The 144,179-nt window shown below is 41.8% G+C and overlaps 3 protein-coding genes and 2 long non-coding RNA genes across 7 annotated transcripts; 4 read left to right on the forward strand and 1 right to left on the reverse strand.

Annotated features, from left to right (window-relative positions):
* The first annotated feature begins 2,803 nt into the window (after positions 1-2,803).
* Positions 2,804-9,738, forward strand: LOC135232319 (uncharacterized). The gene is made up of 3 exons (XR_010322871.1): positions 2,804-3,396; positions 3,710-3,969; positions 9,330-9,738. It is a non-coding gene; the product is annotated as an uncharacterized LOC135232319 (long non-coding RNA).
* Positions 9,739-22,189: 12,451 nt separating this feature from the next.
* CD274 (CD274 molecule) lies at positions 22,190-47,572 on the reverse strand. Of its 3 annotated transcripts, none has more exons than XM_023545286.2 (7): positions 47,358-47,572; positions 45,479-45,544; positions 44,136-44,477; positions 34,802-35,080; positions 31,338-31,448; positions 29,251-29,310; positions 22,190-28,015 (listed from the first exon to the last, which is right to left on the reverse strand). In XM_023545286.2, the coding sequence occupies exons 2-7, from the start codon at positions 45,528-45,530 to the stop codon at positions 27,930-27,932; spliced, it is 930 nt and encodes a 309-aa protein (XP_023401054.1). In that variant the 5' UTR covers positions 45,531-45,544; positions 47,358-47,572; the 3' UTR covers positions 22,190-27,929. The 3 variants fall into 3 exon arrangements, with proteins under 3 accessions (XP_023401054.1, XP_010586356.2, XP_023401053.1); XM_010588054.3 differs by having other exon boundaries at positions 22,190-28,066; positions 47,358-47,463; XM_023545285.2 differs by lacking the exon at positions 45,479-45,544 and having other exon boundaries at positions 47,358-47,463.
* LOC111749856 (uncharacterized) lies at positions 29,580-61,344 on the forward strand. Its single transcript, XR_002785057.2, has 4 exons — positions 29,580-30,751; positions 31,351-31,410; positions 58,740-58,890; positions 59,031-61,344. It is a non-coding gene; the product is annotated as an uncharacterized LOC111749856 (long non-coding RNA).
* Positions 61,345-68,840: 7,496 nt separating this feature from the next.
* On the forward strand, positions 68,841-111,971 carry PLGRKT (plasminogen receptor with a C-terminal lysine). Its single transcript, XM_003407356.4, has 5 exons — positions 68,841-68,970; positions 72,516-72,602; positions 107,015-107,145; positions 107,882-107,991; positions 111,567-111,971. Exons 2-5 carry the CDS (start codon positions 72,522-72,524, stop codon positions 111,686-111,688), a joined length of 444 nt encoding a protein of 147 aa, XP_003407404.1. The 5' UTR covers positions 68,841-68,970; positions 72,516-72,521; the 3' UTR covers positions 111,689-111,971.
* A 12,954-nt stretch (positions 111,972-124,925) lies between these two features.
* Positions 124,926-127,689, forward strand: LOC104845683 (prorelaxin-like). Its single transcript, XM_010588055.2, has 2 exons — positions 124,926-125,216; positions 127,222-127,689. The coding sequence occupies exons 1-2, from the start codon at positions 125,009-125,011 to the stop codon at positions 127,491-127,493; spliced, it is 480 nt and encodes a 159-aa protein (XP_010586357.1). The 5' UTR covers positions 124,926-125,008; the 3' UTR covers positions 127,494-127,689.
* The last annotated feature ends 16,490 nt before the right edge of the window (positions 127,690-144,179 follow it).

Below are 144,179 nucleotides of genomic sequence, written 5' to 3' on the forward strand. Positions count from 1 at the left end.
AGCAACGGGTTTTGGTTTGGGTTTTCTTTAATGATCATAAGTAATCAGAACTCTGTGTCAGGTGAGGTGGAAAAAGAAAAACAAACAATAAAGCAATTAATATGCAAGCATCGCTTTCTCTACCTGTTATTCTGGAATCATGAGACCACATTGCTGCAATTTCCACTTACTGACTCTAACAAAGGAGGTTTATTTATTGAACAACATTAGGTTCCAGGAGCTGGGGTTGCAAAGGTGTGTGAGATGCAGTCTCTGCCTCAGGGGCTCCTGTCCAGTGGGGAGAGTGACAGGTGAACGGAATTATCATGAAGGGTGATCAGTGCGGGCACAAGAATGCCCAGCTATTTTCTGTCTGCTCTAACAACTTGCCTGGTGGGGGATGTTGGGGATTGTGTCTCTTAGCTAGAAATGGGATGTTGGTGGGGGTGGGGTAGTGTAAGTGCCATAATAGAAGTAGAACTAGGTTTGTATATGACATAGCTATTGGTTGCCATCAAGTTGGCTCCAACTCATGGTGACTCCATGCACAACAGAACCATTGTCCAGTCCCCATGCCATCTTCACAATTGCTGGCACGCTCAAGTCCATTGTTGCAGCCACTGTGTGTTTTGAGTGCCTTCCAACCTAGGGGGCTCATCTTCCAGCACCGTATTAGACAACATTTTGTTGATTTTTGTAGGGTTTTCATTAGCTAATTGTGAATTATGGTGTTGGCAAAGAATATTGAATATACCATGGACTGACAGAAGAACAAATGAATCTGTCTTGAAGAAATGCAGCCAGAGTGCTCTTTACAAGTCAGGATGGTGAGACTTTGTCTCACGTACTTTGGATATGTTATTGGGAGGGACCAGTCCCTAGAGAAGTATATCTTGCTTGGTAAAGTAGAGGGTCCAGAAAAAAGAGCAAGACCCTCAAGGACATGGATTGACATAGCGGCTGCAACAATGGGCTCAAACATAACAACAATTGTGCGGATGGTGCAGGACCGAGCAGTGTTTTGTTCTGCTGTACATGCGGTTGCTATGAGTCAGAACTGACTCAACGGCACCTAACAACAACAACAATTTTCAGAAGTAGATCCCCAGGCTTTTCTTCCTAGTCCGTCTTAGTCTGAAAGCTCTGTTGAAAGCTGTTCACCACGGGTGACCCAGCTGGTATTTGAAATACCAGCGGCATAACAACATGCAAGCCACCACAGTACGAGAAAACGCCAGGTGGCTTAAGAAGGCCTCCTGGAGGAGATATGTATCATCTGACATAGTCAGAGGGGAAAAGATCAGTGGGAACAGCATGCGCAAGACCAGGGGAGCTGCGAGTAGTAAGGGCTAGAGCAGGAGGGCCCCAAAGGCAGAACTAAGGACTTTGGGGAGTACCTAGATGGTGCAGATGGTTGATGCTCTCAACTGTTGGTAGTTGGAATCCACCTAGAGGTGCCTCAGAAGACAGGCCTGGATATCTACTTCTAAAAAATCAGCCTTTGGAAACTCTAGGGAGTGCAGTCTGCTTTGACACACATGGGGTTGCCATGAGTCGGGGTCAGTCTGATGGCGATTTTTTTTCTTCCCTCATTACTTTGGACCTTAAGCTGTATGTGATGGGGGAGGCGTCAGGGATTTTAGTGTCTGATGTCACATTGGGTAGCTACACATAAGACTGCGTAGTAAAGCACACCAGTGCATCCAATGCCAGTGTTCTCATTTGCTTTGAGTTACTGAAATTTTACGATGTGATTGGCTCAGGATTCTTCTGCTAAGGAAACCAGTTCCAATTGCCTGTTGAGTCACCTCCAGCTCATGGCAACCCCATGTGTGTCAGCATAGAACTGTGCTCCATAGGGTTTTCCATGACTGGTTTTTCAGAAGTAGATTGCTAGGCCTTTCTTCTGAGGCACCTCTGGGTGGACTTGAACCTTCAACCTTTCAGTTAGCAGCCAAGCTCCTTAACCATGTGTACCACCCAGGGACACCTTCTTCTACGGAAGGGCTGCTTATAAAGATCTGCTTGTTCCTTTCTGGGCCTGGAAAGCACTCAGACCTGCCACCATGCCCTGTCATCACACTTTGTGAGCCCGAGGACTCGCCTCCTGGAATGCTGACTCCTCAGGTGTGGCCCTTGTTCCCGTAAAGTGTAATCAACTGGAGACTCCAACAATAAAGAAAGTAGAAGCTCTTCCGCCCAGGTTTTTAACTGATGGAGAGAGAAAGCAAAACTCAGGACTAAGGGTGTGCCGGAAACCCTGGTGGCCTAGTGATTAAGAGCTATGGCTGCTAACCAAGAGGTTGGCAGCTTGAATCTACCAGGTGCTCCTTGGAACTCCTATGGGGCAGTTCTGCTCTGTCCTATAGAGTCGCTATGAGTCAGAACAGACTCGACGGCAATGGGCAAAGGCTAAGGATGTGCCAGCGAAGGTGCTTTTACTTTTTGCTATCTGGGCTGAGCTATTCCAGAAGAGCAAAATCATCCCATGTTTTCATGATACCAGCTTGAAGCTGATCTGGAGCGTTTTAGAGAGACAGCTTCTCCAACTCTCCAGAAATATGTCCTTGATGTAAGAGTTCTGGGAAAAAGAGACTTCATTCTTCTAAGCCTGCACAGTCTTCCATGTGTAGTGTAGTGCTTTGTCGCGCTCGTGTGGTTCCTCAAAAATATTTTTGACTGACTGAATGGATTAATTATAGGGTAGATTAATTAAGACAAGTGAACAAATGCCTCGAATGGCCAGTGTAGGCTCCAGGAATGTTACCGGGAAGGCCTGAGCCTGTAGATGTTGGCCAACAAGGTGAGGGAGATTAGAATTTGGGTCAGGGACAGCCTAGGGAAAGATATGCGGGGGCAAGAGGGGCAGGGAGGTGGCCAAGAGGATAGGAATTTCCACAGAGAGGAATTGGGCAATCAAGATGCGGGACTGAGAATCAGGCAAAAAGAATGAAAACACGAGGGGGTTTTCAGAAACAAATACAACCTCTATAGGGGTTAAGAGCTATGGTTGCTAACCAAAAGGTAGACAGCTTGGATCCACCAGCCACTCCTTGGAAACTCTATGGGGCAGTTCTACTCTGTCCCATAGGGTCATTGTAGACTGGACTGCAATGGGTTTGTTTGTTTTTGTGTGTTTATTGAGCATGGAGGGGAATGAAAGGAGAAAGGAGCAAAGAGAGGGAGGAAGCGAAAACGTGAAACAGAATTTGAAACTTGTCAGTAAGAGATCTACCTTTGTACAACTCGAGGACCCACCCAGGATTTTAAAGACGGCCAGGCGTTTATAAATCTTCTGACCCAACTGCCTCGTTTTACAGAAGAGGAAACTGCAGCTAAGAAGGGTTAGATACAGGTGACCAGCAGGAGACTGAAGAGGCTTCAGGAGCAGCGGACCAGGGTCCTGCTCTCCTCCAGGTAGCCTCCTCTGCCTTCTCTCTCTCCACTCTCCTCACCGACCCCTCGCTCCTTCTCAGCCCTCAGATAAGGAACAGGTGAACTCTGTCCATCCATCTGTGTGGAGCAGCACACGGTCATCATCCGAGATTTGGGAGGCAAACCTCCGCCCCAATCTTTGCTTTACCACTTACTGGCTGTGAGACCTTGCACAGATTACTTTCTCACTTGGTGTCTGTAAAATGGGAATTATAAAATACCTGCCTCCTAGGGTTATTGAGAGTCAAAATTGACTGGATAGCAACGGGTCTTTTTTTTTTTTTTTTTTTTTTAGGGTTATCATGAAGGAGCCCTGGTGGCACAAAAGGTTGTCAGCTGGAACTCACCCAGGCGTCACATGGGAGAAAGACCTGGAGGTCTGCTCCCATAAAGATGACAGCCAGAAAACCCTATGAGGCAGTTCTACTCTGTCACATGGGATTGCTGTGAGTCGGAATTGACTCCGTGGCTCCTAACAGCAACAACAGAGTTATTGTGAACATTAAGTGCGTCGATAACACATAAAGTGCTCAGAACAGAGGCTGCTGGCACCTAGTAAGTATTCCAAAAATGTCAATTATTATTGTACTTATATTACCTAGTTGGTGTGGCCAACCCAAGAGCACATTTCCCAAACACAATTAATCTAGTTCATTTCCCTCCTCAGAATTAAAATATGACAAGATCTTAGTTTTTTCAGAGTATAAAATGATACATGGTATCATTACAAATTTTTAAAACTGTATTTTAAAATGTAAAAGAGAAAGTAAAGATTACTCAAAGTCACAAGCCCAGAGATAGTCACTGTTAAAATTTCGGCAAACATAATTCTCAAGGAGTCCCTGGGGGTGAAAACTGTTAAGCACTCAGCTCCCAACCAAAAGGTTGGAGGGTTGAGTCCACCCAGAGGCTCCTCAGAAGAAAGGCCTGGCAATCTACTTCCAAAAAATCAGCCTTTAAAAACCCTCTGGAGCACAGTTCTACTCTGACACACATCGAGTTGCCGTAAGTCAGACTCAACGGCAACTGGTTTTTGGTTTTCATAATTCTTGATAGTTCTCTTGGCGCATCTATATGAATGGAATTTTCTATATTGCTGTTGTGTGCCATTAAATCAATTCTGACTAATATCAACTCTATAGGACAGAGTAGAACTGTTCCATAGGGTTTTCGAGGCTGTAGTCTTTACAGAAGCAGATTCCCACATCTTTCTTCCACAGAGCAGCTGGTGGGTTCGAACCACTGACCTTTCGATTAGCAACATATCAGGATACCGTTCTGTGAACTGCCTTTCTCGTTAAACAGAGACGTTGTGGACACCTTCCATGCCAATACTTATAGGTCCTGCATTATTTGTAAAGACCGCTAAGTATTTCATTGATGGCTACACTATAATTAATTAAAACTATGCCCTACTGGTCGTGTGACATCACTGATATTACAACATAAACCCCAAAGAATTACCACTCACAGTCAGCTCCAGGCCCTGTCTGACTATTTCCTTGGGACAATTGTTGAAATTTCTGGGAGGCTCTCATGACACATGATCCAGTAGAGTGACATATTCTAAGAACCCAGTCAGCTGGTTTGACAGGACTTAGGGGAATGTGGCTTTTGAAAGAGCTCAAAACCTCATTGTGGGAGGACAGGCAGGCCATTGGCCGGTTTGCAGAAGGACAAATATTTGGAGGTCATCTCTGCCCACAGGTTTTGATGCTAGCGTGTTCCCGTGCTAACAGGTAATTTTCCTGGTCAGAGAAGGGGATCCATGGGAGAATTTACTGACCTCTTTCTTAGACCACCAGTGCCCTACAATTTCTCTGAATTTCTAATGTTCGAATAAGTTTTCTGGGAAATCAGGTTAGGGAAGTTCAATTGGCTGAAAAGTGTCACGTAATTTTTGAGGAACCTTCCAAGGGTATTTTGCTCCAACTAGGGTTATGGAATTGACTCGACGGCACTGGGTTTTTGGGTTAGGGTTGGGGCAGATTTTTCTAGGCCCCAAACTTGCTTCATCACCTGACGAGTGATCCTCAGCATTTTCCTTAGCAGATGAAGCTGGGATGGGAGGCAATGAACAAGAGTGGTGACCGTGACACCCACCACCTTCTACTGGCCAGAAGGTGGTGAAAGATGAACAGAGGATGGGAAAGGAAGTAATGCAGGCTGACTGTGTCAAGGCTTGGCCAATTCATCTGAGGGGTGGAGGAAGGTGAGTGGGGACACACCTGGACCCCCAGCCTAAACCAGAGGTCGGCCACCTAGCTCTTTCACCCCTGACTACCTTCCTGACCATGTCAGATGTGGTTCTAGGTTGGAACATTCCACACACAGGCCTGATGTGGGTAAGGAGTGACCAGGAGGGATCAGTGCAATGTGCCATCTGCCTCTACTTTTAGTAATTCTTAACCTATGAGAAAAGCAGCAACATATGCTAACCTTTAGAGAGGTCTAGTATTGCCACTGGAGCCCTAGTTGTGCAGTGGTTAAGAGCTTGGCTGCTAACCGAAAGGCTGGCAGTTCGAATCCACCGCCCACTCCTTGGAAACCCTATGGGACATTTCTATTCTGTCCTATAGGGTCACTATTAGCCGGAATTGACTCAATGGCAAGGAGTTTGGTTTTGGTTTAGTATTGCCACCACCCATCTGTCAGTCTGTTGTACTGTGGTGGCTTGGGTGTTGCTATGATACTGGAAGCTATGCCACTGGTATTTCAAGTACGGACAGAGTCACTCAAGTTTCAGCAGAGCTTCCAGCCTAAGATAGACTAAGAAGAAAGGCCTGGCAATCTACTTCCAAAAAGTTGGCCAGTGAAAATCTTATGGATTACAACAGAAGATTGTACGATACAGTGCTGGAAGATGAGGCCCCTGGTTGGAAGACACTTAGAACACACGGTGGCTGAAACAATGGACTCCAGCGTACCAACAATGAAGAAAATGGCAAGGACTGGGCAACGTTTGGTTTTTTTGTACATGGGTCTCCACGAGTCAGAGTCGACTCCATGGCAACTAAGAACAATTATTGCCAGGGGCAGATCCAAGTGTATTTATGTGTATTAACCCATATAAACCTCACAACAGTCCTAGGGGATAGGTTCTCTCAGTGTTCCCATTTTATAACTGGTGGAACTGAGGCACAGAGGGTAAGCAGTTTGCTCAAGGTCACACATTGAGTAAATGGGAAAACTGATATTCAACCTCTATAGTTTGGTTTCAGGATTCTTTTATTTATGATTGTTTCTCTTCATTATGATGGTTCTATGATTCTGTCTTCAACCAGACGCTCCTGAAATAAAAACAGAAGCTGAGCCTATGTAAAGCTGCAGGAACATGAACATGTTAATGGGAGTTCTTGAGCCTGCTGGTCAAAGTGAAATGCTTAAGAGTGACCAAAAGCTGATTAAATAAAAGAGGATTGGAATGAGCCTGCCTGGCCTGTGACTGGGAAGGAGAAGGGCATCTTTAGGGCCAAAAAACCATGGGGATTCTAGCTGGTGATGCCATCTGATACATTGTATTAAAAATAGGAGGCACGAGGGCACCTCTGCTTTTGCTGTATGTCAATTCTCCCTCTTTTCCCTCTCCCTGCTTGTTTCTTTTCCCTCCTTCATAGGTTGCAACTGTTTTGTACCCACAGACATACACACTATCAATTTCTTTTGCATGCGCATGCTCTCTGTCTGTATGTGTATCAAACATACACAATTCTCCCTGTCATATTGTTAGTTTTTAAAATGTTATTAAGTTATCTTATTTAATACAGTTTACTCTTTTACTCTGTGCAATGTGTGTCCAAGGTCACGGAAAAATGATCCCAGTTGAGTCAAATAAGGTACTGAAGACTGCCAGGCACCCCATCCGGAGACCTGGGCCATGGCGTGATGCACCGAGAATTGAGAGACAGAGGTCCCCAGGGAGGGGACCAAAGAGTGGAGAGAGTCAACAAGCCATTGCGTAGTGGACAGGAAGCAAAGCAGGATGGCTGGGAGGGCTGGGCTGGAAAGGGGAGCAGGGTATACCCATTATGGTTACAATAGCGCGCATGTTGCATATCTGCCTATATCCAACTGGGCAGTCAACACGCCTTCTCCCCTGGCGGGAGGTTTTAATGATAATTCTGGTACTTTACCACCACCCGTCTCCATCTGCCAGTTTGTCCCACTGTGGTGGCTTGCATGCTTCTGGAAGTTATACCACCGGTATTTTAAACAGCAGCAGGGTTTCAGCAGAGCTTCCAGGCAGTCCAAAACAGACCAGGAAAAAAGGCCTCGTGATCTACTTCCAAAAATTAGTGAAAACCCCATGGATTACAACAGAACGTTGCCTGATATAGTGCTGGAAGATGAGCCCTCTAGGTTGGAAGGCACTCAGAATACTCAGTGGCCGCAACAACAGACTCAAGCACACCAACTGTTGTGAAAATGGTGCAGGACGGGGTAATGTTTCATTCTGTCATACGTGGGGTCACCATGAGTGGAGGTGACTCAATGGCAACTAACAACAACGTGGTACTTTCATTTGACACAAGCTCACTCACCAAAGACGTTTCCTTTATCTTCTTTTTGATGGGTGTATGTGAGTGTGTGTGTGAGTGTGTGTACAAGTGCGTGTGTATGCTCGCTCATCAGACGTGTTATTACCCATTTCCAGCAACCTCTTGAAATTAAAACCATTGCCGTCCTGACCTTTGGGGAAGTAGTTTCCTGTCTTACTTCACCCTGTCCACACCCACCCCTTGGTTCCTCACTTCAAACCCCTCCCTTCACAGCCACCCAGCTTGAGGTTTTCCCAACTCTCCCACAGAATTCCACAGTGTCTCCCTTTCACATAATCAGGAGAAATATCCAAGAGGAAATTCTGAGCTCCATGACCCACATTCATCAATTGTTCACCTTAGTAACAATTTGGGTTTTCTGTTTCCAAATGTCTTTATGACCTTATCCCCTTAATCACCCTTTCCAAAAACACCAGCCTCTTGAGAAACAGTAAGTTCAGGCAAAAATACAGAAATAATTTTTTGGAATAAAGAAGGATTTCTTTCCCAGGATTCTAGAACTACCCAGGATGTCCAGAGTGGATTTAAGGCTGTTTACAAGAGTCTGTAACATACAAGGAACCCCAGTTGTCATTTAGCTTGGCCCCTTATTTACTGGTATCACTGTATATATATATATATATATATATATATATATATATATATATATATATAATTGAGCCTATTCCAACTCATAGTGACTCTGTAGGACGGAGTAGAATTGTCCCATAGGGTTTCCAAGGCTGTAATCTTTACAGAAGCAGGCTGCCACATCTTTCTCCTTGGAGCATCTGGTGGGTTTGAACCACTGACCTTTCAATTAGCAACTGAGGGCTTAACCACTGTGCCACTAGGGCTCCTGTGCTTATATAGTCCCCTGTTGGTTTATTGTATACCTCTCCCCTCACCCCAACTTGAATGTGAGTTCCATTGGAGCAGGAACCATATCTGTTTTGTTCCCTCTTGCACCCTCAGTATCTAGCTTGATGTCTGAGATGTAGTAGATGCTTAGTAAATATTAGTGAATGACTGAAAGAATAAATTTTAGCTCTAAGCTATCTAGGCCAGTATTGCACAGTTAAACAGTATTTCCAGGGAGGGGTGTTATGGATTAAATTGTGTCCCCCCAAAATGTGTAGCAGCTTGGCTAGGCCATAATTCTCAGTATTGTGTGGTTGTCCTCCAGTATTTTGTGATCCGATGTGATTTTCCTACGTGTTGTAAATCCTAATCTCTGCCTGTGGTTAACAAGGCAAGATTAGGTTTTACTAAAGATGATTAGGGTGAGATGCAACACCCTTACTCAGGCTGCAGCCCTGATTCGATGTAAGGGGAGTTTCCCTGGGGTGTGACTTGAATTACCTTTTATCTTAAAAGAGCTAAAATGAGAGAGAAGCAAGCAGAGAGATGGGAGCTAATGCCACCAAAAAGAAGAGCCAGCAGCAAGTGCATCTTTTGGGCCTGGGTTCCTGTGCTGAGAAGCTCATAGACCAGGGCAAGATTGAGGACAAGGACCTTCCTCCAGGGCTGACAGAGAAAGAAAGCCTTTCCCTGGAGTTGGCACCCTGAATTGAGACTTCTAGCCTCCTAGACTATGAGGGAATAAATTTCTCTTTGTTAAAGTCATCAACTTGTGGTATTTCTGTTATAACAGCACTAGATAACTAAGACAGATACCAATATCAATAATGCATTGTATAGATAGCTAGCTGTGGCCAACACTGGCAGTTCTCCACACAAATCTGTACAGGGCTTTCTGAGCAGTTAGACTACATTTCCCAGCCTCTCTTGCAGTTTGGTATGGTCAAGTGACTAAATTCTAACCAATGGGATCAGTGTGAAGAAGTAATAGGCACCATTTCCAAACCTGGGTCATAAAGCGCTTCGTGTGAGCTCCTCTACACTGTCCTGTTCCAACCAGCTGTATGAAGAACCCCCAAGGAAACCTTGAAACCATGTACTGAAAATGGCAGAGCCACTGTCCATCTAAGTCCTTGAATGACTACATGTAGCACACTGCCTGCCTAAGTGGATATTGACTCTGTCACTTTGTTTAAGTGAATTTTATTCTATGCCTAAGACAAAACTTGATCCAAAATATATACACATATATATATTCTTTTACCAAATTATCTGTCACACTTCCAATGCGCTAGGTCCTGTTATAAGTTATTTACACATATTGACTCATAATTATCCTAATGATCCTATGAGTCAGATATATCCCTGGCCCCATTTTACAGAGGAGGAAACTGAGGTACAGAGAATTTAATTAACTTAGCAAAGGTCAAATAAATTGGAAGCAGCAGAGCCAGAATTCAGATCAGATAGACTAACTTTAGAGTCCATCGCTAGTGTTCTGTTTCTCTGATAGAGTCACATTAAACTCTTCGCTGATGTATGAGCAAATTAGCTAACTCGATAAATCAAATTTCAATCTTTTCTGACATGCCTGTGATTCCTAGGGCTATGTGAAGTACTTCAGAACTTGACATGATATGATACCAAACAGGTTTCGTGGGAGCTTCCAGACTAAGAAGAAAGGCCTGGGAATCTACTTACAAAAATCAGCCAATAAAAACCCTATGGATCAGAATGGCCTGTCCAAAACTGGTCATAGGGATGGTGCAAGACAGGCAACATTTTGTTCCATCATGCATGGGGTCATCATGAGTCGGGGGAAGTTCAATGGCAGCAAACAAAAACAAGACACTTTCTCAACCAGTGCTTGGTACATGTAGGTCTAGCAGTTTAATCTTGGGTGTTCTATTATCGCTGAGGTTCCTCCTTTTGTTTTATCTGTTTTGTACAGGGATATGGAAGCAGTGATAACATTTCGATACATGATGAGTGAGGTATATATATCTAGGCTGTAGATGGAAAGAAGAGCTTTAATTGATGATTTGCCAAGATGTTATCTGCAAGGTGGGGAAATAAACCCATTTATTGTCTTAGTTTGCCTAGCAAATTCATGTGCCACAGCCTGGAGAAGGTTAGGAAACACAGCCCTAGAAGATCTCTTGATCTTTGAATCACACCCTAGTGATCTAATTTAATTAATTAAGTTTACAAAGAGGTCTCGCTGCCTTAGCCACTTGTGACCTGTGTCATTCACGGAGCCCATACCCTGCCTGGCATCCTGCATATGTGAGGCTACTCAGTACTATTTCCTTACTCTCTTCGTGGCTCTAATGGGGTGTTGCTTATACCAGGTTAAGGCCCAGTGGAGTAAGGGCCTCTTATAAGGCAGGGGTTGGGAAACTGCGGCCCATGGCCAAATCTAGTCCACTTTCTGTTTTACTGGAACACAGCCACACTCCTCCGTTTAGTGTTGGCTGTGGCTGCTTTCTCACTACAGTGGCAGAGTTCAGTAGTTGCAAAAGAGAGCACATGGTCCCAAAGCCCTTTTGTGAAGGATAGCTATCTAACACCTCACAGAAAAAGTTTGCCAAGTCCTGTTATAAGTGTTGGGGCCCTGGTGATGCAGTGGTTAAGAATTTGGCTGCTAACCAAAAGGTCAACAGCTCGAATACACCAGCTGCTCCTCGGAAACCTTATGGGACAGTTCCACTCTGTCCTATAGGGTCACTACGAGTCGGAATCGACTTGATGGCAATGGGTTTTTTGGTTTTGGTTATAAGGGTTAGGGAGAGGAAAGGATAAAGAAATAGGTGGGTGTCTGATTGTGGGAGCCCTTGAATGAGTGGCCAGGTGTTTGGGCTTTATCCTTTAGTTCCAGTGGAGTCACCTAGGCCCCCTCATCAAGAAAGTGCTGTGATGACAGAAGGGTGCTTTAGGAGGATTGTGCTGGCTTCCATATAAAAACCAGGAAATGGGTGGGTGGGGGGACAGAAGGCAGAGAGCATGGTTAGGAGGTGGCTTCACTTATTCATAGTGAGGCAGCTAAAGCTATTAGATATCTACCAGCATTCAAGCCCTTACCTTCCTTAGTGGCAAGGCCCTAATTTTGTTCAGGTCTTTTCCTTGTGACCCAGGAGGGGATGACCTCATCCCTGGCTCCAAGGTAAACCCTTGACAACAATTGGTTTAGGGATATACTGCCTTTGTGATTGTAGCATCTGGGTGTGGTGCCTGGGATTGCCACAGCCATCTTCCTTCCAGCCTGAGCCATTGAGTCAGGACACCAGTCAGGTGGGGCCAAGAGAACTGCATGGAGGTGGAGACAGAGTCATCCCACCTGCACATTTCTTTTATGTGAACTTCCTTGTGGTTTACGTCAATTTGAGGGGGAATTTTCTGTTTCTCCAAAAGCATCCTGATCCAAGGCCTGAAAGTGGATAAGAATAGTGAATTCACAAAAGAAGCGACAGGAACAAGAGATTCTGTGAAAGAGTCAAGGGGATGAGACCAGACTTGAATCTGGGCTCTGGGAAAGACAGAAGAATGAAACATGGCCCTGAGGTTTTTACTCGGTGACTGGGAACACAAAAGACCATTGACAGGAATGGGGAAATGATGGGCGTGGTCCACATTCTCTGATATGAGCAAGTCATTGTCCAGTAAGTGAGCCAAAAGGGGATCTGCTTTGCATATTGCTACCAAACCAAAACCAAACCTGTTGCCACTGAGTCAATTCCAGTCCATAGCGACCCTAGAGGACAGAGCAGAACTGCCCCATAAGGTTTCCAAGGAATGGCTGGTGGATTTGAACTGCCAACCTTTTGGTTAGCAACCCTATCATTTAACCACTGCACCATCAGGGCTCCATATTGCTACATTGAACCAAAAAACCCAACCTGTTGCCGTCGAGTTGATTCCGACTCATAGTGACCCTATATAACAGAGTAGAATTGCCCCATAAGATTTCCAAGGCTGTAAATCTTTAGGGAAGCAGACTACCACATCCATCTCCTGCACAGTGCCTTGTAAATTCAAGCTGCTGACCTTTCAGTTAACAGCTGAGCCCCTAACCACTGCGCCACCAGCCTCGTTTACTCTGCTCTAAACACGTGAATATGAGATAAAATTTATTTGATTCTGCAACATTGTAGCTGAGGGTAAACATTCCAGGAAGGCACAGTTATACACAATATTTGTTTTTTATTATAGATGTTTAAATGGTAGGAAAAACATAGTGTTTCATAGCACTTGCAAGATTGGAATACAATAACTTTCTTCCAGAATTCAAATACCTACATATTTTAGGGTGAGAGTGAAGAATGTTCTTCTAAAACCAAAAGCCACTGAATTTATAGTAGAAAAGAATTCATTGAAAGTTACATTAACCAAAACTAAATCAGTTGCCATTGAGTCAATTCCAATTCATCGTGACTCTTTGTGTGTCGGAGTAGAACTGTGATCCGTAGGGCTCCCAATGGCTGATTTTTTGGAAGTAGATCACTAGGCCTTTCTTCCAAGGCACCTCTGGGTGGACTAGAAGCTCCAATGTTTCACTTAGTAAATGAGTTCATTAACCATTTTCACTACCCAAGGAATCCATATAGAAAATAGATAGCTAGATGGATAGATAGATAGGTAGATATAGATAAATAGATATAGAAAGATAAATAGATAGGTGATAGATATAGATGACAGATAGATATAAATAAATATAAACCCATTGCCGTTGAGTTGATTCCAAATCATAGTGACTGTTTTAGTCATCTAGTGCTACTGTAACAGAAATACCATAAGTGAATGGCTTTAACAAAGAGAAATTTATTCTCTTACTGTCTAGTAGGCTATAAGTCCAAATTCAAGTTGTCAGCTCCAGGGGAAGGCTTTCTCTCTCTATCGACTCTGGAGGAAGGTCCTTGTCATCAGTCTTCCCTTGGTCTGGGAGCATCGCAGCATAGGAACCTCAGGTCCAAAGGACACACTCTGCTCCTGGTGCTGCCTCTTGGTAGTATGAGGTCCCCAACTCTCTGCTTGCTTCTCTTTCATTTTGTCTCTTGTAAGATAAAAGGTGGTGCAGGCCACACACCCCAGGGAAACTCCCATTACGTTGGATCAGGGATATGGCCTGAGCGAGGGTGTTATATCCCACCCTAGTCCTCTTTAAAAGCACAGGCAGAGATTATCACAAAATGGAGGACAAGCACACATGGCCTAAGCAAGTTGACACATATTTTGGGGACACACAATTCAGTCCATTACAGTGATCCTATAGGACAGTGTAGAACTGCCCCACAGAGTTTCTAAGGAGTGCCTGGTGGATTTGAATTGCTGACCTTTTGGTTAGCAACCATAGCACTTAACCACTACACCACCAGGATTTCCATAAATAGATATAGATAGATAGATAAATAGGTAGATGATATAGATGACAAATAGATATGGACAGATATAGTTAGACTATAGATAGATAGAGCGGTAGATAGAGATATAGTCACCTGATTTATCAGAAGGGTGACACAGCAGTGCAGTGGGGGAAAGGAAGGTCTTTTCAATAAATGGCGCAAGGGCAATTGTATATCCATTTCACACCATATACAAAAAAGTAAGTCCAGATGGATTGCAGATCTGAATGTGAAGATTTTAGAAAAATAAAACAAAACAAATAGAAGAGATCTTCATGACCTTGACGTAGGACAGTTTGCTTAAATGGGACATTAAAAAATGCTAGCCATAAAAAAAAAAAAAAGTAAAATTATATAAAATGAGGAACTTCTGTTCATCAAGACACCATTAAAAGAGTGAATAAGCAACACACAGGCTGGAAGAAAATGTTTTCAGTTCATATATCTGACAAAGAACTTTTATCTAGAATCTGTTAAGAATTCCTACAAAATCAATAGGAAAAACAATACAATAGAAAGATGGGCAAAACATTTGAAGAGATACTTCATAAAAATTTATTGCCAATGGCCAGCCAATAATCACATGCAAAAGGAACTCAATTCCATTAGTCATCAGGGGAATTCAAATTAAAACCATGATGTGGTACATCTACATATCCACCAAAACCCATTGCCATCTAGTCAATTCCGTTTCCTAGTGACCCTATAGAACAGAGTAGAACTGTCACCACAGTGTTTCCAAGGCTGTAAATCTTTAGGGAAAAGGGAAGCAGATTGCCACATCTTTCTGTCTTGGAACAGCTGGTGGGTTCGAACCACAGACCTTTCTGTTAGCAGCTGAGCATTTAACCATTGTGTGACCAGAGTTCCTGTATATCCACCAGAAGGCTGAAAATGAAAGAAACATAAAAATACCAAATACTGGCAAAAATGTGGAGCGACTGGAACTCTCATACACTCCTGGTGGCAGTGTGAATTGGTACAACCACTTTGGAAAACTGCCTGTGAGTTTTCCAGCAATTCCACATTATGGCCCAGAAATCCCAAGTAGTCCAAGCTGCACTCAAAGCGTGGGCAAAAAACAAGGCTCCAGGAACTGATGGAATACCATTTGAGATGTTTAAACAAACAAATGTAATGCTGGAAGTGCTCACTCATCTGTTCCAAGAAATTTGAAAGATAGTTATCTGGTCAATCAACTGGAAGAGATCCATATTCGTGCCCATACCAAAGAAAGGTGATCCAAAGAATGAGGAAGTTATCGAACAGTATCATTAATATCACACTCCAGCAAAATTTTGCTGAAGATTATAAAAAAATGGTGGCAGCAGGGAATTGCCAGAAATTTCAAACCAGATTCCGAAGAAGATGTGAAACCGGGGCTATCATTGCTGATGTCAGATGAATCCTGGCTGAAACCAGAGAATACCAGAAAGATGTTTACCTGTGTTTTATTGACTACGCAAAGGCATTTGATTGTGTGAATCATAACAAATTATGCATAACATTGCAAAGAATGGGAATTCTAGAACACTTAATTGTGCTCATGAGGAACCTGTACATAGATCAAGAGGCAGTTGTTCAAACAGAACAAGGGGCTACTGCGTGGTTTAAAGTCAGGAAAGGTGTGCGTTAGGGTTGTATCCTTTCACATACTTATTAAATATGTATAAAAACCAAAAAACCAAACTAGCTGCCATTGAATCAATTCCAACTCATAGTGACCCTATAGGACAAAGTAGAACTGCCCCATAGGGATTTCCAAGGAGCACCTGGTAGATTTGAACTTCTGGTTAGCAGCTGTAGCTCTTAGCCACTATGACACCAGGGTTTCCTCAACCTGTATGCTGAGCAAATAATCTGAGAAACTGGACCATATGAAGGAGAATGCAGTATCAATATTGGAGGAAGACTAATTAACAACACCTGTGATATGCAGCTGACACAATCTTGCATGCTGAAAGTAAAGAAGACTTGAAGCACTTAGTGATGAAGATCAAAGACTATACAGCCTTCAGTGTGGATTACACCTCAACATATGCATAACAAAAAACCTCACTACTGGACCAACAAGCAACATCATGACAAACATAGAAAAGATTGACGTTGTCAAGGATTTCATTTTACTTGGATCCGCAATCAACACTCATGGAAGCAGCAGTCAAGAAATCAAAGAACATATTGCAGTGGGCACATCTGCTGCAAAAGATCTCTTTAAAGATGTCACTTTGAGGACTATGGTGTGTCTGACCGAAGCCATGGCATTTTCAATTGCCTCACATGCATGTGAAACCTGGACAATGAATAGGAAGGACCAAAGAATTAATGCCTTTGAATTATGGCATTGGCGAATGAACAAATCTGTCTTGGAAGAGGTACAGCCAGGATGCTCCTTAGAAGCAAGGATAGCGAGACTTACTTCACGTGCTTTGGACATGTCATCAGCAGGGACCAGTCCCTGGAGAAGGACATCATGCTTGGTAAAGTAGAGGGTCGGCAAAAAAGAGGAAAACCCTCAACAAGGTGGATTGACACAGTGGTTGCAACAATGGGCTCAAATATAGAGGATTGTGAGGATGGTGCAGGACCAGGCAGTGTTTCTTTCTGTTGTACGTAGGGTCTCTGCGGAACTGACTCGACTGCATCTAACAAAAACAACGTATATATACCAGAGATTCAGCAGTTCTACTCCCAGGTATATAAACCATGTGGAAATCAGTTCAGAGGCTTATTGAAAGACATGTACTAGAATATCTACGGCATTGCTAGTCAGGTTGGCCCCCATTACCTGGAAAAATAAAAATATGCAGACAAACAGACTGCCAGTGGAAATTGTTCAACCCAGGGAAATATCAGCACACTACACTGTTTCAATAGTATTAAACTTTGAAGTGTGTTGAGTAACAGCACTCAATCAATTATTTAAATGTAGTGACCTGGCCTGCTGTGTGCAGAGTAGAACTGCTCCTTAGGTTTTCAAGGCTGTGACCTTTTGGAAGCAGATCGCCAGGCCTGCTGCTTCCAAGGTACCTGTGTGTGGGTTTGAATCTCCAATATTTTGGCTAGTAGTTGAGCATGTAGCGTAGGGCTTAAGAGGATGGGCTCTGAAGTCAATCTTTGCTTGCATCCTGAGGCCTTAACTTACTAGCAACATGACTTTGACCAAGTTACCTAATTTTCTGTGCCTCCATTTCTTCATCTGTAAAGAGGAGTTAATAATAGCAGTATTTTCCCCATAGAGTTTTTGGGAGAACTCAAAGAATTAATACACATGAATCACTCAGAACGTTGCTCAGCATGTATAAATACGCATAAAATAGTTTATACTGTGTGTTAAGTTTCTGCCAAGGGCTCTAGTGGTGTGGTACGGCGCTAAAACAGATTCAACTACAAAAATACCGTGCTTGGATTAGAATCAAAGAGGTAAGAAAATACATAAACTAATTTACAAATACTCAATAAAATATAACTGAAGCTATAGAGCCTATAAAGGGTTCAGGCTGCTTGTTTATTTTCTGGCCATTCAATGGCTTGCATGTGTATCTCTGACAAACAAAGTTGTTTATTTGTGTCTTTTGTTTTACTCATAAACATAATAACTCATGTTATTATGTCTCAATCTTCAAGTTTTTAAGGGCAAGGTGGGTGTTGAGTCATCTCCGCATTCTCGGTAATGCCTGCCATATACAGTAGGCACTCGGTGAATGTTCAGTAAAGAGGGAAAGTTATGATTTACAGTGTGCTCTTCGGTCTGGTTAGAAACTAAACCAGGTAATTTTTTTGTTATCTTTTTTTTTTTTCAATTTGACTAAAGAACAGACAAAAATACTTGAGGTATGCAAAGAGGGATTGCTTTGCACTAGAAAGTTGTTTGTTCTAAAGTTAGCAAAGAACGAGGCACCTTTCTTTAAAAGAACATGGTTTATCCAAAATATATATTTATCGAATTGTCCCCAAATAAGTTGTAAGTTATCCTATGTAAGGAACTTCTGCTTTATAGTAGCTCGATATGTACCCACAGGAGGGAACCAGATGAATGAAAAAGAACTGATGTCAGGATATTCAATGTGCAAATTAAAAAAGACAAGGAACTCTAGTTAATTTTGACCCCAGGGAAAATTCCAGACTTGCTATGTTCATCAAATTATACCATCAACCCAATAAAAGTCTCATTGACAATTACTTTTAACTTTTAAGGTAGAAAGAAAAATTGCAACTGTTGACAGCAGTTTTTAACTCAACCATAACAGTAATAGTCTGGCTGGGTTTACAGCCCTCAGACACTAAGATGATTTAAATAAACTATCTCTTGGCACCGTTAATAGCGATACATGAATTTATTGCACTAGGCATTGTGCTAAGAGGCTGCCTTATTGAATCCTTACCCCATTTTATCCTCAAGGAATCAAGCTCCCAAAATTAAATTATGTACCTACCCAAGGTCATTCAGCTAATAAGACTGGAATTTGGGTCTGACCAACTCCAGGTCTTTAATAAAGCAATGTCCCACTCTTCATAAATATATGTATATTTCTCACTATGGCTAGAACATTTTTCTTTCATATTCGCCTGGAATGAAGCAAGTCTTAGAGCAACAGATCCCCTAAGTGGGACAAAAACAAACAAGCAAACAAAAAAACCCATTGCTGTTAAGTCAATTTTGGCTCACAGCGAACCTATAGGACAGAGTATAACTGCCCCATATGGCTTCCAAGGCTGTGAATCTTTACGGAAGTAGACTGCCACATCACTGTCCAGCCTAAATAGGATGGGTACATTCAAACATGGTTTTTTTTTTCTGTCTTATTTTGACCTTTTCCTCTAGATATCTGGGTCAATTTTAATCAAGTTTTTAAGTCTTCAAGCACCTTCAGTGCCCTAGAAAGAGATGATTAAATTTGATTTCCTATACGTTGGCATTCACAGCTCACCCCAAGCTTGCTAAGTCAGCTATGTCCTGGAAGAAAGAGAGATGAGTGATGTTTGCTGTGGTGGGTATTAGTTCTTTCTTCATTCAGGCTTAATGTGGCATTTAAAAAAATTCTCATTACAACAAAAAAGTTCTTCCCTTCATCTGTTTCAGGTATGTAACTTTTGTTGTCTACTGATCAGCTTCTCCATGATGAAGTCTCTCTCTCTCTTTTCTCTTGTTTCTCCATGCAGATCACTGAGACGAAACCAGCTTTTCATTCCTCCCGTTTCAAAACCATGTATTTGTTGTGTCTTGTCAAAGGCTGGGAGGAAACCCTGGTGGCGTAGCGGTTAAGTGCTATGGCTGCTAACCAAATGGTCAACAGTTCAAATCCACCAGGCACTCCTTGGAAACTCTATGGAGCAGTTTTACTCTGTCCTATAGGGTCGCTATGAGTCGGAATGGACTCGACGGCACTGGGTTTGTTTTTGGGTTTGGTCAAAGGCTGGAGGCTTGATCTCAAGACAAGCAGCCAGAGTTTCCAATGAAGAAACCCTGATGCTGAGAGGGAAAGCCTAGGTTTCGGGGATTTTGACAGTCACCAGTAACCCTGAAAATCCTTACCAAAAGGCCATTCTTATAGAGATGCACAGATTTTACTTGCAACAGTGTGTTCAATTCAGTTCTCAGAAGGGATAAATATAAATTGGGATTGTTCTTGTAAGCTTTCCAAGGTCCAAACGTTTTTACCTATTTCATGTCTCTAGAAGCATAAACCCACCGCCATGGATTCGATTCCAACTCATGGCAGCTCTGTGTCAGAGTGGAACTGTGCTGTACAGCTTTTTCAGTACTGTGATCTATGGCAGCAGATCACCAGGCCTTTCTTCCGCAGAGCTGTTAGGTGGATTTGAATGAGGGCTTCTAGCCTCAGCTGAGAATTTGCACTTCTAACAAGTTCCCAGTTGATGCGAATGCTGCTGGAGATAAGAATCTCCCGGGAATCTTGTTAAAATGTAGATTCTGTTTCAGCATATCTGGGATGGAAATGCAAATTATCAGCAGAGTTTTGAACGGAAAGAACAGTTCGAAGCCCTGATTTAAACTACCAACCTTTTGGTAGCTGCCGCCCAGGAACCTGTGAAAGCACAAATAAGGGGTTAATTTGGTCCATTTATTCTTTTGTAATAGCATCGCTTAGCATCACATAGACACAAACCCTCAGCTGTTTTGTCAGAGGTCATGAACAAACTGATCATGCTCCCACATGATAGGGCCTGTGCTAGGAGTGAGATGAGCCAACAATAAGGAAACGTTAAATAAAACAAAATTACTAGATTCAGTCGTTTGGTTCTCTTTCAAGTACAGGCTGAAATTAGTTGTTCAAACACACCTCATTCCTGACATTTGTATTTGGCCTTTGGTATGGATTGAATTGTGTCCCCCCAAAATGTGTGTTAACTTGGCTGGGCCAAGATCCCCAGTAATGTGTGGTTGTTGTTGTCCACCATTTTGTGATCCGATGTGATTTTCCTATGTGTTGTTAATTAGGCAGGATTAGAGGCAGTCATATTAATGAGACAGAACTTAATCTATAGGATCAGGTTGTATCTTGAGTCCATCTCTTTTGAAATATAAAAGAGAGAATGGAGCAGAGAGGAGAGGGGCCTCATTAACACCAAGCAAGAGGAACCAGAAGCCGAGTGCATCCTCTGGCTAGGGGTCCCTGTGCTGAGAAGCTCCTAGACCCAAGGGAAGTTTGATAGCTAGAGTTTTCCCCAAGAGCCAACAGAGAGAGAAAGGCTTCCCCTGAAGCTGGTGCCCCAAATTCAGACTTCTAGCCTCCTAAACTGTGAGAGAATAAACTTCTGTTAAAGTAATCCACTTGTGGTATTTCTGTTATAGCAGCACTAGATGACTATGACAGCCTTATTCACTGAAGAGAGTTATCATTTCCTTAAAGTCTATAAAAGTCCCTGGCCACACAATAATTGAGCTGGATTTTTAAAAAAGTTATAGTTTATTTATTTGGAAGAGGTAACTATATTCACAGAGCTCAAAAATCAGAAGATACAAAAGGTTATACAGTAAAATTCTCCCTCCAGGAATTGAATTTCCCTCCCCAGAGGCAGCAAGTTTTCTATGCACCCCTCAGATGAGTTTTTGCATATACTTGCAAATATGCATCTGTATTTTTTCTTTCCAGAAAAAATGCAAAATTTGTAGCTGGGAGGATATGTAGTGTCTGTAATGTACAAATTAAGTGTTCATAGTGTATGTGTTGTGTCTATAATTAATATAATGTACAAAGTATAGCATACTGTACTCTTTGGTCTATACCTTACTTTTTTTTCTTTTTTATTGTGATTTAGGTGCAAGTTTACAGAGAAAATTAGTTTCGCATTAAATAGTTAACAAACCAATTGTTTTGCGTCATTGGTTGCTAATCCTGCAATGTGTTAACCCTCTCCCCTTCTCTACCCCGGGTACCCTGTTTCCATCCTTGCAGTTTTCCTGTCTCTTCCCACCTTTTCGTCTTTGCTTTTGGCTTGGTGTGCCCATTAGTCTCTTATACGTGATTGACCTATGAAGCATGTCCGTCACGTGTATTATTGTTGGCCCAATAGACCTGTCTAATCTTTGGCTGAAGGGTGAACCTCAGAAGTGACTACCGTACTGAGTTGAAAGGGTGTCCAAGGGCCATACTCTTGGGGTTTCTCTAGTCTCTGTCAGACCAGCAAGCCTCGAGTTTTTTTTTTTTTTTTAATTGTGCTTTAGGTGAAGGTTTACAGAGCATATTAGTTTCTCATTAAACTATTAATATACATATTGTTTTGTGACATTGGTTGCCACCCCCATGCAATGTCAACACTCTCCCATTTTTGACTTTGGGTTCCCCATTACCAGCTTTCCTGTCCCTTCCTGCATTCTCATTCTTGACCCTGGGTTGGAGTGCATTTTAATCTTGTTTTGTTTTATGGACCTGTCTAATCTTTGGCTGAAGTGTGAACCTCAGGAGTGATTTCAGTACTGAGTTAAAAAAGTGTCCAGGGGCCGTATTCTCGGGGTTACCCTACTTTTTTTTTTTTTTTTTTTTACTGACAATACATCTATCTTAGAGAACTGCTGTCATTACAGCAAGAACTTCCTCTTTTATTTCTGTAGCTGTCTAATGTAGTATTCTGTAGTTTGGATAAACCACCATTTATTTTTACCAGTTCCCTATTGATGGGCATTTGGGTTTTTTCCAGTGTTTTGTTATTAAGACTAAAGCTGCAATGAATACCCTTAGACATATTTCAGTTGGCACATATGAGAATACAGCTGTAGGGTAAATTCCTAGAAGTAGAATTGCTAGGTCATTTATAATTTTAATGTTGTTATTAGTTGCTGTTGAGTTGGCTCCAATTCATGGCAACCTGTTGAGTTGGCTCCAACTCATGGCAACCCTATGTACAATAGAATGAAATGTTGCCTGGTCCTGTGCCATCTTCATGGTTTGCTTGAGTCCATTTTTGTGGCCACTGTATATTTTGAATGCTTTCCAATCTAGAAGGCTCATCTCCCAGCACTATATCAGACAATATCCTGTTGTGATACATAGGGTCTTCAGTGGCTAATTTTTGGAATTAGATTGCTAGGTCTTTCTTCCTAGTATGTCTTAGTCTGGAAGCTCTGCTGGAAGCTGTCCACCATGGGTGACCCTGCTGGTATTTGAAGTACTGGTGGCATAGCTTCCAGCATCACGGCAACATAAAAGCCGACACGGTACGACAATCCAACAGACTGGTAGTGAATAATTTTGATAGATACCAACAAATGACTCTCCCCAGAGGTTTTGGCAATTTACATTCCCACCAGCAATGTAAAGGATCACAGATTTTCTTTGCTAAATTTATCCTTTACATAAAGACAGGAAGCTTCTTTCCACAAGAGACACCATCAGTGGTGGCATCTTCTCCATTCGCCAGAGCTGAGTTGAGTCTGGCCTCCTTTGTGAAGGCTTCTCAGTCCCCAGGATTCTCTCCTGCCTCTACTTCACAGCACTTGCTGTCTCCTCTTCTCATTGTCTTGAGACATTTTCTGGTAGTCTTATGTTCTGTAACACTTGAATTGCTACTTCATTTTTCATGAACATATGTATTGGTTCCTCAGTTAGACCGTAAGCTCCATGAGGGCGTGGACCACATTCACTATTTCTTTGACTTCTCCCCAAAGCCCAGTAGGATGCCTGGTCTGTGGAAGGTGCCTATTGAGTAACTGGGACCCACTGAGATGATTACAATGGAATCGTGGGAAATAGGAGTAGAACTGCATATTAAAACTGTACTTTCTATGTCTCGGTTTTGGCATGGGGGTGGGGAGGGGGAGGAAAATGATCCTTAGGCAAAAAGAGAAAGAGTACAGGTGGAGGGAAATACACAGAGAAAAATCAGAATATCAGATTGATACACTGAGATATGCCCCAGCCCTTGCGGTAAATCCATTTACTTCATGAGGTTTTTTCTTCTCTAAGAATGGAGGCACTGGGACACTGTCCAAACTCTGCTCAGTAAGTGTTATAGCGTCATCATCATCACCATCATTACTCCAAAGATACTGATACTCTTCCTTTAAAAACATCTAGAGTCTGACACAGATTTTTAGAAACTGTTATCACCATCCTTTGAAAGTATTTGGTTCAGAGAAATGATCAAAAGTATCTAAGAAACTGATGTTTGGATCCATGATACAACGTGGATGAACCTTGGACACAACATGCTGAGTGAAATAAGTCAGTCACAAAAGGACAAATGTATGCTCCCATTTACATGAAATAGGCAAATGTATAGAGGTCAGAGTATATTAGTGATTGCCAGGGTGTGAGGGAGGGGGGAAAGGGAGTCACTGCTTAGGGGACACGAGCTTCTGCTCATGGTGGTGGAGCACTTTGGAAAGATGGACTGTGGTGCTGGTTACACAATATGGTGATACAATCACCGTCACTGGACTGTCCATGTAAAAACTGTCAAATTGGCAAATGTTTTGTTATATGTGTATCTTTACCATACACACACACACACACACACGAGGTCTCTTTAAACTAAGCCTGATGACTCAGTCATTAAGCTGGGTGATACACTGACAGGTCTACACCCCCTTGAATGGATAAGTACTGTCATGTTTGTTTAAAACCACCTCTCTTCTTAGAGCTTCATCTGGCACTCAGCCTTAAGCCCCAACCCATCTTAGCTCTAGGTTTCTCACTTCCCTTCAGAGCATGCAGACTGAAATAGATCTAGCTTTGAATGCATTGGTCTGTGTCACCCAGTTTACTTATCTGTTTTGCTCCCATGGAGGAAAGTCCCTTCTTTTCCCTCCATTCTCCTCAGGACCACACCTCTCCTCACCTCCCCCCCCCCGCCCCCACAGATCTTCAATTTGGATGAGAGAATTCTCTTTTCTTGGGATGGTCCTAAGAGAAGCTACCGGGTGAGGGAGAATGAAATTTTTCTTTAATATAAATTCTTTTGCTATTCCCCATCACTCAGATTCAAGAGGGTGCTGTGTGAACACCACTACCACCACCAGCTGCCGCCGAGCCAACCTCGACTCACAGACTACCTCCATGCATCAGAGCAGCACCGTGCTCCATGGGGTTTTCCATGGCTGATTTTTTGGAAACAGGTCACCAGGCCTTTCTTCCGAGGTACTTCTGGATGGACTTGAACCTTCAACCTTTCAGTTAGTAGCCAAGCACATTTACCATGTGTACCACCCAGGGGCTTCAGATAAACAGAGTATGAACAAATTGAACTACAGAGGTTGCTGCTGTTATTCCAAGTAACTGTCCCCACTGAGATATTAAACTGTGAGTGTTTTTATAAACATGTAGAAAACAAGAAAATGGACATGCTGGTATACGTTGAGGAACAAAATAAAGAAAATTTTATTAAGTTAATGCAGGTATAAACAGTGACAGCCAAATACAGAATTACATGACGTCTCTGCCGATGGCGCTCACAGTGAAACACAAGACAAAAAGATAAAGTGCCTTACAAATCCAACACCATGGGTAGGGGTGTTAAGACTTTGGAATACGATGAGTAGCCTGCATACCTGGCTCAGTCAGAATCCTTGCTTGTCCTACACACAAACAAGGAAAATGATACAAGTGAACACGTGCAAAAAGGCAACAGAAGTTCTGTCGGAGTCTGCGTCTTCAGCTTTCATGTGCGCAAAGTGTCATTGATCTAGGGAAACTGCCAAGATGCAAGGAAGCCTCTGAGGCCTCCTGAGAGGGCGTCTGAATCTCAGGGAGCTTGGGCAGTGATGACAGCTGGCGGGACTCAAGGGTTCAGGCTGACCAAGGGGCCTTTTCTGGCACAGGTGAGGGTCTAGAGCAGCCAGCTGTCAAGGTACTCCACTGGAGTTTCCAAAAAGGATGCGTATATTTGCAAGTGTAACATTAAAATCAAGTTTATACTTGAGAGGAAACCCTGGGGGCGTAGTGGTTAAGTGCTACGGCTGCTAACCAAAGGGTTGGCAGTTCCAATCCACCAGGCGCTCCTTGGAAACTCTACGGGGCAGTTCTACTCTATCTTATAGGGTCGCTATGAGTTGGAATCGACTCGGTGGCACTGGATTTGGTTTTGGTTTGGTATACTCGAGAGAAAACAAATCATTTTGGGGGAAAAAAGTTTCAATCATGATTCCATCATGAAACCAAAAACACCAGTTGCTGTCAAGTCAACTCCATCTCATGGTGACCTCAGGTGTGTCAGAATAGAACTGTGTTCCACAGGGTTTTCAGTGGCTGATTTTCCGAAAGTAGATTGCCAGGCCTTTTATCCAAACTGCCTCTGGGTGAACTGAAACTCCCAACCTTTGGTTAGCAGCTGAGTGTGTTAACTGTTTACACCACCCAGGGACTCCAGCTCCATCATACAGGGTTAATAATAAGATTGTTCTTTTTTCCTAAGGACTAGATTGGCCCAATGGACCTTGGGGGACCCATAGTCTCACTTTGAGCAAATCCAACATACACCCAATCCCACCACAGTCACAGAGCAAGTACATCAGGCTGTCTAAATGCATATGCTGTTTGTACTTAGCATATTCTAAGCATCATGGAGGGTACTAGAGGAGCTATGGAAAAGCTGATCTAAAAACAAATAAGACATGGTCCCTGACTTCTGGAAGCTTCGAGTTTGGATCTGGCTGCTACAGACAGCATAATGTATTACATGAAAAAGCAAAGTGCAGAGCAAGTGCCGAATACATTACCACCTATGTGAGTTGAGGCAAAAAGAAAAAAAAAATATATATATACACATACATTTTCATATACATTCATGGAATATTTTCAGAAGAATATATCAGAAAATAGGCCACATTGGATGCATCAGGAAAGGGAAACTGGATGGAATGGAGATTTTTCACAGTCTCTTACTGGACTTTTGGAATGCATAGATTTAAAATCCCATCACATTTAAATAAAAAAGAAAGAATTGCTCAATAATACTACTACCCAACTCAGTGCCGTCGAGTTGATACCGACTCATAGCGCCGTATAAATAAGCATCAGATTGTATGATGAAGGCAAATAAATAGGAATAAATATAATCACACAAAAAGAACTCAAGAGTTATTTCCCACAGTCCTCATAAACGAAAAGTGCTTTGATTATTAAAATGTTTAAGTACATTCATCTGTCCGGGTGCACACTGACGGCCACCTGAAGTGGTTTCCATCTCTCTCCGTTCCTCTAGCCTTTTGCCCTCACGCCACCGTTCTCCCCCAACATCTCATACCATATGGCTGCACTAACTTGTAATAAATATGCTTGTCTTTCTCCCCACCAGGCTAGGAGCTCCTGGAGGGCAGGTACTTTGTCTTCTCAGCACTGTGCACTCAATGCCTGGCACTTGGTAAATGGTTGTCCAGGGAATGAATTGCTCAAGGTAAACTTCACCTGCAGATTGTATTCTAAAAAGAACAGGGCATGGTAGCCGTGTAACTCTAAGGCTCAGGAAAGTTGTTTTCTCTCTCTGGTTCCGCATTGGTAAAGTGGGCATAATAACAGTGCTTACCACAAGTGGGCTGTTACAGTGACTAAATGAGATAGAGTATATGCATGGAGTACCACATAGTTGTAAAGCTGATATCTGAACAGCACAGATACTGCAACGGACACTTGAGCTCTGAGACTAGGGTTATTCCAGTTCATGGACCATCAATGGGTAAAATAAAGTAAGATTCTATAAAGGTCAATGGTTTGTTCCCTGTGCTTCCATTTATACCATCCGTTCTATAGGATACCAAGCACCTTCCAATCACTATATGTTTTACTATCACTAGATGGGAACAATTCATTAAGCAGCGAGTTTAACTTGGTGACAAAATTTTAACATCTACCACAATGTATCTTCAAAAGCAATCATTCACAGCCACACTCATGACAAGAAGACCCCGCAGACTCAAAATAAATAGTCAACATTCATACATAAATACTGCTGCATCAGTGGGACACTCAGTCACAAAGAAGACAGCTAGCAGTGTCGCTTGGAGAAAAAGGATCTTCCGTAGCAACTGACCATTAAATCAGTGATCCTCAGCCCGTTCGTTCTCCCGGGGTGAATGAACGATGGAGGCTCGGCGCTCAGAAGTATCTTTTCTCCCTGGCCCCTGCGCCGATGGGTCTCCCAGTCTTTCTGAAGTAACATGTTTTCCTTCCAGGCTACCCTTTCTCCTCCATCTTTCTCTGTTCTCCTCCTTCTTTTTCCCCAGGTTCCATTTGGAGCGAGCGTGTGGGCCTTCCCAGTCCTATGCCATCTGCAGCCTGCTCGCCCATCCGTCCCTAGTCGTGCTGTACCTGGACAAGCTTCCAGACCACAGGCGGAGAATCCCTGCTTTAAGATGAGAAGTTACAGCGCTGGGTTACGTCTCCTCAGATTTTGAGTCTGGAGAGTGATAAAAGTATGTATATTACTTTTATATTAATTTCATGGGAGGGCAGTCTGGTGAAAAATAACAACAGCAACAACAAAAATCTAAAGAGAAGCATAATTCACATTTTCTAGATGATATAATAAGCTTGCAATAAGGGAAAGAGGAAGATTCTATTTATGCCAATTACCTTCACATGATACTGAGTGGCCAACTGTCCTGGTACGCCTGGGACTGCCCTGGTTTTAAAACTCAAAGTTCTGTGCCTTGGGAAACCTCCAGTCCTGAGCAGGTGGAGATGGCTGGCAGCATCTCTGACCCTGCCTACTAAATGCCATTGTGACAACAGCAGTGGACGAACCAGGCAACGCTTGCTCATTAGCTTTACCACACAAATGAGTGCTATGAACCACAGAATGAAACCTGCCTGAGCTTGTTCAAGTTAATTAGACTCCTTTAGACTTGGGCTCATTGTTAAGTTTTTGGTTTCCAAGCTACGCCTTAAAAACTTAAAAACCTTACTATAACTTCCTTCTTGGTTCAGTCTGCTAGGCGAGGTTCCTCTGACCCTTTGTAAATGCAGACATTCGTGGCAAAAGGATTTAAGCACATAGGTTCTCAGAAAGGTTCCATAGTCAGGCTAGTGGCCTCTCAAAGCCTGGCTTTCATCCTTTACCAGTGGTGTGTCTTTGGCTATTTTCATGATCATTTTGACCCTCTATTTTCTCTACTAAGACATGGGGATAATTCTAGTATTGATCTCTTGAATTTGGGGCGGGGGGAGCAGTGGAGTAAATGAAATAATGCACATGAAGCAGCTAACACAGTGCCTGACACACAACTACTATTTATCATTCACTCATTCATTCATTTTCCAAACACATAAGTCAGCTTGGTCCCCTGCTGCAGGCAGAGGCTGAGATGAGGAGCAGTGCAAGCTTAGCAGGGAGAAGCCACCTCTTCTCTCCCCTGTCCTCGCCCTCACACAACTGCTCACCACCCAAAAGCTCACTCTGAGGGCACTCCCTAAATCGCCTCTGGCTATGGGAGGAGTTGTGGGACACAGAGGAGTCTGCAGTTCCCATACCAGCATTCCTTACAAGGAGGGAAGATTATGGCTGATAGACTCCTCCTTGTTTGTTGCTTTAAATTTCTGTTTCCTTTTCTTCAACTTCCCGATCCCTTCTGATACGCTTACCATTTTGCTTCTGTGAGTCCATATCTCCGATGCCACCTTTTTCCACATTCATCATTCTCACTTGAGAAAAAGAAATGCTTTGAATTTCTAGGTAGCACAACTCTACATCCCACACAGTGACTCAAGTTTAAATTTCAGATTCCTATAAAACCTTTCTCATCCCCTAGGAAGTCTGCTAGACTTCCTTATTCCATGGATCCCAAGCCTAGAGGTGATTTCAACAGTGTAAGTCACATGATTGTGCTCCTAAGATTTTCTTTCGGAATATAGGTAGTCCCCTACTTATGACGTATTTGAGTGCTTACAGCTGTACCTTTTTTTTTTTTTAATGTATCTTATGGGTTATTACTATGTACTGCATCCAATGTTGCAGCTCGTAATTTGCCGATGTCATCATATCTGTGTTTATACGTAATGTTTCCAATTCCCAAAGACAAATAAAGATTGCATTTGTAAAGATACTAAAAGATAGAAAAAGGCAGTAATAATGAAAACAAAAAAAAAAGAGGCATTCTACTTACGTTAGAACCGACTTACAACAAAGTTGTTGGAACAGAACGCTGTTTTAAATCGGGACTACCTGTGTAGAGTTTTATTTTCCATTCTTCCCTCAGAGATGAGCTACATTCTGAAGTACTTTATTATTCTTTGGTTTTCTAGTCATTCTTAATGCCAACTAATTATTGTTCACAGAGAAATATTCAAAGTGCAAGTTGGCAACAATTATTTCCTTTTACAAGTCAACTCTACCTCAGGATCTGAATGCCACTGAAACTTGGTCCTTGTAATCTGCCCAAATGCCCCAGTTTTGGTCAGAACCCGTTCTTCAAAACTAGCTCAGTTACGCCACCACTTTCCCAAATCCACCCCTTCTCAGGGGGCTGTGGGGAATTTCCCAATGACTACTGGAATTCCCTTCCACTTTCTAATTCCCTATTTGACATCAGCTGTCTATACAGAGGTCATCATTGGATCCCTTGGTACGTTTCTGAAAGTATTGGGGGAAATGTTTATTTCGAATCACCTTAAAATGGGAGGAAATGATTTGAATAAACTCATTTTCCTTGATTTTAACTGTTTCCATGGGCAAGTAGAGAAATGAATGCATGTTTTTTTTTAAATTATTTTCAAAAATATTTAGCACCCTCCACCAACAACAAAAAAAAGCCTTGCAAAATATTCTATGGTAAAAATATCGCAGCTCTGCAGGAGGAACTATTTTTATTACTTAGGGTGTCCAGAAACCAGCTCAATATAAAGTTGCAACTCATGCATTTCTCAAAGTGAACTGAAACTGACAGGCATTTCAGCTATTTCTCTTCCATAAGTCTGTGGCTATTTGTGTGATGAAGAGAAGCTATGATATTGGGTTGACTTCACCTCCATGCATACCCATTCTCCTCCTTTCACCCCTGTACACCTGCTCTTCCTCCAGCAGTTCCACTCAGCTCTGTTGTAACCGCTGTTGAACAGCCAGGTGCCTTTGTGTCACCTTGCAGAGGTAAGTCAGGTTCCCCTGCACCCTATGGCAATGCTACTGCAGGTGCTCACTGCCCATCCTCCAGTGTAGGTGATGTTGAGAACAGTGGCATGAGCAAATCTGGAAGAGATGGCACACAGATGCACCCAGCAGAATGACTAGACCCGCTTTGCATGCTTGAAAGTTGGCTCTGGAAGGGAAGGCTAATAGGAGGGCTACTGTTAGGTGCCATCAAATTGATTCCAACTCACAGTAACCCTTTGGGACAAAGTAGAACTGCCCCATAGGGTTTCCTACATAAAAATCTTTTTTGGGGAGCTGATGGACAAGTCTTTTCTCCCCAAGAGCAGCTGGTGGGTTTGAACTGCTGACCTTTAGGTTAGCAGCCAAGCACTTAACCATTGCACCACCAGGGCTATAAAACAGTGTTTCCCAGTGGGGGCCTGTTGGCATTTTGGGTAGGATGGCTCTCTGCTATGTGGGGTTGCCCTGTACACTGCAGGACATTTAGCATCCCTGATTGTGTCTACTAAAAGGCATTGTGACAAGACCGCCCTCATATACTTCCACACACCCCCAGTGGAGACCACTGCAATAAATGAGATACCATTTCTTTTCAGGTAGAAGATGACTGTCATCAGGACACCAAGGAACAACAGGACGGCTCCCAGAAGTATCAAGTGAGTCCTCTTACTTGGTAGAGATATGCTAGGTGGTTCTGAAAAACGAAACAAGAAGAAACTAAAGATAAAATTTTGACGGGAAAAGGTCCAGGGACTAAAGATAACATTTGGATGGGAGGGGCCGGGGAGCCATCATCCTTATGATCTAATTTAGTTTAGCTTTAGGTTAATTTCCTTAAATATTAAAAGCTCCTGGCCAGTGAGTGCTGTCACAAGGAGGTGCCTCTGGTAAGAGATGGGAGCAGCAAATGGAAGCAGCACAGACTTTGGACAAGTGGCCCAGGGATTGAGCTCTGTGGCCTTTCAGTGCACTAGCTTTGACTCTTGGGCAAGTCCCTTAACCATTCCGAGCAAACAAAACAGAAATGGTCATAAACTTACCCAGAAGCTAATGTTTCTAAAGTGCTTAGCATAGGACCACAGGGAGTGGCCGCTCAATACAAAATGTAGCCTTGATTATTTCACTTCCTTTTGTGTTCTTTAATATTGAAGCTAGCAGCTGACTGCCCACAGTGGGACATGGGAGGCCACTGGGCACTGCCAACAACCTGCTATCTCCCACATTTGTGGTAATGATTGGGGACCAATGCTTGCTATCCTTTGTTTCTCTATAGTTTGGACATCATGAGACATCCAGTCATTGGCATCTCTCACCAGCCTCTCTGTCTGGGGCTCCAGGCAGGAAGGAAAGGGACACTGTGGCTCATGGAGGCTCAAAGACAGCTAGCTAACTGTCACCTCTTGCCATCAGTCAGCTCCTGCGGCTCAAATGGGAAGTGAAATCCATGACCCCTACACACCTAGCTCAAGTTTAAAGCCACAACAGCAGCATGCCTTTGTCTAGCAGCTTACAATATACAAAGCCTGTTTATATGTGTTTTATTTGAGTCTCATAACAACTTTATGGGTTAGCGTGGGGACACCAGTGGCTCAGTGATAGAATTTTCTCCCTCTGTGTGGGAGCCCAGGGTTGATTCCCGGCCAGGGCACCTCGTGTGCAGCTACCACTCACATGTCAGTGAAGAGCTACGTGTTGCTGTGATGTTGAACAGTTTTCAGCAGAGCTTCCAGGCTGAGATGGACTAGGAAGTAAGGCCTGGCAATCTGCTTCTGAAAATCAGCCAATGAAAACCCAGTGGATCACAATGGTCCCATCTGCAAACAATCATGGGGATGGCACAGGACCAGGCAGTGTTTTGTTTCAACGTGCATGGGGTTGTCATGAGTTGGGCCAACTCAAACACAGCTAACAACAACATAAAGCCAAACCCTTTGCTGTTGAGTCAATTCCGACTCATACCGACCCTATAGGACAGAGCAGAGCTGTCCCATAGGGTTTCCGAGGAGCAGCTGGTAGATTTGAACTGCTGACCTTTTGGTTAGCAGACTGAGCTCTTATTGACTGTGCCATCAGGGCTCTAAAAACCCCCCTCAGTTTACAGATAAGGAAACAGCTGTTGAGTTACTCTAGGTTGCCCTGTAAGTAAACTGCCATAAAACAGCTTTTAAATGGCAAACAAAACAAAACCAAACCCACGGTTGCTGTGGAGTTGATTCTGACTCATGGTGACCCCATGTGTGTCAGAGTAGAACTGTGCTCCATAGGGCTTTCAATGGCTGCTTTTCCAGGCCTTTCTTCTGAGGTACCTCTGGGTAGACTCCAACCATAACCTTCGGGTTAGCAGCCGAGTGCGTTGACGATTGGAATCACCCAGGGACTTCTTTTTAAATGGCAGGAACAAACGTAATATAGCTCTTACCAAAGGTCAGTCTGGCACCTTAGGACTCATATCCCACTAAGGGCACCTCCTTAATTTTCCAAACTATTTTTGCTTTTGTTGCTCAAAGGACCATCCTGGATTGTCTTTTCCTACTGGCTGACTCTTCTATCCAACTTTTTAGCTGTTTACCTGAAGCACCCAGTTTTTCTGTCAATATCTATTGGGAAGGAGTGGTAAAAAGTGCTTCTTTTCAGAACACCACTGGGTTTCCCTCAAATATGGCCCACACCCACCTCACACTCTCTAACCCCTGAATCTCCCTTCACACTCTGTATCCTTTCCTACCCACTTCCGTAGGGCAAGGAGATAAGGAATGGCTGGATTGGTACAGGCAACAGTGGCAAACCATCTTCATACACTATAGCTCATTTTATCACTACAAGAACTTTTCCCAGTAGGTAATACTGGCCCTATGGGGGAAGGAAGCACACAGAAGCCTGGCAACCTGCCCAGGACCACGGCCTTAAAACCCAGCCACTAAGCCGACTGACTTGAGGTGGAAAATCACAGGCTGCCTTGGGGAGGCAGGTGGGGAGAAAGGATCTCTCCTGTTTGGAACAAGGCAGAAAAGTACACTCTGTTTACTTTCTGCCATCGAAGCCCTGGAGAGAAAGCAGCAGCTCCAGTAGGCTGGGATTTGGGTGCCTCAACTCTGACCTGAGTGGAGCATTCCTCTGACATGCTCCCCCAGCTCCAAGGGCACTTCCTACATGGGATTGGGACGGGCTGTTTTCTTTTCTGTTTCCCGGAGGCTGTCAACTATGTCTTATTCTTTTATGAGCCTGCAGTGCCTCACATAATACAGAGAAACCTGGGAGAGCTGGAACTCAACCAGATGACCTTCTTTTTCCAGGTCTCCAAGTTTTCTGTCTTTGAGAGGTGCAGTCTTACTGCTTTTCTATTGCCTGTTTTACTGGAAAATAAACGTTTGAGTTTTCCTTTTCTCATAGGTTTCCACCTTGCACAGGCTCTGGCTTTTGCAGGTTTTACTGTACCTCGTATGTAGGGCACACTTAGTGAATATTTAAACCCACTGCCATGGAGTTGGAAACCCTGGTGGCGCAGTAGTTAAGAGCTATGGCTACTAACCAAAAGGTCGGCAGTTTGAGTCCACCAGGCACTCCTTGGAAACCCTAGGGGGCAGTTCTACTGTGAACTATAGGGTTGCTATGAGTTGGAATTGACTCGATAGCAATGGGGTTGTTTTTTTTTTTTGGCTGTGGAGTCAATTCTGACTCATAGTGACCCTGTAGGACAGAGTAGAACTGCCCCATAGGGTTTCCAAGGCTGCAGTCTTTACAGAAGCAGACTGCCACATCTTTCTCCAGCAGAGCAGCTGGTGGGTTCTAATCGCCAACCTTTTGGTTAGCAGCCTAGTGCTTAACCACTGCACCACGAGGGCTCCAGCAATGAATATCTGCTGAATGTTTATTACATAGCAATATGACTTGGATGAAAGGAGGTGAGGAAGCCGGGGACATTTCGTAAATATCATGTTATTCATTCATTCATTCAGCAAACACTGAATGCCTTCGATGAGCAGGTATCATGCTGGGTGCCAGGGCACAGTGCTAAGTGCATTTTAATGGAGACATTCAGAATGTTACCTGGGATGACCAACTCAGCCGTACTGTTCTCCTCGGGACCTGCTCTCTGGAAAGTGCAGTGGAAGACCTCCTTGGCTGTCGTGTTGACTCTCAGTGTGCTGGTCACATTGAAAAGCTCCTCCTGTCCCTTGGTGATGGTGGTCTTGCCTCTCAGGACTTGGTGGTCACTGTTGGTCCAGATGACCTCAGCCTCAGGGTAACCCTCAGCCTGGCATGTTAGCTCATGCTCCGAGGTGACTGGATCCACAGAAACTCTTTGGTTGATTTTGCTGTACGGGGCTAGGTGTGAGCAAAGAGAAGTCAGGGCTTTCACTTAGCACACGTGGCTTGGTGTTGCCTGCATTAAAAAAGTGTTAATCCAGGCTAGCTCTTAGAGCAATAAGCTTGAAATTCAGCTGTCTCAGCAGTGGGGAACCTGCCAGCCCTGCTTCAATCCTTCTATCCAGACTTGGGCCAAGCTTTGGTTTCAAGGTACAGCTATCTTGCTATAAAAATCATGTATTTTTATTGTACTCCAACTAAACGTATTGTTGTTGTCGTTGTTAGGTGCTGTTGAGTTGGTTCCAACTCATAGTGATCCTATGCCCAACAGAACGAAACACCGTATAGATTAACTTAAAGAGAATTGTCATCTTTAAGCCAGTAGTCTTTCTATTCAAATATAAAATGTGCCTCTTCATACATTCAAGTCTTTGTACATTGCTCAGTCAAGTTTTAGTTTTTAAACAGGGCCTGCCCATTTCTTCTTAAAGTTATTCCTGGGTACTTTCTTTTTGTTGTTGTTGCAAAGCTGTTTTCATAAACATGAATCTTTCCAGCTTGCAAGGACTGTTTTCTTGGATTTCAATAAAGACAAAATCGGATTTTGATGCACCATTTTCTTTTTCAACGTTTAGTGAACGATCTGCAATTAGGTATGAAAATTCATACAACGTAATTTGTAAAAGTTGATACATTTGCTTGGATGGTACTTTTTAAAATTAAAAAAAAAAAAATTAACTCCAGAATAGTTTTAGATTTACAAAAAAGTTGCAGAGGTATACAGAGTTTCTATATCCCTCGCCCCGTTTTCCCTATTGTTAGCCTCTTACATTACTGTGGTACATTTATCATAACAAAGAAACCAGCATTAGTGAGATGGCTGTTAATAAAAAGGTCGGCAGTTCAAATCCACCAGCAGCTCCTTGGAAACCCTATGGGGCAGTTCTTCTATGAGCTGGAATGGATGCAAGGGCAATTTTTTTTTTTTTTTTTTTAACTGAACCCCACTCTTTGATTTCACTAGTTTTCTCTAGCGTCCATTTTCTGTTTCAGGATCTCATCCCAGACACCACATAATAAGACTCATTGTCTAAACTTCTTTATGCTGAACCTGCTAATAGATCACTTAAATAATGATTATATTCGAGGAAGAAAGTTTGATAAATTTTAGATTATTGGTTTGGGACCATTTTAGGATTAAGATACCCAGTTCGCTGACTATTCTAGTAGGTTGGTTTACACAATCTAAGATCTTTATTCATGTTTATTGCTACAAGTATGCTAACATGTTTTTATTTTGTTGGTATAATCTTTATTTTATTCTTAATACTTTGTAGCCAGTAGTGGTCCACCTACACGTTACCTGTTGCCCTTGAGTTGATTCCCATTCACAGCTACCATGTAGGACAGAAGAGAACTGCCCCACAGGATTTCCAACGAGCAGCTGGTGGATTCAAACTGCTAACTTTTTGGTAGTGGCTGAACTCTTAAACCACTGCACCACCAGGGCTCCACAGTGGTTCACCTACAGCCTTAATTCTCTGTTCTTTTTCTAAAGACATGACCACTGCTTTGTGATATGATATATTCAGAGATTTAATACAAAGCAGCCAAGATGAAACAAAAACTGAAATAATGATGTGGTGTCTTGTTGGTCTCAAGCCAATGAAATCACCAGAAGAAGCACTGAAAATCAATATAATTATGATTTCAAAACATAAAAATAATGATTCTTATGGGTAATGGAGTCCTCAATCTTGCATCTGTTATGTTAAAAAAGAACCCTTTAAAAAACTAATTGATTGATTACACTTCATGAAATAATATTGGACTAGGAGCCCTGGTGGTGCAGTGGTTAAGAGCTACGGAGAGCTACGGCTGCTAACCAAAAACATGGGGGAGTTCGAATCCATCAGTCGATCCTTGGAAACTCTATGAGGCGTTCTACTCTGTCCTATAGGGTCGCTTGGAAACCCTGGTGGTGTAGTGGTTAAGAGCTATGGCCGCTAACGAAAACACTGGCAGTTCAAATCCACCAGGTGTTCCTTGGAAACTCTATGGGGCAGTTCTACTCTGCCCTCTAGGGTCACTATGAGTTGGAATCGACTCGATGGCATCTAACAGCTAAAATAACACAGGGTCTAGTTCACATAGCTCGATTTCCTGGTAATTAAAATTTTAAGCCTAAATCCCTTGTAAAGGGTAAAATGCTTGCTTTTTTTACTGTTACAATTTTTAATAGAAGAATAAAGGAGAATGCTGTTTCATAGGTAGGAACATGTACATATATGGTACACCTCTAAGAAGCCAATGAATGGGTATTTTTATACCATACGAATTACTACATTACTCTCCAAAGCAGGGTACGTGCATTGAGAAGCAGGCAAAAAATATTGGAACTTATATTTACATGTATTTTTATCTCGACAATTAAGAAAGGATTTAAGCTTTAACAAGTTTTGCTAATTGACACCAGGCCTTACTCTGTGGGCCTCATGAAGGTCTTAGCTGGAAGGGTGAATTTTAGAACACGAGAGGGAGGATGGTGATTGCTTTGGGTTTATGGCTTTTAGATTCCCTTAAAAAAATTTTTTTTTTAAGTTAATTTTAGGTAAGTTGACCTTCTTACAGAATGAACAACTAATTAAAAAGTTCCCTACAAAGAAACTGATGGTTGAAGATAATACTAATAATTCAAGCACAAACCAAAAGGAAATGGCAGAAGTGACCCTTTTCATTAGCCAGTTTATGAGGTTGAAAACAGTAAGGATCTAACTGGACCTGACAAGGTATTGGCTAAAAATCTTCAAAATGATCAAGACCATCACCTTCCTCAATGATGAATTTCACCCTAAAATATATGATGTCCTGAAATATTAGCTAATGATAGTGAAGCATCAGAATGGGAATTCCAGAACACTTAATTGTGCTCTTGAGGAACCTTTACATAGATCAAGAGGCAGTTGTTTGGACAGAACAAGGGGATACTGAGTGGTTTAAAGTCAGGAAAGGTGTATGTCAGGGTTGTATTCTTTCACCATACCTATTCAATCTGTATGCTGAGCAAATAATACGAGAAGCTGGACTACATGAAGAAGAATGGGGCATCAGGATTGGAGGAAGACTCATTAACAACCTGCGTTATGCAGATGACACAACATTGCTTGCTGAAAGTGGAAAGAAAGGACTTGAAGCACTTACTAACGAAGATCAGAGACCACAGCCTTCAGTATGGATTGCATCTCAACATTAAAAAAAAAAAAAAACATTAAAGAAAACAAAAATCTTCACAGCTGGACCAATGGGCAACATCATGATAAATGGAGAAAAGATTGAAGTTGTCAAGGATTTCATTTTACTTGGATCCACAATCAATAGCCATGGAAGCAGCAGTCAAGAAATCAAAAGATGTATTACATTGGGTAAATCTGCTGCAAAGGACCTCTTTAAAGTGTTGAAGAGAAAAGATGTCACCTTGAAGACTAAGGTGCGCCTGACCCAAGCCATGGTATTTTCAATTGCATCATATGCATGTGAAAGTTGGGCAATGAATAAGGAAGACCTAAGAAGAATTGACGCCTTTGAATTGTGGTGTTGGTGAAGAATATTGAATATACCATGGACTGCCAAAAGAACGAATAAATCTGTCTTAGAAGAGGTACAACCAGAATGCTCCATAGAAGCAAGGACTGCGAGATTGCGTCTAACATACTTTGGACATGTTGTCAGGAGGGATCAGTCCCTGGAGAAGGACATCGTTCTTGGCAAAGTACAGGGTCAGCGGAAAAGAGGAAGAACCTCAAAGAGGTGGATTGCCACAGGGGCTGCAACGATGAGCTCAAGCATAACAACAATTGTGAGGATGGAGCAGGACCGGGTAGTGTTTCGTTCTATTGTGCATAGGGTCGCTATGAATTGGAAGCAACTCGATGGCACCTAACAACAACAACAATGACAATGACAACAAAGTGAAGCATCACAATTAGGAAGACATTGAAAGTGTCGTTTATTAAACATTTTCTCTCACCCTTTTAAAATTTCTATTATTCTTGCGTATTTTTAGAGTATACAATGTATTAGGTTGAACCATATGAAATTGGTGATACTCAACTTCTTTTGACCTTCAAAAATAGCAATTTCATATGACACAACCTATATATTAGTGAAAGCATATGCTTTATAACTTACATACACATATAAAGGAGCCCTGGCGGTGCAAAGGTTAAGTGCGTGGCTGCTAACTGAAAGGCTGGCTGTTCAAACCCATCCAGCCACTTTATGGGAGAAAGACTTGGTGATCTACTCCCCTGAAGACTCCAGCCAAGAAAACCCTATGGGGCGGTTCTATTCTGTTACATAGGGTCTCTCTGAGTCAGAAATTGATTTGACGGTACATAACAACAATAAAATACATGTAAATATACACATACATTATGCATACATACATATATGCATACACACAATAGTTTAAAGGGCTTTACTGATGGTGTGGTAATAAAAACATGCTAAGGCTGGTGAATCAAGGGTGAGAAAAGGTTGTTGGAGTTTTGAAGTCAATACAAATCTTGGTACACTCCAGAGGTACAAATGCAGGCAGTAGAACATGGTTATTACGGGTGCAGACTTCACAGTCATACTGCTTGGGTTTAGAGCCTGGCTTTGTCACTTACTAACTGGGTAAACTGGGCAAATTACTTACCTTCTCTGGGCCTTAGTTTCCTCATTTATAAAATGGGAAGAATAACACCACATTTCATTAATCTGAAATGCCATCTATTGAAGACATACTCAGGTTTCAGAGATAGTAAAATGTGAAAAACAAGCATCTTGGACATGGTAAAGTATCTGCCTCATAGGGTCATTTTGAGAATTAAATGAATTAATTTAGGCAAAGTGTTTAGGACAGGGCCTGAAACATAAGGGCTACATAAAAAAAATGAGTGCTAATTACTAATAGTAACTGCTGCTACTACAATGAGTACTACAGCTCCTCCTCCCCCTCTTCTTACTACTACCTCTTAAGTGTTCTGTGGTACTCTTTAGAAGGTGTTGACATCTCCTTATGGATAGTCTCGGGGATGAATTTTCTTACAGATATTATAACATCAAATCCAAACCTGCTCAAGTGTCAAAAATTTTAGGCTAATCTTATTTGGGGAAGTATTTCATTCATTCAAGAAATATTACTACTACATTACTATATGCCAGGCCCTGGAGAGACAGCAATGAACAACACCAGCTGAAATCCTTGTCCTTGTGGAGTTAGTTGGAAGAGACAGATAACAAACAAAATAGGTAAACGTGGTTATATGATACGTTAGGTGGTATATTAGATGGTAATAAACGGTATAAACTTAAACAGGGCTGGCAAATTTGAAGGAGAGATGAGGGTTTCGGAATGACAGCGCTTAATCTTTGGTCCATACTCACAAATTAGTTTCATCAGGATAACTATGTAACACTTAGTTCTTTCCAATCCCTAATCCCATTTAGGGTCCTGAAAGTATAAATGAGTGTTCCATTTTTCCTGCTAGAGTAGGCTCAGTGATCAAGGAAAAACAACATTCTCAATTAAAATACCTGAGAGTCTGGTATTTAAATTAACAGTCAAGAAGGTTCGGTAACACCCCAAGTGCTGATCACAGTTGAGTTAATCCAAAACTAAGCCCTTTCAGTTTTGAAATGCTTCACCTTTAAAATTCCATGATGAGCAAGCTCCTGTGGGGGCAGTTGTGTTATCACACATTTGCAGTGATGGGAAGAGAAGCCCTAGTTACTGTGAAATCATTTGCATATGAAGGTGACTCAGGAGCTCTAGTTCCTTGAGTGGTAAATCTGGTCGTTGGCCAGCCAGCCACCCAGCTTTGACTGCGCTGAAACAGTGTCCCCAGGGACCTTGGAAAGCTTCCCCTGCAGGAGGTCCAGACCACCATATGTGAATGACAACGAGAGGGATCAGGGATAGAATGCCAATTTAATCTTCTATACAACAAAAATGGAAAGGTCAAACAAATCAGATCTTCAAATCTGGGTGGTCATCTATCTGCTTTGCCCCCCAGGGGCCCCTTCTTAAAATAATCACAGTGCCAGAAGACTTTCTACTGCGTCACATCATAGCAAACTGCAGATCCACAAGGGACAACCTAGTAAGAACCCTGGTGTTGCAAGAGTTAAGTGCTCAGCTGCAAACTGAAAGGTCAGCAATTTGAACCTCTCAGCTGCTCTGTGGGAAAAAAGACTGGTAACGTGCTCCTGTAAAGATTACAGCCTTGGAAACCCTATGGGGTAGGCAGTTCTGCTCTGTCCTATAGGGTCACCATGAGTCAGAATTGACTTGACGGCACCTAATAACAACAATAACCTGGTGGAGTCTCCGGGTGGTATAAATGATTAACATGCTCAGCTGCTGACTGAAAGGTTGGAGGTTCGAGTTCATTCAGAGGTGCCTTGGAAGAAAGTCCTAGCGATCTACTTCCAAAAAAATCAGCCACTGAAAACCTTATGGAGCACAATTCTACTCTGACACATACGGGGTTGCCACGAGTTGGAATCAACTCAGCGGCACCTGGTAACGAGCTGGAAGAACACCCTTTCCCAGTACAGGGAGAGCTGCACACTCCCTGAGGGTTGATGGGAGATCCTCTTCTCTGAAAGGAGCAACTTACACTCTATGCCTCCTTCTTCCTGACTACCAGGCTTATGTTCTTCCACCCCTTCCCAGATTCAGCAATGCTGAGTAGTTAGACATCCCTTCAGAGGGCTAAGGCTTGATAATTTCTTTAATGCTTTGGAAGACAGTAGGTGTTTGGTTTTGCTGATGGGCTGAAGGAAAAATTGAAAATATAAACCCCCTCCCATTCCAAGCTTTCTTTCATAAATATCACTGTTCTGGAGAAGCATACCATAAAAAATAATGAAAATTAAATCTACATCACAAGGGACATATTGTCGACAATGGTAGCATTATTTGAGCCAGAATCACAGACACAGTAGTGTACCATAAAATGGATGCACTTCCCTTAATCTCTATTTTATCCTGTTTTTGAGTTTACAATTATCAATGATCCCTTTATTATAACTGCAAGCTTTTTCTACTTATCTTACTAACCTTCAGATTGATGGTGGCCTAGGAATGGAAAAACCAAGAGGAGATGATTCAATTATTCCGTTATTAAAAGGTCATCATATAAATGAAAGAAACAGGCAGGTAATCTCAAAACAAGGGCTACTGAAGGTAGATTTCAGCTCAATATCAGAAAGTAATTTCACCAGGCCTTGGAAGGGAGGTTCCAATGACGGAGGTAGGGGGTCTGTGAGCAGAAGATGACTGAATATCCTTTGGGGATGCTTCAGAGGGGATTTCTGTTCTTGGTGGGAAGTTGGGTTAGATGCTCATGCCTGGGCTCCTTTCAGCTCTCAATTCCGTGACTCTTACCAGTGGAAGCCGAGGTAGTAAGCTAAGGTGTTTTCCTTTACTCGGCTAGTGGTAACCCAAACCTTAGAACCCAAGTGACCTGATGACATATCTGTGGGTCAGTTCCCAGGAACCGATGCTTACAGTTCCTCTTCAACATTCCAAGATAACATTGGTGTAGATTTTCAAGATGAGTGCATGCCAGGAGCACAGCTCACATCCTCTCTGAGGAAGAATGGGTTCCCCTATACTTAGGATTATTTTTGCCTTTGCAGATTGACTTCTAAGTTTTTTTTTTTTTTAAATATGAACCTCACAATCAGGTTTGTTCTTAATATATTTATTTGGTTCTGACTTAGAAAGATTCAAAGGAAGGAAAGTGCTGGCAGACTTAACAAAATAAAAGCAGTTGAATAAAAAAAAATTTCTGGAAGGACACACAAATAGTGGTTACTATTTTTGAGTGCCATGGAAGATGGGGGTGAAGGGAGGAGGGATACTTTTGCACTTCAACTTTTGCACTTCAGTTATTCCTTTCTATGATATCTGAAAGGAGACCTGGCGGAACTGTAGTTAAATACTCAGCTACTAACCGAAATGTCGGTGGTTTGAACCCACCTGCAGCTCTGAGGGAGAAAACATCTGGAGATCTGTTTCCATAAAGATTAACCAAACCAAAACCAAACCCTCTGCTTGCAGAGTCGATTCTGACTCCTAGCGACTCTACAGGACAGAATAGAACTGCTCCATAGGGATTCCAAGGAGTGGCTGGTGGATTTGAACTGCTGACCTTTTGGTTAGCAGCTGAGCTACTAACCACTGCACCACCAGGGCTCCCCATAAAGATTACAGCCTGGGAAACTGTGTGAAGTAGTTCTGCTCAGTCCTATAGGGTCACTCTGAGTCAGAATCGACTTGACAGTACACAATAACAAATCAACATGATATGTGAATGATTTGCAAGTACATATATTATGTTTATGATAATAAAAAAGTTAAAACTAGGATTTATTTTAGGAAAACTGACCATACTGTGGAACGTGGCTCCGTCATGTTTGGCTCTGGATATCCATGCTCCAGCTGCCACTGAGTCAGTTCCTGCCTCATGGCAACCCCGCGTGTGTCAGACAGACTTGTGCTCCATAGGGTTTTTCAATAGCCGATTTTTTGGACGTAGATTATCAGGCCTTTCTTCTGAAGCACCTTTGGGTGGACCTGAACTGCCAACCTTTCAGTGAGTAGCTGAACGCTTAACTGTTCCAAACCAAACCAAATCCTCCGCTGGTGGGTTGATCCTAACTCATAGCGACCCTTTATAGGGCAGAGCAGAACTGCTCCATAGGGTTTCCAAGGCTGTAAATCTTTACGGAAGCAGACTACCACATCTTTCTCCCAGGGAGCAGCTGGTGGGTTCAAACCACTGACCTTCTGGTTAGCAGCCAAGCAGTTGAGTGCTGTGCCACCAGGGCTCTGTTCCAGTGACTGTGAAATAGGAAGTGTTCAAGAAATGCTCATTGGATGTGTGTATGAATGAATGAATGAACAGACTGCTGCTGTTCTGCCAGAAAGTAAGGTTGCATTTCCAAGAACGAAAAGTTCTCGGCACATGGAATACATTTGTAATGAAGGTCAGTTCCCTTTATCTATAATAATTCTTACCATTGACTTTCAAAGTAATCCGCTTGTAGTCGGCACCACCGTAGCTGATCAGGCAGCGGTAAACCCCTGCATCCCGCAATTTCACATCCGTGATCTGAAGCACGGCCTTTCCCAGGGCAAGCTGGTCCTTCAGCAGCTGGGCCCTCTGGCTGTAGCTGCTGTGCTGCACCTTCAGGTCTTCCTCCCCATCCACAAACTGAATAATTTTTTTATCCCCCTTTTCCCAGTAGACAACTAACACAGTCAAGTTTAATTGCTTTCCTACAGGGAATGTGCATTCCATCGTCACATTCTTGCCGTACTCTACCACATGTAGGTCCTTGGGAACACTGATGGTAAATGCTGAAAAAAAAGACAACCAATCTTCATAAGCTAGAACAGCCCTTAAAAAATTTACAAAATGGGTGCAGGACTTACAACCACTTTATCTAGTCAGTTATGCAATAATTATGTTTAAGGATTTACTTCCCTAAAATATACTTTTTATCCTGTGTGCTTGAAGCATGTTTTGGGACTCCATATGTCATCCCTGAGTTAGAATAATACAATCAGTTAAACAAGTTGCTGTCTCACAATTCATAAACATACATTACTGTTGTTATTGTTGTTGTGTGCTGTTGAGTTGATTCCAACTCATAGCAATCCTGTAGGACAGAGTAGAACTGCCCCATAGGGTTTCCAAGGAGTTGCTGATGGATTCAAGCTGCTGACCTTTTGGTCAGCAGCCTGAGCTCTTAACCACTTCACCACCAGGGCTCCAAAACACTACTGCAGAAATATTAAATGGTGGTGGGGTATTTATAACCAGCTAGACTTTGCTCCATGCAGACATATCAGAATTTGTCTTCTACCTAGTCTGAACGGTATATTCCAATAGTCCTCTTCTCTTGTTTCCCTAAACTCTTGATCAGTTCTCCAGCCAGAGGTACATGAGTATGGAGGTTTAGGGAGGGCCTCAGGATGAAGCGAGTATTGTGTGACTCTGACACTTCCCTTGAACACTTAAATTCTCCCTTAGAATATACTCATTGCAAAGAGTAGGTGACAGAGCAATGCAGATAGGATGATCCCTGTTTAAAACAAATAAATAAACAGTACACATACAGGCCATTTTCCCAAACATTTTCAATGATTATCCCTGGGAAATGGATTAATGGGTTAATTTTATTTCTTTCAGTTTGTCTATATTCCCTCTATCTTTTTACAGTGACATGACTCGCTTGTTTATGAAATAAAGAAGGGAAAATATTCCTCTAGAAAAATATTACATCCATTTTGATTATTATTTTAGCTTTTAACTTATGATTGAAATATTTAAAATATAGAACCTAACGGTGTCTTACCATTCAGGAAATGTGAGTAGGTCATGAATGTAAGGACATTTAATATCCTCATCTTTCTGTAATGACCTAATTATGAAAAACAGAAAAAGAAGACTGGTTCACGCAATAGTTCAACACCAAGGCAGTATGGGACTTGGCAGCTCTAATTGAAATGGCCTTCTGCTAAGTGACCAATGACTGATTTGTAAACCTGGAAATGCAGCAGGGAATTTGGAAGTTCAAGTTCTTCATTTAATATCCCAGAACTATACAAAGCCAAGTGGAAAAAAAAATATTACTATGACAAAAAGAGAATTTAAAAATTTATTTACGAGCCCTAAAACAAACAAACAAACAAAAAACAAAAAACTTGTACACTCAAAAGAAGCCAAGGAGATATTGCACCAAAAATTCTTTCAAGTATTCCATTTTTTTTTCTGCAATGTAACTATCAAGAAATCCAATCCTGCTTTATGCAAAATTTCAACATGAGGAGAATCTGACTTCCACTCTTCCACCTTTCAGTTCATTTTCCCCTAGCAGCCAGCTACCTCCATCCTGCCCTCCTTTGACTGTTCAAGCCTTCCACTTCACTATTCCAGCCTCACCAATTCCCCCCAAGTGCCCATCCTTCAAACTACCCTCTTCTCCTTCTCACTACTGTAAATCATAAATTCTACTCCCTCAATAAATTGATTCTTCTTCCCCCAGGGAGTGTGGGAAGGAGAAACAGTTGGATTTAATCAATTCATACTGAGATGTGAGTGACTCGCAGCTACTCTTTCTAGAGGTATCTCCCTAGGTTTCATTCAATTTGTCATTCTACTTGAAATTCTACTGTTTCCTTCCATTCAGCAACCACCCATCAAGCACTCCCTATGTGTCAGGCACTATTTTAGGTGCCGAGGATACAGCAATGAACAGGAAAGCAAAGTCACCATCCTCTTGGAACTCATATTCAAGTAGGGGAGTAAATAAAGAAGATTTGTATTACTATATTCCAAGCAATTGTTCATTCACTGACATATTTTCTCTCTCTTGTGCTATACATATATTCATAAACTTTGAAAAGAGTCCAGTGTTCCCCCTAAGTGTCTCCCTGAACTCTGTATAGATATGAAAAACTCACAAATGATCGATAAATCAATGCTATACATACGTTAAGGCAAAAGAGCAATGCTTCTAATATATAAATAGCTCTTAAAAACTATGAGAAAACCACACACAACCCAACAGAAAAATGAGCACAAGATACTATCATACAGTTCAGAGAATAAGAAATAGAAATGATTCATAAAAATAGAAAAGGATGCTCAATCTCACCAGTAAAAAAGCATAAATGTAAGACCTGAGACATCATTTTTCACTGTTGAGCTTGACCAAAATTATAAAGATTCTTAATATTTGGTGTTTGTGAGGATATGAACAAATGGTGGGGGTGTGAAGGTAAACAGCCTTTGTGAATGGCAAATTTGGTAATATCTCAAATTTTAAATGTGTATGACCTTGCACTCCCTCTCCTAGAAATCCGGAATGGCATTGCCAAGGGAAAGCAGAGCTGATAATTTCCGCAGGGTTGTACTGCCAGTGAGCTGCCCAGGGTGGACTAGGACCTAGGCGTCCTGGCTTCTCTCTAGACCTGGCTACCTCAGGACCATATTCACGAATAAGCATAAACATATACTTAAAAGACTGACATTAAGCAAAACGGAATCCCACCTAGCAGGAAAACAAACGTACTCCTTGTTCTTATTAACCCCAACTGGGAACGGGCTTCCCTTCCCTTTTTCCCCTTCCAAAGCAAGGGGCTATATGCACCGTGTCTGCATGTTTAAAGCTCTGACCGAGCCAGCGGGCGAGACCCCGGGCAGTGGGAGGCGCAGGGGAAGACCGCTCCTACCTGCGCTGCGCAGAGACGGAGACGCGGGAGGCCGCGGGGACGCTGTGCCAGACGGAGCCTGAGTGCAACCTGTGGGGCCGCCGCACACTAATGTGGCCCCGGGGAGCCGGGTGGAGTCACGTCCAGCCCCACCTCTGCCCAACAGGGCCGGCCAGACCCTAAAAGACCAGCTGGAAAGTCCGACTTTCTTCCTTCGTGGCTGGAAGTTTCCTCCTAGGAACTAGCGGATCTAGCATCCTTGGAATGAATGTGTAGATAAATCAACCGAAAGTGAAACCTACCAGCCCTTTCTCGTAAATCAGGGATTTCAGCCAGAAGCTGCCAGGGTTAATCAGCCTGCTGCTTTCCTTAGTTACCTAGCGCTGCTGTCGCAGAAGGAACCCTTGTGGTAAGGCTGTTAATTAACGTGGGCGGTTCAGACCCACCAACCACACAGTGGGACAAAGATGTGGCAGCCCGCTTCAACAGAGATGACAGCCTTGGGAACCCTGTGGAGCAGTTCTACTCCGTCCTATTGGGTCGTTAGGAGTCGGAATCAATTCCATAGCAGTGGATTTGGGGCTGTAACAAATACCACAAGTGGGTGGCTATAAGAACAGAAATTTATTTTCTCACAATTAGTCGGTTCTGGAAGTCCGAATTCAGGGCGTCGGCTTTAGGGGAAGGCTTTCTGTCAGCTCTGGGGAAGGTCTGTTTCTCCCCTCACCTTCTGTTTCTTGGTTCCTTGGTCATCTTCATGTGGTGTGGCATCTATCGTTTACCCCCCTCCCCTCCATCTCTGCTCTGCTTTGCTGCTTGCTTAATCTGCTCTTTCATATCTCAAAAGAGATTCCTTTAAAATACACTCTACACTAATGGAGCCCTGGTGGCACAGTGGTTAAGAGCTCAGCTGCTAACCACAGATTTGGTAGCTGGAATTCACCCACTGCTTGGAAACCCTAGGGGTAGTTCTACTCCATCCTACAGGGCCGCTGTCACAATGGACTCCATGGCAATGGGTTTGGTTTTTTTCCTATACTAATACAGTCTCATTAACATAACAAAGAAACCTTATTCCCAAATGAGGTTATAACTCCAGGTATAGCAGGATTTACAACACATGTTTTTGGGGAACACAATTAAATTCATAACACCCTCTTTCTGCTAAAAGCCTTCCCAAGATGACTGAACATGTTCTTTCTTTTTTTTTTTTTTATTGTGCATTAGATGAAGGTTTACAGAGCAAGTTAATTTCTCATTAAACAATTAATGCACATTTTGTTTTGTGACATTAGTTGCCAACCCAGAGACATGTCAACACTCTCCCCTTTTTGACCTTGGGTTTCCCACGTCCATTTGCCCAGCTTTCCTGTCCCCTCCTTCTTTCCTGTCCTTGCCCTTGGGCTGGTGTGCCCATTTAATCTCAATTTGTTTTTATAGGCCTGTCTAATCTTTGGCTGAAGGGTGAACCTCAGGAGTGACTTCAGTACTGAGCTAAAAGGGTGTCCAGGGGCCATACTCTCGAGGTTTCTCCAGTCTCTGTCAGACCAGTAAGTCTGGTCTTTTTTTGTGAGTTAGAATTTTTTCCTATATTCTTCTCCAGCTCTGTCTGGGATCCTCCATTGTGATTCCTTTCAGAGCAGTTGGTGATGGTAGCTGGACAGCATCGACTTGTGCTGGACTCAGTCTGGTGGAGGCTGTGGTAGCTGTGGTCCATTAGAGATGACTGAACATTCTGACACAATTACAACTTACAGAAAGCAAAACAACCGGCCCATGGGGGGTTGGTTTTTATTCTAGAAAGCAGGCGTGTATAATAGGAAATACATTTTAAATAATGGATTCTGTGACTTCCTCAAAGTTCCTCAACAGAATGAAACTTGTTTTTTTTGTCATTAATATAACTTCCCATCATGAGTTACACCTTTTAAGAATAGCTTGGATCTCTGCTATCCTGCCATCCTTGGGATCCTTATTCTAGGTGAGGGTTGAGAAAGTCCTTTTGGATAGTCAATGGATGGAGGTAACCTGAAACCATGTGATTCACAAAGGGTCCTAGCATAGTTCATGTAATCATTCCCCACTGTTGGACCTCCAGGTGCTTCCTTTCCTCTTCTCTCTTTCCAATTTTAAATTGATAAATTGAACTATTCATTGTTTGCCCTTTCTGCTTATCCATTTCAACTGCAGTTCAAAATATTGCATAATGAATTGGCTCAGTTATGGTACTTAATTCCCAACTAAGAATTCTCTTGTTCCCAGAATATCATAGGTTTTTATTTTTTTAACTTGGGAAATACTGAGGATAACACTGCCTTAAATATCTGGTACCAAAAACAAACCTGTTGCCATCAAGTCCATTCATAGCAACCCTATAGGACAGAGCAGAACTGCCCCATAGAGTTTCCAAGGAATGCCTGGTGGATTCAAATTGCCAACCTTTTGGTTAGCAGCTGAGCTCTTAACTACTACGCCACCAGGGTTTTATGGTGGAGCAAGTGAAATTCTCTTTGGCCTTGACACAACTGTAACAACTTGGAGATTCAGCTCAACTGGTCCCTCTTTCAAAACTCTTTTCTAAGGCAACAGAGCCCCCACATGTCTGTTTGTCATAATGTGGGGGCTTGCATGTTGCTGTGATGCTGGAAGCTATGCCACCGGTATTCAGATACCAGCAGGGTCACCCATGGAAGACAGGCTTCAGCTGAGCTTCCAGACTAAGACAAAGTAGGAGGAAGGACCCGGCAGTCTACTTCTGAAAAGAATTAGCCAGTGAAAACCTAATGAGTAGCAGCAGAACACTGTCTGATATAGTGCTGGAAGATGAGCCCCCCAGGTTGGAAGGCACTCAAAAGACAACTGGGGAAGAGCTGCCTCCTCAAAGTAGAGTCGACCTTTATGACGTGGATAGAGTCAAGCTTTTGGGACCTTCATGTGCTGATATGGCATGACTCAAAATGAGAAGAAACAGCTGAAGACCCTTAACGAGGTGGATTGACACAGCGGCTCCAACAGTGGGCTCAAGCATAACAATGATTGTAAGGATGGTGCAGGACTGGGCAGTGTTTCACTCTGTTGTGCATACAGTTGCTATGAGTTGGAACCGACTCGATGGTACCTAACAATAACAACAAGGCAACATAGTGGAGAAGAGCAGTGTTTTCCCAACTTTGGTGGCTGTGACCTGCAATATATACTTTATGTGGTGATCTCATATACATGTATATGTATACATTATTTTAATTTTCATGAAATAATACTTAGAACTACTATGTGTAACGTGCTCTGATATTTTCTATTTAGTCGATTTCACTTTTCTAAAAATGATGGTCAAGACCAGGTGCATACATTTTATGACCTACTATGTATAGGATCACTATGAGTAGGAATCGACTTGAAAGCAATGGGTTTCGTTTGGTTTTTTTTGGGGTATTAATGGGTCATGACTACCCAGGTCTAAAAAAAATTAGCTCTAGAGTCATCTGCCAGGTTGAGTTACAGTAGGCAAGTAACTTAGTGAGTAACCAGGATTAAGTAATATTCACTGAGATGGCCTCTGTGATCTATGAATTATTTAAAAATCATGCAGAGAGGGTGTTTTGTTTTTTGTTTGTTTTACCAAGGGAATGTTCAGGGTCTACATGAAAAGGAAAAGCCATGAATGGAATCTGTCTTTCCCTGAAGTTGTTCATGGGAATGGAAGGCTTACTCAGCTTGTGGCTTAGTGATTTACATATTAGTCATTTGTTCATCCCTCCCACCTGTTTCCACCCTTCAGTCATTCATTTTCTCATGCACTTGATCAAGCTCTTTAATGAAGTTTTTGACACCTCCAGAGGTAGAGAAACAAGATGTTTTTAGTACAAAAGAAATTTTATTTTAGCACCTAAAAATATATGAAAATCAAAGCAGCCAGGAAGGCATTCACCCCGAGATCCTGCGTGGTGTCTGGGATTTGGGCGAAGTGGATGGAGAAGCGCTGAGCTAGGAGGAGAGCAGTAGGCAGCCTGAGGCGGGAGCCAGACCCCTGGTCATCTCTGATATCCCCATTTGCCACTCATGCCCCATCTGCTCTGTTCACTTTTAGGCTGTAAACTCATTATTGCTGATGTGACTTTTCTTATGTTTCTCAGAGTGTCTCTGAGGGTTGCTTGCATCACGGTTGCCTTAAGGTCAGTGCTAAGACGCAGATTCCAGGACTCTGCCACAGACCTGTTGAATCCAAGTGTCTGATGGGTGGTCCTGGGATTCCACATTTCACACCCTCCCCAGGTGATTCATACACACACTGAAGCTTGAAAACCGATGGTTTAGTGTATAAGGAAAAAATTAAGACAGAAGTTCCTTGTAAGTGCCAGTTTTGCTCCCCTTCCTCCATCTAATTTGGCTGATTTGTGTCATCAATATCATCCTTCTTCACTCTACCTCTGCCCACCCCACTTCCCACTTTTGCCCGTAAAATAAGAAAGATGACCCTTGTTTGTCTTCATTTCAAAAGGATAGATTCCAGGGTCTTACAACTAGGCTCTTATAACTGGGCCTGAAATGATGCTAGTAATTTCCCGGTGAAGGAGCTTCCAGTAAACTCTCCTTATATAATACCAACATTCAAAACAGAAACCATTGATGAGCCCCATCCCTTGAGTATCTAAAATTGCATTTCATTATGTATAAAGACAATACCCAGATTTGCCCCCATGTTCTATTTTTTATTTTAGATGAGGGATCCAACTGTGCCCTGGCTCCAGTGAATTAACAAACCCAGACATAAATAACTATGACTGTGATAAATGCTGTATGCATTTGGGAACATTGTGGCAAATGCTTTAATTCCATGGAATTTCAATAGATGAAGGCCATTAAAAATAGAGCTTACAATTGACAGCTACTCTTTCAGGGGTATTGGGAAATGTTTTATTGATTTAATATACTAGAACTAAATTACTCATATGTCATAGCTGATGCAACAGCCATCTTGTAAGTTTACTTAGTTTATTGGAAATGTCTCTTTTAGAATTGCCTTCAGAAGCATTATTTTATATTCAAAGAATTGTTTTAAACCAAGAACAATGTGAGTTGCAAATTCTAAAAGTCTCCAAAGCCCCTACTTTGAAAGGAATCACTGTTTTATGCTTTTCTTTTGTATGACCCGAGCACAGTCATTTCCAGTATGTCAGACTGAGAATCTAATTGTTGTTGTAGGCACCTCATAGAAGAATAAAAAGTATTTCCTTCCTTTCCTCACCCATTCCTGAAAGGACAAGGGCTTTGTGTACCAAGGGAGAGATTCTACTGACCACAAGCATCGAAACCACTTGATGTTTGTTAAGAGGCAGATTCCTGAGCCCCAGGCCTGCTGAATCAGAATCTTTGGGGGTGGGTTCTGAAAATGGAAATTTTTAACAAGCTCTGTAGGTGATTCTTATGTACATTAAGGTTTGAGGACTACTGATCTAGGCTATTCTAATTGATAGTCCTCCCTCCCCAACCCACAGGGGCAGGGAGTTGTTGGGCAATTCTTCAAACTTTCCCCCCATCAACTGTTGAACATGTTTTACCCCTTCATTTATTTCTCTCAATAATCTTGCACATCTTAAATTATGAGATTTATTTCGGGATATTTTTTTCTATCAGTTTTTCTAGGGTATTTTATTAATCTTTTCAAAGAACCAACTTGTGGCCTCATCGATTTTCTCTATTGTATGTCTGTTTTCTATTTTATTGATTTCTCCCTTTATTTTAAGGCCTAGTGATCTACTTCTGAAAAATCAGCCATTGAAAATCCTGTGGAGCATAGTTCTACTCTGACACACATGGGGTCACCACAAGTTGAAATGGACCCAGTGGCAACTGGTTTGGTTTTTCTCAGTGGACAGATAGCATTTAAAGCCTTGAGTCTGGGTAAGAGCAAAGAAATAGGTAGAGAAGAAAATATGTCCGAAGACTGATCCCTTGAGTACCTCAATGCTTAGAGATAGGACGAACAATCAAACTTATCTGAGAAGAAACAGCTAGTCATGGCTAGTCGAGTAGGTGGAAAACAGGTGAACATGCGGTTTTAGAAGCGATTGAAGAAGATTTTCAGGGATGATGGTGTGAACAACTGTATCAGTGATGCTTACAGCTCAAGTAAGATGATGATGACGAGTTGACCACTGGATTTTACTTATAACCAAGGTCAGAGGTGACCTTGGCAAAATCAGGTTTGGTGGAGTGATGGGTTTGAAAGCCTGAAGGGGTGAAGTCAAGAAAGGTAGGAGGATGTCTTAGTTTCCTAGGCTGCCATAACAAAATAGCACAAACTGAGTGGCTTATGAAAACAGACATTCATTGTCTCACAGATCTGGAGGCTGGAAGTCCGAAACCAGGAAATCAGCTGGGTTGATTCCTTCTGAGGTTTTGAGGGAGAATCTGTTTCTTGCCTCTCTCCTATCTTCTGGTAGCTCCAGGTGCTCCTTGGCTTGCAGCTGCAGCATTACATGGAGCCCTTCCTCAGTCTCCCTATCTCTGTGTTTTTCTTCTCTTTTATAAGGACGCAAGTCATACAGGATTTGGACTTATCCTATTCCCATATGACTTCATCTGCAAAGACCTATTTCCAAACAACATCACATTCACAAGTACAGGATTAGGACTTCAACATGCCTTTTGTGGAGAACACAATTCAATCCAAAACAGAGAAGAAATGGAGACAGTGAGTGTTGACAAGTTTTACAAGAAATTTTGCCATTAAGAGGAGGAGACAAATGGGGTAGTGCCTAGAGAGACATGTAGGGTTTAAGTGAAGACATTTTTAAGATGAGAAATTATAGCATGTTGGTACACTGATAGGAATGATCCAGTGGAGAGGGAAAAGCTGATGAAAAGTTCTGAGGGCAGCCAAGTTGACACATAACCTTAACTGTCAAAGCCTACCCTTTGTCAACTTGGCAGATGTACATATTTCCTTAAACCATACATAATCTCTGAATAAAGGCAATTATAAAGTCATACTTGTGCCTGACATGATACAACTAGCATGTGTACAACCGAAAACGCACTAGCCCTGTTTACATCTTATATTTTACAGACGAAGAAAACAAAAATATTTGATGCACACACACAAGGAAGAAATACTCATAACAACTACAGTTTTCATTTTTGCAACTGGTCACTTGGTGGTATTTAGAACTGTCTGCTTCCACCACCCATTCCGTATTCCCTTTGCCCTCAGCAAGCACCTTTGCAGGGTGGGGTGACCCAAACCTTCATTCTTGAAGGGTCTGGGGCATTAATAGACATGTTGGAGTTGGGTTACTGTAGTTTTCCACATGACTTTAATCACAGGACATGGCAGTACTAAGAGATGCCGTAAGGGATCTCCTGCATTCCAGACGTATCCTTCTTTACCTCCATTACATAATATCAATCTGATTCCTTCTTGGTAATCAGGATCAATCACACCAGCAAATATGGTAACTTCCTTCTATGCCCGTTGATCCAGAGGCATAAGGAGCCCAAAGTGGCCAGGTAGCATTCTTAACTACCAGTTCAATGGAATCAGTGATGTGTCTCCAGGTGAGAGCATTCCTTCCTTTGGAACTAAGACCTCTAGACCTTCAGAGCATAGGGTCTCGGGGACGGGAAGCAAAAATTTTGCAAGTGCGTCACTAGGGGTGACAGTGAGTGGTGCCACTCTCATTCCCACCCCTTGATTCCTGGATCCATGAATCCTGGCTATGGAAGAAACAGCACACAACTTTAAGCATCACACTATCCCTTCCGGAAGACCTACTGTGAAAATTATATTACGTTTTTCAAGTTTCTGGAGTCAGGTGTCTGTTCGTGTTTGAAGTGACTATGTTCTAAATACAAGACCATATGAACCCCACGTTTTATTTGGGTCATACTTCGGAGGTGACAAACTGAGATATCAAAGTTTGGCAAAGGGCCTGACTTGCCTGAATCAAATTATATCTTAACTGAGTCCCAGAAGGACAGCTGCTAGCGGAAAGGGCAAAGGTGGACCAGAAAGAAGTGATGATTGTTAAAAGTATGGCTACAAAGATAGAGAAACACTGCAGAAAATAGGCTGATATCATCATTCATTCATTCAACAAAACTTTCATTGAGTTTGTACTACCTTCCAGGTACTGTTCTAGGTACTAATTCACATCAGTGAATCAATTTAAAAGACAATTAAATATTATAATCTAATAAGCAAATGAAAATTTCAGATACTAAGAAGTCCTGTGAAAAAAACAAGGCAGGCCAACATGTGGAACACTTGGGTGTGTGGCTCTAAAAATAAAACAAAAACTCTCCTGTTAAATTAACAACTAGAAACTGGATTTAGCCCAGACTCAAGAGGCTCATAACTTCTTAAGAAGAAATTCCAAGCCTTTCTGGAAATGGAGAGGATTAGATTTTATCTTGAGTCAATCTCTTTTGAGATATAAAAGAGAGAAGCAAGCAGAGAGGGAAAGAGAGGCCTCATCCCACCAAGAAAGAAGATCCAGAAGCAGAGTACATCCTTTGAACCCAAGGTCCCTGCCCTGAGAAGCTCCTCGACGAGGGAAGGCTGATGACAAGGAACTTCTGCCCAAGCCAACAAAGAAAGAAAGCCTTTCTCTGTAACTGATGCCCTGAATTTAGATTTCTAGCCTCCTACACTGTGAGAAGCAATAAATTTCTGTTCATTAAAGGCACCCACTTGTGGTATTTCTGTTACAGAAATGGCGAGGAAGTTGGCGGCAGAATGCCAGGACTGGTCCAAGGCCTCCGTCTTGCTTCTGGGGCTTGTCATTAAGCAAGTTCTGAGCTAACTGTCCAGGTTACTTTCTATAAGAAGCTGAAAAAATTCACAGAGAATTCTGTGCCAAGTAGAGATGTGTGCGTTACAGACTAGAGTTATAGATATTTCACAAGCCCAAATGAAGCCCCCTACGCCAGAAATTCTTGCTCATTTTGTGTTACTCAGGGATGTGGAAGAGAAAAGGGGGCTGTGGCAGCATTTTATGAATTATATATAATAACTGCACTGGCTTGTGGAGAATTGGAAAAAAGGGGAAATATATAAATGATAGCTCGTGCGTTCGCCAAAATTCAGGGCTGTTCTCTGAAAGACTTCCAGGCATTCCGGGTAGGAGATTAGGCTGTCTGTCTTAGTAGCTGTGGGAAGCTGAGAGTCACAGACTGAGGGCTGGGTCATGCAAATTGAATGGTCTGCAGGAGTTTAGTAGAGTTTCGGGGTTCGGGATGGAAGTTATAGAGATTTCGTGTTTGAAATTGAGGAGAGATATAAGCAGCTACTGTAGATGGAAAAGATACAGAGAAAGAGAACTATCTAAAGATTTTAGGTGTGTCCTGTGTAATATGCTGTGCAAAACATTTGCAGGGACACCTTAAGGAAGCTTCCAGTGAATATCCTCATTATTCTTTAATGCTTCAGCTGTCACTCTGTTTTGCTAGAATGCTCTTACATGCTTCGACTGAACCATGTGAAGCCTCGGTTATATTCAGGTTACACTCTGAAATATAATAGCCCCCGCTCCTAAAAGTTTTTCTTGACTTTCCTGCCCCCTTAAATTTATGTCATCTCTGATCACTCCATTTCAATGACAAACCTCAACAAACTACATCATCACTTTTTTCAACTATCAAACAAATGAAACAAAACACAATAACAATAATAAAGATAAAATAGTAGTAATGGCAAAACATATAGCATTTGTCTTATGCCAGACAATGTGTCTTGGGGATTTACATATATTAACTCATTTAATTTTTATAACAACCTTATGAGGAAGGAATTATTATTGTCCTATTTCAGGGATGAGGATACTAAGGTGCAGAGTTTAAGTAAGATACCCAAGCTTACACAGCTAGGAAGCAGCAGAGCGGAGACTTGAATCCAGGCAGTCTGGTCCCAGTGTCTATGCTCTTAATCACTACACAAGGGTGCAGTGAAATTACTATTCACTGCTGGTGCCATTGTGTATTCATTCGATCCGTTTAAAAAGTGAATTCCCAACAGAGCTGTCTTTCAATGCCCAGACGATGGCTTGACTAAAAGAATGTTATTCTTGCTTTAAGTCCATTGTTTCATTTAAAGGTAACAGGTATGACATTTTTTACTGGCTTGTGGTACTGGGCCACATCACTTTTATATTTCTAATTAAATGCTTGAGAACTCCTAGGACTTCACTGTCTTAGTTTAGTATCTCCCCAATGAAACCCACATCTGCCTTAAGCTTAGCTCTAGAATGTACTCAACCCAAAGAGGGCTCAGCCCTGCTTCAAATCTCTAGGCAGGCCCTGAACAACTGGATATCCACAATGAAAAGAATAAGTTGGACCCCTATCCCATACCATATACAAAAATCAACTCAAAATAGATCAAAGGCCTAAATCTAAGAGCTAAAAAAATGAAAACCTTAGAATGTAGGCATCCATCTTTGTGACCTAGGATTAGGCAATCATTTCTTCGATACGACAACAAGAGCACAGCAACCATGGAAAAAATGGATAAACTGGACTTCATTAAAACTAAAAACTTTTGGGCATCAGGGGACACCATTAAGAAAGTGAAAAAATAACTCACAGAAAGTGATAAAATACTTGCAAATCATATATCTGATAAGGACTTGTATTTAGAATATATAAAGAACTCTTACGAGTCAACAGTAAAAATTCAAATAACCCAATTAAAAAAATGAGCAAAGGAATCGAACAGAGATTTCTCAAAAGGAGATGTACAATGGCCAAAAATCACATGAAAAGATGCAACATCGTTAGAAACATACACATCTAAACCACAATGAAATGCCACTTCACATCCACTAAACCGAAAACCAAACCCATTGCCGTCAAGTCAATTCCGGCTCATAGCAACCCTACAGAAAGGAGTAGAACTGCCCCATAGTTTCCAAGGATTACCTGGTAGATTCCAACTACCAACCTTTTGGTTAGCAGCCACAGCACTTAACTACTAAGCCACCAGGGTTTGCACTTCACCCCCAGGGCTCCTTTTTCACACCCACCAGGAGCCTTGGTGGCATAGTGGTTAAATGCTCGGCTGCTAAGGTTGGCAGTTCAAATCTACCAGCCACTCCTTGGAAACCCTATGGGGCAGTTCTACTCTGTCTTATAGAGTAATTATGAGTCGGAACCAACTTGACAGCGCCTTAACATCAACAACACTGGTACAGAAAGTAGCTTACTGGTCGCCAGGGACAGGAAGTAGGGATAGAGAGTAACTGCTAAGGGGAACAGTTTGATTTGGGTGTGATGAGAATGTTTGGAATTAGTGAGTGGTTATGGCTATACAACTTTTTTGAATATACTGAAAACCAATAGATTGTATACTTTAAAATGGTGAATTTTATGGCATGTGAATTATATCTCAGTTTATTTTTTTTCTAGGCAGAGAGAGAGCAAGGATCTGATCTGTCCACTGTTGCCACTACATTACACTGCCACACAGTGTCACTGTTGAGGAACTGACAAAGTCCAAACAAGGCTTGTACAAAGCTCCAGTGATGCTCTGCTGGTTCAGATCTCACCCAGGCTACAGGTGAGCCCCAATCTTGAAGCCTAAGGTTCAAGCTCAGACCTTGTTCCCAGAGCCTGGGAAATACCATTCCAGAATGGCTTAACCTTGAAGGGTTTCTAGCCTCAAAGACGCAATGTGCAACTACTTTCCTTCCTTCACAGACGGAGGTCCTTGGCCAACCCTGGTTCCCAGATAAATGGAGAAATTCACACTCCTGGTGAACGCATCTTGGATAAAAGGAAATACCTCTAACCACATCTTGAACCGTCAAAAATGTTATTTAACCACTAATTTGTGAATATAAGTGGAAATACTGGGCAACTTTACTGTCCTGGGATAGAGAGGGGGCTTCCAGGGAGCTAAAGATTTTCCATCAATTCTGTCTAAAATATTTACCCTATTTAACTCAGCATTTCTAATCCTGGGACTCTAAAGAAACTCATCACAAAATTTAAAAGCTATATTTATGAAGATGGTTAGCACCGTGTTTTTGATAATATCAAATAATTTCTGAACTATTCAACAAGAGAAGTTATATACATACTTGCTAAAAATCATACAACACTTAAAAAATGGTAAATATGAATGTAACAACATGAAAATCTTTGATGCAAGATGATATAAACACATATGTGTATGCAAAAAGACACATATTCATGAATTCGTATGCAATTAGAAACAATCCACGTATCAGTTAAAGTTATTTGATACTGAAATAAATTTGCTTGAATTTTCTTACCTCACATTCTACAAAACGTGTTCGGTATCTACACCAAGATTTCTCTCAATTTCCAGGGCATATATTCCCATAAAAAAAAAATTTTTTTTTTATTCTCGTAGTCAATTTTTTTTCCATTTATTTAAAAAAATTATGAAATGTATCTTATATTCAAGAGTATTTATAATATAGGTATACAGTTTAAAATGTATCAGTTGTGTATCCACCAGGCATCAGAATTCTACTTACTTGGTTCAACTAAAGACATTTTAATGAAGACACTGTTTAAAGGGGCACTGTTGTTGTTGTTAGATGCTGTCCAGTCGGCTCCGACTCACAGTGACCTACGTACTACAAAACCAAATGCTGCCCGGTCCTGTGCCATCCTCACAATCATTGCCATGTTTGAGCCCAATTGTTGTAGCCACTGTGCCAATCCATCTCATCGAGGGTCTTCCTCTTTTTTGCTGACCCTCTAGTTTGCCAAGCATGGTGTCTCCACCTGTTGGTTTGTCTATTGCGGTGGCTTGTGTGTTGCCATGATGCTAGAAGCTATGCCAGCAGAGTCATCTACAGTGGACAGGTTTCCGTGGTGCTTCCAGATTAAGGCAAACTAGGAAGATAGGCCTAGTGATCTATTTCCAAAAATCAGCCAATGAAAACGCTATGGATCACAATGGAGTATGTATTGTATCCATCAGGCATCAGAATTCTACACCGATAGAGGGCTGGAAGATAAGCCCCCTAGTGGCCACAACAATGTATGTGCACATACCAAAGATACAGATTGGTACAGGCAGGGGTAAGAGAATCAGCAAGTTGAGGTATTGAGAGATTAGCAACAGCAAGGAGCCTCTACCATTCCTAAGCTAAAGAGCAAGGGAGGAAATAGTGTTCCCAGAGCCCCGTGAGCTGGAGCCATGGAGGAGGGGCCGCTTGGCAAGAGCTGCAGCTCTGGAGGAACACAGCCACCACCAGGACCTCAGCCTGAAACAGAGAACAAGTGGAGAAAACATACACTGACCTGTCTTTGTTCTTGCCTCCCATCTTCTGCTGATGCTAATGGAAGCCAGCAGAACAGTCAGGTGATGCCTTCCAAAGAGGATAGCCTCTGGGGTATAGAATAGGGTGGAGAAGGATAGAAGGGAGGAGGATGGATATGAAGGAAGGCAAGCAGAAAACCCAGATAGTCCACCTGTTTTTCCACCCAGCATTTATTCCTGTCCTTCGCTCAGATGAAAAGAAGCTTATACTCTACACCTGGTAAACACTGAATTCCACCAGTCATTATACGTTAGATTGTCTTGAGGTCAGGCCAATTCAGGCAGAATCTCACCTAGAAGCTAAATTGTAATATTTGTCTCCACCAGTATTCTTCATACAAGGTAATGGGGGAAAGAGGGACAGGTAAGAAATAATCAATGAGCATTTTATATGCAAAGCTACTATAGTTCTTGCCTCTACAACTTGTTGGAAGGTTAAAACTGATAATCATGATTCCTACTTCTCACTTCTATTTCCCTGGCCCCCTGCCAGTACCTTGGTTGATCAGAACTTGGTGAAGCAGTGGTTAAGAGCTTGGCTGCTAAATGAAGGTTGGTGGTTCAAACCCACCAGCTGCTCTGTGGTCAAAAGTCTGCTTCTATAAAGATTACAGCCTTGGAAACCCCATGGGGCAGTTCTACTCTGTCCTGTAGGGTTGCTATGAGTCGGAATTGACTTGACAATAAGGTTTCTTTTCTTTTTTTTTTTTTATGGTGATGCAAAACATAATTTTTGGAGAATCTGAAATGTTAGTGGTCCCGACTATTAGGTTTCTATGGTTATCTAATGATCATTATCACTGCATGTGGGAATACCATTTGGCCAGAGAATCCTGGGCTTCATCTATGGCTCTCCTGGTCCTCATTATGCACCCAAAACCCAATCTCCCCTGCGTAACTCGTAGTGGTTGAGTTGATTCTGACTCATAGTGACCCTATAGGACAAGGTAGAACTGACCCATGGAGTTTCCAAGGGGTGGCTGGTGGAATTGAACTGCTGACCTTTTGGTTACCAGTCATAGCTCTTAACCATGGTACCACCAGAGCTCTTCCCCTGGGTAGTTGGGATCGATCTCCTCAGCTGGGTGGGTGTGAGGAGCCAAAATGGGCCCAGGGCAGTTTTGACTCCCAATTGAATAGAGCCAAGGCTGTCTCCTCTGGTGGAAGCATTTCGCCCTTTTGAACTAGGACTTCCGGATACGGTAAACCCAAGATTGTGGAAATGGAGTGCTGGACATTTTCTGTTGCCCCTCCTGTCTCTGTGCCTAGGATGCTGACCTCTATAGAATGCACCCTCCTGGCTCCCTTGCCTTCTGGCTTCCTGGTGGATCCAACTAATGGAAAACCCCAGTAGAATATCAGAGTGTGAAAGGACAGAGAGGTGGGTCTTTCTTCTCCACACTCTCCCTGTGTCTCTTTAGAACTACAAGATCTCACCAGGCTGGGCCACAGGTTAGCATGAACTGCTTTCCTCTACTGCACAACACAGCTCCTGTTGGGTAGCCTTCTCCTACAGCCATGACTACAACTCTCACCTGGTTTTAGGGACTGCTCCGTCTTTTTTGCCCTCTCAGATTAGTTACAGCTCCCCACTGTTGCTAACTGCCACTGTATATAGAATGGTCACTATGTGCCAAACACTATGCTAAGTGCCTAAATATATGATCTCATTTAGTCCTCCCCCCACGTGTCTGTCAGTTTGTCATATTGTGGGGTTTGCATGTTGCTGGGATGCCGGAAGCTATGCCACCAGTATTCAAATACCAGCAGGGTCACCCACGACAGACAGATTTCAGCTGAGTTTCCAGGCTAAGACAGACTAGGAAGAAGGACCTGGCACTCTACTTCTGAAAAGATTTAGCCAGTGAAAACCTTATGAATAGCAGTGGAACACTGTTATAGTGCCGGAAGATGAGCCCCTCAGGTTGGAAGGTAGTCAAAATACAACTGGAGAAGAGCTGCCTCCTCAAACTAGAGTTAACCTTAACCACGTGGATGGAATCAAGCTTTCAGGACCTTCATGTGCTGATGTGGCACAACTCAAAATGAGAAGAAACAGCTGTAAACATCCATTAATAATTGGAATGTGGAACGCACAAAGTATGAACATAGGAAAATTGGAAGTCATCAAAAATGAAATGGAATGCATAAACATCAATATTCTGGGCATTAGTGAGCTGAAATGGACTGGTATTGGCTATTTTGAATCAGACAATCATATGGTCTACTATGCCGGGAATGACAACTTGAAGAGGAATTGTATTGCGTTCATCATCAAAAAGAACATTTCAGGATCTATCCTGAAGTACAACACTGCCAGTGATAATATCCATATGCCTACAAGGAAGAGCAGTTAATATGACTATTATTCAAATTTATGCACCAATCACTAAGGCCAAAGATGGAGAAACTGAAGATTTTACCAACTTCTACAGACTGAAATTGATCAAACATGCAATCAAGATGCATTGATAATCACTGGAGATTGGAATGAGAAAGTTGGAAACAAAGAAGAAGGATCAGTAGTTGGGAAATATGGTCTTGGTGACAGAAACAATGCCAGAGATTGCATCACAGAATTTTGCAAGATCAACAACTTCTTCACTGCAAATACCTTTTTTCACCAACATAAATGGTGACTATACACATGGGCCTTACTATACACAGGGATCAAATTGACTAGATCTGTGGGAAGAAACGATGGAAAAGCTCAATATCATCAGTCAGAACAAGGCCAGGGGCTGACTGTGGAACAGACCATCAATTGCTCATATGCAAGTTCAAGTCGAAACAGAAGAAAATTAGAACAAGTCTACCACAGCCAAAGTATGATCTTGAGTATATCTCACTTGAATTTACAGACCATCTCAAGAATAGATTTGACGCATTGAACACTAGTGACCGAAGACCAGATGAGTTGTGGAAAGACATCAAGGACATCATACATCCAGAAAGCAAGCGGTCATCGAAGAGACAAGAAAGAAAAGACCAAAATGGATGTCAGAGAATCTGAAACTAGCTCTTGAACATCGAGTAGCTAAAGCAAAAGGAAGAAATGATGAAGTAAAAGAGTTGAACAGATTTCAAAGGGCAGCTCAAGAAGACAAAGTAAAGTACTATAATGACATGTGCAAAGACCTGGAGATGGAAAACCAAAAAGGAAGAAGGCACTCTGCATTTCTCAAGCTGAAAGAACTGAAGAAAAATTCAAGCCTCAGGCTCAATATTTTTTTTTCAAATAATTTTTATTGTGCTTTAAGTGAAAGTTTACGAATCAAGCCAGTCTCTCACATATAAACTTATATACACCTTACTACATACTCCCACTTACTCTCCCCCAATGAGTCAGCCCGCCGCGTCCTTCCAGTCTCTTCTTTCATGACCATTTTGCCAGTTTCTAACCCCCCTACCCTCCCATCTCCCCTCTAGACAGGAGATGCCAACATAGTCTCAAGTGTCCACCTGATGCAAGTAGCTCACTCCTCATCAGCATCTCTCTCCAACCCATTGTCCAGTCCAATCCATGTCTGATGAGTTGTCTTCGGGAATGGTTCCTGTCCTGGGGCAACAGAAGGTTTGGTGACCATGACCGCCAGAATTCTTCTAGTCTTAGTCAGACCATTAAGTCTAGTCTTTTTATGAGAAGTTGGGGTCTGCATCCCACTGTTCTCCTGCTCCCTCAGGGGTTCTCTGTTGTGCTCTTCGTCAGGGTAGTCCTTGGTTGTGGCCAGGCACCATTTAGTTCTTCTGGTCTCAGGATGACGTAAGTCTCTAGTTCATGTGGCCCTTTCTGTCTCTTAGGCTCATAATTACCTTGTGACCTTGGTGTTCTTCATTCTCCTTTGATCCAGGTGGGTTGAGACTCATTGATGCATCTTAGATGGTCAGGCTCAATATTGAAGGATTCTATGGGGAAAATGTTAAATGACTCAGGACTCAGGAATCATCAAGAGAAGATGGAAGGAATACATAGAGTCGCCATACCAAAAAGAATTGGTTGATGTTCAACCATTTCGAGAGGTGGCATATGAGCAGGAACCAATGGTACTGACATAAGAAGTCCAAGATGCACTGAAGGCATTGGTGAAAAACGAGGCTCCAGGAATTGACAGAATACCAATTGGGATGTTTCAACAAACAGATGCAACACTGGAAGTAGTCACTCAACTATGCCAAGAAATTTGGAAGACAGCTACCTGGCCAATCAACTGGATGAGATCTATATTTATGCCTATTCCCAAGAAAGGAGTTCCTACCAAATGTGGAAATTATTGAACAATATCATTAATGTCATACAAGTAAAATTTTGCTGAAGATCATGGCTGCAGCAGTATATCAAAAGGGAACTGACAGAAATTCAAGCCAGATTCAGAAGAGGACGGGGAACCAGGGATATCATTGCTGATGTCAGATGGATCCTGGCTGAAAGCAGAAAATACCAGAAAGATGTTTACCTGTGTTTTATTGACTATGTATAAGGCATTCAACTGTGTGGATCATAACAAATTACGAATAACATTGAGAAGAATGGGAATTCAGAACACTTAATTGTGATCATTAAGAACCTGTACATAGATCAAGAGGCAGTCGTTCGAACAGAATAAGGGGATATTGGATGGTTTAAAGTCAGGAAAGGTGTGCATCAGGGTTGTATCCTTTCACCCTACCTATTAAATTTGTATGCTGAGAAAATAATCCGAGAAGCTGGAGGATATGAAGAACAGGCACCAGGATTGGAGGAAGACTCGTTAACAACCTGCATTATGCGATGACACAACCTTGCTTGCTGAAAGTGAGGAGGACTTGAAGCACTTACCAATGAAGATCAAAGACCACAGCCTTCAGTATGGATTATGCCTCAACATAAAGAAAACAAAAATCCTCACAACTGGACCAATAAGCCACATCATGATAAACGGGGAAAAGACTGTTGTCAAGGATTTCATTTTACTTGGATCCACCAGCAACATCCATGGAAGCAGCAGTCAAAAAATGAAAAAACACATTGCATCGGCCAAATCTGCTGCAAAAGACCTCTTTAAATGTTAAAAAGCAAAGATGTCACCTTGAAGACTAAGGTGTGCCTGACCCAAGCCATGGTATTTTCAATTGCCTTCTATTCATGCGAAAGTTGGATGATGAATAAAGAACACCGAAGAAGAATTCACGCCTTTGAATCGTGGTGTTGGAGAAGAATATTGACTATACCAGAGACTGCCAAAAGAACAAACAAATCTGTCTTGGAAGAAGCACAACCAGAATGCTCGTTAGAAGCAAAGATGGCCAGATTACATCTCACATTCTTTGGACATGTTGTCAGGAGGGATCAGTCCCTGGAGAAGGACAAATCAAGCTTGGTAAAGTAGAGGGTCAGTGAAAAAAAGGAAGACTCTCTATGAGATGGATTGACACAGTGGCAGCAACAATGGGTTTAATCATAACAATTGTGAGGATGGCACAGGACTGGGCAGTGTTTTGTTCTGTTGTGTATAGAGTCGCTATGAGTTGGATCTGACTTGATGGCACCTAACAACAACAACATTTAGTCCTCATAACGCAATAAATTAGATGGCATTCGTGTTACTAATGAAGGACATCATGCTTGGTAAAGTAGAGGGTCAGCGAAAAAGAGGAACACCCTCAATGAGATGGACTGACATAGTGGCTGCAACAATGGACTCAAGCATAACAAGTATTGCGAGGATGGTGCAGGACTGGGTAGTGTTTCGTTCTGTCATACATAGGGTTGCTCTGAGTTGAAATCAACTCAACAGCACTTAACAACAACAGTCCTACTGTAGAGAAGATAAAATGAGTTTTCGAGAGAATACCGTCATGCATAGGATGTGACGGAGCTGGAAAACTAATCTAGGTGAGCTCATGCTGGCATTTGAACACTCACCCACTCTTTCCTATCAGTAAGCCCTAGTTCTTGTATCAATTTTGATCCTCCCTTAAAGAGTCAAAGCTCCATGTGGCTTCGCTCCTTTGGTGCACAGACCACCTTGGCAACCACTCGCTCACAGGACTGGGAACAGGACACTGTTGAGGTTCCCCTGACCCAGCCATTCCACAAACATAAGTGTCTGGATTGCAGGGCCCAGCTGCAGAATACAGAGGGCTGGCGCTGAAAGTGGCAAGACAAGCCCAGCAGTACGGCCTGGCGTCCACTCACTGGGAAGTTGGAGGCCTTCTTGACTGATGTGTGGGTCAGCTAGGGCTAGCTCAGGGACCTTCCTCATAGACCATTCTCACAGTCAGAACCTGGGGCTGTTGATGCTATTCTCCCAAGCCATTTGGTAGCAAAGAACAGAGCACCAACAGTTCCTCAAGTATTGTTTCAAAGAGCCCTGCAGGCCCAGTGGTCAAGAGCTACAGCTATTAACCAAAAGGTCAGCAGTTCGAATCCACCAGCTGCTCCTTGGAAACCCTATGGGGGCAGTTCTCCTCTGTCCTACAGGGTAACTACGAGTCGTACTTGACTCAATGGCAAGGGGTTTGGTTTGGTTTTTTAATACGGGCTGGAGAGAGGTTTGGTGTAGTCAAGTTCATGGTTGCTAGAGGGGGTGGGAAGAAATGGACATCTCTCAGAGAAATGGGGAGGATGACTCTCCCTCCAAAAAGAAGAATGAGTAACTCTGGCCAGGCCAGTTCTTTCTAGTTTCCTGGCTTTCCTTTTGGCCAATTTAATGGCGGCATTTTACAGATGAGGGGCGGGAAGGGGGCCCCAAAATATTTTAAAAACTTGTTGTGGGGAGCACCCCAGCTGAAAGCAAATGAAGAAGTAAACAACATGTGAAGAAAGGAGATAAAGAAGATGAGGTAACCTAGAAGAGAAAAACAACTTTATCAACAGAAGAACTGGGACCAACTAAATCACAAACAAGGACTTACCAATATCAACCCAATGGGCTCAAAGAGCTCCAGCTAAGTGGTAAACAACTACTTATTAACACCAACCAAGAGGGCTCAGAGAGCCCCAACGTGTATAAAAGAGACACTAAGACTCAACTTTACTCAGAGCATATCAGAGCCACCCTCTTTTGGACAGTGGAGAGGCAGTGTGAGACCTTTCACCGGCCAGAAGACTCCCTGTGCAAAAGGTTGATCACCCGGGGCCCCAGAGCTAGATGAGTTTGGATGTAAGGGTGATTGGCCTTTGAGCCACCCCGGTCTCCACTCAGTCTGAAGGGAAGTCAACCCCTCCGCAACCCTAGCTTGAGGAAAGTCTTGCTGAGTTAAAGGCCTGATATAGTGCTCCCGAGCCCAATGAGACAACGCGGTCAAGAGTGACAGAGGCTTCTGGACTTTGGACTCTGGGCTTTAGAGTTTGTTTGCCGTAAACTTGCTTGCTCTCTCTCTCTTATCGTTTTGGTGACTGAGGCCTCTCGTGTCTGGGACAGCCAAGAATCTGTGTGCTTAATAATTAATAAAGACATTGTAGAAAGACACAAATCGTTTGGAGTAGTCGATAGCGACCCCCTCCTCACGACAAGTGAAGTTGAGTCTTAATGTCTCTTCTTTTATACACCTTGGGGCTCTCTGAGCCCTCTTGGTTGGTGTTAATAAGTACTTGTTTACCACTTAGCTGGAGCTCTTTGAGCCCGTTTGGTTGATATTGGTAAGTCCTCGTTTGTGATTTAGTTGGTCCCGGTTCTTCTGTTGATAAAGTTGTTTTTCTCTTCTAGGTTAACTCATCTTCCTTATCTCCTTTCTTCACATGTTTACTTCCTCATTTGCTTTCAGCTAACCTACTCTCCACATTTATGTTGAGATTGAAATGTAAAAAACAATTCACTTTCAACATTAAACCTAGTCTGCTAGTAGAAAAGCCCCTTAAAAATATTTATAACTATGGATTTTATACTTAAGGGACAACCTCTCACAAGACATATTCTTCTCCCGTAAAGACCCAACAGTGGTGGCTGACACCACCATTTCTGGAGAATAACATGGAGATGGCTCATTAAGCAGGGTTCCTTACACTCACGGATACCTGGCAAGTCTTACTGAGGTCTGTGAGATCTCCCTTCGCCTTCCTTTGCGCCTCCCTCAGTCTGACAGCTGAGTCGCTGCGATTTTGAACTTCCGGCTTGGACATGCTCCTCCTCGACCTCTACACGCACGACCGGAAGGACACGCTGAGCCGCTGCCTGCGTGCGGGCCCTTTAAGGAAGCCGAGGGCCGCGCTGATTGGCCGAGCCCCGGAGTCCCTTCCATGGCCAGCCAATCCCGAGGCTCTGCGGGGAGAACCGGATGACAGCCGCTGCCGCAGGGAAAGCCGCGGGCTGAGTCCGCGCTCAGGTCACCGCGTCCCTCCGCTGCCGTCGGCGCCGCGAAGTGAGTGAGCGGCCGCGCAGGCGGGGAACGGGGAGGGGCGGAGGGGGCGCCGGCCGTGCCGCACTCCCCGGCCCGGTCCGCGGGGCCGCGCGGGGGCCCTATGCTCGCGAGCGCGCGCCCGGTGCTGATCGGTGCTGCCAGCCTCGTTCCCGAAGAGCCCTCCCGTGTCGCGTGGGCTCGTGATCTCCGCCCTGGCTTTCTAATCAACGTGGGAAAAGCAGGCAGAGTGTTGCCCACAGAAGCCAGTGTGCCACTGCGGGGAACATCCAAGTTCCCTGGGTCCAGAGAGCGAGGGTGAAGTTAATTAGGGAAAACCTCTCAGGAGCGGTGGGCTCAGGGCTGGATTTGCAGGAGAAGTGGCCTGCTCCATGGAGTTATCGATCGGGTGGTTTTAGTAAAATCAATCCAGGTTCCCAGGGGTGCTGGGAGAACTCTCCATCAGGGGAAGTCGGCCTGGAACTTGTAGCGCCAACTCTCTTTCCAGAATGACACCTTCCATTGTAATCTAGCACAGCTGAGACAGAGCTGGAGCATTTAAGAGGCCTGTCTGAGGTCTCAGGAGTAATCAAAGGAAAAATGAATGCAAAAGGGACCCAAACCAGCGTTCTGGGTACAGGCCTCAGGACATGGTGGTGTCTAGGTTGTAAGAGCAAGAGTGTGGGGGACTTTGAGTGACATGTACAGTTGAGGGTCTTCAAAGTTATTGCCAGAGCAAGGCCGCTCTTGCTTGTTTTCTGAGACTTTTTCGTGTGTGTGTGAGTGGGAGAGAGAAAGCTGAGAGTATGGAAGGCCTCCCAAGGAACCTCCCCAGACTTTGGAAATGACTTGTTAGAGGTGGCAGAGGAGAGGAGGTTGAAACTACGGAACTCCAGGGCATAGGTTACAAGGTGTGGTGTGCTCATTTTCAGGTGCGGTCTCCCACAGGGCTTCTTGCGTGGCTTCCACCTTTAACCCCTCCCATACAGTAGGGTGTGACCCCTAACACATCCAAATTCAAGTCCAGAGAAAGGTCTGCCTAAGCCCTACCTTTCTGGAGAGCTTTTCTTGCCCAGGTGATTGATAGAGGGACTGTCCCTTCCCTAAGGGGAGACCCCACACCCTTAGAAACAAGCACAGTCTAAGGGACACAACAGGTGACACACAGGGGGTATGGGTGGAGGGGTGGGATTAGAGGAGCATTGTTTTCTTTACAAATGTTTGCAACAGATATAAAAATTCAGTTGTTCACTCCTGTGTGCAGAAGAAAAGCAGGTGCAAGGGATGGCAGGTGGCTTGAGCCACAGTTTCTCTGGTGTCATTTTTGCTTTCCACAAACCTCTATGGGAAAGAGAAGTGAACGAGACACCATAGGGACTGTTAAGAGGGATATATATTGCTCCTGCCCTCGGGCAAGTTCTGATCTTCTGGAGACATTCAACATGGGGTACCAAACTTCAAAGAAAGGAGAAAACTTCTGTCAGATGTCCCCACCTTAGCGGGTGGCTGCTACCGCTGGTCCCAAGGTATTGGAGTAGGGCAGTGGCAGTAGGTGAGGGAGACCTTGTGATCTCCCAGATCTGTGCATGGCTGTGTCTGGCCAGTCCCCTCCTCCCCCTATCATGTGCTTCTTCTTCCCAGTGAGTGGTTTGGCCTCCTGTATACCCCTTCGAAGCTGACCTGGCTCAGAGGCCCTGTAACTCCAGGGTACATCCTTGGCCAGAATGCAGGGAAGACACTGAAGTCTGGCTTGCAGTCCCCACTCACCTGGAGCCCCTTCAGCAGAATATCCATTCCACCCCATAGGGAATACTCTTTCCCTCCCCCCATTTGCGCTGCTGTTATCCAGAACCCAGGATTTTCTGGTCAGGATATGGCCAACAGGAGCTCTGTCTGGGCTTCCTACAGAGTACTGGTGACTCCTGGGTATAGAGCACTATGGCCAGTCACTCTGACTTGAGGTTCAACAACCCTACTCAACACCTACTATGACCAAAAGTGAAAAGGTAGTGGCATCATTACTAAGAGGGTAGAGCAGTGGCAACTTTTCCAGGCTTTTGAAAGTAAAAATCAACAACTAATTGAAGGCCTTCTGTACCTACTCAATTGGATTAAGAACAAAATTTGGGGTTCTAGCCCACTAGAGTTGTCAGCCTGTTTAGGATCTTCCTATGTAAGATAAATAAATAGGCTATACAGTGAAACCTGTGAGAGCTGGAACTCGATGGGACTGCCTTGTTTTTCTGGGTCTTGTAAATTTTCTGCCTTTGACAGGGTGCACTCGTACCACTTTTCTGTCACTCTCTATTGGTGGAAAATATTTGAGTTTTCCTTCTCTGACAGGTTTCCACCTAACTCATGTTCCTGCTTTCACAGGTTTTACTGTACAATATATTCATTGAAAAATCACATTTCCAAGGACATTTACGTATCTTTATGTGTTTCCCCTTTTGAGAATTTCAGCCCTAGCTGGGAGAGACCATAGGTTGAGCTGGAGGAGGGCCGCAGAGGGATGTCGGGGGTGGTAGGAAAGAAGGTGCCTTAGTCATCTAGTACTGCTGTAACAGAAATACCACAAGTGGATGATTTAACAAAACAAATTTATTCTCTCGCAGTCTAGTGGGTTACAAGTCCAAATTCAGGGCGTCGGCTCTAGGGGAAGGCTTTCTGTCTTTGTCAGCTCTGGAGGAAGGTCCTTGTCCTCAGTCTTCCCCTGGTCGAGGAGCTTCTCAGGTGCAGGGATCCTTAAGTTCAAAGGACGCGCTCTGCTCCTGGTGCTGCTTTCTTGGTGGTACGAGGTCCCTAACTCTCTGCTTGCTTCCCTTTCCTTTTATCTCTCAAGAGATAAAAGGTGGTGCAGGCCACACCCCAGGGAACCTCCCTTTACCTTGGATCAGGGGGGTGACCTGAGTGAGGGTGGTGTTACAATCCCACCCTAATCCTCTCAACATAAAATTACAACCACAAAATGGAGGACAACCACACAATACTGGGAATCATGGCCTAACCAAGCTGACACATATATTTTTGGGGGGACATAATTCAATCCATGATAGAAGGTGACATCCTGGCCCCGAGACACCTAAACCTCCCTCCAGGGCCGCAATGCAGGGAGTGTGGAGAGATCTGTTCTGGAGATGCACAGTGCATCTTCTGAGCAGAAGCCCTCTTCCAACTGTGTCGAAGATGAGGATGCATGGTGCCACCCTGTCCCCCTCATGTCCACAAAAAACAATTTTTAGAAAGCATTAATTCTTCCAGATTTATAGTGGGGATAAACATCAGGAAACATGGGACCATCTGCTTTGGGAGCAGGGGAAGATTTTGGAAACCACCTAGCTCAACCAGCTTGTTTTAGATGAATAAATGATGGTCGGGCTGGGCAAGTGTGCCTGAGGCCAGACTGCTAGTTAGGAGCAGGAACTAAACCCAAACTGTGTTCCCAGGTCAGAACTTTTTTTTTTTTTTACTTTGTCTTAAGGTCATAGTAACCAAAAGCAGATCATATGAAGATACCGGGAGGCATGTAGGATGTATCATTCTAAGTAGCCTTGCTTTTTACATTTTAGGTCAAGATGGGATTTATATTTTCAAAATATATGAATGAAAACATGAAAAATCAGCAGGAGTTCATGCTTATGAACACTCGGCTTCAGGTACATTTGCAAATAATTATTCTGTTGGAGATGAAACCAAATAAGTTTTCAGTTAGTAGTAAGTTAACATTGAAATTAAATCAATCTCCTGAGTCTGATTAATCAAAAAAGCCTCAAATAAAGAAGCTTTCTTTTTTATTTGCTACTTTGGTTTAACTCATGATGGTGGAGATTTATACTACTAGTTATAATGCTATTATCAGATCATCAACAAACTCCTCTGTTACTGAGGATAATGGATGGATGGGAGCTATCCTCAGTAAACCATCACTCAGGTAAAATGAACACTTCCTTAAAGTGCCACTAGATGGCACACCTGAACAAGTCTTATATTGCCCAAGTGGCCTGAAATCGAGCCCTGGTGGCTCATTGGATAAGAGCTTGGCTGCTAACCAGAAGGTCAGCAGTTTGAATCTACCAGCTGCTCTTTCAAAACCCTATGGGGTAGTTCTACTCTGGGTCCTATAGAGTCACTATGAGTTGGAATCGACTCAACAGCAATGGGTTTGGGTTTTATTATAAGATAGGATCAAAACTGGAAATGTTCAGCAGAAAGAATGAGAGAAGAAAAGATTCCGTAAGTTCTTGTTGTGCTATAGTGCTGTGAAGCCAAAGCAGTTATGGCCTCAGAAAGATTAGTCAGGTGGTGAAAAATGCTTATTGATTTTTTTAGTGTGTACAGACAACAAACTAAAGATTGGAAAAAAAACAAAAGACAAAACAAAACAAAAAACACGAGAGCAGGTGTTTGACCTGTATGTCTATTGTTAGCGTTTGGTGTTAAGGTAATATATTTATATTATAAATATAAGTGTATATATTTATAAACCAAAAAGTACAGTGACTTAACATGTATAAAATAAGTGCTACACGCTAAGCAGGATTCAGAAATGGATAAGGTGTGAGATCTACATTCAAGGAAATTCTCACCTGAGTTAGTGGGGAGAGGGCAGGTGGTTTTGTGTATGTGGCAGGCAGAATATTGTCCCCCTAAAGATGTTGACAAGGAAGCCGGGTGGTGCAATTATTTAAGTGCTCGGCTGCTAACTGAAAGGTTGGCATTTCGAACCCACCCAGTGGCTCTGCAGGAGGAAGACCTGGTCTTCTGCTCCTGTAAAGATTACAGCCAAGAAAACTCTATGGGGGCAGTTCTACTCTATCACTTGGGGTTGCTGTGAGTAGGAATTGACTCAATGGCACCCAACCATAACAACAACAAAGATATCTACACCCTAATCTCCAGAATGGCAGCCCCGTTGGCACAGTAGTTAAGTGCTCAGCTACTAACGGAAAGGTCGATGGTTCTCACCCACCAGCCGTTCCACAGAAGAAAGAAGTGGCAATCTGATTCTGTAAGGATTTACAGCCTTGGAAACCCTATGGGGCAGTTCCACTCTGTCCTGTAGGGTCACTAGGGGTTGGAATCGACTCGGTGACAATGGTTCTTTTAACCCCCAGAACCTGTGAATATGTTACCATATATGGCGAAAAGGGACTTTGCAGCTGCGCTTATGGGAACAGACCTTGAGGTGGGGAAGTTGTCCTGGATTATTCATGTGGGCCCAGTACATCCTGAGATTGCATTTTATCGTGTGCTCCATTCATTCAAGGTACTAAGTTCAAGAGAAGCAGGCATAAGCATTGGAAAAGCAACTTCCTTGTTCCGGGAGAGCTACACCAAATGAATTGCCTGCGAGGAGGTGCTGAGATAAGCCCACCCAGAACGGTACACCTCGGAAGGGGTTTCCACCAGCACTCCCTAGTGGACAGGAGTGGGGCCAGAGGCCTGTCTATGGCAATCCTGAGTCTAGATAATCCTCTTTTTATGCTAGGATAAGGGGGGGAAAAAAACCCAAAAAACAGTATGTTTCTATGTGTGAAGGGGACATACTTCCTAAGAGAAAGAGAGCTTCATTCTGAAGATTCTGAGAAAGGGTGCAACCCTAGAAATACATACTTTAAGAACCAAAAGAAACTTTAGAAAATTGTTAAGCATCCTTGACAAGATACAGCAAGCACAGCCTTTGTGAAGCAGGATGATAAGCTAGAAGCAGAAGGCAAAATAAAAGCACAAGAGATTGAGGTGAAAAAAAAAAAAGCAAATACGAAGCAAAATCTCCAAGCACTAATAATAAAAGGAGGCAAGTGAGATAAGAAAGGATGGCAAGGAAACTAAGAATGCAATATCTGAATTAAAATCTGCTTAAGAGCTTGGCCGCTAATCAAAAGATCGGCAGTTCGAATCCCGCAGCCACTCCTGGGAAACCCTATAGGGCAGTACTACTATGTTCTATAGGTTGCTTTGAGTCAGAATCAACTGAATGGCATGGGTTATGGTTTTGGTTTTGGAGGTGAATAAAAAGCAGTATGAATACTTCAAGAACCCAGGTAGTAAAGAGAGGAAAAAATTGGGAAGACCTAGAATGACAGGGAAAAGGATAGAGAAATGAAAATCTCAGAAGATAATAGATATAGAATGTAGATACGGAGATTTATAGGCATTCCCAAGGAAAATCAGAACAGAAAACATTAATCATAAATATAGTTATGGAAAGCTTTCCAGAATTGAAGGAAAACTGACCATGTAGATGAAAGATACAGTGTGCTTCAAATATACTAGTGTCCTAGTCGTCTAGTGCTGCTATAACAAATACCCCAGGTGGACGGCTTCAACAAACAGAAGTTTATTCTCTCACAATCTAGGAGGCTAGAAGTCTAAATTCAGGGTGTCAGTTCCAGCAGAACTGTCGGCTCTGGAGGAAGGTCCTTGTCACCAATCTTCCTCTGGACTAGGAGTTTCTCTGCGCAGGAACCTCAGGTCCAAAGGACATGCACTGCCCCCAGCGCTGCTTTCTTGGTGGTATGAGGTCCCCATGTCTCCGCCCCCTTCTGTGTTTTATATCTTAAAAGAGATTGGCTTAAGACACTACCTAATCTTGTAGATCTCATCAGTATAACTGCTGCTGATCCTTCTCATTAACACCATAGTGATAGGATTTACAACACCGAAAGGGAAATCCGATCAGATGACAAAATAGTAGACAATCACACAATATTGGGAATCATGACCTAGCCAAGTTGACAGAAATTTTGGTGGACCAATTCAATCTATGACAAGTAGTAAAAAGAGACATACTTTAGATACATAATGGCAGATTTTTCCTTGACATCACAGCATTCATTTATCCATTTAGTACATTTCTATTGAATGCCTACTATGTGGCAGATGAGTTAGGTGTTAGAGATACTTTGGTAAATGACACAATTCCTTCTTTCAAGAAGCTCTTTCAAGGGCCGTAGGGAGGCAGTGCAAACAGGTAATTTTGATATGTGTTCAGAAATGAACACTCTAGAATATTTTGTGAGCCAAAATTACTTCATTAAATGACCTCCTAAGTAATAGAAGACTGTGGAGCAACGTGTTTAGAGTTTTGAGAGAAAGACACAAAAACTTTATATTCAGCTACATTGTATATTGTTGTTAATTCTGTCCATTAGATTCTGACTCATGGCAACCCCAGGTGTGTAGAGAACTGCTCCATAGGGTTTTCAAGGGTGTGAACTTTTGGAAGCAGATTGCCAGGCCTGTCTTCTGAAGAAATTTTCAAATAGGCAAGAGCTCAGAAAATAATTCAGCTAGATGTTCCTGAAAAACTAACTGAAGATACACGCTCACCAATTATAAAAGAAATACAAATACCCACCCTCAAAATCTAGCGTGCCAGTATGCATGTGGCTGCAACAGTGGGTTCAAACATAGCTATGATTGTGAGGATAGTGCAGGACCAGGCAATGTTTCGTTCTGTCGTACACAAGGTCCCCATGAGTCAGAGCCGATTCAAGAGCACGTAAAAACAACAAATATGAATGTGGAAGAAAGCAAACATATAACTTACCCAAACCAACAGTTTGGCAGTCTTGTTTATTCTCCATCTTCACTTTTTTTCTTTTTGCTGGAGTATTCTTTAAAGCAAATCTCAGTTTGTCTGTGTAAGTTTAGTATAAATCTCTAACAGATGTAGATATAACCATAGTTAACTGAAGTAACACTATCCCTTCCAATCGTATAATACCTTGTTCACAATTGACTCATAAGTGTCCCTTTATGGTTGTTATGCTTGAAATCAGGATCCAAACAAGGTTTTCACACTATACTTGATTATTAAGACTCCTAGGTCTCTCTTGGCGGCAGTGGGAGAATTCTTGCCTTCCATGCAGGACACCTGGGTTCGATTTCTAGACGCAAACCCAACTCATTGCCGTTGACTTGCTTTCGACTCATAGTGACCCTACAGGACAGAGTTGAACTGCCCCAAAGGACTTTTAAGGAGCAGCTGGTGGATTTGAACTGCTGAACTTTTGGTTAGCAGCCAAGCTCTTAACCACCGTGCCACCAGGGTTCTGATTCCTAGACAGTACATTTCAAATGTAGCCACCATCTGCCTGTAAGTGGAAGCTTGCTTGTTGCTATGATGCTAAACAGGTTTCAGTGAAGTTTCCAGATTAAGATCGACTCGAAAGAAAGGCATGGCAATCTACTTCCAGAAAATATCAGTCAATGAAAACCCTGTGGATCGCAACAATCCAATTCCATCACACCTGTTGCTAACAGCAACAACAACGGGTCTCTCTTAATTTGTAATAGTATCCCTTCCAGTGTACTTGTATGCCATTTATTTGTTGAAGAAACCAGGTCATATGTCCTGTAGTTTAGATTTGGCTGAGTACTTCTTCACGGTATTACTTAACTTATTCTTCTCTTCTTCATTCTTCCTGTAAACTAGTGAGTAGATCTAGGTAGCTGATTAGACTGCGGTTCAGTTCTTTTGGCAACAATCCTTTATAGATGGTTCTGTGTACTTCCTAATGCATCATGCTGAGAGGCACTTAGGGTCTGGTTGTGTTACTTTTAGTGATGTCAACCAAATTCATCCATTGTAGAGTTCCATGTGTAAGTGATCATTGCCTAAACCTATTACTTCATTAGGGGTTAGAAGAAAATGGTTAAAAATTTCTCATTCCTCCTGTGTTTATTAGCTGGAAAACTTCCCTTATTAACTTATTTCTCCTGAAATACAGTTTGTATAGGAAAGGCAAAATAAATTCTTGATCTTTTCTTTTTATTTAGCAATTTTCAGAATAATGAATTGTTACTCTAACAATGTCCAAAGGTGATCAAAGAAATTTTTGTTTGTATAATACAGCCATGAAACTCTTGATGTGTTTCAATCGGTTGTAGTCAGTATTCTTTTTGAGGCTCAAATTGCCCCATCTTTGGCTAGTGGGAGTTCTTTGAGATTGACTCCTGTGTTCTTTGGACAAAACCCAACTGATCCTTGATTGTAGTCAGGTTGTACAATCTGCCTGTATCTAGCCTGTCTATATCTCATTTGCTACATTTGAGTATGTAGGTGATGATTCTAATACAATAACAACACTTTGTAGAGATACTGTGAGGATTAAATGAGATGATCCATGTGTAAGAATTTAGCACTCAGCATCTGGCCCATGTCAGCACTCAGCAGAGTCAGTAACGAGTAAGCAAGAGGACTGTTACTAGGATTGCCATTCATTTATTCATTCATCAAGTACTTATGCAGCCCCTGCCTTGTTCCAGGCATTAACTTAAATGTAGAAATACAGTAGTGAACAAAATTGACAAAGTCCCTCCCTCCCTCTTGGGATTTACGCTTCAGTGGGGTTAGAGGCAGCAACCCAACCAACTAGCGTATCAGTGGTGACAAGTTCTGTGAGGAAAAACCTCAGGGCAGGGGACAATGATGGGGAATCAGGGTGGGTGCAGGGATGGCATTTTCGATAAGGTAGTCAGGATAGGCCTCTCAAGAAGGTGACATCTGAGCAGAATCTTGAGAAAACAGGCCATGTAGGTAGTTGGGGAAAGAGCATTCTGGGCAGAAGGAAAGTGAGTACAGAGACTCTAAGGGGGGAGATGGGTGACGAGGTGGAGGAACAACAAAGAGGGGGGTATGGCCAGAGCTCAGGAAGGGTGGGGAGAGTGAAGCGAGGTGGGATCAAAGGTCACACAGGCATTGTACCGACAGTAACTGTTTTGAAATGTATTCTGAGTGACATGGAAAGCCATTAAAGAGCTTTGAGCCAAAGAATGACATAACATGATTATTCTATAACATAAAATATTGTGTTCTCATAGAAGAAAGTATTCTTTGATGGTTACAAGGGTGGGGAGGGAGGGAGAGGGATATTCACTAACTAGTTGTAGACATAAATTTTTTTAGATGAAGGGAAGGACAACATACAACATAGGGATAGTCAGTACAACTGGACTAAACCAAAACCGAAGAAGTTTCCTGAATACAACCAAATGCTTTGAAGGCCAGAGTAGCAGCTTAAGATCAGAAGAACTAGATGGTGCCCGGCTACCACCGATCACTGCAGACAGGAAAGGAGAGAGAAGAAATTGATTGTAAAGGGTGCCTCCCTGGGGTATGGACCCTACCCCTCCCTCCCTTGGGAGGGTGAGATAGTCCTTGTCTTAGTTATCTAGTGCTGCTATAACAGAAATACCACAAGTGGGTGGCTTTAACAAACAGAAGTTTATTCTCTCACAGTCCAGTAGGCTAGAAGTCCGAATTTAGGCGCCGGCTACAGGAGAAGTCTCCACAAGTGGAAGGAGAAGCTGAAGTCCTGGATTCATGCTGGGGTGGAAGGACACGGAGAAATCAAGTTGAGTAGTTAGAGTGGGACTGTGAGGGGAAGGGAGGAGGTGCCTGAGAGAGAAGAGGAAAGTGAGGGGAAGGGAGGAGGTGCCTGAGAGAGAAGAGGAAAGTGAGGGGGAGGAGAGGAAGGCACAGGGTCGAGGAGGAAGATGAAACACTGTGGGCAGATGGAGGTAAGCAAAGGGGCCTCAAGGGAGGAGAATGGAAGGGAGGGAAGGAGTGGGAAACTGGGGGAGAGGGGCACTGAGAGCAAAGTAGAGTTCAAAGGTGGGTTGAGCCTGAGGGAGAGGAGAGGAGAGACTGCAGGGTGGCATAGGCAGAGAGAGAGAGCAGGAAGGAGGGTCTCCCAAGAAAGGCGAGGAGAACCAGTGAAGGGGTAACATGAGAATGACGGAGGGCTGAGGGAGTGGCTCTCATCTTATCCCTAGGATGCCTCCTAATAACATGTTCAAAGTAACTGAGACAAAGTCCGGCCATCCTTGCTTCTAAGGAACCTTCTGCCTGTACGGATATGTTCGTTCTCCTGGCAGTCCATAGTATATTTAATATTCTTCACCGAAACCGTAATTCAAATGCATCAATTCTATTTTGATCTTCCTTATTCATTGTCCAGCTTTCGCATATGAGGCGATTGAAAATACTATGGCTTGGGTCAAGCACACTTTAACCCTCAAGGTGACATCTTGCTTTGGAACACTTTAAAGAGACCTTTTGTGTCAGATTTGCCTAATGCAAGCATCATTTGATTTCTTGACTGCTTCATCCATGGGCATTAATTGTGGATCCTAGTAAAATGAAATTCTTGACAACTTCAGTATTTTCTCCATTTATCATGGTGTTGCTTATTGGTCCAGTTGTGAGGATTTTTGTTTCCTTTATGTTAAGGTGTAATCCATAGTGAAGGCTGTAGTCTTTGATCTTCATCAGTAAGTGCTTCAAGTCCTCCTTACTCTTGCCAAGCCTTATCACTCCCAATGTGTGTCATCCTTATGCCCTCCCATCTGCTTTCTTTCTTTTTTTTTTTAGATTAGAAAACTGTGCCATTCCTTAAAATAGGAAGGGCTTGATGTTCTGAGGAAAGCAAGAAAGCGTAGTGTCTGCTTTGCAGAGAGTCTTGTGGCCATGAGAAACACAAAATTTAGAGTAGAAGAGGAGAGCAAAGCAGCCGTATCTGTCTGTAGGTAGAAAGGTGAGCAAGTAGGAGTTGACTCTGGGCCTGGAAGTGTCTCTGTGTATCTCCTCAGTACCTTGAATAAAAGAGGCAGTATGATTAACACAAGTTCACCATGGCTGGTTGGGCTACAAGGAAGCACAGCTCAACTCCTGGTGCCTGGATTCACAGCTTTTCCCCTGAAGTTCATTCCTGTCCATGCTCTATCCCTGCCACCTGCTCTTAGCCTCCCCCTGCTGCTCACCCGTAATCATTCTTCTGTGGTTATTTATGGGCATAACAAAGTTAGAGACTGCACGGTAAAGATTAGGGTCACATACTATGTCTATAACTGACTCAGATGAAGAAACTGCTCATCAGGGCCTCCTTTGAGAAGAGCACCTCGACCTGTTAAGTGGTGCCTGAAGTATAAGAAGGTGACCACAGGCTGTTATCTTTCTCTACTAAAGCTGGAACAAATGGAAATAAGTTAACTATATTCTGAAGGATTGGGTTTAAATGCAAGGAATATAATGAGGTACCTCACTTCAAAAGAAGCTGCTAAAAATATTCAAAAAGTCTCTTTCAATGTGGAGCAGATATTATTATGTTTAGCATTACTTGGGAGGGGTTTAATGAAAATGCTTTTAAGATTTCCTGTGCCCCTCAGGGACCCAAATGCTTTATAGTATATTTTACTACCTGGTAAAGATAGTACAGGGGGGCAGTGGTGGTTCAGTAGCATTCTTGCCTTCCCCGTAGGAGGCCCAGGTTTGGTTCCCGGCTAGTACACCTCACCTGTAGTCACTGCCCATCTGTCGGGCTCATGTGTTGTTACGATGCTGAAAAAGTTTCAGTAGAGCTTGCGGACTAAGATGAACTAGGAAGAAAGGCGTAACAATCTACTAAAAATCAGCCAGTGAAAACCTTCTGGATCACAATAGTCCAATTCTATTGTGCATGGGGTCAACATGAGCCAAGAGATGACTGGATGGCAGCCAACAACAACAAGGATAATACATCCTTGTAGTTTTTTTTGGTTTTCAATATTTTCTTAGCTGTTCTTGCACATTTACTTATTTTTTTATGAAAACTTTAGTATCAATTTGCCCAACTCCATACAATAGTTTGTTGATCTTTTTTATTGGGATTGCATTTAATTTATAAATTTATTTAAGGGGAATGTTGTTGTTGTTCTTAGGTGCCCTCGAATTGGTTCTGACTCATAGCGACCTATGTACAACAGAATGAAACACTGCCCAGTCCTCACAATCATTGTTATCCTTGAGCCCATTGTTGCAGCCACTGTGTCAATCCATCTGATTGAGGGTCTTCCTCTTTTTTGCTCCAACACTGTAATTCAAAGTCATCAATTATTTTTTGGTCTTCCTTATTCACTGTCCAGCTTTCACATGCATATGAAGTGATTGAAAACACCATGGCTTGGGTCAGGTGCGCCTTAGTCCTTAAAATGACATCTTTGCTTTTTAACACTTTAAAGAGACCTTTTTTTTTTTTTTAATAATTTTTATTGTGGTTTAAGTGAAAGTTTACAAATCAAGTCAGTCTCTCACACAAAAACCCATATACACCTTGCTACACACTCCCAATTACTCTCCCCCTAATGAGACAGCCTGCTCTCTCCCTCCACTCTCTCTTTTCATGTCCATTTCACCAGCTTCTAACCCCCTCCACCCTCTCATCTCCCCTCCAGGCAGGAGATGCCAACATAGTCTCAAGTGTCTACCTGATCTAAGAAACTCACTCCTCACCAGCATCCCTCTCCAACCCATTGTCCAGTCTAATCCATGTCTGAACAGTTGGCTTCAGGAATGGTTCCTGTCCTGGGCCAACAGAAGGTCTGGGGGCCATGACCCCCGGGGTCCTTCTAGTCTCAGTCAGACCACCAATCTGGTCTTAGGAGGGTTTGCGGTCTTTATCCCACTGCTCTCCTGCTCCCTCAGGGGTTCTCTGCTGTGTTCCCTGTCAGGGCAGTCACCAGTTGTAGCTGGCCACCATCTTGTTCTTCTGGTCTCAGGATGATATAGTCTCTGGTTCATGTGGCCCTTTCTGTCTCTTGGGCTCGTAATCGCCTTGTGTCCTTGGTGTTCTTCATTCTCCTTTGATCCAGATGGGTTGAGACCAATTGATGCATCTCAGATGGCTGCTTGCTAGCGTTTAAGACCCCAGACGCCACTCCTCAAAGTGGGATGCAGAATGTTTTCTTAATAGATTTTGTTATGCCAATTGACTTAGATGTCCCCTGAAACCATGGTCCCCAGACCCCTGCCCCTGCTACGCTGGCCTTCGAAGCATTCAGTTTATTCATGAAACTTCTTTGCTTTTGGTTTAGTCCAATTGTGCTGACCTCACCTGTATTGTGTGTTGTCTTTCCCTTCACCTAAAGTAGTTCTTATCTACTATCTAATTAGTGAATGCCCCTCTTCCACCCTCCGCCCCTCCCCCGTCTCGTAACCACAAAAGAATATTTTCTTCTCAGTTTAAACTATTTCTCAAGTTCTTATAATAGTGGTCTTATACAATATTTGTCCTTTTGCAACTAATTTCACTCAGCATAATGCCTTCCAGGTTCCCCCATGGTATGAAATGTTTCACAGATTCCTGACTGTTCTTTATCAATGCGTAGTATTCCATTGTGTGAATATACCATAATTTATTTATCCATTCATCCGATGATGGGCACCTTGGTTGCTTCCATCTTTTTGCTATTGTAAACAGTGCTACAGTGAACATGGGTGTGCATATATCTGTTTGTGTAAATGCTCTTATTTCTCTAGGATACATTCCAAGGAGCGGGATTGCTGGATCGTATGGTAGTTCTATTTCCAGCTTTTTAAGGAAGTGCCAAATCGATTTCCAAAGTAGTTGTACCATTTGACATTCCCACCAGCAGTGTGTAAGTGTTCCAATTTCTCCACAGCCTCTCTAACATTTATTATTTTGGATTAATGTTTTTTGGATTAATGGCAGCCTTGTTGGAGTGAGATGAAATCTCCTTGTAGTTTTGATCTGCATTTCTCTAATGGCTAATGATCGTGAACATTTCTTGGATGTCTTCTTTAGTGAAGTGTCTATTCATTTCTTTTGCCCATTTTTTAATTGGATTATTTGTCTTTTTGCAGTTGAGTTTTTGCAGTATCATGTAGATTTTAGAGATCAGGCGCTGATCAGAAATGTCATAGCTGAAAACTTTTTCCCAGCCTGTAGGTAGTCTTTTTACTCTTTTGGTGAAGTCTTTGGATGAGCATAGGTGTTTGATTTTTAGGGGCTTCCAGTTTTTCTAGTTTTTCTTCTACATTCTTTACAATGTTTTGTATACTGTTTAAGCCATGTATTAGGGCTCCTAACGTTGTCCCTATTTTTTCTTCAATGATCTTTATCATTTTAGATTTTATGGTTAGGTCTTTGATCCATTTTGAGTGAATTTTTGTGCATGGTGTGAGGTATGGGTCTTGTTTCATTTTTTTGCAGATGGATATCTAGTTATGCCAGCACCATTTGTTAAAAAGACTGTCTTTTCCCCCATTTAACTGTCTTGGGGCCTTCGTCAAATATCAACTGCTCATATGTGGATGGATTTATGTCTGGATTCTCAATTCTGTTCCATTGGCCCATGTATCTGTTGTTGTACTAGTACCAGGGTATTTTGACTACTGTGGCGGTATAATAGGTTCTAAAATCAGGTAGTGTGAGGCCTCCCACTTTGTTCTTCTTTTTCAGTAATGCCGTGTTTATCCGGGGCTCTTTCCCTTCCATAGGAAATTGGTGATTTGTTTCTGCATCTTATTAAAGAATGTCCTTGGGATTTGGATCGGAAATTGCATTAAATGTATAGATCGCTTTTGGTAGAATAGACATTTTTATAATGTTAAGTCTTCCTATCCACGAGCTAGGTATGTTCTTCCACTTATGTAAGTCTCTTTTGGTTTCTTGCAGAAATGTTTTGTAGTTTTCTTTGTGTAAGTCTTTTACATCTCTGATAAGATTTATTCCTAAGTATTTTATCTTCTTGGGGGCTATTGTAAATGGCATTGATTTGGTGATTTCCTCTTCGATGTTCTTTTTGTTGGTGTAGAGGAATCTAACTGATTTTTGTATGTTTATCTTGTATCCCGATACTCTGCTGAACTCTTCTATTAGTTTCAGTAGTTTTCTGGAGGATTCCTTAGGGTTTTCTGTGTATAAGATCATGTCATCTGCAAATAGAGATACTTTTACTTCTTCCTTGCCCATCTGGATGCCCTTTATTTCTTTGTCTAGCCTAATTGCTCTGGCTAGGACTTCCAGCACAATGTTGAATAAGAGTGGTAATAAAGGGCATCCTTGTCTGGTTCCTGATCTCAATGGGAATGTTTTCAGGCTCTTTCTCCATGTAGAGTGATGTTGGCTGTTGGCTTTTTATAAATGCCCTTTATTATGTTGAGAAATTTTCTTAAGAGATCTTTTGCAGCAGATTTGCCCAGTACAATGCATCATTTGATTTCTTGACTGCTGCTTCCATGGGCATTGATTGTGAATCCAAGCAAAATGAAATCCTTTACAACTTCAGTCTTTTCTCCGTTTATCATGAAGTTGGTCCAACTGTGAGGATTATTGTTTTCTTTATGTTGAGGTGCAATCCATATTGAAGGCTGTGTTCTTTGCTCTTCATCAGTAAGTGCCTCAAGTCCTCTTCACTTTCAGCAAGCAAGGTTGTGTCATCTTCATAATGCAGGTTGTTAATGAGTCTTCCTCCAATCCTGATGCCCCATTCTTCTTCATACAGTGCAGCTTCTCAGATTATTTGCTGACCATACAGATTGAATAAGTATGATGAAGGGATATAACCCTGAAGCCCACCTTTCTTGACTTTAAACAAGTATTCCCTTGTGCTGTTCAAACGACTGCCTCTTGTTTTATGTACAGGTTCCTCAGGACCACAATTAAGTGTTCTGGAATTCTCATTCTTCACAATGCTATCCATAATTTGTTATGATCTACACAGTCAAAGGCCTTTGCATAGTCAATAAAACACAGGTAAACATCTTTCCGGTATTCTCTGCTTTCAGCCACAATCCATCTGACATCAGTGATAGTATCCCTGGTTCCACGTCCTCTTCTGAATCTGACTTGAACTTCTGGCAGTTCCCTGTTGATTACTGCTGTAACCACTTTTGAATGATCTTTAGCAAAATCTTTTACTTGCGTGTGATATTAATGATATTGTTTGATAATTTCCGCTTTCTGTTGGATCACCTTTCTTTGGAATGGAATAGGAGATTTTTTTTTTTTTCTATTTGTTTAAGTCTACTCTTATGTCTTTGAGGAGCTTTTTTAACAAATCAGTTATAGGCAGAACCAAAGTTTTTTGTGAAAAAAAAATCGAAGTTAAATTAAAAAATATAAATGCCCTGTAACCTATTTAAAAAGTAAATCTTATGGTTTTATTCTTGCCAAACTGGCATGGGGCTGAGTTAGCTGTAAGGCTGGAGATAGGAGTAGAGGACAGCAGAAATCCAAGTGGGCTGGGGTGGTACAATGGCAAACCTAGAAATAAAAGCTAGGCTCCTGACTGCTGTCTACCGGATTTGCTGTCTGCTGGATTGGTCTACCAAGGACCATGGATTCACTCTCATATCTTTGCAACAGAAAGTTCACAGGCATTGGAGTCAGACAACCCTGGTCCAGCCCTGGCTTCATCACTTATTGCTTGTATGACATTGGATAAATGACTTAGGCTCTCTGAGCCTCAGCTTTCTCATCTCTAAGATGGGGAGAAGAGATCCAAATGATTAATGTGCTCAGCTGCTAAATGAAAGGCTGGCAGTTCGAGTCCATCCAAAGGCACCTTGGAACAAAGGTCTGGCAATCTATTTCTGAAAAATCAGCCATTGAAAACCCTGTGGAGCACAGTTCTCCTCTACTCTGACACATACAGGGTTGCCATGAGTCGGGGTCAACTTAATGACAACTGATTCGACTGGCGATGGCAGAATAGATACTTAATGTCCCCTCTCCTCCCTCTACTTTACCTACTTTTCCTCTCTCTTATTTGCTCATAGTCACTGGTTTCCATCTTCCATCTGTCTCTAATTTAATTATCCATTTTCCTTTTTTTTTCCAATAATTTAAAAAAAATTTATATATTTTTTTTATTGCTGAGAATATGTGCAGCAGAACATACACCAATTCGAAATTTCTATGTGTAGAATTCAGTGACATTGATTACATTCTTCAAGTTGTGCAAGGATTCTTACCCTCCTTTTCTGAATTGCTACTCCTCCATTTACATAAACTCACTGCTGCCTATTTTTCCTATCTAATCTTTTGAATGGCTGTTGTCAGTTTGATTTCATCTAGATAATTCTTCAAAGAGCACAGTGCTCTAGGCAGACATTGTTTACTAGTTAAGCTGAACTGTTGTTTGGTTTAAAGATGACTTCAGGGGATATTTTTGGTTTAAGATTTAAAGATCTGAGGGCAATAGTTTCCAGGGTTTATCTAGCTTCAATAGCTCCGGAAAATCTCAATTCGATGGGATGTTGAAATTCTGTTCAGCATTTCATTCATCATTTTGCATTCTTTGCCATTTTTTATCCTTCCCCATCTCTCCATCTTCACTGCTATGGTCTTGCAGTATGTTTAGAGCTTTAAAAATCAATCCTGGCAATGGTATGATTTATGTCCTTCCCTCTTCCTCTTGACTCGACGGCACTGGGTACTGGTGGGCTCTTCCTCGGGTAAGGGGGCCAAGTTGCCTGTCAGCCCCACAACCTTTCAACACTCAGCCCCCAAAATGCTGTTTAGGAGACATTTGGAAGTAACCCCTTGTGATGGTTAAGGTAGTGTGTCAGCTTGGCTGGGCCGTGCTTCTCAGTGGTTTGGCAGTTGTATGATGTTGTGATTACTTCCATGATAAGATTTGATGTAATGCGATCACCTCTATGATGGTATCTGCTGTGAGTAGTGAATCCGTTGAAAGGGATTTTCCTGGGGGGTATGGCCTGCTTCCAATATAGGTGGATTTTCTGGCAAGGCTTTTGGGCTTTTGTCTGCTCTGGATCCTGCAGCTGGCTCCTGTTTGTCTGACCTCTGGTTCTTAGCGTTTGACCTAGCAGCTTACCTGCTGTCTTGCCTGCCGATCTTGGGATTCCTTGGTCTTCGCAGCATGTAAGCAAGAGCCCTACTGTCTGACCTGCCGGTCTTGGGTTCATCAGCCCGTTAGTTAGGTGAATCAGGAGATGCCTCCAGCCTTACTCACAAACTTGGGACAGTCCAGCCTCTACAGCTGCATGAACCATTTCCTTGATATAAATCTCTCTCTATATTTATACTCTTCACTGGTTTTGCTCCTCTAGAGAGCCCAGCCTAAGGCACCCCTCTAGAGCAATGGCAGAACCAGTCATTCCAAAAGGTTCTTGGCACCAGACCTAGAGGACATAGGTGTGTTCTTTTTTTTAATTTTTATTGTGCTTTTAGTGAAAGTTTATAAATCATGGCAGTCTCTCAAACAAAAATTTATATACACCTTGCTATATACTCCTAGTTGCTCTCCCCCTAATAAGACAGCACACTCCTTCTCTCCACGCTGTATTTCCGTGTCCGTTCAGCCAGCTTCTGTCCCCCTCTGCCTTCTCATCTCCTCTCTAGACAGGAGCTGCCCACATAGTCTCATGTGCCTACTTGATCCAAGAAGCCCACTCCTTACCAGTATCATTTTCTGTCTTATAGTCCAGTCCAATCCCTGGTTGAAGAGTTGGCTTTGGGGATGTTTCTGTCGTGGGCTAACAGAAGGTCTGGGGGCCATGACCTCTGGGGTCCTTCTAGTCTCAGACCATTAAGTCTGGTCTTTTTATGAGAATTTGAGGTCTGCATCCCACTGCTTTCCTGCTCCTTCAGGGGTTCTCTGTTGTGTTACCTGTCAGGGCAGCCATCGCTTGTAGCTGGGCACCATCTAGTTCTTCTGGTCTCAGGCTGATGTAGTCTCTGGTTTATGTGGCCCTTTCTGTCTCTTGGGCTCATAATTACTTGTGTCCTTGGTTTTCTTCATTCTTCTTTGGACCAGGTGGTTTGAGACCAATTGATGCATCTTAGATGGCTGCTTGCTAGTGTTTAAGACCCCAGATGCCACTCTTCAAAGTGGGATGCAGAATGTTTTCTTAATAGATTTTATTATGCCAGTTGACCATAGTCCCCAAATCCCTGCCCCTGCTACGCTGGCCTTCAAAGCATTTGGTTTACTCAGGAAACTTGTTTACTTTTGGTTTAGTCCAGTTGTGCTGACCTCTCTGGTATTGTGTTGTGTTTCCCTTCACCTAAAATAGCTCTTGTCTACTATCTAATTAGTTGTCTTTCACTTCACCTAAAATAGTTCCTGTCTACTATATAATTGGTGAATACCTCTCTCCCTCCATCCCTCCCCACTCTCATAACCATCAAAGAATATTTTCTTCTCTGTTTAAACAATTTCTTGAGTTCTTGAAATAGTGGTCTCATACAATTTTTCTGTTTTTCCAACTGACTAATTTCACTCAGCATAATGCCTTTCAGATTCTTCCATGTTATGAAATATTTCACGGATTCATCATTGTTCTTTATCACTGTGTAGTATTCCATCGTGTGAATATACCATAATTTATTTATCCATTCATCTGTTGATGGGCACCTTGGTTGCTTCCATATTTTGCTATTGTAAACAGTGCTACAGTGAACATGGCTGTGCATATATCTGTTCGTGTAAAGGATTTTATTTTTCTAGGATATATTCCAAGGAGTGGATTGCTGGATCATATGATAGTTCTATTTCTAGCTTTTTAAGGAAGCACCAAATCGATCTCCAAAGTGGTTGTACCATTTGACATTCCCACCAGCAGTGTATAAGTGTTCCAGTCTCTCCACAATTTCTCCAGTATTTATTATTTTGTGTTTTTTGGATTAATGGCAGCCTTGTTGGAGTGAGATGGAATCTCATTGTAGTTTTGATTTGCATTTCTCTAACGGCTAATGATCATGAGCATTTCCTCATGTACCTGTTAGCTACCTGAATGTCTTCTTTAGTGAAATGTCTGTTCATATCCTTTGCCCATTTTTTTAATTGGGTTTTTTGTCTTTTTGTTGTTGAGTTTTTCAAGTATAATGTAGATTTTGGAGATCAGACGCTGATGAGAAACGTCATAGTTAAAAACTTTTTCCTAGTCTGTAAGTAATCTTTTTACTCTTTTAGTGAAGTCTTTGGATGAGCATAGGTGTTTGATTTTTGGGAGTTCCCAGCTATCTAGTTTCTCTTCTGGTATTTGTACATTGTTGGTAATGTTTCGTATACTCTTTATGCTATGTATTAGGGCTCCTAGCAGTGCCCCTGCGTTTTCTTCCATGGTCTTTATCATTTTAGATTTTATATTTAGGTCTTTGATCCATTTTGAGTTAGGTTTTGTGCGTGGTGTGAGGTAAGGGTCTTGTTTCATTTTTTTTTTGCACATGGATATCCAGTTATGTCAGCACCATTCGTTAAAGAGACTGTCTTTTCCCCATTTAACTGACTTTGGGCCTTTGGCAAATATCAACTGCTCATATGTGGATGGATTTATGTCTGGATTCTCAATTCTGTTCCTTTGGTCTATGTATCTGTTGTTGTACCGGTACCAGGCTGTTTTGACTACTGTGGCGGCATAGTATGTTTTAAAATCAGGTAGTGTGAGGCCTCCCACTTTGTTCTTCTTTTTCAGTAATGCTTTACTTATCCGGGGTCTCTTTCCCTCCCATATGAAGTTGGTGATTTGTTTCTCCATCTCATTAAAAAATGCCATTGGGATTTGGATCAGAATTGCATTGTATCTATAGATCGCTTTTTGTAGAATAGACGTTTTTACAATGTTGAGTCTTCCTATCCATGAGCAAGGTATGTTTTTCCACTTATGTAGGCCTCTTTTGGTTTCTTTCAGTAGTGTCTTGTAGTTTTCTTTGTGTAGGTCTTTTACATCTCTGGTCAGAGTTATTCCTACATATTTTATCTTCTTGTGGGCTAATTAAATGGTACTGATTTGGTGGTTTCCTCTTCAGTGTTCTCTTTGTTGCTGTGGAGGAATCCAGGTGATTTTTTATGTTTATCTTGTATCCTGATACTCTGCTGAACTCTTCTATTAGTTTAAGTAGTTTTCTTGAGGATTCTTTAGGGTTTTCTGTGTATAAGATCATGTCATCTGCAAATAGAGATACTTTTACTTCTTCCTTACCAGTCTGGATGCCCTTTATTTCTTTATCTAGCCTAATTGCTCTGGCTAGGACCTCCAGCACAATGTTGAATAGAAGTGGTGATAAAGGGCATCCTTGGCTGGTTCCTGTTCTCAAGGGGAATGCTTTCAGACTTTCTCTATTTAGGATGATGTTGGCTGTTGGCTTTGTATAAATGCCCTTTATTACGTTGAGGAATTTTCCTTTTATTCCTGTTTTGCTGAGAGTTTTTATCATGAATGGGTGTTGAACTTTGTCAAATGCCTTTCCTGCATCAATTGATAAGATCCTGTGGTTCTTGTGTTTTGTTTTATTTATATGATGGTTTACATTCATTGTTTTTCTAATGTTGAACCATCCCTGCATACCTGGTATGAATCCCACTTGGTCATGGTGAAGTATTTTTTTGATATGTTGTTGGATTCTACTGGCTTGAATTTTGTTGAGAATTTTTACATCTAAGTTCATGAAGGATATAGGTCTGTAACTTTCTTTTTTTGTGGTATCTTTATCTGGTTTTGGTATCAGGGATATGCTTGCTTCATAGAATGAGTTTGGGAGTGTTCCATCTTTTTCTATGCTCTGAAATGCCTTTAGTAGTAGTGGTGTTAACTTTTTTCTGAAAGTTTGGTAGAACTCTCTAGTGAAGCCATCTAGGCGAGAGTCTTTTTTTGGGGGGGGGGCAGTTTTTAATTACCTTTTCGATCTTTTCTTTTGTTATGGTTTTATTTAGTTGTTCTACCTGTCTTTGTGTTAGTTTATGTAGGTAGTGTGTTTCTAGGAATTCATCCGTTTCTTTCAGGTTTTCAAAGTTGGTAGAGTTCAGTTTTTCATAGCTACCTGCTTTGATTCTTTTAATTTAATTTTGGTCTGTTGTTATATCGCCCATCTCATTTCTTATTTGGATTATTTGCTTCCTCTCCTGTTTTTCTTTTGTCATTTTGGCCAATGGTTTATCAATTTTGTTAATTTTTTCAAAGAAGAAGCTTTTGGTCTTGTTAATTCTTTTGTTTTTCTGTTTTCTATTTCATTTAATTCTGCTCTAATTTTTATTATTTGATTTCTTCTGGTGCCTGATGGGTACTTTTTTTGCTCTCTTTCTGTTTGTTCAAGTTGTAGGGATAGTTCTTTGATTTTGGCCCTTTCTTCTTTTTGGATGTGTGCATTTATTAATATAATTTGACCTCTGAGCACTGCTTTACCTGTGTCCCGAAAGTTCTGATAGGAAATGTTTTCATTCTCATTGGAGTCTATGAATTTCTTTATTTCATCCTTAATGTCTTCTATAACCGAGTCATTTTTGAGCAGGGTATTGTTCAGTTTCCAAGTGTTTGATTTCTTTTCCCTGCTTTTTCTGTTATTTATTTTTGCTTTAATGGCCTTTTGTTCAGAGAAGATGCTTTGTAATATTTTGATGTTTTGGATTCTGTTAAGGCTTGCTTTTTGGCTTAATATATGGCCTATTCTAGAGAATGTTCCATGTGCACTAGAAAAGAAAGTATACTTGGCTGCCGTTGAGTGGAGCGTCTGTATATGTCTGTGAAGTCAAGTTGGTTGGTTGTGGCATTTAGATCTTCGGTGTCTTTATTGAGCTTCTTTCTGGATGTCCTGTCCTTCACCGAAAGTGATGTGTTGAAGTCTCCTACTCTTATTGTGCAGCTGTCTATCTCGCTTTTCAGTGCATTTAGAGTTTGTTTTACGTATCTTGATGCCCTGTCATTGGGTGCATAAATATTTCATATGGTTATACCCTCCTGGTATATTGGCCCTTTAATCATTATATAGTCTCTTATCCTTTGTGGTGGATTTAACTTTAAAGTCTATTTTGTCAGAAATCAATATTGCCACTCCTGCTCTTTTTTGATTGTTGTTTGCTTGATATTTTTTTTTCTGTCCTTTGAGTTTTATTTTATTTTTGTCTCTAGGTCTAATTTGTGTCTGTTGTAGGCAGCATGTCTTTTCCTCTTCTTCGTTGTTGGTTTTGTTTCTGCTGAGAATTTTTTTCTTGTGTTTTATTTTGATGAGTGGGATTGTTAGTCTCCTTTGTGGTTACCTTAATATTTGCCCCTGTTTTTCTAAGTTTAAACCTACCTTTTTAGTTCTTTATGTCAGCTTGACTTCCTCTCCATATGAAAGATCTGTGACTATATTTCTTAGTGCCTCTTTATTGTTTCAATGTTGTCTTCTTTTACATAATGACATCGCTGTTTCCCTGTTGTGAGTGTTTTTTTTTTATCTTGACTTGTTTTTGTGATTTCCCTATCTGTGTTGACATCTGGTTGCTCTGTCCTGTGTTCTATCTAGTCTTGGGTTGATATCTGATCTTATTGCTTTTCTAACAGGGAACTCCCTTTAGTATTTCTCGTAGTTTTGGTTTGGTTTTTACAAATTCCCTAAACTTCTGTTTATCTGGAAATGTCCTAATTTTGCCTACACATTTGAGAGACAGTTTTGCTGGATATATGATTCTTGGCTGGCAATTTTTTTCCTTCAATGCTTTATATAAGTCATCCCATTGCCTTCTTGCCTGCATGGTTTCTGCCGAGTAGTCCAAGTTTATTCTTATTGACTCTCCTTTGTAGATGCTTCTCATTCATCCCTAGCTGCTCTTAAAATTCTCTCTTTATCTTTGGTTTTGGCAGGTTTGAGTATAATATGTCTTTGTGACTTTCTTTTGAGATCTACCTTTTGTGGAGTTCAATGATCACCTTTGATAGGTATCATCTCATCTTTCATGGTATCAGGGAAGTTTTCTGCCAACAAATCTTCAACAATTCTCTCTGTATTTTCTGTTTTCTGTGCCTGTTCTGGTACTCCAATCACTCACAGGGTATTTCTCTTGATAGAGTCCCCCATGATTCTTAGGGTTTCTTCATTTTTTTAATATTCTTTCATCTGTTTTTTTCTTTGAATACATTGGTGCCAAGTTTTTTATCTTCAGTTTCACTAATTCTGCCTTCCACTTGCCCAATTCTGCTCCTCTAACTTTCTATCGAGTTGTGTACTTCTGTAATTTTATCGTTAGTCTTCTGAATTTCTGATTGCTGTCTGTATGGATACTTGCAGCTTATTAAATTTTTCATTATTTTCTTGAATAACCTTTTTAATTTCTTCAACTGCTTTATCTGTGTGTTCCTTGGCTTTTTCTATGTTTTGCCTGATCTCGTTCCTGATGTCCTGAAGTGTTCTGTATATTAATCTTTTATATTCTGCATCTGGTAATTCCAGGAATACACCTTCATCTGGAAGGTTCCTTGATTCTTTGTTTTGAGAGCTTGTTGAAGCAATCATGGTCTGCTTTTTTATGTGATTTGATATTGACTTTTGTCTCCAAGCCACCTATAAGTTATTGTATTAGTTTATTTTATGTTTGCTTACTGTATCCTAGCTTCTTGCTTTGTTTTGTTTTGATATGCCCAGATAGGCTGCTTGAGTGAGATAGCTTGATTATTTTTGCCTTTGAAGCTCTGAAGTCCTGTCACCAGATGGCTAAAGCTGTTACCAGGTATATGTGCTTAGGAGTCCGTTCACTTTTCTTGTATGGATTCAGCTCAGGTGTCCAGGTATTTGGTCATCAAGTGTGTGGTACAGGCTCTGCCCTACAGTCTTAGAGAGGCAGGGATGGTTGTTGTAGGTACCAGTATCTGGTTGCAGCAGGGATTCATGTTCTGAACAAGGCAGGGGGCTGACAACCTTCCCCTGAGTGTCTGTGAGGTATGTGCGTCCCTGTTCCCTCGAGTGCACAGGTGGGTAGATTCTGCAGTGTACCATGGGCACCCAATGCTTTTGGTAGTAAGGCCTGGGAGGTACCAGTTATCCTCGGACCCCTGTCATGGGTGGCTAGGTGAAGTGGGTAGAGGCACTGGTCTTCAGGCCTCTGATGTGGGTAGGTGAGGACCCTTTTTAATAGGCAAAGTGGTGTTAAACATCAAATACCCACTTCTCCACTGCACAGCTGAAACATTTGCAGTCTGCCAACAAGTGCCTGTTCTCCTGAAATGGGCCCACACAATTCCATACAGGGTGGAAAGGTATTCACAGTTTGCAGACCATTTGTGCCTGGACAGGAACTGCTTCTCTCCTGAGCTCCCCAGCTCGGTGGAGCTTCAGATTATCTCGGTGGAGCTGTCAGATTATCTTTTCCCCCAATTTTGAATTTATTCCTTCTCCAAGCTGGGAGAATGGGTCAGGGCACATAGCAGGACCTATCTCAGGCTCAGGGAGATCAACAGCCTCTGAAAATGGCTTGGGGGCTCAGGGTACGGTAAATAAACACAGGTACTTAGCTTTTTCCATGAGCACTGTTCTTCTCTAGTTCCTGAGGTATGAGTAGGCTGTGTGGCTCGCTGACTCTTCCTGAGGAAACTGCATCCCAAACGCTACCTCCAGGCCCACTGCAGTCACTTCAGCAAGTGGTGCCTGAGGATTCCCGGTGATTCATGTCCGGCAACTTCTCTCCCCTTCTGAGCTGTCTCTCCCTCCCCTGCTGCTCAGTCCATTTTCTATCTTTGCCTTTGATGTTCAGGGCTCCTAGCTTGTCATATATATAATTGTTTCACTTGTTTTTTCGGTCTTTGTTGTAAGAGGGAATGCTGGAAGCGCCTGACTACTCTGCCCTCTTGGCCTCACCTCCTCCATAGGTGTGTTCTTATGTGCCTTGGTACACGAAAGGAATCACTTGTTATTTATTCCTTTTGCCCATACAATATTTCAGGATTTTGTTCTGGGAAATTTCAGAACGAAAATTTTCCACTTTAAAATGAGTTCATCTGAGAGAAATAAGAGCTGCCACAGGAATAAACATATGCACACCAATGGTCATTGCAGCACTATTCACAATAGCAGAAAGATGGAAGCAACCTAAGTACCCATCAGCAGACAAATGGATAAACAAATTATGATACATACACAGAATGGAATACTATGCAATGATAAGAACAATGATGAATCTATGAAACGTCTCACAACATGGGTGAACCTGGAGGGCATTATGCTGAGTGAAATTAGTCACAAAAGGACAAATACTGTATGAGGCCACTATTATAAGAACTCATGAAAAAGTTTAAACACAGAAAAAAAGCATTCTTTGATGGGTATAAGGGTGGGGAGGGAGGGGAATAGGAATTCTCCAACTAGGTAGTAGATAAGGATCAACTTTGGTGAAAGGAGGGACAACACACAATATAGGGGAAGTCAGCACAACTGGAACAAAACAAAAGCTAAGAAGTTTCCTGGATACATCTAAACACTTTGAGGGACAGAGTAGCTGGGGTTGGGGCCTGGGGACCACAGCTTCAGGGGACAGTAGGTCAATTGGTATAACAAAGTTTATTAAGAAAATGTTCTGCATCCTACTTTGCTGAGTGGAGTCTGGGGTCTTAAAATTTTGAGAGCGGCCATCTAAGATGCATCAATTGGTGCCATCCCACTTGTAGCAAAGGAGAATGAAGAAAACCAAAGACACAAGAAATATATTAGCCCAAGAGACTAAAGGACCACATGAATCAGAGACTCCACCAGCCTGAGACCAGAACTAGATGGTGCCTGGCTACCACCAATGCCTGCCCTGACCGGGAATACAACAGAGAGTCCCAGACAGAGTGGGAGAAAGGTGTGGAGCAGATCTCAAATTCATGTAAAAATACCAGACCTAATGGTCTGACAGAGACTGGAGGAACCCCCGAAACTATAACCCCTGGACGCGTTGTTAACCCAGAACTGAAACCATTCCTGAAGCCCACTCTTGAGACAAAGATTAGACAGGACTATAAAATAAAAAATAACACATGTGAGGAATGTTCAATCAGATACATGAGACCGAATGGACGGCTCCTGTCCAGAGGCAGGATGAGAAGGCAGGAAGGGACAGAAACTGGCAGAATGGACACGGGGAACCAGGGATGGAAAAAAAAAAGAGTTCACTAAATAGCAAATTTTCTTGTGATGTATGTGGAACATTGCAAAGGATTCAACACAGATTTAGGAAGATATATGGGGACACATTGTCCTGTAGAACCTGAATAATTAGGAGAAAAGAGTTCCTTTCTCTTGGAAAGAATTTATTTAAATTCGATTGACTATAATTTTTTTTATAATAGAGACTTAAAGCACTCTAAATAAAAAAAAAAACTCTAAATAGGGATCATTAAATAAACATATTTGCTGTTTCCAGTTTTTTTTTCTTGTCAAGAGATTTGACATCCATTTCCTGTATTTAATTTACAACTAATATCAATATGTACATAACCATAATTTTTTAATTTTAATAAAATAAAAAGCCCTGTTAATAACTTAAAATTTGTGGCCCACCATTTATACTTCTTAAGACTGTTGGATCTGATCTAAACCAGAACTCTGCAAATATTATCTTACGTAGAATCAAATCGTTATATCATATAAATCAGGTCACCACTTTGTTGATTATTCTCTGCTTGACCCCTCTCCCCACCCCACTCAGATTCATTCTCTGCCCTTCAGTGCCCTCCCTTTCCCTGTGCTCTGGGAGTCAGCACTACATTTCCCAGGCTGCCTTGTGCTCTGGTTTCTGGTTGGGATCAGCTAGTGTGTGTGGAGTATGGAAGAGAGGAGGTTGGGGATGTGGATCTTTGTGGTGGCTGGGGTCTTATAGCCACAGCTCCTTTCAGGCAGCACTTCTTCCACAGCTCCAGCTCTTATTGGGCTCAGGCTAATACTCTTTCCTCCCCTTTTCCCTTCTGACATGATTTATTTTTTTATTTTTTATTGATCTTTAAATGAAGGTTTATAGAAGAAACTAGTTTCTCATCAAACAGTTAGTACACACATTGTTGTATGACATTGGTTAACAACCCCATGGCATGTCAACACTCTCCCTTCTCAACCCTGGGTTCCCTATTACCAGCTTTCGTGTTCCCTCCTGCCTTCCAGTCCCTGCCCCAGGGATGGTGCACCCCTTTAGTCTTGTTTTGTTCCATGGGCCTGTTCAATCTCTGGACTAATCTTTCCCTTGTGTCTTTAGTTTTCTTCATTCTTCCTTGCTCCCGAAGGAGTGAGACCAGTGGAGTATCCCAGATGGCTACTCACAGGCTTTTAAGAACGCAGACACTACTTATAAGAGTAGAATGTAGAACATTTTCTTTATAAACTATGTTATGCCAATTGAGCCAGATGTTCGCCGAGCCCATGGTCTCCAGAGCCCTTAGCTCAGCAATTTGGTCCCTCAGGGAGTTTGGATGTATCTGTGGAGCTTCCACGACCGTGCCTTGTATGGTTTGTGCTGGCTTCTCCAGCATTGTGTACTGTCTTACCCTTCACCAAAGTTACCACTTATCTATTGTCTATTAAATGTTTTTCCATTCCAACCGCTGGCCCCCCCCGACCTTGTAACCGTCAAAGATTGTTTCTTTTTGTATGTAAACCTTTTCATGAGTTTTTATAGTAGTGGTCTCATACAATATTTGTCCTTTTGTGATTGACTTATTTTACTCAGCATAATGCCCTCCAGATGCATCCATGTTATGAGAGGCTTTACAGATTCATCATTGTTCTTTAGTGTTGTGTAATACTGCATTGTGTGTATGTACCACAGTTTGTTTATCCATTCATCTGTTGATTTCTTTATATTTTTGATGGGCTTCTGTTAATTTCCATGAGTTGGACATCATAACTGTCTATCGATGCCTATTGCACAGAGTGGATAGTGGAACACTAAACTTTTATTCTTAAAATGGTATACTTAAATACTTTTATCAGTCACCAAAAACAACCTAATAAATCACCAGCCTCAGTGTATCTTGGCTTGAGGACAGTACAGCTGGACAAAGCAGGAGTACCACCGAACATATCAGGACACCTTTGGGGCTGGCTGCCTGCTTTGTTTCTTCGTTGAATTGTAGTGAAGGCCCAGCCCTATTCTTGCTTTAAGGCCACAGACCCTGTCCTTCACTCTGGAGGACAGTCTCAAAAATGTATGTCACTGATCCCAGGACAATGTGGAGAAAGCCAAGCTGGATCAACACCCGTTTATCACTGCTTGTGACCAAGAAATGCCCAATGTGGCATTGTCTCTGTACCCCGCAACACAGCTCATTACATGTGACAAACTAGTTTTGCAAAATTTTCGGATGTGAAACCATAGTGGGCTACCCTCATGAAAAATATTGTGAGAATCCAGGTGAAACAATCAGTGCAGTAGCTTTATGACTTCTTTCTATTATCTTAGCTTTTATCCTTCAGGCAGTGTCTTTGAACATCTTGGTTATTTTGCCCTCAATAACCAAATGTCATAAATTCATATTGCTTCAAAGACAAGCAGTCTTATTTTGATCATTTAAAGTCACATTGCATCACCAAAAGTTGCCTCAAATCAATGATTTTATATAAAATTCATGATAGTTTAAGCCCACACATTTATTAAATATCACTGGAGTCAAATCTTTAAGGACCTTGGTGGCCCAAATCGGTCTGGCCAAGTAGTTTGTGGCTGTTAGTATGTGCTATATATCTTTCAACTCCTGTTCTTGGAAAATACTGCTGTTTCGATATTTAAGGTGTAATGTCCTGCTAGTGCAAAGAACAATTACAGTTTTCTGACACCTCAGCATTTATGTTAGTAAATTAAAAGTATATACATTTTTAAGATTTAGTCATTTTGTATTTCAGAAACATTTAAAAATCCCCCCCCCCCCCATTGTCCCCACTTGATGTGAGAGGCAAAAGGCAGCAGGGACGTAGATTTGACTTGCCCTTTGTTTCCTGCATCCTGGGCTTGTCTTTTCACACGTTATCTCTGACTCTTGCCACAGCCTTGCAAGGTGGGTGTTACTGGGCACCTTTTACAGGTGAGGAAGCTGCAGCTTAGAGGAGTCCCATGGTAAACAGGTAGCTGGTACCTGAAGGAGCCAAGTTCCTCCTGCTCCAAAGCTGTGAAGCCCAACCTGACTTACTGAATTCAGGGTCCCACATAGAATGAGCAGTCTTTGTAGAGGAAAGGTGAGAAAGATGATGGAATAGTCTTTACATTCTGCCCTTGGACTCCATGGGGATAGAGGCCAGGCGGGAAGGGTCTGCAGACCCTGTGTCTCCCTTTCTGACTCTCCCAACCTGATATTACACTGTCGGCCCCTCCCATGATCTTTCAGATTCTGAAGTTGGCTCAGTGTCCTGCCACCTTGATCAGTACTGACAAAGGTGTCAGAAGACCCTGGTGCTTCCCTGGTGGTTCCATGGTTTTGCAGAGCTGATTTTACATGGAAAAGGCAAACAAACAAAAAACCCATAAATAAGGACTTAACTAGGTACGTAATTGACAGCTGGCTGGGATTTTAAACAAAAATACTCATAACTTCCTCCTAACCTGAGACAGATGAGGGTTGGCACCTGGGTTTCAGAACCTTCTGGACACTAGTCCTCCTTGGTTCCTCTGGCTTCGCTCGATTTCCTCAGTGTGTCCCTGACCCCAAAGATACCTTCCTGGGGGTTTTACCTTTCAGGCCCTTGGAAGCTTCATGCTGCCCTGAATTCCCCCTTGATACTTCTCCTCTGTCAGTGAAGGTAAGTTTCACCTACTGTGAAGCTAGTTTCTCCACTTAATCTTTATAATGGCCCAGGTCACTAGGGAGGATGCCATCTTATCGCGCTTATCTCATCGTGGAGTGGGTGCCAGGATGCCTTCCCTCCAGGAGCCAGAAGCAAACACCCATCTTTTCTGTTTTCCTCACTGTGCTCACTTTGGGTCACCCACTGCATTCCCATCCCCTTCTGAGAGCTTCCAGAGAGTGGACTTTCTCCAAGGCAGAGGGGATGGGTACATCTAGGCCTAAGCAATCAGGGTTCCCCTAGATCAGTCTCTCCTCTCTGCTCACTCCCAAGGTTCTCTCAGGTAACTCATTACTCAGATGTCAAAGGAAACTGTGACCATCTTCCCAAAGTCTATTAATTACCCCTCAAAGCACATGCTGTTTTATACATACTGAGAAGTGTGTCCCTGACAACCAGGAGCTGGCTCGCACTCAGAGCTAGGCCTTGACATTCTCCTGTTGAACATGAGTAATTTTCAAAGGTCACCCATATGACAAGGGCATGCTGTGACTGTGATAGTTCACAGAAAAACAAACAAAAACCAAAAAACACTCTAGAATCATGTCAGAACACCGACAAAAATATAAACATTGTCCAAATCACAGAAATGGCCAAGCACCACCTCTTTCGCCATCCTGACTAATTCAACTGCTATGGCATTTTTCCTACTTACCACTTTAGCCTGCTTTGTTCCTGCTGCCTTCTAGATAAGACTTCAGATATCCAGTCATGGAATCACTCCTACTTCCTGACAGCACCCAATCCAGAGCATCTTTGAAATCTCCCCCAAATCACCAAACAGCCCATGTCCTATATTGTCCTTTCTGATACCTCTTCCTGAGAACTCCCCACAGCCACCCATGATGTCTGTCTGCATCATTGCAGTAAATCAGTAAACCTAACTTTTTTGGCTACAAGTGTGCCCTGGTGCTCTTTAGCTGAAGGTATTGACAATACCATAATAATATATTCAACATCTAATACTGTTTAGCACTTGCTCTGTGCCAAACTGTGTTTTTAGCTCTTTGCATATATTAAGACATTGTTACAAGCTATGAGATAGGTACTATTAGTCTTCCCTTTTTGTAGATGATGAAACTGAAACACAGAGAGGTTAAGTAAGTATCAGTCCTGTTTCCTCATTCTAGCACAAGTTTGGGCAGGCTGTAAACCATGGAACAGGGCCAAGAAAACCATTCATTTATCTATCATCTTTAGGATCAGGGATGACTGAGGGCTAGGCTAGTTCTCTGTGGCTATTCCACACGGGAGAAAGAAAGATCCTCTGTACTTGTTCTTTTTAAGCCAAAAACCTCAAGGGCTGGGGGGAAGAGTGAACGAGCCAGCCGGTTTATGGAGGACTTTCACTTTCCTCACTGTGAAAGTATGATCCCTTGCTAAGAACAGTGAGTTTATATAGGCTCTTTCTTTTTGTTATATTCTCCATATATCCTGTGATAGTTGTTGAGTACTTACAACATGACAAAGGCATTGCTGATTCAGTGGTAGAATTTTCATTTTGAAGAGGGAGAACTGGGTTCAGTTCCCAGCCAATGGCCCTCATGCACAGCGACCATTATGTGTCAGTGGAGACTTGCACGGCTGTGATATAAACAGGTTTCAGCAAGAGCTTCCAGACTAAGACTGTGAAGAAAGGCCTGATGACCTTCTGAAAACCAGCCAGTGAAAACTCTACGGATCACAGTGGTCTGATCTGCAACCAATCATGGGATGGCACAGGACTGGGTGGCATTTCATTCTGTTGTGCTGGGGTCACCATGAGCTGGGGCCCGACTCTGTGGCAGCTAACAACAATGTCACAGGCATGACTTTAGATGCCCAGAGATCACCAGTGAGCTTGTAATACACTGGGCCTTAAGTTCCAGTTCTCAGGCCTTATCTCATTCAACCTCACTGATCACTCACAGCATTCCTCACTTGTTTTCTGGGAACCCACGCCTCTTGTTTCTCCTTCTACCTCCCTGACCAGGCCTTCTCAGTCTCCTTTGCCTCCTCCTCTCCCTGACTTCTGCACATTCATGGAGTGGCCCTGGCTCAGACGCAGTCCTCTTCTCTGTCTGTACTCACTTCCTATGGAAACTCATCCAGTCTCATCATTTCAAATACCACTTCTCTAGCCTAGACTCTGTCCATATAAACTCCACTATCTGGTTGTCCATACAAACTCCAGTATTTGTCCAGTATATGCTCCAGACTGAATATTAAACTGTCTACTTGACATATCCACTTGGATGACAACGAACACCTCAAGCTAACATGTCTATAACATAACACTTCCTTTTCACCCCATTCAATCTGCTTATCCTCCAGTCTTCCCCACCTCTGCCAGTGGCACACTGTGCTGTGCTCTTGCCTTCATCCTGGGAGTCAGCTCTTCCTTTTCTCCTCTTCTCGCATTCCTCTATCCAATCCATTAGCAAATTATGTTTAGCTCTAAATTCCAAGGCAGCCCTTTCTCACCTCCATTGCCATCACCCTGTTCCAAACCCTCATCTCTTGCCTGGATTACTACTGTAGCTCCTAACTGCCCTCTCTGTTTCTACTCTTGTTCCTCCACAATCTTTTTTTTTTTTTTTTATATTGACATTTACTAATGAAGTGTGTTCAGTCTTAAAGGAAGAGTTCAATGAATTGCTGCATATATATTCCTGTATAGTTATTATCTGACCAGTATATAGAATGTTTCCAGCCCCCCAAAGGGGCTTCCTTCTGCCCCTCCCACTGCTAAAGGCAACCACTGTTCAGACCACTATCCCCATAAGTTAGTTTTGCCTATTTAATGTTTTATATGTAGGAGATCATAAAGTATGTACTCCTGTGTCTGTTCCCCTCCCCCCCATTCAGTATTGTCTGTAAAATTCATTCACATTGTTGATTGTAGCAATAATTTCTTCTTTTCCCATGCTTTGGAATATTCCACTGTATGAATGGACCATAATTTATTTATTCATTCTATAGTTGATGGACCTGTGGATTGATTCCAGTTTGGGTCTGTTATATTTCTCTTATGTATGTATGCATTTTAAGTATATGTATGTATACACACATACCTGCCTACGTATGATAGGTGATAGACTGAGAGAATAGATGTGCATATACATTTCTATGAATATATATACACACACATGCACATGATTAGTCACAAGTGATTAGTTTATCTGAGAGATTGAATTTTTAATTGTATTTAATTTTAATTTAAATAGCTACATATGGCTAGTGGCTACCATATTGGACAGCACACCTCTTTAGTAGTTTTGGATGCCTGCCAGGTTAAGACAATTTTCTTTACTCTTTTTCCACATTTTCTCTTTCAAGTAAAATTTGTAATGAGTTTGTCAAGTTAATAAGATAATTCCTGATAGGATTCTGATTGGGAGTTATTCCTGGATATTATATATTGTTTTTAATATTGTGAATAGTTTTTAATGGTTTCCGGGATATAGAAAACCTTGGATATTTGTATGTTTACCTTAAATCCAGCCATCTTGTTAAATATCTATTGATCCGAATCATTTTTCAGTTTATTGTTTTACAATTTTTTTTTTTAATACACAATCATTATTAACTTCTTTAATTTCTACATTTATAGCTCTGTGGTAAGAAAACATGGTCTATGTGGTTTATACCTTGGGGATTTATTGTGATGTCATACAATGTTCCTAGAATATTTGTAAAAAATATGTTTTTCTCTGTTTTATTGGGTACACATATTATGAAGCTTATTGACTGACTGGTTCAAATCCTCAGTAGCTGGCTGACTAAATAAAATATGGTAACACAAGGAAGAGGCACCATGAAGGGGTTAAGAGTAGAGAAAATATTTTCACTACATAAAACTGCTGCTGCTTTTCCTGCACACACATCACTTCCCTCTAGAACCAGAGGCATGTTAAAAAAAGAAAGAGAGCCTTGATGGCACAGTGATTAAGAGCTCGGCTGCTAACCAAAAGCTCGGCAGTTCGAATCCACCAGCTGCTCCTTGGAAACTGCATAGGGCAGTTCTGCTCTTGTGTAGGATCACTATGAGTTGGAATCAACTCGGCAGCAATAGGTTTGTTTGGTTTTCTTTTATGTGCGTAATCACACCCAGGTGGCGTAGTGGTTAAGAGCTACGGCTGCTAATCAAAAGGTTGGCAGTTTGAATCCACCAGGTGCTCCTTGGAAACTCTTTGGGGCAGTTGGACTCTGACCTATAGGGTTGCTATGAGCTGGAATCGACTCAATGGCAGTGGGTTTGGTTTTGGTTTGGTATAAGAAAATTCATAAAATCCCGATATTAAAAGTCTCATAAAAAATCCGAGTCTCATAAAGAAATAACCCTATGATTTTGGTACCGGCATTATCCCCAGTTTACAGATGAGATAAATGAGGCTTAGGCATGCTGTGACTCATGCAAGGTCACACAGCCAAGAAGCGACTGATGGAGCCACATCTGGGGAACTGTGGGAGGCCAGCATGACCGAAATAGTGATGCATGTTGAGAAGGGCCATGGTGGAAAATGAGGCTGGCCAGGGGCACAAACCTAGTCCAGAGGTTGGGAAGGCAGAGCAGGGTATTTCTACTTGTGACAGAAAACAAAATCATTGGAAGTTTCTCAGCAGGGGAGTGACTGGAATAGAATTGGTGTTTTTAAATGATCGGTCCTGCATTATTATATCTATTTATGTCAAAGAATAACAACTTGCTTTTACTGAGCCCTTACTAAGTTTCTGCTCTAAGACATCACATCACATCACGTGTATTTGCTCATGTAATCCTCATAACAACCCTTTAAGGTAGGTACTGTCATTTGCACCATTTGACAGATGAGAATACTGAGGCACACAGAGATGCAAGAACTTGCCAAGAGTCACATAGCCTGCAAGCGTTGGAGCCAGGCTTCAAGTGCAGGCAGTCAGGCCCCAGTTCCAGAGTCTCAACCTCTGGACAACAGTGCTTTTGTTACTATAAGGCTAGACATAAGTAGGAAGGACTAGAGGTGGGAGGCTAGCTGAGGGGCTGTTGTAATAGCCAGGGTCTGAGTTGAAAGGACTTGGATTTTAGGGGAGGCAGCAAGAATGGGGAAAAGGGGCAAATTCAAAAAGAATGGCTGAAATTTATGGACTAACTAGATAAACTAGATACTCGGAGACAAAGAAGTGAGCACCAACCAGGGGAAACAGAAGCACCTGGGCCAGGTGATTTGCTCTTAGGGCATTTGATCAAGTTCCAGGCTGGCTTGGCTACCACCTCTGCTCTCTTGGGTGCTGCTGATCCTCAGAGATCCAGCCAGCTTCCCCAGCTGGCCCCAGGCTCATATTCTCTACCCAGCTGTCTGCTATGTGGTCCCCTCACCCTAGGTTTTCGTGTCTCTCTGGTAGGCCGCCTGTTTTATATTTTCAGTCACCATCTGTGCCCCTCTCCAGGTGACATGGGGGTCTTTTAGATTTTCTCCACACCCCGTGGCAGATGAGGGAGACAGGCGGCCTCTCTCAGGCATGCCCTATGCCGGTATCTGCCCTGCCACCATTTCTGCTCTACTGTAGCAGCCCCCCGCCAGGATTCTGCTCAGGAAGCAAGGCCTTAAGTCTCTGTCTGCTGACCTTCAGAGCCACCCGAGGTTTCCATCACATCCCCTGGGGCAGAAACCCCCAAGGGGCCAATGAGCCAAACCCCGTGCTTACATCTAAACTCTGTTCTCTTCTCCCAGTTCCTTCCAACAGCAGAAGGAGAGCATAGGAGGAAACCATGTCACAGTATTACTCATTATTCCCCACCCTCTGGTTGACATTATAAATTCCATGTTCATTGTCTTCCAGGCTTTCCTAAGGACTGCAGAGCCAAGATTTTAGAACAAAAAACAAACAAAAAAAATTTTTTTTCTAACTCAAGAATCCAACTCTTTCAAAATAATGGATTTGAGTTTTCAGAATGTTGCTTATCCTGTGTATTTTTAAAAAATCCATTAAGAAATTCAGCCCCCTCCTGTGTTCAGGGCTGCGTATGCACCCTGTCCCAAAGCAGACAAAGCCACAAGCTGAAGTGGTAGAAGAAAACAAAAATGTAAACAATGAAAAATATCTGCGGATATCTCAATACCCTTCTACCATTGTATCAAGGAGACTTGGTGGTGCGACAGTTAATGGCTTGGCTGCTAATGGAAAGGTTGGCAATTTGAACCCATCTAGCAACTTTGTGGGATAAAGGCCTGGCGATCTGCTCTGATAAAGATTACAGCCAAGAAAACCCTATGGGGCAGTTCCACTCTGTCACATGGCGTCACTATGAGTCTAAAATTGACTCAAAGGCAACTAAGAACAACACCATCTTATCATGGTAATGACATGGACTTGATACTTCAAATAAATTTCAATTTGGAGTTGGATAGATTCAGAAGGCAAGATGATTTCTGTTTAAGTGGTGATAAAGGCCAGTGTGATGTATCTGCATTTAAAAGCCCTTAGATCTTCCTTCACATGTAATCAAAAAAGCTGGTATATATCTGGGCTTGGGTAGAAAAGCCAGGCTGCATGTAGTAAAGACTGAACGCTGCAGAAACAGAATATCGGCGTCTGTTCTGTACATACTCCAGAAAGATTCCAATGTCAAGACGATACTTGAGGACTTTAGTCAAAGTCTATTGAAATTAAAAAAGAAAGAAAAATGATCAAAGCTATTGAAGAATGAAAATCTACTGGAAAGGAAGCGGATTATCAACTCTGTGCTCAGATTCAAAAGATGAGTAACCACACTTTGTCTTTTGTTCTGTCCCCAGCTGGAAAGGCAACTAATAATGCAGAATGAAATCAGAGAAAGACAAATGGCCATGCAGGTGGCTTGGTCTCGGGAGTTCTTCAAATATTTTGGAACTTTTTTTGGCATTGCAGCCATCTCTTTAACAGCCGGGTATGTTTGCTATTTACTTTAAAATTTTCTTAAGTACGTCTTGTTTTGTGTTTGCTGTTTTCATATTATATTAAATTGGTCAGAATCAGATTTTGGTCCACATTGCGTATAGGTAAACAAAGTAACCCCTCAAAGACTTGCTAGATCTCTGTAAAACCAGGGTAGTAGTATTTAATACTGCTTTTAGTTTCTTAGGTTTCTTCTAGCCTTTTCTCCATTTTATAAGTTAGAGGACTTCTTGGTCACCAAAATAGGGTAAGGCCTCCACAAGTTTATCTCTGCAGTATCTGAGAAGTAGATATCAATTCATTATCCATTTTAAAATGGGGAATCTGAGCCTTGAAGTCAATTAAAGATGAACAAGTTATAGACCTTGCCCTTGAGAACTGCAGAATCTGGTGACTGGCTCTGAGGAGGAAAACCCTACTTCCGTAGAAACCTCAAATGAATTAAGTAATTTTTGAGATGGATGATATTCTTCCAAAAAACAGGTAATTTTTTTTTTTTTTTTTACTGAGCATAGAGATATATGGGGACTTGGTGGCAAAGCAGTTAAGAGCTCAGGCTGCCAGCCAAAAGTTCTGCAGTTCGAATCCACCAGTGGCTCCTTGGAAACTCTGTGGGCCAGTTCTACTCTGTTCTACAGGGTTGCTATGAGTTGGAATCGACTCAATGGCACACAACAACAACATAGAGATAAATGTTTACAGGTTATTTCTTTTTGTTCTTGAAACAGAGCAATAAAAAGGAAGAAGCCAGCCTTCCTCTTACCCATTGTTCCATTAAGCTTTATTCTCACCTATCAGTATGACTTGGGCTATGGAACACTTCTGCAAAGAATGAAAGGTATGTCTCTGATAAACCAGACTATTTCCTGAACCAGTGATCTCCCCCTTTTGACCCCTTGACTTAGGAATTCCTGATTCTGAAAAGACCCTCTCCCTGAGTCTCCCAATCACCAGCCCTTCTCCTCCCTCACAGAGTGGTTTGCTGGAGCCAGCTCATACCAGGTTGTGAGAAGTGATGGCTAAATTTTCAGAGATTTTGTAAGCTGGCTGTTAACCACAGTTGTTACTAAATATTAAATTATATAAAAATGCAATTAAATAAATTATTAAGAAATTAAATTAAATTATATTAAAACAAAGCTAATACTCAGAAATCATGAGTTTCTAATTATTTTACTTACACTTAGATTATTTATGTCTATTGTATCCATGTGGTAGAACTGCAATTACAATATTCAGCTACGATAGCATATAGCTACAACTCTGCCTTCAGGGATGTCCTATTGGTAGACTGAAGTTGGTCATGATGAGAGTATTTACACTGTGGAGATCTGAAAATGTTACAGATCAGGGCTTGATTTATTGTTTTGCTGATTGTCTAGACCAGGGGTCAGCAAACTACGACCTGCAGATCAGCCTCCTGTTTTTGAAAATAAAGTTTTACTAGAACACAGCCATGAACATCCCTGTATGTATTGTCTATGACTGCTTTCTCACTACAATGACAAGAGTTGAGTTATTGCAGCAGTAAAAAGTAAGGCACCAAAAGTCAAAAATATTTACTGTCTGGTCATTTAAGGAAGTTTGCCAACCCATGGTGTACACTTAAGAAAGTGGTGAGCAAGATGCCGATTAAAATTGAAAGTGAGTCGTGTCTGTAGCCATCACAGACCTTTTTTTTTTTCTTGTGTGCGCGTAGTACAAAAAATTGAGAAAATGTTCTTCCAATATTTGGAAACTGTAATCTGATTCTGCAAAAAGAAAAAAGGCTTATACCACTGTTAAACAAGTGACGTGCCAACACACATCTTCCTTGTTTCACTTTGTCCCGCTCACTAGTGTCAGCAAAACTTCAGCCATCATTCATGTTGGAACTGTACTCTTGCCAACTGCCACCTTAGTTTGGCTTCGAATACACGAGTTCAAGAAAAACGAAGGAAAGTGTTCTGTGAGAATCAATCTGCTCTATGGGATTTATAATGAAGTGCCTCATAATTAGTATTTGTAAGTTGTGTGCTATATGTACTTTGTATCAGGAAAATTTATAAATAACTTACGTACATAATAAACTTCTGTACCTTTTTTGTATTTTTTTGGAGACCTGTTTGTTAAACATTCACCAGCACACTGCTCTCACAGAACCCTGGCTCTTCCTGCCCTGTAAGATGGAGCTGCTGCCACAGCAGCCTCTCTTGTCCCAGGGAGCTAGAGTCCGCCAGTACTCTAGACTATCCATGCCCCCCAAATTCTTGCCACTTCTCTGGGAACTGCACTGTCATGGGGATCTCTATGTCCTTACTTCTCTCTAGAGCACATTGGGAACAGTGCTTCCCCAAGCCTTCATCTTTGCCAGCCTGTCCTCTCCTGGGATATGGGCCCATCATTATCCTTGAAGCCGTGTTTGTTATAGTTTGCAATGGGAAAGAAGGAGGCACAGACCCCTCTCCAGGTTGAGAAGTAGGGAGTAAGACATCACGTTCCTCCTTAAAAATTCCTGTTTGAAAATGAAAAGGCATTTTCCACATGGAACCTATGTCAAAATGTCCATTTGGGCCAGGTATTATTGGTATCATAACCAAAACCAAACCAAACCTGGTGCTGTTGATTCAATTTCAACTTATACTGGCCCTATAGCACAGAGTAGAACTGCCCCATAGGGTTTCCAAAGAGTGGCTGGTTGATTTGAACTACATACATTTCGGTTAGCAGCTGAAATCCTAACCACTGCACCACCAGGGCTCCACAGTTCATGTATATTATGGGCAAAACAGCCTTTTGTTGACAGCCTAAAAATTTATTTACAGCATTATTACTTTGGAGAAATATATTCCAACTTCTAAAACACTGAACTACAAATGAACTTCTGGAGTACAAACCCATTTTTAGCTGGGAACTAACTCTATACAACTGATCTACTATGTTAAAATTCATGTCAATAACCTGCTCTGTTTCACCATTATTCACCTGCTCAAGAATTCATGGATCTGAGCTTAACTGTGTGTCATTGTGTTTGTGGAGATTAGAATTCTCAGTTCCTCATAAAAATTAATATAAAATATAAAGAAATGTCAACCCTATTACACCACATTCACTTGATTGTAATTCTAACATAAAACAAATTTATTTCCTAGGAAAGTGTTGATTGTATATTTGGAAAGTAATTTTATTACAGGGACATCTAAGTCTACAGAATATAAAATTTCAAATTTCCAAGGCATGTTATGGGACTTTTCTGTGAAGCTTGTTACATTAGAAAGTTTAGGTTGTCGTTTTTTACCTGTTGAGTAGTGATGACTCCAAAAGATACAAGCTCTGTTTGACTGAATTTATCATCAGCCATTCAGTAAACATACACTGATATTTTCACATGGAAAACAGCTAGTCTATCATCAATGGACTGCCTAGTTATACACACTTTTGTAATGATTAGTACTTACTACTTAAGACTGAAGCAAAAAGGATGTTTGCAGATAGTCGAAGTACTTTTGTAATTCAAAAATAGCAGATTGCCTTATTATGTTTGGAGTATAAATCATAGGAGTATGCTAAAAGAGAAGTCCTCAAAGAAAACATTTGCCTTCCTTCCCAAGGCACCTTTATGAAATGTCAATAACGTGCATTACAATATAATTTTAAAATTTTTTTACAGATTCCTCTTCAACAATATTAAAAAAATAAGACAAAGTAGAATTGTCCCGTAGGGTTTCCAAGGAGCAGCTGGTGGATTTGAACTGCCAACCTTTTGGTTAGCAGCCAAGGTCTTAACCATGGTGCCACCAGCTCTTCAACAACAGCAGTTGGCAAATGTCACTAGGCTGAAGAAAATACTACATTATCTAGCTGTTGTTTGAAAGAGGAATTATTTACAGAAATAAACACACATGAGTGTGTGTTCAGACTAAAGAACACTCAATATTATTTGGGATGTTTTCCAGTTGATTTCTGATGAAAGATTAGTTTTCCTGAAAAATCAGAACTTCTGGTAAACTTTATTTTCTCTCATGACACTTAGGATATTAAGGAGAAATAGGAAGGGCTATACGTGGCTCTTCCACCTCAAAAACTTCCAAACACAACTAATACTACTGATCATCCTGACTTGTGTTCAAGGAAAAAAAAAAAAAAAATACTCATCTTGATTTCTTTCTCTCCTACATTTTAACATGCTGCTTTCTATCCAATAAAATCTCTGGCATCTGTTTTGTCACTCCAAGTCTTCAGAAGTCATGACTGTGTTGTTTCCTTTGGGAGGGGCGTCAATCACTGGAGGAAAATGGGTGAAATATTTATGAGATTTGGAGACATGCCTGCACACAGAGTGTTAGAGTTGTCACAGGATCATAGCAGTCATATCTTTTCACAAAACCCTGATGAGCTCTGTGTCACGTTGCCTATTTCTGTACTTTATTTAAGGTGAAGCGGAGAACATACTGGAAACAGAAAACAGCAAGTTGGAGTTGCCAAGAGGACTGATCACTTTTGAAAGCCTTGAAAAAGCCAGAAGGGAACAGAGTAAATTCTTCATAGACAAATGAAATCGTGTTTACCCACTGACTCGCAAAGCACAAAATTGTTAGCATGAATCATGGTTTCTATAATTTTTTAAATGCTCAAGATTTTGATATAATTGGTTTTATTGTAAAATATTAAAATGCAGAATGAGTTGTGTTAAACTATTTTAAAATAAAGTTTGTAACATTTGCCATAAAATCATGGAAGTACTCTAAATACCTTGCAGATTTCCTCTGTATGTGTTTGTAATGCAAATACCTAAGTGCAAAATTAATAAATTTTATTGTTTTGAATTCCCAGAGACAATGTCCTGCTGCCACTTCCCTGTCTTATGCACTTTTCCCGTCACACTTGTCTCCCACAGATGCTCCTGTTATTTGGATTTATCCCTGTGTCCTGTCCCCACATGTTTGAAGATGATGACCAGGCACAGTCCTGAGTGTTTTGTGTATATTAATTCATGTACTTGTCCCAGCAGTCTCATGAGATAGTTGACATATTATGAATGTGGAATCTGAGGCACAGAGGCGTTGTATTACTTGCCCAAGGTCATACACAGGGACAGAGCTGAGATTTGAACCCAGATAGTTTGGCTCCTGTGTCTGTGTGCTAAAACGTCATTGAAAAGGTTAGGCCACAACTCATTCCTGGCATGCCAAGACAGATGTGAAAGATAAAAGGTAAAAATATTCAAAAAGTGACCTGGGGTAGAGTCAGTGTGGTGGGGAATAAGGGGTGGCTGATTAGGATACCCACCCTTTTTTTGTAGACTCACTGAATAACTTTTATGCTCATAAAATAGTCATATTTATACCCACTTTTTCCAAGGCCAAACTGTGCACAAACTGTACATTTATTCCAAAGATATTTACTGATACTAAGATGAATGACAAAGTTCTGGTCAATGACTTTGTTGTTGGAATGACAACCCTATAGATCACAACTGTCCAATCTACAACCAACTGTGGGAATGGCACATGACTGGGCAGTGTTTTGTTCTGTTGTGCGTGAGATTGCCATGAGCTGGGGGTCGACTCAATGGCAGTTAACAACAGCAACAAGGATGTGACAGGAACTGTTGAAGGAACTGGCTACATCAGTGAATGAGTAGTCAAGGTCCCTCCATCTCAGTAGAAGGGATGTGCCCTAGGGAGGCACTGGGGAACTGTGGAGGGAAACAGAATAAATAAGCATGGAAAGAAATAAGATCATTTCTTTGAAAGGGCAATTAAAAAAACTCCCAAGAAAAAAAGTGCCCTTGCCCAGATGGCTTCACTGGAGAATTCTACCAAATATTCAGAGAAGAGCTTACACTAGTACTAAAACTATTTCAGAACATAGAAAAGGAAGGGATACTTCCAAATTCATTCTATGAAGTCAGCAAAACCCTGATATCAAAACCAGGCAAAGACACCACAAAAAAAGAAAATTACAGACCGTTATCTTTCATGAGTATAGATGCAAAAATTCTCAACAAAATATAGCCAATAGAATTCAGATCATATATATATATATAAAAAAAACAACACCATGACCAAGTAGGATTCATACAAGGCATGCAAGATTGGTTCAACATTAGAAAATCAATCAACCTAATCCACCACATAAATGAAAGAAAAGAATCACATGATCCTCTCAATTGACACGGAAAAGGCATTTGACAAAGTCCAACATCTGTTCCTGATAAAAACCCTCAATAAAATAGGTATAGAAGGGAAATTTCTCAACATAATAAAGGTTCTTTTTTTTTAATGCCAAACCAACAGCCAACATCATTCTTAATGGAGAGAGGCTGAAAACATTGCCCTTGAGAACAGGAACAAGACAAGGATGCCCTTTATCACCACTTCTATTTAACATTGTGCAATAAAGCAAGAAAATGAAAAACAAAAACAACAATAAAAAACCCAGTGCTGTCGAGTCGATTCTGACATAGCAACCCTATAGGACAGAGTAGAACTGCCCCATAGAGTTTCCAAGGAGTGCCTGGCGGATTTGAACTGCTGGCCCTTTGGTTAATGCCCATAGCACTTAACCACTACACCACCAGGGTTTCCAAGAAAAAGAAAGGGCATCCAAATTGGTAATGAGGAAGTTAAACTGTCCCTATTTGCAGGTGATCTGATACTATACATAGAAAACCCAAAAGACTCCAGAAGAAAGCTACTGGAACTAATAGAAAGGTTCTGAAGACTAGCAGGATGCAAGATAAACATACAAAAATCAGTTGGATTTCTATACACCAATAAACAGAATGGCAAAAAGAAAATCAGGAAAACAATACCTTTTATGAGAGGCCCTAAGAAAATAAAATACTTAGGAATAAATCTAACCAGGAATATAAAAGACCTATACAAAGAAACCTACAAAACACTACTGCAAAAAACCAAAAGAGATCTACTTAAATGGGAAAACATACCATACTCACGGATAGGTAGACAACATTGTGAAAATGACAATTCTACCCAAAGCGACTTACAAATACAATGCAGTCCTGATCCAAATACGAACAACATTCTTTAGAGATGGAAAAAGTAATTATTAACTTTATATGGAAAGGGAAGAAGCCCTCGATAAGTAAAGCACTATTGAAGAAGAAGAATAAAGTACGAGAACTTGCACTACCTGACCCCAGAACCTACTATATAGCTGTGGTAGACAAAACAACCTGGTACTGGTACAATGGCAGATACATTGACCAATGCAACAGGATTGAGAACCAAATCCATCCACTTATGGTCACCTGATCTTCAACAAAGGCCCAAAGTCCATCGAATGGGGAAAAGACAGCCTATTTAACAAATGGTATTGGCAAAATTGGATGTCCATCTGCAAAAAAAAGAAACAGGACCATACCTCACACCATATACGAAAACTAAGTCAAAATTGACCAAAGACCTAAATATAAAGCCAAAAACTATGAATTTCATAGAAAAAAAAAAGGACCAATGCTAGAGGCCCTAATACACAGCATTAAAAAGATACAAATCACAACCAAAAACACACAAACTCCAGAAGCTAAGCTAGATAACTGGACTCTTCTAAAAATTAAACACTTATGCTCACCAAAAGAGTAAAAAGAGAGCCTACAGACTGGGAAAAAAATTCGGCTATTACAAATCAGACAAAGATCTAATCTTTAAAATCTACAAGAAAATGCAACACCTCTACAACAAAAAGACAAATAATCCAATTAAATAATGGACAAAGGAAATGAACAGACACTTCACCAAAGAAGACGTTCAAGCGGCCAACAGACACATGAGGAAATGCTCGTGATCACTAGCCATTAGAGGAATGCCAATCAAAACCACAACAAGATACCATCTTGCCCCAGCTTACTGGTGCTAATCAAAAAAAACAGGAAATAACAAATTTTGGAGAGGCTGCAGGGAGATCGGAATTCTTATTCACTCCTGGTGGGAAAGGAAAATGGTACAAAAATTTTGGAAAACAATATGGTGCTTCCTTAGAAAACTAGCAATAGAAATACCATGTGATCCAGCAAACCACTCCTAGGAATATATCCTAGAGAAATAAGAGCTGTCACACGAATAGACACATGCACATCCATGTTCATTGCAGCATTGTTCACAAGAGCCAAATGATGGAAACAACCTAAGTGCACATCAACAGATGAATGGATAAACAAACTGGTACGTACATACGGTGGAGTATTATGCAACCTTAAAGAACATGATGAATCTGTGAAGCTTCTCAAAACATGGGTGAATCTGGAGGGCATTATGCTGAGTGAAATAAGTCAATCACAAAAGGACAAATACTATATGAGATCTCTACTATAAAAACTTATGAAAAAGAAACAATTTTTGATAGTTACAAGGGAAGGGAGGTGCAGGGATGGAAAAACACTAAATACACAATAGATAAGTGGTAACTTTGGTGAAGGGTAAGACAGTACACAATACTGGGGGAGCCAGCACAACATGTCCAAGGCAAGGTTATGGAAGCTCCATAGACACAATCAAACTCCCTGAGGGACCGAATTACTGGGCTGAGGGCTCTGGGGACCATGGTCTCAGGTAACATCTAGCTCAATTGGCATAACATAGTTTATAAAGAAAATGTTCTACATTCTACTTTTATGAGTAGTGTTTGGGTTCTTAAAAGCCTGTGAGCAGCCATCTGAGATACTCCACTGGTCTCACCCTGTCGGGAGCAAGGGAGAATGAAGAAAAGCAAAGACACAAGGGAAAGATTAGTCCACAGCCTCCACCAGAATGAGTCCAGCACAGCTAGATGGTGCCCAGCTACCACCACTTACTGCTCTGACAGGGATCACAAAAGAGGATCCCAGACAGAGCTGGAGAAAAATGTAAAACATAATTCCAGCTCACAAAAAATGCCAGACTTACTGGCCTGATGGAGACTGTAGAAACCCTGAAAATATGGCCCCCCAGACACCCTTTTAGCTCAGTAATAAACCACTCCTGAGGTTCACTCTTCATCCAAAGATTGGACAGTCTTGTAATACAAAACAAGACTAAAGAGGCACACCAGGCCTGGGGCAAAGACCAAAAGGCAGAAGGGGACTGGAAAACTGGTAATAGGAAACCCAAGGTTGACAAGGGAGCATGTTGACATTTTGTGGGGTTGATAACCAATGTCACAAAACAATATGTGTACTAATTGTTTAATGAGAAGCTAGTTCTGTAAACCTTCACCTAAAAAAAAAAAAAAACTAAAGTACAAGTAAAAAAAATACTTACAAAAAGAAACTCAAATTCTTAAAAGTGGCGAGACTAACTGGACCACATGAGGCCAGAAAACTCCCTGAGAATATCGTCCTGAAATGCTGAGATACTCTTTAAATCTCAAACCAAAACTATCCTCTGAGATCATGTTCTAACAAAATAAAGGATGTTTCCCATTAGATTGGTGCTCTGCTAAACACCTGTATGAAACCTAAAGGCCAACGTTTAATTCACAGCAAAGATAAGACTATAAAGGAGCAGGGAAACTAGAGTATTTTAAGACATGATGTACAGATTTGAAATTAAAATCTCAATGGATATGTTAAACAGCAAATTAGACATAGTTGAAGAAAGAATTAGTGAACTTGGAGAGAAATCTGAAGAAATCACTCAGCATATAGTACAGAGAGATAAAAAAAATAAGAAATAGATAAGAAGATAAGGGGGTAGGGAAACTAGAGTGCTGGAATTAGAACAACCTGAATAAAATTAATAAGAATGTTGACACAATGTGGAAAATGTAACTAGTGTCACTGATCAAATTGTGTAGAAATTGTCAAAGGGGAACCTACCTTGCTGTGTAGACTTTTCAAAAACAATCAAATGTTTTTGTTAAAAAAAAAAGAAGAAATAAGATCATTTCTGATGGTGATTAATATTTCAGTGGAAATAAAACAGAATGGACTAATCAGGAGTATGTGAGGATGGTAGAGAGCTATTTTACATCTGGGACGCCAGGGACTACCTCTCTGAAGAGGTGACATTTGAATTTAGGCCTGAATAATGAATGAGCTAGTCTTGTGAAGACTAGAATGTGGGGACAGAGAAGGAATCTCCAGGTAAAGAGAAAAGCCAGAGGGAAGGCTCTGTGCCTTGGTAAGACCCAAGAACAGGAAGAAGGCCAGGGAGAATAGTGGGAGCTGAAATATAAAGTGGGGAAACAAGTGTAAATATGATGTGGTCACTACCTTCAAGGCTTTGATGCAATTATAGTTGTAGAGAACCTTGGGTGAAGTCTTGAAGGTTTTGTGTAAGAGTTTTCCATAAAGACAAGGAATGGAGAGGAAGGGCACCCCAGGCAGAAGGAACAGCTTGAACAAAAGCAGGACCATGAGTTCCAGGTCCAGGGAGTTGCTGGTTCTTAGGTTTAGCTGGTCCAAGGGGTTCCTCATATGGGAGAACTTGTTTAGAATGAACCTGAAGGTGCAATTGAACCCCTGAAGGGCCTCTGTGTAACAGCAAGGAGTTTGGACTCTATCCTGAGGGTAATGGGAGTAAAAGAATCTGAACTGGAATTTTACTGGGGTTACTAGGTTGGATGTTTGAGCCCTGGTGTCACAATTGTTAAGCACTTGGTTGCTAACTGAAAGGTGGTTCGAACCCACCAACCACTTTTCAGGAGAAAAGACCTGGCGATCTGCTCCCATAAATATTACAGCCTAGGAAACCATATGGGGCAGTTCTACTCTGTCCTATAGGGTTGCTATGAGTTGGAATTGACTTGATGGCACACAACAATAATAGGTTGGGAGGGAAGAGCCTAGGCAACGATGTGCTGCAATGCTCCACTTGAGTGCTGGCCGGGGCCAAAAATAAAGTTGTAATTTAAACTTTTGTGTATGCTTTAATTTTAAGTGTGTAAGGGAATAAAGGATCACAATATGTGTCTTTCATTCTCAAAGGATGAAGGTGCGTGCTCTGTATATGTATGTTAATTATAAAAGTCCAGACTCCAGTGAGTTTAAAGAATCAAGTCAGTATGTCGTCGCTGAGTGTTGGCTGTGTGGCAGGCACCAAGAGGAGAGAAAACCTTGCTTTGGTGGAATGGGCACTGAACTTGATTTCTTAAGTCTTTGCTTGAATCTGGCAATGTACTGTATTCAAACCTTCTTCGCGAATACCATTTGGAGCAGAGAACAGACCAGACGCTGTTCTAATGGTGTGGTCAACAAGCATTTATGGCTCACAGAATAAACAGGGCAGAGATGAGTAGAACAGTAAACATTCTCATCAGCCAAAGTTCCCTGAAGTTAGCCTGCCGTCCCAAGGTGTATTGTTATAGCATATCCATGCATGCTCCACTTGGTGTCATAGGAGAAGAGATCCTAAGCCCTGCTCACCTGGGTTAATACTAAGAAACGGCCATGTCTCCAAGTCAAACAGCACGTACAGAAAGCCAGTAAGGAAAGGTGTAAAAAAGTTAAAAAAATCGGAAGCCCCCTTGTTGGTAATGGACATCATTCATTGTACCTATTCAGAGTGGGTGACCATCTCCCTATGGCTGTTCTAAATTTCCTAGCATCAGGAACATTCCTTCCTTCTTTGCCCATCTAAGATAGCTTAACAGAGTTCTGGGTTTCTTCAGAGGGCAATCATCTTCCCTAAGGCACATACTTTTCTTTGTGTCCATTAGCAGCTAGGGAGATGGTGAGGGAGATTGTAACATACCTGTGCATTCAGCAGGTCCCAATAGGCTCTTGGAAATTGTATGTTATCTGGAAAGTCACCTAAGTATCTAACTTGTAAAATGGGGTAAATACCTGCCTTAGATGATGGCGCCTTAGATGATGGCTGTGTGGGCAAAATGAAATGATGTTTGTAAAATATCACTAGAAATTGTGGTGAATACAAAAGTATTGAGAGCACGGATTACCAGACTGACTGCCTCAGCTTGAAATCCCTCACAAGTGATTGAACCTCTGTCCTTCCATCAGCTCACTTGTTATTTGAGGATGCTAGTGTTACTAAAGGACCCTGGTGGCACAGTGGTTAAGTCCTATGGCTGCTAACCAAAAAGGTCAGCAGTTTGAATCTACCAGCCTCTCCTTGGAAACGTTATGGGTCAGTTCTACTCTGTCCTGTAGGGTCACTATGAGTTGAAGTCGACTTGACAGCAATGGGCTTTTTTTTTTTTTTTAAATGTCACTAAGCTCAAAGAGATGCTGAGAGGGATAAAAATGAGATAATGCATATAAGTTTTTGGCAAATCATAAGCACTTAATGAATGTTTCCTGTTATCATTGTTTTGTGTTTACTGACATTTCCCAAAACATATTCCCTGTTATTGCTATTTTCCCTCTACCCTGTAAGTTCTACTTTAGAAAAAAGAAACTGATAGCTGACTGCAAGTACTTATCTGTAAAGTAGTTCATTGCACACCACATTTCCCAAAATTAGTTCTCATTTCCTATAGGCACAGTGAACATATTTGAGAACTAAAACTAGAGTAAATGACATGCCACACCACTTGTCTGTCAGTTTGCTGTACTATGGTGGCTTGCATGTTGCTGTGATGCTGAAATCTATGCCACTGGCATGTCAAATACCAGCAGGGTCTCCCATGGTGGACAGGTTTCAGCTGAGCTTTCAAACTAAGACAGGCTAGGAAGAAGGACCTGGCAGTCTACTTCAGAAAAACTTGACCAGTGAAAACCTATGAATAGCAGTGAATATTGTCTGATAGAGTGTGGAAGTATGAGCCCGTCAGAAGGAGCCCAACTGCACCGAAGGTATTGGTGAAAAACGAAGCTCCAGAAATTGATGGACTATCAATTGAGATGTTTCAACAAGGGGCTGCAACGCTGGAAGCACTCTCTGCTCTTTGCCAAGTAATTTAGAAGACAGCTACTTGGCCAACTAACTGGAATAGATCTATATTTGTGCCTATTCCAAAGAAAGGTGATCAGACAGAATGCAGAGTTATCAAACAATTTCATATGTAAGTAAAATTTTGCTGAAGCTCATTCAAAGGTGATTGCAGTACACCCATAGGAAACTGCTGGAAATTCAAGCCAGATTCAGACATTCTGCTAATGTCAGATGGGTTTGGCTGAAAGCAGAGAATACCAGAAAGATGTTTACCTGTGTTTTATTGACTGTGCAAAAACATTCAAATGTGAGGATCATAACAAATTATGAATAACATTGTGAAAAATGGAATTTCAGAACATTTAATTGTGCTACTGAGAAACGTGTACACAGACCAAGAGGCAGTCGTTCAAACAGAACAAGGGGACACTGTGTGGTTTAAAATCAGGAAAGGTGTGTATCAGGGTTGTATCCTTTCACTGTACTTATTCAATCTGTATGCTAAGCAAATAATCCTAAAAGCTGGATTACATGAAGAACTGGGTATCAGCATTAGAAGAAGGCTCATCACAACCTCTGGTATGCAGATGGCACAACCGTACTTGCTGTAAGCGTAGAGGACTTGAAGCTATTACTGGTGAAGATCAAAGACTACAGCCTTCAATATGGATTAGACTTCCACGTAAAGAAAACAAAAATCCTCACAACTGGACCAATAAGCAACATCATGGTAAACAGAGACTATATTGAATTGCCAAGGATTTCATTTTACAGTACTTCAATCCAAAACCAGTGTCCTTGGAAGCTGTAGTTGTTAGGTGCCATCGAGTTGGTTCTGACTCATAGAGACTCTATATACAACAGAACAAAACACTGCCCAGCCCTGTGCCATCCTCACAATTGTTGTTATGCTTGAACCCATTGCTGCAACTACTGTGTCAATTAATCTCCTTGAGGATATTCCTCTTTTTTTGCTGGCCCTCTACTCTAACAAGCACGATGTTCTTCTCCAGGGACTGGTGGCTCCTGAAAACGTGTCCAAAATATGGGAGCCAAAGTCTTGGCATCCGTGCTCCCAATAAGCATTCTGGCTGTGGCTTCTTCCCAGACAGATTTGCGTGCTTTTCTGGCAGCCTATGGTATAATCAACATTCTTTGCTAACACCATAGTTCAAAGACATCAATTCTTCTTTGGTTTTCTGATTCATTGTCCAGCTTTTGCATGCATATGAGGTGACTGAAAACACCATGGCTTGGGTCAGGCACACTTTACTCCTTAAAGGGAAATTTTTGCTTTTGAACACTTTAAAGAGGTCTTTTGCAGGAGATTTGCCCAATGTAATGCATCGTTTGATTTCTTGACTGCTGCTTCCACGGGTATTGATTGTGGATCCAAGTAAAATGAAATCCTTGACAACTTCAATCTTTTCCCCATTTATCATGATGTTGCTCATTGGCCCAGTTGTGAGGGTTTTTGTTTTGTGTTTGTTGAGTTGTAATGCATACTGAAGGCTGTGGTCTTCGACCTTCATCAGTAGGTGCTTCAAGCCCTCTTCACTTTCAGCAAGCAAGATTTTGTCATCTGAATATCACAGGCTGTTCATGAGTTCTCCTCCAATCCTGATGCCGTGTTCTTCTTCATATAGTCCAGCTTCTGTGACTATTGCTCAGCATTAGATTGAATAAGTATGGTGAAAGGATACAACCCTGACACACACCTTTCCTGATTTTAAACCACTCACTAGCCCCTCACTCTGTTTGAATGACTGCCTTTTGGTCTAAATGCAGACTCCTCATGAGCACAATTAAGTGTTCAGGAATTCTCATTCTTTGCAATGTTATCCATAATTTGTCATGATCCACAGAGTTACACAAATCCACCTTGAAAGAAGCACAGCCAGAAAGCTTATTTTAGGCCTTACACTACATTGACACTAATGACGGTCAATAAAACTAGCACATTCGGAGACCCCACTCACATATTGGCATCCTGGTGGTGCAGTGGTTAAGAGCTCGGCCGCTAACCAAAAGGTCAGTAGCCATATGGGACAGTTCTACTCTCCTGTAGGGTTGTTCTGAGTTAGAGCCTCTGGCTGGCAAAGGGTTTTGTTTGGTTTTTGGTTTAATCATTTACTGAGGAGACTCTGGGTGGTGCAAACTGTTAAGCACTTGATTATTAACTGAAAGGTTGGTGGTTCCAACCCACCCAGTGGTGCCTCAGAAGAAAGGCCTGATAGTCTACTTCCGAAAGATCAGAGACATTGTAAACCCTGCTGAGCACTGTTGTGCTTTGTAACACATGGGGTCTCCATGAGTCAAATCAAAGAGATGGCAGTGAGTTAATTATCTACTTAGTGAGTGCCTACTACAAGGTGAGTGTGCACCTTCAGTGGTCAAAACACTAAGATCTCGGTTCACACAGTTTCCATTGAATGGGATAACTCTTTCTGTGCTTGTCCTCAGCACGTGTACTCTGGAAATAACTCTGTTATTTAAGCAGAAACAGGAAGTGAGGAAAAAGAAAGGTTTGCTAACATGGGGATTTTCTGAAGATCTTCCCATCCTTCTTTGATAACCTGCAGTGACAGCAGGAGGAGCACCTAGAGAGGTTTAAGGGCATCTCTGAGCTATAGAGCAAGCACTGTGCAGAAATCAGCATTGACTTCTGACTCAGGAAGTGTTTACTTCTCTTCCTTCTCCAAATCTAATGAAATGATGGAAGAAATATAGAAACGAAAACCAATCTATTGCAGCCCTGAATGTCCTACGGATTGGGTGTGGGTTGTCTGCTGTTGACAGATCTGAGAAAATAATGAGAATTGACTAAAAGATATAAAGTCGGTAGGAAGATACATCTGGCCCATGTGCTCACAAAGTGGCACTGCGCAAGTTACTATACTGGTCTCAACTTGTGTCCTCAGTAAAATGGGAAAAACCGCCACCTTAATGGAGAGTTGCAATGACTACGTGACATCACCTAGGCAAAGTAAAAAAATAAAACGTTCCTAAAAATTTACATTTGAAATAAGCAGTTACTTTGGGGGACAGTGTTTCAAGAAGGTTATTTTTGCCAGAAAGATAAACACACAGAAATACTTTTCAATCCTCAGAATTTTCAGAAGCCTCTCCCCAACTGTGCGCTGTAGTGAAAAACATTATAAGCACCAAGTCCATTAGTCCCATAGCTCCCTGGTGTTAGGTACTGTCAAGTCACTTATTATCTCAAAAACTGAGTTGAATTTTTAAAAAGCTAAATTAGAAGATGTTAAATGTTTCCTCTTACTAATGCAACAAGCAGAGAAAGGGTCAGTTCATCACAAAGATATAATTTTGTGTGTGTGCAGGAACATACGTTACCAGCAAATTCCTTCTGGGATTGTAGGATTCCACTGATTTTATCTTGCTTTTTGCGTGTGTTCTCCAGAGGCTAGAGATAAAGAATACATTCTGAAGTTAAAATATTCAGATAAATGGTGACAATCAACCAACCTCCCAGAACAATCAGAGGAAAATAAGAAGCTGTTTGAAAGCTATAGAGTCTGATTTTCCACCTCTGTCAGAGACCGTCCAATCTGGCGTTCTCCTGAGACTTAACAGGAACCGTAGAGGCTCCTGTGCTCTCTCAGTCCTTGTCAGGATCTCTGGGGGGCAGATTTAAGTCCTGACCCTTGGAGTTCCATCTCAGCTTAAGATTCGCATCCCCGGTCATAAAGAATGGAAACTGCTGCAAATTTAAATCATTATTGTACAAGCCTACTCCCTATGAGTTGAAATCAATTTGACAGTGATGAGTTTGGATTTTTTTTTTTTGGGTAAAGTGATATTGTTGGAAACATTCCTGTTTTTAACAAGATTCCAAGTAAAAGTTATCAATTTTCCCACTGTTGTAAACAATTTTTCCATTCACCCATTTTATTTTTATGTATCGATATACCAGACACTATACTAATTAATCTAATTATAACCTTGTGTACATTAGAAGATTAGACAGTCAGTGATCGATCACTTGGAAAAAACTGGTTTGTGAAAATACGGGTGCTTTTAATTTTATGCATTTTTTTGTGTTGGTCAAGCTTTGCTTTCTGTCAATGGATTTCTATGAGTGGATACAAAGCTAAAGTAACCTAGACATTATTACTTGATCACACAATTCTCACACTGGGCAACACAAAGCATAAAACTGAGTATTCTAAAGTAATGGAACAGCACTGGGGATTTTATACTCTGAGGAAAAAAGAAAGTTGGAGGAATCCAGAAGGTTTTGATCAGACTTTCAGTTATTCATGAAAATGTGCCTTGAAGTCTTCTTTAGAAATGTTAGTTTTGCTAAGACTACAGAGCATGCAGGTCTCCAGGGGGTCAGCACCTGCCCAGGCAGGTTTCCAGAGGGCCTAGGCACCTATTTGGAATGTAGAGGTTAAAGACGCAGGGTGTTGGTTACAGACAAATCTAAAGAAACATGCTAGTTATTACTTCAAAAGGTTACATTATTTATTACCTTAAACATTTGCCTGTGAAACCAGGCATCAGGCGTGTCCTCCAGGCTTGATGTGTCTCCATTTTGCTTTCAGTTTCCACATTTCCAGTAAAAAATAAGGCTTCAAAAGGGAGGGTGAGAATGGTTGTACAGCTTGAAGAATGTAGTCAATGTCACTGAAATTTACATGCAGAAAGAGTTGAATTGGTACATGTTTTGCTGTGTATATTCTCAACAACAATAATAAAACATACATATAAAAAAAGGCTTCAAATAATGACTAACAGTATGTGAGCATTCAAAATGGTTTGAGGGTAAGAAAAGAAGAAAAGGATGAAATGCAGAAGAAGGGTGGGCCAAAAGAAGGAACGTGGGGAGGGTGAACAGGAGCAGAGGGGGAAATTCCCTGGAGGGGTTGGGAAGAGGGGTGGGGCTGGGGAGTTTAGACTCAAGGTCTGAGTGGGAGCCCTAGGGCTACAAAAGCCTGGCGGAGCCAGGCAGGGAAAGCAGCCTGCAGCCAAGGATAGACCTTCCCTAGGGAGAGGCTGAAGAGCAGGTCCACGATGCTGTACCAGCAACTATTCCACCTGCTAGGGATCTGGCTGTTGCTGAGCCAGCTTCCCAGAGAGCTCTTGGCCAAGCGGTTAAGGCCTGTGAAGAAGCTATGTGGCCGTGAATTCCTCCAAGCCAAGAATGAAATCTGCAGCAAGATCCAGTTGGAAACGTATGGTAACAGGGGCAGGCGACCAGTGAAAACTCTCGTGACTGCAGGTGAGAACTTCTGCCCAGACTCCAGGTCCCATTAGATGCTCACGCTCAACGCCTAAACTCTGCTGGTGCTGCTGCTTCTGTGCCTGGAAGTTTGGGCTTTGACTCTGTAACTTTGTTTCATTGAAGGGTCTCCTGGGATCTAACCAGAGGGCTAAAAAGCCTCACCTGATAGATGCTAGGTGTGCTTCACCACCAGGTTGCCAGGGTGTCGGGCGCAGACAGGAGGAAGTGCCCAGCAGTTAAAACTGGCTAAGTTTTTGGGAGGTGGCGACAATCCAGGACCCAAGGGCAAAGAGCCTGAGGCCAGATGGTGGGCTGCAGGACATGGGGACAGTGGACAGGGGATATGGCATTGAGATGTAAAGAGAGAACACAGGCAGTCAGCTGATTGTCAAGAACCTGTGCAAGCTGAAGGGCAGGGGGACAGCACTTTGAGACTTGGGTCAGGGTCCTATAAGGTGGACATGGAAGGGCCTTAGAGTCAGCTACTCTACTCATTTGTAAAGAAGATGCATTGTGGCCTGTGACAGCAAAACCATCCTTTTTTGTTTTTAACCAAAACCAAAGAGAGGGCCTTGCTTCTCACTCTGTGAGCTGGTTATTGAAGTTCAGTTGGAGCAGAGGCGATGGAAGAGGGAGAAAGGGACCAGCAGCCTACAAGAGAAACCCAAGGGGCAGAATCCAGGGCAGTTCACCTCCAGACACTCAAGGCTAGACCTTTTGGCACTTTCAAGCTTTGGAAGCTGCAATGGATTTTCTTTAACAGTGACATATCAGAGTTGATTGAGTACAGCTCGAATCTGTAACTGTTTTTTAAAAGAGTATGCTAGTTATTAAGAATTTGTAATCACTAAAATTTTTATCTTCTTGCTTCATTGTTTCCACTATTTGATGAGGAATGCCTAATTAATAAGGTGAAAAGGACAGCTTTGCTGCCATTAAAGAGACCAGCCTGACCTGATACAGGTTACAGTAGAAGTAAACATCATCTGTGTTTCTAATTCTTTTCTGCTAAAACGCTCAAAATTGTGTAAGTGGGATAGGAAAGATGGGAGGTTTAAGTGACTGATTTTTGGGTGCAGGAAACGTTTTCTTCCTGTTTCTATCTCTTCTATCTGGCAGTGCCAGAGACATGGCATCAGCTGATGGATGTTCAGCTGACCTGAATGGGCATGAAGAAGGGGGAGAGCTGGTTATGGCTGCTTTTCAGCCTCCACTTCTTCCCATCCTGGGATGCTGTTTGAGAACAGTTTCCCCGCCCAGGGCACAGAGACACCGCACATAGCACATTAGTCAGTACACACAGCACGCAGACGACAATTTCTCTTTTAACTCCACCATTTTTGGTTAGGTTAGTGTTGTTTTAACCCTTTTCTCTCTTAATGTAAAGTACTATTGACTTGACGGAAATACTGTGGGGAAGAGAAATCAGTAAATAGATGTTTGAGATCTTATAGCTCCCGTCTCTCAGACAGATGGAGCTGGGAATTCTGCCTTTTTAGATTTATCCTGAGTAGTAACTTACCTCCACAGAGCTCTTGATAGCCTAAAATAATGAATATACTTTGAAAGCATTACCATCATAACTGAGAAATTGTTTAGCAAAGGAAGAAAACTACTTAAGTAAGAAAAATCCATCTGTGATCACACTAAGAGTTTCCAATGACCAGGATGACTTCAGAGAGATGAGTGACCAGTGTCAGGCAGAGTCAAAAGTATCAAGACGAGAGCGTAAAGGGGGTCATGGGAAGAGACCACAGATGGGCAGAATGGCATAAAGCAAAACCTTGGGAACGTGGCAGTGCTTTCAGCTGTCAAAGCAGAAAAAAACAAACAAAAAAAGCGGTAAGTTCAGATGCGTAGGTATTAGCATGCTTGCTGATTCTGCTTCGGTGTTCACGTATATTGAGGCAGTGCTTTCCTTTTTCCCTAAGAAAAATTGTATAATTTTTCTGATGCTCCTTGACATGAATATTCTTTCCCCTGCTTTTATCGAACTCTGCAGCTCCTTTTCTACCCCCCATCGAAGAAGAGGAAAAAACCACAGATGAGTTCTCCGAATTCACTCCTGATATTGGTGAGAGCGTGATGGAATATGAAGAATTCCCTGAGATGAACCCGATGACACAGAGCGAAGTAGACGACAGCAGCCCTTCAGAGCCAAATATCTTCAGCTTGAACCCATATTCCCGAAAAAAGAGAAAGAAAATTAAATCAGTGCAGAAGAAGTGTTGTAGGAAAGGTTGTACCGTGAAACACCTGCTGAAACTATGCTGAAACGAGCTAATTATGTAGGTCTCAGCTAATGTCCACATGTCTTCTCACTGACACAGCCCCAGATGCCTCTCTCAGACACCACTGATAACTACAATGTGACAAATCTTTACTAGTGTTTTGATTTCTGATTTGTTGTGCAAGAAAATACTCTTGACATTATAGAAGTTTCTGTTAATAAAACTTTCAATGCTAAAAAGTCTTCTTGTTTTTTTTATTAATGGTATAATCACATTAGTTGATTGTGATGGTTAAAGTTGTGTGTCAAAATGGTGGGACCATGATTCTCAGTGGTTTGGCGGTTATGATGTAGTTTGACAGTTACGTAATGATGTAATCATCTCCATGAGTTATTGTCCCTGTTAGGTGCTGAGTCGGTTTCAACTCATAGTGACCCTAGGTACAGCAAAACAAAACACTGCTCAGGCCTGCACCATCTTCACAATCCTTGCTGTGCTTGAGCCCATCGTTGTAGCCACTGTGTCAATACATCTCATTGAGGGTCTTCCTGTTTTTCACTGACTCTCTACCAAGCATGATGTCCTTCTCCAGGGACAGATGACTCCTGATAACATGTGCAAAGTATGTGAGACAGAGTCTCACCATCCTTGCTTCTAGGGAGCATTCTGGTTGTACTTCTTCCAAACATATTTGTTTGTTCTTTTGGTGGGCCATGTTATATTCAATATTCTTTGCCAATACCACAATTCAAAGGCATCAATTCTTCTCTGGTCTTCTTTATTCATTGTCCAGCTGTCACATGCAAATGAGCTCATTTGAAAACACCATGGCTTGGACCAGGTGCACCTTAGTCTTCAAGGTGACATATTTGCTTTTTAACACTTTAAAGAGGTCTTTTGCAGCACATTTGCCCAATGCAATGCACCGTTTTCTTTTCTTTTTTGAAAATTAAAAAAAATTGTACTTTAGATGAAGATTTACAGAACTGGCTTCTCATTAAAGAATTAGTACATATATTGTTTTGTGACATTGGTTACCATCCCCGCAACATGTCCACACTCTCCCTTCTTGAACTTGTGTTTCCTATTACCAGCTTTTCTGTTCTTTCCTGACTTCTAGTCCCCTGGGACGGTATGCCCCTTTAGTCTTGTTTTGTTTTATGGGCCCAGCTAATCTTTGGCTGAAGGTGAACCTCAGCCTTCATTTCTTTTCTTGACTGCTGCTTCCATGGGTGTTGATTGTGGATTCAAGTAAAGTGAAATCCTTGCAGTTTCATTCATTTCTCCACATATCAGAATGTTGCTTATTAGTCTAGTTGTGAAGATTTTTGTTTTCTTGACGTTGAGTTGTAATCCGTACCGAAGGCTGTGGCCTTTGGTTTCATCAGTAAGTGCTCCAAGTCCTCTTCACTTTCAGCAAGCAAGGTTGTGTCATCTGCATAACACAGATTTTTAATGAGTCTTCCTCCAATCCTGATGCCACATTCTACACGTAGTCCAGCTTCTCGGATTATTCACTCAGCATATAGATTGCATAAGTATGGTGAAAGGATACAACCTGTATGCACACCTTTCCTGACTTTAAATCACACAGTATCTCCTTGTTCTGTTGGAACGACTGCTTCTTGATCTATGTACAGGTTCTTCATGAGCGCAATTAAGTGTTCTGAAATTTCTATTCTTCGCAATGTCATCCATAATTTGTTATGATCCACACAGTCGAATGTCTTTGCATAGTCAATAAAACACAGGTAAACATCTTTCTGGTATTCTCTGTTTTCAGCTAGGATCCATCTGAAATCAGCAGTGATATCCCTAGCTTCATGTCCTCTTCTGAATCCAGCTTGAATTTCTGGCAGTTCCTTGTTGATGTACTGCTTCAGCTGCTTTTTTTTTTTTTTTTAATGGTTTTTGTTTGATAATTTCCACAATAGGTTGGATCACCTTTCTTTGGAATAGCACAAATATGGATCTCTTCCAGTAGTTTCGTCATGTAACTGTCTTCGAAATAGATAAGTGAGCACGTCCAGTGCTGCATTCGTTTGTTGAAACATCTCAGTTGGTATTCTGTCAATTCCCAGAGCCTTGTTTTCCACCAATGCCTTCAGTGCAGCTTGGACCTCTTCCTTCAGTATCATTGGTTCCTGATCATTTGCTACCTCCTGGAATGGATGAAAGTTGACCAATTGTTTTTGGGGTAATGACAGTATTCTTTCTATCTTCTGTTGACACTTACTGCGTAGTTTAATACTTTCCCCATAGAATTCATCAATATTGCAACTCAAGATTTGAATTTTTTCTTCAGTTCTTTCAGCTTGAGAAATGCCTAGCCTGTTTTTCCCTTTTGGTTTTCTATCTCCAGGTCTTTGCACACGTCATTGTAACACTTTTCTTTGTCTCCTCCATCCACTCTTTGAAATCTTCCGTATAGCTCTTTTGCTTCATCATTTCTTCCATTTGCTTTAGCCACTCTACATTCAAGAGCAAGTGTCAGAGTCTCTTCTGACATTCATTTTGGTCTTTTCTTTCTTTCCCTGTCTTTTTAATAATCTCTTGCTTTCTTCATGTATAGTGTCCTCTGTATCAGTCCACAACTGATCTGGTCTTCGGTCATTAGATGTAATGTAATCTCCTCCATGATGAGCTCTGCTATGATCAGCCAGTCAGATGAAAGGAAGCTTCCTTGTGGGTGTGACCTGCATCAATATTTATATTTGGACTTTCTGGTAAAGCTTGCTGGCTTTTACTGTTCTCTGAATCCTGCATTTGGCTCTTCATCATTTGAACTCTGGTTCTTGAGACTTGAGCCAACAGCCTGCCATCTTACCTACTGATCTTGGATTCATCAGCCTCCACAGTCCCTGAGCCTGCAGCATGCTGTCTGACTCGCTATAGCTACATGAGTCAAGAGAAGGCTCCAGCCTGATATCTGACCCAGGGACAAGGGTCTTTCTAGCCTCTACAACCATATGAACAATTTCCTTGCTATAAATCTATCTCTCTATGTGTGTGTGTGTGTGTGTGTGTATATATATATATTCACTTCACTGGTTTTGCTTCTCTAGAGAACTCAGCCTAAGACATTTGGTACTGAATGTGGTTCTGGAGAAGCAAAATAGTAACGATGAGTTTTCTAATTAGTTCTCTAGTCTAATTAGTCTTAAAGATGTTGATGACTTTGCTTTTAGTAGTAAAGACGGCAGTAGTAATCCATGGTGTGAGAAGGCAATAGAAATATGAAAAATATCACCACCAATAGATCAAGTATTGGTGAGTGGCAAGGCTCTGAGTGATGGCATCTTTGAACTTTTCTACAGTTCTGTCAGAATCAGAAGTATGTGGAAGCTGGTTGGTTGGTCCTACTTTCCCTAGACAAATTGGTACAAGGAAGAAATGAGCTCAGGGCCTCAGAGTCAAAGCTCAAGCACCACATAAAAAACCTCAAATTTCCACTTGTACCCTGAGACAAAGCCTTATTTCTCGAGGTAACAGAGGCGATATTACCAAAAAGCAAACCCAGAGTCTTATTGTAAGAGTGGCTGACTTACAACGCCAACTGAATTCCCAGCTTTGAATGATACCTGAAGTTAAAGTGAGGGCACTGATTGAGAAGAAATGAGATCATGAAACTTGGGATGTGGGCATATGGGCAGATAATGAGGAAGCTGAGGACACTGAGCCACTAAATTCTGTTGAATTGCTCCTGCCAACAAAACCTTAGCCCCTCAACCCCCATCTGATGAGATTTACCCAGCTTGTCTGAAGACTCTTTGTCTGAGATATCACATGCGGTGCCGTCTGAGTCATCTCGTGGGGCATCACCTGAGGCAGATGCCTTATAAGACATTGTTGAATATTTTCAAAACACGTACTCACCATCCATTTTTGCTTCTAGACCTATAACTAGATGTCAGTTCCACAAAGCTCCAAATGGTGAAGATGCAAAGCATGACCCTGTAGGAAGTATGCTATTTTCCAAAAGATATACTTGACTTTTTTAAGATGTACAAACAGAAACCTGGTGAATATGTGTGAGAATGGCTATTAAGGGTGTGGTATAATGGTGCAAAGAAGATGAAGTTGGATCAGTCCAGGATTATTGATAAGAGCCCACTGAGCACATATTCTTCATTCAGTGTTTCAGTTTGAGAGGTTAGGAAAGACTCTAATAGTTTATTTGGTTAGGTCTCTGATGCAGGGATTATACAGTGGCCTACACTAAATTAAGTCGAAGTACCAGACCTACCTTGGTATACTGAGAAGAAGGTATCCAAAGGCCTACAGAAATTGGCATGTTAGAGTGGATTTGTCAGGTTAGACTCACAGACTCATACATGGAGTGCCCAGAGGGCACACATTTTACCACACGGGTGAGAAAAAAATTTGAGAAGGGAGCTCCAGCATCTTCGATGGCTGCTGTGATTGCTGTTATATGTAAGTCAGATTTGAGAGTGGGAGCTTCCCTACCTGAATGAAGACATCTAACTACAACAGGGCTGATGGAATCTCTGGTGGTAGTGACTAAGTGATGGCACTCAATCGACAAAGACAAGATGGGTGTGGTTACTGTATTGTATAGTGGATTCAAAGCAGTAATCAGAATGGTCTGATTCTGATGGCCTTATGGAGTTATCTACAACTCCATGGTGTCCCTAGGAGTGACATAGATAGGAAATCTACTAAATATTTACTTGATCTGTACAGCCTGAAGAATCCTAGGTCAAGTGAACACCAGTCTAACTCGAATTATCAGTATAGAGAGTCATGGTCCCTCAATAAATTCCCAGACTTGAGTGAGTTTGCTGAGCCACAAACCCGTGAGAGGAGGAGTGGCCAGGTCCCTTTGAGGAAGGACCCTATTACAATGCCAAAAACTTATACTGTTAATCTTTCTCCCAGCCTTCCCCCAGTGGATCTAAGGCCTTTTGCAAGAGTGACTGTTTATTGGAGAAAAGGAAATCTTCAGGCTTTCCAGGAATTGCTGGATGCTCACTGTGACTGGACAATAATTCCAGGAGACTTAAAATGTCACTGTGGCCCACCTGTCAGAGTGGGGATGTATGGAGGTCAGGTTATTAATTGTTAGCTCACATCTGTCTCACAGTGGATTCAGTGGGTTCCCAAACCCATCCTGTAGTGATTTCCCCAGTTCCACAATGCATAATTGGAACAGACATACTCAGAAACTGGCAGAGCTCACACACTGGATCCCTGACATGTTTGTTGTTGTTGTTGTTAGGTGCCGTCGAGTTGGCTCCACCTCATGGTGACCTTATGTACCATAGAACAAAACACTGCCCAGTCCTGCGCCACCCTTACAATCACCGTTACAATGGAGGCTGTTATTGCAGCCACTGTGTCAGTCCATCTCGTTGAGGGTCTTTCTCTTTTCTGCTGACCCTGTACTTCACCAAGTATGATGTCCTTCTCCAGGGACTGATCCTTCCTGACAACATGTCCAAAGTATATAAGACACAGTCTTACCATCCTTGCTTCTAAGGAGCATTCCAGTTGTACTTCTTCCAAGACAGATCAGTTCGTTCTTTTGGCCGTCCGTGGTATATTCAATATTCTTCACAAACACCACAGTTCAAATGTGTCAATTCTTCTTCGGTCTTCCTTATTCATTGTCCAGCTTTCACATGCATGTGATGCGATTGAAAATACGATGGCGTCAGTCAGGCACACCTTAGTCTTCACGATGACGTCTTTGCTTTTCAACACTTTAAAGAGGTCCTTTGCAGCAGATTTGCCCAAGGCAATGGGTCTTTTGATTTTTTGACTGCTGCTTCCATGGCTGTTGATTGTGAATCCAAGTAGAGTGAAATTCTTGGCAACTTCAACCATTTATCATGATGTTGCTTATTGGTCCAGTTGTGAGGATTTTTGTTTTCTTTAAGTTGAGGTGTAATCTATACTGAAGGCTGTGGCCTTTGATCTTCATTAGTAAGTGCTTCAAGTCCTCTTCACTTTCAGCAAGCGAGGTTGTGTCATTTGCATATCACAGGTTGTTAATGAGTCTTCCTCTAATCCTGATGCCCGGTTCTTCTTCATAGAGTCCAGCTTCTCGGATTACTTGCCCAACATACAGATTGAATAGGTATGGTAAAAGAATACAACCCTGACACACACTTTTCCAGACTTTAAGCCAATCAGTATCCCCTTGCTCTGTCTGAACAACTGCCTCTTGATATCTACATGTTTCTCATGAGCATGATTACACATTCTGGGATTCCCATTCTTCGCAATGTTATCTATAATACGTTATGATCCACACGGACGAATGCCTTTGCACAATCAATAAAACACAGGTAAACATTCTTCTGGTATTCACTGTTTTCAGCCAGGATCCATCTGACATCAGCAATGACATCCCTGTTTCCACGTCTTCTTCTGAATCTGGCCTGAATTTCTGGCAGTTCTCTGTTGATATACTGCTGCAACCGTTTTTGAATGATCTTCAGCAAAATTTTGCTTGCATGTGATATTAATGATACTGTTGGATAATTTCCATATTTAGGTGGACCACATTTCTTGGGAATAGGCATAAATATGGATCTCTTCCAGTTGATTAGCCAGGTAGCTGTCTTCTAAGTTTCTTGGCATAGCAAGTGAGCACTTCCAGCACTGCATCCGTTTGTTGAAACATCTCGACTGATATTCCGTCAATTCTGGAGCCTTGTTTTTCACCAATGCCTTCAGTGCAGCTTGGACTTCTTCTTTCAGTACCATCGGTTCCTGATCATATGCTGCCCCTCGAAATGGTTGAAGGTTGACCAATTCTTTTTTGTGTAATGACTCTGTGTTCCTTCCATGTTCTTTTGATGCTTCCTACGTCCTTTAATATTTTCCCTGTAGAATCAATCCTTCACTATTGCAACTTGAGACTTGAATTTTTTCTTTAGTTCTTTCAGCTTGAGAAACATCAAGTGTGTTCTTCCCTTTTGGTTTTCTATCTCCAGCTCTTTCCACATATCATTATACTTTACTTTGTCTTCTTGAGCTGCCCTTTGAAAACTTTTGTTCAGTTCTTTTACTTCATCATTTCTTGCTTTTGCTTTAGCTGCTCAACATTTGAGAGTAAGCTTCAGGTCTCCTCTGACATCCATCTTTGTCTTTTCTTTCTTTTCTATCTTTTCAATGACCTCTTGCTTTCTTCACGGATGTTGTCCTTGATGTCATTCCACAACTTGTCTGGTCTTCGGTCATTAGTGTTTAAAGTGTCAAATCTAGTCTTTTTTTAAAAAAATATAATATCTATTCTTTTTTTAAATTTTAAAATAGTAAACCAAAAGCAATACTGCATTCCTGGAGTGATTGCAGAGATTATTGCCACCATCAAGGACTTGGAGAATGCACAGGTGGTGATTCCCACTGCATCCCCATTCAACTCACCTATTTGGCCTGTGCAAAAAAACAAACAGATGGATCTCGGAGAATGACAGTTGATTATTGAAAACTTAACCAGATGGTGACTCCAATTGCAGTTGATGTTCCATGTGTGGTTTCATTGCTTTGGCAAATAAATATATCTCCTGGTACTTTGCATGCAGCTATTGATCTGGCTAATGCCTTCTTCATACCTGTTTTGAAGATCCACCAGAAGCAGTTTGCCTTGATCTGACAAAGTCAGCAATACTCCTTCACCCTCCTACATCAGGGTTACATCAACTGTCCAGCTCTATGTCATAATTTAATCCTCAGGGACCTTGATCACCTCTCCCTTCCACAAGATGTCACACTGGTTGGTTAAATTGATGACATTATGCTGATTTGACTTAGTAAAGAAGTGTCAATGACCCTGGACTTATTGGTAAAACATTTGTGTGCTAAACCAAAAAACCCGTTGTTGCCAAGTCGATTCCGACTCTTAGTGACTCTGTAGGACACAGTCAAACTTCCCCTTAGGGTTTCCAAGGAGCAGCTAGTGGATTTGAACTGCTGACCTTTTGGTTAACATTCATAGCTCTTAATCAATGTGCCTGTTGTTGTTGTTGTTAGGTGCCATCAAGTTGATTCTGACTCACAGCAATCTTATAGGACAGAGTAGAACTGCCCCATAGGGTTTCCAAGGAGGAGCTAGTGGATTCTGAATGCCAACCTTTCGGTTAGCTGATGAACTCTTAACCACTGTGCCACCAGGGTTCCACCACTGCGCCTACAGGGTGGGAAATTAATCAGTCAAAATTCAGGTGCCTTCTACCTCAGTGAAATTTCTAGGGGTGCACTGGTATGGGACATGGTGTGATAGTCCTTCTAAAGTAAAGGATAATTTATTATTTCTGGCCCCTCCCACAACTAAGAAGGAGACACTATACCTGATGGGCCTCTGGATTTTGGAGGCAACATATCCCTGATTTGGGTATAGTACTCCACTCTATTTTACAAGTGACTTGAACAGCTACTAGTTTTGAGGGGGCCTAGAAAAACAGAAGGCTCTGCAACAGGTTCAGACTGCCATGCAAGCTGCTCAGCCACTTGGGCCATGTGAACCAGCTGATCCAATGGTGCTTGAAGTGTCAGTGGCAGGTAAGATGTTATTTGGAGTCCTTGACAGGCCACTATTGCTAAATCACTGAGCAGACCCTTAGGGTTTTGGGGAAAAACCCTGCCATCCTCTGTAGATAACTACTCTCCTTTTGAGAAATAGTTTTCTGCTTGTTAATAGAGACTGAATGCTTAACCATGGGCCACCAAGTCACCATGCCACCTGAGCTGCCCAGCACAAACTGGTGTTGTCTGACCCTGACAGCCATAAAGTTGGACATGTACAATTGCCCTCCATCATGAAAAGGAAGTGGTATATACAAGATCAAGCCTGAGCAAGATCTGAAATTACAAGTAAGCTGCATCAGGAAGTGACCCAATGCCTACGGTCTCCATACCCGTCACATTACCTTCTGTGATAGCGAATGTTGTGTGTCAACTTTTCTGGGACATGATTCCAGTGGTTTGGCAGTTATGATGTAGTTTGGCAGTGGTACAATGGTGTAATCACCTCCATGATGAGATCTGATATAATGTGATCACCTCCATGATGGGATCTGGTTTGAGTAGCCAATAAATTGAAAGGAAGCTTCTTTGAGGGTGTGGCCTGCGTTCAGTTTTGGTGGCCTTTCTGGCAAGGCCACTGGTTTTTCTCACTCTGGATCCTGCAGCTTGCTTCTGTTCAGCTGACCTCCATTTCTTGGGACTTGAGCTAGCAGATTGCCTGCCATCTTGCCTGCTGATCTTGGGATTCATCGGTCTCCACAGCCTGTTAGCCAGGAGAAGCCTCCAGTCTGACCAATGACTTTGAACCTTCCAGCCTCTATAGCTATGTAAGTCATTTCCTTGATATAAATCTCTCTATAGGTATATTTGGAGGCCTGGTGGTACGGTGGTTAAGAGCTACAGCTGCTAACCATATGGTTGTCAGTTTGAATCCAACTGCTACTCCTTGAAAACCCCATAAGGCAGTTCTACTCTCTCTTATATGCTCACTATGAGTCAGAATCGACTTGAGGGCCTCTAACAACAACACACCATAAGTGTATTTATATGCTTTACTGTTTTTTGCTTCTCTAGATACACAGCCTAAGACATCTTACATCTACCAGTCTGTACCTATGGACTCATGGGGAGTTCCTTATGATCAGCTGACTGAAGAAGAGAAAACTTGTGCCTGGTTTAGAGAAGTTTTTGTGTAATACATAGGCACCATTCAATAGTTTACAGCAGCAGCACTACATCCCCTTGCTGGAACCTCCGTGAAGGGAAATGGTGAAGGGAAATCCTCCCAATGGGCAGAACTTCAAGCCTTGTAATTGTTCACTTTGCTTGGGAGGAGAAATGGTCAGATGTGTCATTGTATACTGATTCATGGGCTGTGGCCAGAGGTTTGGCTGGATGGTCGAGGATTTGGAAGGAACATGATTAGAAAATTGGAGACAAGGAGGGTATAGGGAAGAGGTATGTAGATAGGTCTCTCTGAACGGTCCAAAGAATTGAAGATATTTGTGCCCTATGTGAATGCTCATTAAAGAGTGACCTCAGCAGAGGAAGATTTTAACAATCAAATGAATAGGATGACATATTCTGTGGAAACTAATCATCCTCTTCCCCTAGCCCTCTACTATTGCACAATAAGCTCATGACCAAAGTGGCCATGGTGGCAGGGATGGAGGTTATGCATGGGCTCAGCAACATGGACTTCCACTCACCAAGGTCGACTTGACTACAGTCACTGCTGACTGCCCAATCTGCCAGCAGTAGAGATTAATACTGAGTCCTCAATATGGCACCATTCCTTGAGGGGATCAGCTAACAACCTGATGGCATGTTGATTTATTGGACCACTTCCATTATGGACAGGGCAGTCTCTTGTTCTTACTGGAATAGACACTCTGGATACAGATTTGCCTTCTTTGCACACAATGCTTCTGCCAAAACTGCCATCTATGGACTTAAAGAATGCCTCATCCACCATTATGGTAAGCCACACAGCATCGCCTCAAACCAAGGGACTCACTTCATAGCAAATGAAGTGCAGCAATGGGCCCATGCTCATGGAATTCACTGGTCTTACCATGTTGTCCATCATCCCAAAGCAGCTGGCTCGATAGAACATTGGAATGGCTTTCTAAAGACACAATTAAAGCAGCAGCCAGGTGGCAATACCTTGCAGGGTTGGGGCAATGTTCTCTAGGAGGGTATCTATGCTCTAAACCTGTGTCCAATATATGGTGGTGTTTCTCTCATAGATACAATTCATGGATCTAGGAATCAAAGGGTTGAAATGGTAATGGCACCACTCACTATTACATGTAGTGATCCACTTGCAAAATTTTTGCTTCCTGTCTCCTTGATGCTATGCTCTGTGGGTATAGAGGTCTTAGTTCCAAAGAGAGGAATGTTCCTGCCTGGAAACACATCACTGAGCCCAAGTATGACTTTATAATTTTTTTATTTAGAGATTTAAAAAAAAAAAAATTTTTTTTTAATATTTAGAGATTATGTATGGTTTAAAGAGATGTATACATGGCAAACTGACAAGGGGTGCACTGTAATGATAACAGTTGTGTGTTAACTTGGCTGGGCCATGATTCTCTGGTTTGGCAGTTATGATGTGGTTTGGTAGTTAAGTAATGATGTAATCACCTCCATGGTAATATCTGATATAATGTAATCTCCTCTATGATGAGATCTCCTATGACCAGCCAATCAGTTGAAAGGGAGTTTCTTTGAGGGTATGATGTGCATCCAATATATATGGCCTTTTTGGCAAAGCTTGCTGGCTTTTGCTCTCCTCAGGATCCTGCATTTGTCTCCTCATCATCTGAACTCCAGTTCCTTGGTTCTGAGCCTACAGTCTGCCATCTAATCTGCTGTTGTTGGATTTGTCAGCATCTGCAGGCCTTTGAGCCTTCAGCTGCCTGTCTGACCTGTGGATCTTTGGTTCATCAGCCCCTGCAGCTACATGAGTCAGGAGAGGTCTCTAGCCTGGCGCCTAAGCCATGAACTTGGGCCTTTCCAGCTTCTACAACTGGATGTACCATTTCCTTGATATAAATCAATCTCTCTCTGTATGTATACATGTATATATACGTGTGTGTGTGTGTGTGTATATTGTTGTTGTTGTTATTATTAGGTGTCATCAAGTCAGCTCCAACTTGTAGCAATCCTATGTACAACAGAATGAAACACTGCCCAATCCTGTGCTATCCTCACAATCATTATGATTGAGACCATTGTTGCAACCACTGTGTCAACCCATCTCTTTGAGGATCTTCCTCTTTTTGCTGACCTTCTACTTTACCAAGCATGACGTCCTTCTCCAGGGACTGGTCCCTCCTGATAACATGTTCAAAATATGTGAGATGAAGTCTCATCATCCTTGCTTCTAAGGAATGTTCTGGCTGTACTTCCTTTTTTTTTTTTTTTACTAATTTTTATTGTGCTTTAAGTGAAAATTTACAAATCAAGTCAGTCTCTCACCCCAAAACCCATATACAACTTGCTACACATTCCCAATTACTCTCCCTCTCACTTTTCGTGTCCTTTCGCCAGCTTCTAACCCCCTCCACCCTCTCATCTCCCCTCCAGGCAGGAGATGCCAACATAGTCTCAAGTGTCCACCTGATCCAAGAAGCTCACTCCTCACCAGCATCCCTCTCCAACCCATTGTCCAGTCCAATCCCTGTGTGAAGAGTTGGCTTCGGGAATGGTTCCTGTCCTGGGCCAACAGAAGGTCTGGGGGCCATGACCACCAGGGTCCTTCCAGTCTCAGCCAGACTATTAAGTCTGGTCTTATAAGAATTTGGGTCTGCATTCCACTGGTCCCTGCCCTCTCAGGTGTACTCTGTTGTGTTCCCTGTCAGGGCTGTCATCAGTTGTAGCCAGGCACCATTTAGTTCTTCTGGGCTCAGGATGATGTAGTCGCTGGGTCAAGTGGCTCTTTCTGTCTCTTGGGCTCATAATCACCTTGTGTCCTTAGCGTTCTTCATTCTCCTTTGATTGAGGTGGGTTAAGATTCTCATTAATGCATCTTAGGTGGCCACTCGCTAGCATTTAAGACCCCAGACCCCACTCTTCAAAGTGGGATGCAGAATGTTTTCTTAATAGATTTTATTATGCCAATTGACTTAGATGTCCCCTGAAACCATGGTTCCCAGACCCCTGCCCTTGCTACACTGGCCTTCGAAGCATTCAGTTTATTCAGGAAACTTCTTTGCTTTTGGTTTAGTCCAATTGTGCTGACCTCCCCTGTACTGTGTGCTGTCTTTCCCTTCACCTAAAGTAGTTCTTATCTACTATCTAATTAGTGAATACCCCTCTCCCACCCTCCCTCCCTCCCCGCTCTCGTAACCACGAAAGAATGTTTTCTTCTCAGTTTAAACTATTTCTCAAGTTCTTATAATAGTGGTCTTATACAATATTTGTCCTTTTGCAACAGACTAATTTCGCTCAGCATAATGCCTTCCAGGTTCCTCCATGTTATGAAATGTTTTACAGATTCCTCACTGTTCTTTATCGATGCATAGTATTCCATTGTGTGAATATACCATAATTTATTTATCCATCTGTTGATGGGCACCTTGGTTGCTTCCATGTTTTTGCTGTTGTAAACAGTGCTGCAATAAACATGGGTATGCATATATCTGTTCGTGTAAGGGCTTTTATTTCTCTAGGATATATTCCAAGGAGTGGGATTGCTGGATGGTATGGTAGCCCTATTTCTAGCTTTTTAAGGGAGCGCCAAATCGATTTCCAAAGTGGCTGTACGATTTTACATTCCCACCAGCAGTGTAGAAGTGTTCCAATCTCTCTATGGCCTCTCCAACATTTATTATTTTGTGTTTTTTGGATTAATGGCAGCCTTGTTGAAGTGAGATGAAATCTCATTGTAGTTTTGATCTGCATTTCTCTAATGGCTAACGATCATAAACATTTCCTCATATATCTGTTAGCTGCCTGAATGTCTTCTTTAGCGAAGTGTCTGTTCATATCTTTTGCGTGTTTTTAATTGGGTTATTTGTCTTTTTACAGTTGAGTTTTTGCGGTATTATATAGATTTTAGAGATCAGGCACTGATCAGAAATGTCATAGCTAAAAACTTTTTCCCATGCTGTAGGTAATCTTTTTACTCTTTTAGTGAAGTCTTTGGATGAGCATAAGTGTTCAATTTTTAGGAGCTCCCAGTTATCTAGTTTTTCTTCTACATTCTTTACAATGTTTTGTATACTGTTTATGCCATGTATTAGGGCTCCTAATGTTGTCCCTATTTTTTCTTCCATGATCTTTATCGTTTTAGATTTTATATTTAGGTCTTTGATCCATTTTGACTTAGTTTTTCTGCATGGAGTGAGGTATGCGTCTTGTTTCATTTTTTTGCAGATGGATATCCAATTATGCTAGCACCATTTGTTAAAAAGACTGTCTTTTCCCCCATTTAACTGTTTTGGGGCCTTTGTCAAATACCAGCTGCTCATATGTGGATGGATTTATGTCTAGATTCTCAACCCTGTTCGACTGGTCCATGTGTTTGTTGTTGTACCAGTACCAGACTGTTTTGACTACTGTGGCGGTATAATAGGTTCTAAAATCAGGTAAAGTAAAGCTTCCTACTTTGTTTTTCTTTTTCAGTGATGCCTTATTTATCCGGGGTCTCTTTCCCTTCCATATGAAGTTGCTAATTTGTTTCTCCATCTCATTAAAGAATGTCATTGGGAATTTTGGATCGGCATTGCATTAAATGTGTAGAGTGCTTTTGGTAGAAAAGACATTTTTATAATGTTAAGTCTTCCTATCCACTAGCAAGGTACGTTCTTCCACTTATATAAGTCTCTTTTGGTTTCTCGCAGAAGTGTAGTGTAGTTTTCTTTGTATAAGTCTTTTACATCTCTGGTAAGATTATCTTCTTGGGGCTACTGTAAATGGCATTGATTTGGTGGTTTCCTCTGCGATGTTCTTTTTGTTGCTGTAGAGGAATCCAGCTGATTTTTGTATGTTTGTCTTGTATCCTGATACGCTGCTGAACTCTTCTATTAGTTTCAGTAGTTTTCTGGAGGATTCCTTAGGGTTTTTTCTGTGTATAAGATCATGTCATCTGCAAATAGAGATACTTTGACTTCTTCCTTGCCAATCTGGATGCCCTTTATTTCTTTATCTAGCCTAATTGCTCTGGCTAGGACTTCCAGCACAATGTTGAATAAGAGTGGTGATAAAGGGCATCCTTTTCTGGTTCCCGATCTCACTGGGAATGTTTTCAGGCTCTCTCCATTTAGGGTGATGTTGGCTGTTGGCTTTGTATAAATGCCCTTTATTATGTTGAGAATTTTTCCTTCTATTCCTATTTTGCTGAGAGTGTTTATCATGAATGAGTGTGGAACTTTGTCAAATGCCTTTTCTGCATCAATTGATAAAATCATGTGATTCTTGTCTTTTGTTTTATTTATGTGGTGGATTACATTAATTGTTTTTCTAATGTTGAACCATCCCTGCATACCTAGTATGAATCCCACTTGGTCATGGTGAATTATTTTTTTGATATGTTGTTGAATTCTATTGGCTAGAATTTTGTTGAGGATTTTTGCATCTACATTCACGAGAGATATAGGTCTATAATTTTCTTTTCTTGTGGTGTCTTTACCTGGTTTTGGTATCAGGGATATGGTGGCTTCATAGAATGAGTTTGGTAGTATTCCATCCTTTTCTATGCTCTGAAATACCTTTAGTAGTAGTGGTGTTAACTCTTCTCTGAAAGTTTGGTAGAACTCTGCAGTGAAGCCATCTGGACCAGGGCTTTTTTGGTTGGGAGTTTTTTGATTACTTTTCAATCTCATCTTTGTAATGTGTCTGTTTAGTTGTCCTACCTCTGTTTGTGTTAGTTTAGGTAGGTAGTGTGTTTCTAGGAATTCATTCATTTCTTCTAGGTTTTCAAATTTGTTTGAGTATAGTTTTTCAGAGTAATCTGATATGATTCTTTTAATTTCACTTGGGTCTGTTGCCCATCTCGTTTCTTATTTGGGTAATTTGCTTCCTCTCCTGTTTGCTTTTGTCACTTTGGCCAATGGTTTATCAATTTGTTGTTTTTCAAAAAACCAGCTTTTGGTCTTGTTAATTCTTTCAATTGTTTTTCTGTTTCCTATTTCATTCAGTTCTGCTCTAATTTTTATTATTTGTTTTCTTCTGGTGCCTGTGGGTTTCTTATGTTGCTCTCTTTCTATTTGTTCAAGTTGTAGGGATAGTTCTTTGATTTTGGGCTTTTCTTCTTTTTGGATGTGTGCATTTATCAATATAAATTGGCCTCTGAACACCGCTTTTGCTGTGTCCCAAAGGTTCTGATAGGACGTGTTTTCATTCTCATTGGATTCTATGAATTTCTTTATTCCATCCTTAATGTCTTCTATAATCCAGTCTTTTTTGAGCAGGGTATTGTTCAGTTTCCAAGTGTTTGATTTCTTTTCCCTTTTTTTTTCTGTTATTGATTTCCACTTTTATGACCTTATGGTCAGAGAAGATGCTTTGCAATATTTCAATGTTTTGGATTCTGCTAAGGCTTGCTTTATGACCTAGTATGTGGTCTATTCTAGAGAATGTTCCATGGGCACTAGAAAAGAAAGTATAGTTGGTTGCTGTTGGGTGGAGTGTTCTGTATATGTCTACGAGGTCAGGTTGGTTGATTGTGGCATTTAGATCTTCCGTGTCTTTATTGAGCTTCTTTCTGGATGTCCTGTCCCTCATCGAAAGTGGTGTGTTGAAGTCTCCTACTATTATTGTGGAGCTGTCTATCTCACTTTTCAATGCTGATAGAGTTTGTTTTATGTATCTTGCAGACCTTTCACTGGGTGCATAAATATATCATATGGTTATATCTTTTTTGGTGTATTGTCCCTATAATCATTATATAGTGTCCTTCCTTATCCTTTCTGATGGATTTAACTTTAAAGTCCATTTTGTCAGAAATTAATATTGCCACTCCTGCTCTTTTTTGATTGTTCTTTGATGATATATTTTTTTCCATGCTTTGAGTTTTAGTTTGTTTATGTCTCTAAGTCTAAGGTGTGTCTCTTGTAGGCAGCATATAGACGGATCTTGTTTTTTAATCCATTCTGCCACTTTCTGTCTTTTTATTGGTGCATTTAGTCCATTTACATTCAGGGTAATTATGGATAGGTATGAATTTAGTGCTATCATTTGGATGTCTTTTTTTGTGCGTTGACAGCTTCTTTTTCCCACTTGATTTTAT

This window comes from Loxodonta africana, chromosome 9, assembly GCF_030014295.1.
Source record: "Loxodonta africana isolate mLoxAfr1 chromosome 9, mLoxAfr1.hap2, whole genome shotgun sequence".
NCBI classification, from domain to species: Eukaryota; Metazoa; Chordata; class Mammalia; order Proboscidea; family Elephantidae; genus Loxodonta; species Loxodonta africana.

Bases quoted from the DNA above. Each gene is read 5' to 3' on its own strand.
- PLGRKT (XM_003407356.4), top strand. From the start codon at position 72,522: ATGGGATTTATATTTTCAAAATATATGAATGAAAACATGAAAAATCAG. The intron at 72,603-107,014 runs GTACATTTGCAA...TTCTGTCCCCAG, and splicing joins TTATGAACACTCGGCTTCAG to CTGGAAAGGCAACTAATAAT. The intron at 107,146-107,881 runs GTATGTTTGCTA...TTCTTGAAACAG, and splicing joins GCCATCTCTTTAACAGCCGG to AGCAATAAAAAGGAAGAAGC.
- LOC104845683 (XM_010588055.2), top strand. From the start codon at position 125,009: ATGCTGTACCAGCAACTATTCCACCTGCTAGGGATCTGGCTGTTGCTG. The intron at 125,217-127,221 runs GTGAGAACTTCT...CGAACTCTGCAG, and splicing joins GAAAACTCTCGTGACTGCAG to CTCCTTTTCTACCCCCCATC.
- CD274 (XM_023545286.2), bottom strand. From the start codon at position 45,530: ATGAGGATATTAAATGTCCTTACATTCATGACCTACTCACATTTCCTG. The intron at 44,478-45,478 runs GTAAGACACCGT...CTTTTTTTTCAG, and splicing joins CTACTCACATTTCCTGAATG to CATTTACCATCAGTGTTCCC. The intron at 31,449-34,801 runs GTAACATTCTGA...TTCGTTTTTCAG, and splicing joins GGCTGAGTTGGTCATCCCAG to AACCACCTAGCATATCTCTA.